Below are 128,758 nucleotides of genomic sequence, written 5' to 3' on the forward strand. Positions count from 1 at the left end.
CATGCTTGACATGCCCTTTAGTTATGATAAACATGGGCACTGTAGGTTAGTGTGTATTTATCCATGGTACAAATGAGTCCCCAACAAATGCAGTTTGAGTTTTTTTTTAGATTATTATTTTGGCTTTTTATTACTTATTTTAGAGAGAGGACGGTGGATAGTGTCAGAAACAGGGGAAGAGAGAGTGGGGATGACACCCTGCAAAGGGCCGTGGCGGGAGTTGAACCCGGGGCCCAAGCATTGCCAATTTTAACTGCTGAGCTAAACCGGCGCCATTTTTTTAGGAAATGACTCCGCCCACGACATGTTTTAAAGATCTGCAAGACTTCCTGCAGGACTGAGAGGGCGACTGGCTGCGAGCCACAGACGAGCTTGGAAAGGTAGGAAGTACTGTGAGAGGCAAATTATTACATTATTGCTTTTGTTGGATTTGTTGACAGAAAGAAACAGACAGAACATCCTCAGTTATCCTTTAAGACGATAAATATTGTACGATTCTAGTGAGGAATGAGGAAGCGGGTCACAGATAAATCTTGTGCCTGGAGAGTCATTTGATGTTTTATAAACTTATACACCTCGTGACCTCGAGATAAAGCTGACAAAGTGTTATGCAATTTAGAGTGCACTTTCTTGTGTTGTTATTTGCTTATTGAAGCAGCATGTGCATTTAAGAGGTTAAGTTTAAAGATGCAATCGATGGGATTTACAAGGACATTGGAGGAGGGGGCAGCCTAACACAATATGCTCTGCTTATTGTCATCGCCCTGTTTCTCATTTTCACTTACTTTAATGCAACTTATGTGAGCTTCTGCACTTAGAAAACGTGTGAAAAAGCTGATTTAATTAACAAAAAAAATGCGCCCTTCAGGTGTGGTGAGACGTTGTGTTTACACCTGTAAGGAGGAGAAAATAAGACACACAGAATCAGCTTTTTTTTCCACATGAACTGAGGTGTTTTTACTGCATTTCAGTAACAGACACAGCCTTATTACACATTGCACTCACAGCAAAGAAGAAGACACATCCTCGATGTCAGTGATCAAAGTGATTCGGAGCGGCCCTTTGGAGAGAGGGAGTCTGGGAAATGGGACGCAGGCTCTCTCCCCGCTTCAAAGATTCACCCAAAAATGCAGGCATTAAAAGCACCCAGTTGATGCCTTGGCGGGTCAATACAACACACACAATGGGTGTAGATGTGATCGACAAAACTGTGGGGGGGGGGGGGGGGGGGGGGGGGAGGGGGAGAGGAGGGGGGACGATTCACTGACACAAAATCACTGGAATGGAGAGGGTTTGTTTTCTCTGGAGGACATGCAGTCACGCCCGTACGAAACTTTTGAGCTCGGACTTTTAAAACTTTACTGGCGTCTTCTTTTTTTTTCTCTTCTCGATAAAAAAAACAACTATGGTGGCCCCTTCGCCTCCGCCGTTGGTCAAGGTGATGCTCCAGTGATGCTATGCCAGTGTGGGGTTCATGTTAAACGGGAACCTTCAGGAAGCAAAGGCCGGTCCAACCTTCCCTTCCTGGCTCGGTCGACACTTCTACTGATTACTGCTAACACCAGTTTTGTCCTTTTTGTCCACATGAAAAAAACTTTTCTGTGTTATTTTTCGGTATATGATACTCTTGCAAGTCATACACATCCATATAGATAGATGAACTCTTTTTTTTTTTTATGTCAGCATACAAGGTAAGCTGGGTGACTATATATGAAGACAACAACTACAACTTTCACAGCACTGGCATTGGTTAATTTTAAATACAGTACTCAAGCATTGTTAGATTAATAAAATAACAAAAGAAATGAAAGAAAATAAACGGAAACGGAATACCCCCGAAAAAATAAGCTACTGTACGCGAGTTGGTTTCTCCCCTAAAAGGTTTCTTTTGTATTCAATGGCATGATGTACATATTTGTTTTAACCATACCAACAGACATTGATCCAAAGGGAAAGTTGTCTATGCAGTGTATCACTTTGGATTTCCCTTGATTTCATACAGTACCATGCATTGTTCTCATTAGTTTGTTTACGTGTGTGACGTCTAAATTCTGCCTGAAATCATCAATAAATGTGTTAGGATAGCGTTGTCTTCACATAGACTCAGGTAATGGTGTTTTAGTCGGTCATTTCTCGGTGCACATCCACCCTATTGCATGTTGACAGGTTTTGCAGGATACAGTGGCAATCGTGGGGGGGTAAGGGAGGGGCGTGGGAATTGTGGGGACACCGTGGGTTATGGGGGATCAGGGTGAAGGGGGTTTTCGGAAGGGGGAAGTTGTTGGGTTTGTGTATGCCGAAAGGAGAGGTTTGGGGTTGTCAGCTCCTAGACGACAGCCTTTGAATCCTTGCAGACCTGAGTGGTGGTGCCTGAGTTAGTCTGTTTAATGTCCGTCCTCCCTCCCACATGGTTCACTGGTCTGAAAAGACAAATAAATCCAGGGTTAAGGCAGGTTCTTTTTTTGGTCAAGGACTCAAGCTAATAATCAGTCCCGCTGTTGGGAAGCGCTGCTCGGGAAGGTACCTTTTGAAAGCACAATGAGTGATTCTCGTAAATGTTAACTTGTAGAGAAACGAAAGTGCCGCTGAGGAAGTCCTTGACCTCAATGTGTTTCGCACTAGGCAATCAGATGGGGGTTGTGTTGTGTGGCTTTTATCAGAAATGACTGAAGAGACAGGGCTTTTGCATGGGGGGCATTCACAAGAAAAGAAAAGTAAAGCAGCTGATTTGGAGGAAGAAAAAGATGTATTTTCAAACTGCAACCAAAGTGAGGGTGAGTTAATGAGTTTGAGAGGCCGAGAGGAAACACTGGAGCGAGAACAGAGTGATTAACTAAGTGTAATTGCTGCCATGTTTGCCCCTCTCCTCTGATAGTGATGTAAATGAAGCAGTTTTAATGCTGCGGTCGTCTTTCCACTCTTTGTTCCTTTCCTCTCCCTCTCTTTAAAGAAGACACGGAGCCCTGCCTAAACGATGTTTCCCAGGGCACACCTATTATGAAAATACTCCAGAAACGCTAGATTTCCTCCCCGGGTTTCCACGGCGTTCCTACTTTCCTAACTTCCCTCTCCGCTGTCGTCCTTGCTTCCTCGTCGCGGAGGAGATGAGGGGACGAGAGGAAGCGAGGGGAGGTGGAGAAAGCCCTCTTTTCTGTCATGACTGATAGCTATCATGCAAAGTGTGGGGAACTGACAGGAGTGTGCTGCATGTAAATATAAACGCCTACTGTTGCTTTCCTATGGAGGAAAATTGTGTAGAGGAAATGTTTGTACGTGTGTGTGTGGGTGGAGGGAGTTGATGATGGGGCAGCCTGCAGCGCTGAGGTTTTGCAATAAGATTGGGCACACATGCACGCACGCATCTGGCACCCGATTGGCCGATCGGTTAAACATCCTACACTTTCCGTTTCCTACCGTACCTTGATGGGGCCGTCCACCGGGTCCAGTCCCTTCTCCGACAGCTGTTTCAAGGCACTTAGAGCAGCCTGAGAAAGAGAGGGAACAACAGATGGTCGAGTGAGTGTGAGGGAGGGAGGGAGGGAGGGGAGAGAGGAAGATTGGGTGGGAGGAGAGTGAGTGTCACCCTTCAGCTGCTTTTCAAATAACACTTACTCTGGGAAACCTGATGCCAGCAGGACACTTTCCCTCCGCTCCGTGTTGTCTTTGGCTCCTCTCCGCTCACTGTTTATCTAGCGTTATTGGGTTAACATTTCCACTTTATGTTTTGGCTGCTCCGCATTTTCCTAAGTCAATGTGAGTGACATCTGTATTCTCCGTGACCACAGCTAAACAAATAGCAGCGGGTCTGAAACACTAATAAATCATACACGGATATATATAATCTGAGGAGCCCAGAACCACAAAGGGAGGGCATCATTTTTAATTATAATGACTTAATTATGTTCAATTTGTGGTCATGAAGGGAAGCTTTCACTACAAAGTGACTCTTATGAGCCTCGTGCCATCAATAAATTCACACTCTTCACTGGTCGTCCTGATCAGAAATGCCATGAGGTCATTTCCTTCCTGCTCATCGACCGCCTGTTAAGAGGGGCTGCTGGTGACGTGAGGACGGTCCGGCCTACTGTCTGCTGATACACACGAGTTAATTAGTGAAGTGAGACTGCCGTACTGTGCTTTAGAGGGACAGGAGGATTTTGTGTGGTTACACTCTGACTTTAAAGTGTTGATCCACTCCTGTAGCGACAAACAGAAAGCACACATGTGTGGCCCACTTCTGAAAAACAGAGCTGTTTAAGCGATGCCAAGATAAACTAATCTTTAGCAATGTTGCAAGTCCGGGGAATGCAGCAGTCCAGTCTGTTCAGTTTGTTACAAATTACTGTTATTTTTTCACATTTTCTCTGGAAAAATTTGAGGATGGTACCAACAGAACCTCTCCATTCTGTCAACTGAAACTTAAGGAAGCAACTTGCCCCTGGAAAAAGCCACCGTCAGTCAAAGCTGGTGTTCTCTGTAATCGATAGAAGCAATAATATTCGAAATTGGCGCCATAGCTGTGGAGAAAGTTGTACAAACAGCTCGTGGTTTCGCCCATTCTACATTCCTACAACACCCAGCGTGCATTGCGCCCCTCCCTTTGAAAGGAACGGCCCAGTGAGAGACGCTGGAGTGAAATACTACCGTTTCGGTGCAGGCAATGGCTCAGAGCAGTACAGAATCTGAAATACGACGGGAATATAACGGTGGATAGTCTAAAAAATCTTCAGGTCTGCAGTCTACACTTCAAACCTGACGATTTTGAACGAGACATGACATCGGAGGCGGGCGTCCTAGATTGAGGAAGTGCAGTTTCACGAGCTCCCTGGCCTCCGCCAGATGACGCGTTTTACGTAGTCTGGCGGAGGTTTTCCAGGGCCCGTTGGAGAAGCAGATAGCCTCCTCCAAAGACACAGAGTGAAACTGTGTTTTTTTTCCTACCATAACGGCATTAGCTCCCCATAATAGCATGATAGGACTGAGGTTGAAAATCGGCGAACAGCCCCTTTAAAAGTGAGTCAGAAACACTGAACTCAGTTGATTCGTCAACAGATTCCTAATTTCTTTAAGTGCCTTTATTCAGAGAGGAAGGGTAGTGGAAAACAGGGGACGAGAGAGTGGGGGAAGACACACGGCCGAGGGTGGGAGTCGAACCTGAGGCTGCCGCATCGAGGACTGTGGCCTCTGTATATGGACGCCCAATTCTAAAGCCGAACTAAGCCAGCACCCCAGTCCTTGAGTGACTTGATCCACAAATATGTCTTTTTTTTTTTACTCAAGCAAGTGTGACAAAGACACTCCAAGAAAAGAGTTTTTATTACTTCGGAAAATGTTTAGTGGACAACCAATGAGGTGCAGACATTCCTCGATATGAAGTGACCCTACTTACATGGTTCACGGTCTATTTTTACCTGGTTACAACCAAAACTTTCTGTGGTTCAAACAGATCTGGGGTGTAGGTAACTGTAAGTACAAGTTTAAAGGGAACTGTGCTTTAAAGTGTTTGGAATGCGGCTCATGTCCCAGCAGAAAAGACAACGCTGAGTCAGGCGAAGCAGTGTCCACTGTTTAAAAACTGTAGATACAATCAGTTTGTCTCTTAAACTGTGCATACAGTATCAGGTCTACGACAGCCTTGGTTCTCAAATGGTGGGTCCTGACCCAAAAGTGGGTTGCGGAGTTGTTTTCGCTGGGTCGCAGATGTGTGCTTGAAGAAAAGACAGTTGTGGCAAAAAGTCAGTGCTGCGCTTTTATTTTGAAGGACATGGGTTTCCTATGACGTGCGTGCAGCAGTAGTGTAGTTAAGTCACACTCCATGTATCCTCTGATTGGGTAATCCCAGCTACACGGTACAAGTTGCTAAATAATGTCAGAAATTTGGGTGGTGATCTGTCATTAAGAAGGTGGTGGTGGGTCCTGAGGCGTGACCAGTTGAGAACACCTGTATTACAGGATATTTCTTATCCATTGTCTGAGGAAAAAGTGTTTCACCGTCCTTGATATGCACCACATTTGAATCACAGAAAGATGATGCAGGCTGCTTTCAGCTCATGTGTTTCACCGTGTCCTTGACTAGGCATCAAAAAGATGAAGTGCAGACGACAACGTCTGCATGAAAATGGTTTGTATGCATGTTGTTTGCACCTCTCATATCATGGATTTCCTGAGTTAGTAAGTCACGTTGTAATGCAATCCATCATTTTTGCAGCTATGTCAGATTATGTAGATATAATGTGGATGCCCGCTTTTATAAAGTGGAACACGGGGGGGACACATTCATTGAATGCTTTATAAATAACCTAAAAAAGTACTTTAAAATGCGAAAAAAGAAAAACTAGAAATTAAAAAACAACAACAAATTCCTTCCTGTTTTATTACTCTACACTCAGGTGATACAACAGTGGTCAGAACTAGCTGGGATCCTTAACACTTCATCCCAGGTTAATCAGACGTGAGATAAGGCCTCCATGGCTCTGCTCAGAGGATGAGTGATATGTGACGACTGGCTGGACTTTCCCTCATTTAAGAGCCCACCAGCGTCAATCTGTGCTTTACTCCTATTAGTTATATGAGCTACGTGCTGCTGACAAATTAAATTCTCCTCATGAGAATATCTGAATGTCAGAGACAGCAACGTCTCCATGTGAATAACGATCTGTATTTAAGCTCACCAGCACTGAGAGGAAGCATTAATCACAGATTAATACTGAGATAATATAAAACCCGCTGCATGGCGTATAAATATGTCTCAATGGAATGCATTATATAGAAGAGGATGTTACGTGATTATCTGTGTGCTTGCGCCCAGAATAATATTCAACGCATTTTACTTCAGATTATAAGTAACATAAACCAGGATCCATAATTTACGAGCGACAGGTGCAAGGGTCAAAATCTGGTTTGTATCCATCAAATTGAGAAAAGAAACGAATGGTCCTGAAAAATCTGCAACAATATAGCCCGACTGGTTTGAAAAATTGACACTGTTGGGTTATTACTTTCTCCAGAGACTCAGAAATCAACTGGAGCCCCTCGAAGTCTGCAGCAGACAATTTATGGTGCAATGTGTTTTTCTCTCTGTGAAGATCCGACAGCCGGCGAGATTTAGAGCGCGAATATACTTACAGAGATTTAAGGTGACAACCCTGTAGAACATGACAGCTGAGGGAATGTTTTAACAATTACACTGTTAATAAACATAAATCATATCAGGGGACTCTTATTATAACCGTTTCTGTATGTATGTCGGACCGTACACATACCAAAGCTGAGTAAGTTATAAAGATAAGAGTGGAACCTCACCAGGCAGATGAAGCTTGGACTCATGATCAGGTCACCTCTAGTAAACACAGGGAAGGATCAATTGCATTTTCTCTGAGTACTAATAAATTGCAATCACAACCCACTTCCCCATGATTACCCCTTATTTGTTGTATTTTATCGGTTTGGGACCTTCCTCTCCCTGAGTAAATAGCCAGAGCCCATCTGTTGGAGAGTTGGGGGGTTTGTGAGTGGAGATAAACAGCCATAAATCAGGGGGCTTGACGGTGGCAGTGCTGCTGATATACGACAGGCAGGCATGAGGGCCGCAGCGGATCAGCGAAGGACACGGAGCCTAACACAAACACCGGGCCTATCTGTGGGAATGGCAGCCAGTGAAATCATTATTTTTCTAATGAGATAAGTTGGCCATCGTTAGAGGCAGCCGCTACACTGATGCATCAACACCAGTAGAGAGTGTTTAGTCTGAGGCAGTGACTCGCAAGGTGGAGGTGTTCCATCTCTGTCATTGAACAAACAGAGCATAAGAGATGGGTAAGAGACAATTTGAAGAGAGGATGAAGAGTCATGGGAGAGGAATGGAATGGCTTTTGAAGTAGATGCCTGAACTAAAATAATTGATTAATTGATCACTTAGAGCTAGGGCTTCCCCCAGAAATGTCAATTATTTAAATAAGTCAGCCGATTACACCCCGAGAGGACTTGTTTGTTGTCAGTCACACTTGTGTTTTAGCTGCATCATTGTAAACAGAGCAATGCAGGAGCAACAGCATACTAGGCTATAAACTTTACAAACTCGAGTCTCTCCTGAAAGCGTCCCGACTCTGAGGTCTGGGTTAGGCTGGAATTTTAAATCAAATACCGTCTTACTCCATTCAAAGGCTTGTCTATTAGTGTTTATAGCTCAAAAGGTGGGTAGCCTCCATTAACCACCCAATTCCGCTAGAAGTAGGTGTGAATGTTGGATTCATAAAGTTACACAAAATGTCGGATTCACCCTTCCGATGCTACCACCTTGTAGAAATGCTAACGCCATGTAGCCATGCTAACGTTTTGTAGCCATGCTAATGCCATGTAGACATGCTAACGCCATGCAGACTTGCCAATGCCATGTGGGGGTTTCAGAAGCTGTTTGACCATTAGGGCGCTTTCCAAATGGCTTGATGAGGTAGCTTAAAGCAATGATCAGAACAGAAACAGTGCCTCATTCACTTCAATAAGACCACTACATTGACACAGCAAGGTGTGCTCACACAAGGGACGCCAAAAACAAAATGCAGGGTTGTTTAGCCAACAAATGTAATGTGCGCACAATCCGTTGTCATTTGGAAATGCAAACAGGTACAATTACACATTCTTGGTCGAATGCCTTTAAACATCATCATTATAATATTTTTGCAAGGCCATCGTCAAGACAGGAAAACTGTTTCCTAAGTAACTTCCCAAAGCAAGTCCTGCCTGAAAGTATTCCAAATAAATTGCGTTATTTTTTGAACTCCTATGACAGCATTCCCATATCAACCGGGCCCCTTAAATTTGCAATACAAGTACTGCAGCCATCCTCATCGCTCCCTCTTCACCTATCCTGTCCTAAGCTCAACTTTAGATAACAAACCAGCACTTCCATTGATCCAAGACTGGGAGCCAACCTGAAACGCCCAACAGCTTCTTCACACATGGGCTCATTCATCCCTCTATCAAGCAGTCCGTAGTTCAAAGGCTTGGACAAACAGCAGTTGAGTGTGACATGTCTGAGAAGGATCTGCAACCGTGGCCGAGCTCCTGATGTGGACTGACAAGGCCGGCTCATTTTTCTGGGCCTGCTGTGCTCTTAATGGCTTCCCAGACAGAGGCTTCGCTTCTGTCAGCGGCTTAGCCAAACAAAGGTCCAGTCCCCCAGGACTCCCTGGTATCGACCTGATGGATCTGATGGATTGTTGGATCACACTGACCCCGACAAATCAAACCCCTTTGTCAGATCTGAGTGATGGACTAAAGGGTTCTTTGGAAGCAATGAAGACATCTTGGGGAATGGAGGCTTGCTTACTAGAAACAATGTAAAAATGGGTCAACCTGGACAAGAAGCAGAGAGGGAAAGGTAACAGAAAGAAGAAGGGGACAAGGGCCTTCCATCCTTGAATCTCCATCAATTCACCCTCTGGCCCTTAGCAGCCATCAAAGACACCAGGGAGGTCCTAATGAGGCGAAGACCACCAGCACATCATTCAGTCTCACATACTTGCATCTCTTTCTCTCCTCCTACTCCGAATCTTCTGAGTAGAAGAAGAAAGCCTTGTTTGCATCTTCCTTTGCTTTATCAGATCATCCTGCCTCTGCTCTGCTGGAGGCCAGATGAAAGCACAGACCAGAGTTTAAGGTTTAACCTGATGACATAGTCTCAGCAGTACAGTGGTATGTTCTTCCTTACCAAGCAGATCCAGTCTACCAGAGCTTTCTCTGGCTTTGTACAGTCCAGCTTGAAGACTCAAAGAGTTCTCTTATCTTATATCCAGGCCAAGAGCATCAGCGGCACCATCCTACCTTTGCTTTGATCCTGCGCCATTGACCAAGTCATGAGTTTGGACTTCAGCATAAGCCAAGACAACAAAAGCAAGGAGAGATTGGATTGCTTGGGTTCTTCTCCAGTCAAATTGCCCTGGTCTTCTTTGGCAGGACTAGAAACCAACAACCCTCAGTACCCCTACATGTAGACTTAAATTGATGCATGTTGGCAGATCCAAAAGTTGGAGATTTCAAGGCTCAGTTGGAGTTTTGTGGTTTCATGCATAGGGTTGGCCCAACTGAAGAAGCCATCGTCCATTGCCAGTGCCTTAGAGTCATCAACCATCATTGTCGGGTTTATGAACTGTTTCTTCTTAGAACTCAAGACAAGGCTGGGGTTGACACAGCGTAACCCAAACTGCTTTCTTTTGTTTGCTCAATTGTACAGTCACAATTCATCCTCTTATTCTGCAATAACACACTCGCAGTCTTGTCTTAATAATGCTAGAAAGAGTCTGATTTATGTCGAGTGGCTGGTCCTGAGCTGCTGCGAGGCGGGGGGACTCAGGACATGAAGGGGACGCTTGATGGCTGCTGATGAGGATGATCTAAGGGACTTCCACTAGACTAAACAATGGCCAGAGTGGATTTCAAACAGGGGGTTTTACAGGCAGGACCTGGGAAGTTGGAAAAACGAGTGCCCTGTTGTCAGAGAAGTTCTGAAGCTGGATATATTGTTCTGGAGAGGGCTTGTTCTGTTTTCAAAAGGCCACATAAAACCGTGACAGTGCTCCCTCTTTTTTACACTCACTCCCCAAAGCACAAAGAAATATGAGATACCAGGGAAGAGAAAATCCCAGCCAGCTTTTTTGTCTGGTGTTGTCACTACTATGCCATCACGTCACATCTGTCTCTGATGTTCATTAAATTCTTTTAAATGTTATCTATCGCAGATTTTCTCCTCTCCCTTTTTTCTTTCTGTCATGTACTCTCGAGCTTCTTCTCATGCTTTCATCTAACTTCTTTTATTTTCCTTCTACCCACATCAAAACCTTGGACGGGGATCACTGGATCTTTCCCGGATAGCTCATGGAGAACACCTGTGTGTGCATAAGTGCTGCCAGTGTATGCTTCTATTTGTTAATGCGGTGTGATATGTACATGGATTCTTGAGTTACTACAGAGAAAATGTATTCAGATCCTCTCAACAAATCTCCTCCTCACTCTCTCTCCAGATTTCACATCCTCTTCCACATCAGAGGCATTGATAAAAGATGCAGTGTGTGCCCGGCAGTGGCCGAGCTGTAGCCTGACATGACGTTAATTCCTCTGAAGTAGCACTTCATATGCGCCACTCCACTTCTTGTGAAACAGTGTAGCAACTGTGAACGTTGTACAGCTGAATAAACTTCTCTCTGAGGATCTCTATTTGATTTCTGCATACCTCTCAGTCTTGTGAGTGTACTGCCACATTATGGTGATCAGAAATCTTTCCTACAAAGGATAGTGTTTGTGGCTCCCAGGCCTGAGATGAGCACTGAAGCCTGGTTTAGCTGGTAACGGCTGTGGGGCTCCCCGGGGGAGCAAGCCTTCGCTGACATGGGAAGCCATAAATAAGAGCCCAGGGCGCAGCGCCATGTCATGCGTCATTTGGGCCGGAGAGGCCTGCTTTATCCCCCTCCCATCACTGAGCTGCTGAGGATGGCACCTCCTAGGGCGTAATACAAAACATATGGGCAAAGGGCGAGGGGCAGAAGCACCTCGGCATACCTTACTCCTGCCTTGTCAGCAAAGCTTCTTGGAGGAAAAGCAGATACAGCCTGAAGACAGCCTCTATGATAACACTGCGCTCGTACGCCGCGATCAAACTAAGTCAACAAAATCTGATACTTACCGACTCAGAGCTTGGTTATATGTGATATTATAACATAGCATTATGTGATATGATAACAGCAGTTTCAGCAACTTACACTGGTTACACTATTTAGCATGTAAACTATTAGAGAACCTACACATAAAGTTTGTACACCTTATGTAACACTTTAATGTATCTTTAAGCAGACATTGTTAGTAGCTATCAGTGTATTTGTCAACAATTAACTTCTCTTATAATGCATTGCTCTTGTATAAACCATTAATAAGCTTAATGGAAACATTTAAAGAGATACATAATGTTAAAAGTAATGTTGGGAAGTCATTTCAGAGGGTCCCATGGAAATTGTGTGTTTGACAAGTTGTTGTTATAACTTATGTTTGGTGGTAAATGGTTGTCTTCATGTATATTGTGTATATATATGCAATATACAGATTTTATAGTTAAAGGTTTTGAGAAACAGGATCATTCTCGTTTTGTTTTCCTTTAACTCATTAAATTATACAAAAGGGGGACGTCAACTGGTGCCAGAAATTATAGACTGACTATTTAAATAGTTAAATAATGATGAGAGGATAAAGGGGCAGTCAGGCAGCCATCTAGCTAAGTAGGGTACGGCGTTACTATGGAAGCATAAGAAGGTTATTAGTGTTGCATTGCACATTATAGTTGAACGGATGCAAGTAATTTGTGTTTTGCAAGACTTAAAGCTCCTGTGAGGAACTTTCAGTCTGTGTTGATTTTAGCGCCCCCTGTGGACAAAGAAGTAATATCTATTTTCTGATGTTGCCCTGTACACATGAAAGTTCTTTTATCATTTCAACACATCACTAATCTCTGTGAATCTTTGCTGTGAAAAATGTAAACAAAGCTTGTTTCACCCACATGCTGCCAATCTCCTCATCTGACGCCTGCCCTGCGGCATCAGTTTCAAGCATCAGAAACATCTATAGAGACATAATCAATCTTGTCATCGCTGGTCTTGCTTGCTTTTGTAGGTCATGTAGATGCATGAGTATTGATTTCAGTCTGTTTCATAACCACCCAAAAAATCCTCACAGGAGCTTTAAACAGCTAACTTACACCGAGAAAAAAGCCATTTAAACATCTAGTTTGGGTGCATGGGTAATGTTGCCAAGCTAAGGCTGGAGAAAAACACTTGGCCTCTCTGTGCCGATCAAAGACTAACAACAAGTTGGAATGTTTTCTTGAATGTTACTTGTTGTAAATCAACAAAAACACACCTCACATTTGAGGGTGACGTCTTTAATGATTCTTTAGTTTTTACTGGCTCTCTTCCATTACAAGCGCTTTAGGGATGATTAGATTAAATCTTCAAAGGCTTCAAATCTGTTTATGAAAAGCAACTGGATTTTTATGAACTGTGAAATACTCCTGTCCTCACTTGGAGGGGAAAAGTGGCTGAGCATTGTTCCGTAGCGCTCCAGCTGCACTACACCTGAGAGATCAGTTTGCTGACGGACTGAAAGATTATTTGTTGTTTTGTACTGTGAGGTCGTTTCTGTTTATTGCTGTGATTTTTAACACAGATTTGCTTGCTGTTCGCAAAGTAGCATTACAGTGGTGAGTTTACTTTACTACATCCTTTCAGATTTGAACATGTCGGAGATGAAGGACGGGTACCGAGCATCACTGGTTATGTACTTGTATGGGTATATATAAAACAATTTTAAAAATCCTTGTGACTATTATTACTTCTGAATATTGAGCTAATAAATTCTTTACTACTATAGAAGCTCAAAGACGCTTTATAAACTAATAAAACACAACATTACAAACAAATAAAGGAAGTTTAAATCAAGTTGTTTCACTGTTTGTTGAACTGTTCCTTCAAACCATTAAGCAATGTAGGTCAAGGGTGATGAAACATTGGCAAGATGACACATTCTTTGAACAGGAGGAGAAAGAATGACACTTTCTCTTTCATCAAGAATGGAGACCAATGACGCATTTTCATTGAGAAAGAAACTTGCCACCCACAGGAAGTTAAGTTACGCAGGGGATGCTATCTTTATCCATCCTATATATTGCCAACTTATTCCGAGGACGCGAATGCATCAGTGACTAATTACAGCATGAGATGAGCTATAGGGCATGCAGAATGCATTAGTGATGGACTACTTCTTGCGAAGATCTTTGTCGAGAAAAGAAAAACAGCTTCAAGGCCAGTGAGTCACCGACATGACCACTGACTCAGCTGAAATCCCTGAAAAGAAGAGTCCTTGAATTTTCATGGAGAAAAACACGCAGCCATACTTAGACGCAACCTGGGAGATGAGACACAGTCTGGGTCGACTCTTACTTTATGACTCATACTGAAGTATTTCATTCATAAACTTGTGCTTTTGCTTGTGAGGGGAATAAAGAGAGTCACCAACATTACTGGGTCGAGAAGTCATAGAAAGGATTGCAGATTCACTTCCTGGGCTTATTGTAAAGTCATGGTGGAAGATTTGGGAAAGAGCCGTCTGACCTGCCCGGTTTATGTAATGTCTGTTTCCATCGGATTCCCCAGTGTCTTTCATCACCTCATCCCCACCTGCAAAGATCCACCTTTCAAAGCCGGAGGGAGAAGCTTCTATAATCCTGAACAATTGGACTCAAGTTGCCCTAAGGGCCGGGATACAAAAAGCTGTTAGAAGGAAAGCGAGCCTTCAGGCACTCGCTCTCTTATCAGCAGGAAGATAGTGATCGGTCTCGAGGGGCATCCCTTTTTCTCTCTTTTCAGCTCCTCTCTGCTTCCTTTCCTTTCAATTTTTCTTGGTATCAAAGGTCGACCACATGATCCTTTATCCGTCTCATTTTTATTGTGCGAATTCAAAATGACAAACTCGCATCGTTTGCTTGTTGATGACGTGAAAGTGGGCAGTGGTACAAGCAGAGGTTGGGTGGGGATGCAAATGGGATGCCTATGGTTGTTCCCCGGCTGCTACACAACCAGAGGAAAACACCTTGCCTATTAGCATCATGGAGGCATTAGCGGCCCACACAAGAGGTCGGACCCAAGCTCTTAATCACTTCCCCTAATTTGCATAGATAATAAACTTGGAAGAGATACTGCAGTGGGCCGTATCCATTACTAGTAAGGATATAAGCATGGGTGTCAAAGAGCACTGCTGACTGTTATCAGTCCTGCCGTTAAAATTGGAATCCAATTATTTCGCCATCAATGGGGAAGTGACGGAAGCTAAAATACAGTTTGTATTAAAAAGGGTGTGAATTAGAAGAAGAGATGGGTGTGATGAGTCATCACAGCAGCAACTTCACTTTACAGAGGAGCTGGTAAAACCTCAACAGACCTGGATTGAGCTTATAAGCCTAGTTTGGGGTACAGTTGAACCAAAGCAGCTTGAAAGATTAGTTTTTTTATATCGAAAAAGCTGCAAAAATTGTGAGATTCAAACCCTTAATTCCAAAATCAATAAGGTATGGAAGGAAAGGAGGCTCAGATGCAACATGGCGATCCAATATGCACCATGTTTGATGCATACTGACCCATTGACACCAACAGAAATGGGTGAAAGATTTACAGAGGAGACTTACAGGTGTGGAAAGGCTTCAACGAGTAACTTGGGGATGTAGTGTAAGAAAGGGTTAAGATGAAGGGCGAGGGGAGAGGGGGCTAAGTGTCTCACTGTGACAGCCTCCAGCTGCATGCAATAATCCTCAACTCTCCATCACAGGCCCTTTATATTTTCTCATGAGGAGACGCAGCAGTGTGTTCGAGAATGGATGTCTGGTGGACGAGAGCATCCGGTAACAAGAGAGGACGCGCAGTCAGACGGCGTTTTACACCTTCTTCCTCTCGTCTCTTCCTCCCAGCAGCTCCCTCAGCGTTGACTTTTAATCACCTCGTACACACAAGGGACAGGCCTGTAAAACCTGTTGCAGTGTTTTGTAATTTGCCATGGATCCCTGTAAGGTTCGTGCCTGTTTCTCATTACCCAGCATGCTCGCTGGGCCTATAGATGGAGTACCTAAATCCTGTGAAATACCGAGGTAGTGTGACGGTGGCCGATAGAGACCCATCGTGCCTAAGGGAGGCCCTGAAGTGTTTTGAAAACCGTCCTATGTTACTATGGCAACTGGCAATGTGTACTGCAGAGACAGATTATGTTTTAGGCATGTTTACAGAAAACAATAAATTCCTGTATGTTTATATCAAGACACAGGCCTCGCTGGTTACGGCTCCTCCAACCAGGCTGGTGTTCTGATGAATGGGTCCAGGGGCCACGCTAACCAGCCAAAGCTGGGACGTGAAGCGGGAGAATGTAGTGTAAGGCACACTAAAAACATATGTCTAATAAAATGTTAGCATAATGCTATTACCGGGCAATTTTTAAAGCCGGCGAGCCTGTCACAATAGGAACTCATCCCAACAGGAACAAAGCCATGTTATGGATTTAACGTGCAAACACTCAACGACTGACGTGAGGCACAAACACAGATTGACGTAGGCATGTCGAACAAAAGCAGCATGACATGATTTTCTCTAAAGTGGGATAACAAAGGCCATAATTTCTGCCAGATAAGACTCATTCCAACATCAATTTCTTTATTATGTAAGAAACTGGGGAGAAAAATATACAGTATTGGTCCGAATACAAGACGACCCTGATTATTAGACGACCCCCTTTTCAATTTTATCGAAAAAACGATTTTTTGAAGATCAAATTTGTTTTTATAAAGAAAACTTAAATTTAACTTTTGAAAAAAATCACGTTTTCAATATCTTTGAGATTAAATTGTCACATTTAAATTAGATAAAATGCCTTTTAAAATTTCAATAAATCATTAATCATCAAAGTGAGGTCTGTTTTGAAACAGCAGGATGACAGCTCTGGTTACGGGGGAACCTTTGTTATGTTTTTCAGTAACATGCTCACACACACAGTTACCATCTGTTAGGTGGCATTTTAAGCATTTTAAGACGCGGCAGTACGGCGGCAGTGTTTTTCCGGGATGGGGAGGGCAGGCCTGGTCCTGGGGGACTCCCAAGAGGGCCGGGCTAAGCCCACTGAGAGCACAGGAGGATGGGGCACGGAGCTCCGCAGCACTACGGCCGGCCTCTGATCTTTTTGGGCTCGCCATTTTCGGACATTTCCCCCTGACAACAACTATCTTAAAATTGACATTATTACTCCGCCTCAGTTGTTAGTTAACTTTTACGCCATTTGTTCCAGACGATCTCCATGTCTCTCTACCTTTCAACCCCCCTGGCACTGTAGTTGTGAGTGATGGCTGCCCTCAGTCATGAGGGGTACACCCCCTTTAAAGTAGGGCTGCACGATATTGGAAAAAACATACACTGAGATATCTTTTTGTTCTGCGATAACGGAGTAACAGAGCTGCTGCTGACTTCACAAATTATGTCGACGGGATGATCTGAACTCTGTTAAGCTTGGAGGGCAGCTTGTAAGTGAGAGCATTCCCGTTAACAGCTGGTTAACGCTGTGGTTACACGTTCACGTTGGACATGCACACATCGCTATTGCGGTTGTTAAACAATGTATGGTGCAGCCCTACTTTACATTGTCGTCTCATTTAAGTGTCTTATATTCGGACCAATATAATTAAATGATCGGAAATGATTTCCTGTGTTCTAATTCTCCCAAAATGTGTTTTCTTAAAGTGCCTAAATAGTTTTAAAGTTAAGTTTTAAAGTTTGTAGTTTTCCTGCAGTGTAGTATTGAGGCTATAACCCATTATATGTTAGTGATGCTGTGATTTTATCCACAAAAGCCTGAGTACTTAATCCTCTGTGAGTTTTTACAAGCCACCTCACACATTTTTACAGCACTGCAAACAGACAATAAACACCAGGAAGGCGCTGCGCTTTAACACGTGATTAAGACACAGCTAATTAGATTGCAGACAGTAAAACTGTGAGGAGAATCGTAAAAGAAAGAGGGAGCAGGGAAAAGCCCGAGCGAGGGATCAGGTACAACCAGCAGACATTTAAGTCAGGACACCACAGGCCGCTGACAAATGACCGAGCTAGGGTTTCTCATTTCTGCAGCCTTCTCTGTGGCCAAAATGTAAATAGCAGACTTCTATTTTAAAAAAGAAAAGCCCCCCATGTCCACCATCCATCCATCCCTCCATTCTTCTCCTCCCTTTCCTCTTATGCAGTGGTTGGTCCCATGAAACAGGGGTCAGGGTACTAATGGAGGACCTTGTGGCCTTGTGTGCCTCTGGAAACAACCCCCCCTCATCCCCGCTCTCTTATAAATCAAGCAGGCTTCATTGAGAGTGGCAGAGTCCTCAGATGTCCCAGCCATGTCTCATTTCAAAGTCCTGCAGAAGGCTCACACGGTTCCACGTTTACTCACTGGGCACAGGGGAGATGTGTACGTGGGGGTGAGTGCGAGACTTAAAGAGAGAAAGACGGATGGAGAAACAAAGAGTGAAAGAATGCGTTTGGGTTAAGAGAGATGTTGAGGGGAATTAGGAATAGAGAGGATGTCCCGGAGGAAAAGGGGCCCCTAAAACAAATGTTTATTTAGTAACTATGCTGCATTATACCTCTCACTTAAAAACATGAACGATAAATCACACAATTATGGGAAAGCCATTACCACATCAATCTAACCCAATGTGTGTGGATAAAATCTCACAACAGCAATACAAGCACAATCAGAACATAATCGTCCTCCCTTCATGGTAAATTGAGGTGTGTGTTCTGTAGGAAGGATAAATGATCCTTGAGATAATGACGTTCTGCGGTTTCGTTTAGTCCACACATTCATAAGAAGCCAGATGAGTTACATGTGAATTGAAAATAAATGTTTTCCTGGTATACAGTCATTCCACACATCATCTGATTGACTCTGAGAGCATCTAATCAAAACCAGTAACATATATAGGAACTTTTGAGGCATAAAGAGAGGCATATCTATGCAATCATTATAGTTTTGTAAAGTAAAGTGCAGGGAGAATATCTGGAATATGAACATGGAGCCTTGAGGGACACCACAATTTATTGCATTAATATATTAAACCAATAGTTTGGCATTAGGGGAAATATGCTCTTACTCTCTTTGTGCTGAACCTATCTCAACATTACCTAGAGCTCTATTTGAGCACGGAAGTGTCTGAACAGTTGAAAACATTTGCCAGCTACAAAGTCTGTGTAATGTCAGACTGAGCTGATGTGTTGAACAGAGCAGTTAATTGTCAGGACGACTGACTGTAGCGGGTTCATACTCTTTTCTTTGTCCCTGCCTCTTCTGAGATATTGCTATTACGTCGATAAACATTGTATTGAAATCTCCTCCTGCAATATTTTCCCTTGCGCCTCACTTCGCTTAAACCTGTTGACGTTTTTGAAATAGGTGAGAATGTGTCTTGACATGGAAAATCTCCTGCTGTGTGCTACATGTGTGAAAGCATAACTGCTGACAATGAAAGGACCGGATGATTTTCTGACTTGAAATGACAAAACGGCTTTGGATGAGAAGATGTATTCTACTGTCAGATCTGAACAGTAAATATGTAGGTGGAGCCAGGCGGTGGTTAGCCTAGCTTAGCAGGAAGAGCAAATACGGCGTAGTCAGTATTGTTTTTGCATTTTTGATGGGGTGTACACGCTCAAAAATGTATGAAACTTTCTACATGCATCAAAAGCGATACTGGTCCCAGAGATAATCTGTCAAGAACCTCAACGCGTGGTTGTTCCTTTGAAAGGTGCGGCTAACAATTTAATTCTCACACAAGCAGTGTGCATCTGAGAGTTGAGAGGTGTTGTATAATTTGTTATATCACAAGATCATATTCACGATAAATGCTTACTAAATCACTTCAAGCCTCGAGCAGGGCTGCTTTTTCGCTCAGCTAGCTAAGACATGCAAAAGAAGGGTTGCAAAGCGTCTCCTGTTTCACTTGCAGCTGGGATTTCTTCCTCTCACAATCAGGCAGTGACAGTGTGGTTTGCTTAATCTCTGCTATCTCCTTTAAATGCAAAGGGTTGGGATGAATTTGCATGTAAAACAGAACACAAGCTGTCACTTGTGACTTTATTTACAGAGGAGGTTTGGAAGATCGGGGAGGATACTGTTATGAGGCAGGCAGGCGGGCAGACACACACTCTCACACACACACACAGTCAGAGTGTTTATTTAAACCGCAGGAGTGTGTGACACCTTAGTCGTAACTGGTGTTAACCCCCGACGTGGCTGTTGTTTTGAGTGTTTCAAAATGTCTGCAGTTTGAGGCCTGAGAATGCGTTAACATCCAGATGAGAGGAAGGTGGTTGCAGAAAGAGGGGAGGGGAGAGGGGGGCTCAGACAGACAGAAAAACATTCCCCAGTGGCTCCATCTCCATAACTCAGAACGCAGCCACGGAGCGCTGATCCTAACGTGGGGCATTAACGACCCACCAGTGGAAACATTGTTACGATTTCATCATATAGAGCATGTAAGAAAATCTCATGTTCGAGCCTCGTGGTCGTAGTGAGGGTTAAATAAATCACATGTAGAGGGGCCTAGTCCTGCATGTCAGCAACATCTGAGCGACAGCCAGTAATTTCAGGACACATTGTGTATGATGGAAATCAAAAACAACTTTCACAAACTAATATCATCTAAGCATGCGGGAGATCCGATTTCATTTAGTCAGAGAAGCAACAAAAGAGTCTAATTACAACCAACAATACAGGTTATTGTTCAGTGTGTGTGTTGTTCTACGTATATGTGCGGTTGTTTTTTTATGCCCCTGAGGTGTGCCTGCAATTACTGTCAGTGTGTGATTTGCTTTCGGAGCGCTCTCTGATGATTAATTCTTAGAAGTTCTTAACCACAAGACGTGTGTCACGGATCAAGTTAAAGGGCCTTTTAAGATCTTTTCCTCCGAGGAGTTGCACAATAGATGTTCGATACATTGTGTAACTCTCCGAGAGGGGGGAGGCGAGACGGAGAGTATCAGTGTTGGTTTGTGGTCCACTGTTTATATATGTCCTATGATGGTGTTAAAGGGCCAGTACGCCTATTTTCAACCTCAGTCCTATCATGCTATCATGGGGAGCTAATGCTATTATGGTAGGAAAAAATGCAATTTCGTATCTAGCAGAGGCCAGGGAGCTCGCTAAACTGCACTTCCTCAATCTAGGACGCCCGCCTCTGATGTCATGTCTCGTTCAAAATCGTCAGGTTTGAAATGTAGACTGCAGGCCAAAAGATTTTTTAGACGATCCACCGATACTGAGCCATTGCCTGCAGCGAAACGGTAGTATTTCACTCCAGCGTCTCTCGCTGGTTCGTTCCTTTCAGAGGGAGGGGCGCAATGCACGCTGGGTGTTGTAGGAATGTAGAATGGGCAAAACCAGGAGGTGTTTGTACAACTTTCTCGACAGCTATGGCACCAATTTCAAATGTTATTGCTTCTATCGATTACAGAGAACACCAGCTTTGACGGGCAGAGGCTTTTTCCAGGGGCGAACTGCTCATTTAAACCGCAGAGTGGGCAGCTTTACACACATCGCCATAACAACTAAGTCTTAAACGCAGCAAAGGGGAAACCTCTCTAAATACCTCCCTAACAACCCCCTACTGCATTAGAGTTTGTTTATTAGGATGATACAATGAAATAGGGGCCAGTAAAACAGTTTGCATAATGCTGATTATGAAACAAAGACATGTGTTAACCTTTGCAGAGAAAAAAGCTGTTGGTTTTTAGAGGTGTTTTCTCCACAGGTGACACATCTCACACATTGTCACCAGGAGATTGCAGAGCAGAGGAAAAAGATTAAATACCTGGCCCTTATCTCGGGGACCTTTTCAGCGCGGCGAGCTATCACTCAGTATCAAATGACATTAAGCTAATGAGCCAAAGACGATACAAAGAGCGGTAAGTGGGTGGTTAGGTAGCGAATTAGGAAGCCTGGCTTGCTCATGCCTCCCACGAGGGGGGTGATGAGTGAAGGGAGGTGTGATTGGTTTAGAGGCCATGCCAAATTTGTGTGTGTGGGAAATCACACACAGAGCCTAACAGCAGTGAAGGTTGCAAGGCCACTGCCAAAACATCTTGCTCCTCTTAGCACGGAGGTGATAATGAATGTAACACCTTTGGTTGCCTTAAAGCAATCAACCCGGTCTGACAGGTCCAGGAAGCCAACTGGGAGACAGAACAATAACAGAAACATGGATTTAAGTTACACTATTTATTTACTTCCTTGCTTATTAAAAATTGTCTGCACAATGCTAACACTGCTCAGCATTTTAAGTGCATCACGTCTCATTTCAGCTCCTTTCCAGGTTATATTATCTTATCTAAACTGGCATAGAGTGTAACGCTCTAAATCACGCTCACCGTAGATTTGAATGTCTGGCAATCTAACACATCTCTGACATCTACGTGTCAAGTTACTGTCTTGCACATACTTTTTACACATATGCCAACAGCCTGGAGTGCAAACACAGGCATTTCAGGTTTGTTTTTATAAGGCCAGAACAGAATTTATTATCTGTTATCATCTGGTGAGCCAGCACCTGTGGGTTAATAGAGATTCTTATGGGAGAAACCTGCCAAGACATCCTTTATAAATGGGTTACTTTCTTAAATGAATCACTGACAAGGCAATAGAGTGTAGACTGCACAGTTTGGCACTCAAAGCATTAGAAAGTAGTAGAGTTCTTGCAGGCTTGAAAGTCAACTGTGCGAACTATTTTTTTATCATTTATACGTTAAATGGTTAATTGTCATTGATTTCAGCATCTATTCTGTCCCCTTTCTCCTTCTGTTGTGTCTTCCCAGCTCTTCCCAGGTGATTGCTCAACAATATTCACCTGGTTTTAGGTGCTTAAAACCCCCGGACATGACATCTGAAGAGTGAGGCTTCTGGAGTGGGGAGTGCTGTGGTTCTGCCTCTCAGCAGGGATTTTGTGTTGTTGTGTTTTGTTGATTTTATTAGTCTCCAGTTAATTAATTGGTTTTTTGTGTATCCTTTAATAAGTCCATGTATTTGCTTGTTTTAAGGTGTTTCACATGGTTATTTCTGGGTCAGACTGTGGATAGTTGTTAGCCCCATAACACGCAAAACGTGCATGAGGTGTACACAAACAGCGCGTGCTTCAACAGATGCGTAAAAATCCCGCCTTGAACTGACAGTGTAAAAAGGGCTACAGACAAAACTCAACCCCAGTGTAGAATGGAGGCACAAATCTCATAATGGCTGATCTAAAAATTACTTTTTTTCCTTTGATATTCTTCATCTTTTTTTGAACAAAATGATTATCAAACAGATTTCTTTCCATTACTAAGGTTGATAACTGACCGTTTATCAAATAAAAGAACAAGCACTGAACATTTACTTTCTTTTCTCCGTGTTGTATCATTGTAAGTAACATAAGCTAGTGGTTTTGACTCTTGATCATCATGCTTCATCATTATTGGAGAGCAAATTGTGCCACCAGTTATGTAAAGTCTGACAGTGCACAAACACTAAAAGACAGGATGTTAAGGAAGAACTCTTGCTCAAGTCCGTGTAGCTCACACCGTGTGCTGCTGCAGACTTTACATTAATCTAACAGCATCTAATTCATTCATGTGTCGTGTTTGAACTACTTAAAAAATTGAACGAGGTCTTGCCTAGTGTGGAGCTGTTATTGATTTTTCATGAAGTGACTCAGGTGACACATGACATCGGCATTATTTCACTCACCATTATTTCAATGACATTTAAGAGCAGCTCCAGTCATGTTTTAAGACATTTAAAATGCTCTGCTTGAAATAATAAATTGTGTCTGATGTGTTTTTTTCTGCAAAGCAAATATGGTTTAAAGTGTTTGCACGAGTGTGTAACCACGTGTGTGTGTGTTCATTTCCACACTACCACAGCTCTTAATAGACATGCTAATCTTCCAAGGGGCCACTCGGAGCTATCAACACGTCTCTTAATGGGCAAGTTCATGTGTATTCTCTCCCCAATGGTGACTGCAACGAAAAAAACAGTCAGTCACTTCTATCGCCCATTTTCTCATCCCCTGTCCTCATCAATCTCACGTTTCCCCACTCAATCAATTTCTCTCCAGTGCCCCCTCTCCCTCTCCTCCTTCCTCCTCCTCCATCATTCTTTCACTGCTCCTCTCCTCTCCCGTCACACTCTAATCTCCCGGTCTGAAAGGTGTTTCCTGAGGAGGGCACGCGGGGAAGACAGGCGGGAGTGACGGATCGCTCCGTGGATGCTTCACTTTGTCCTCTTCTCCAGGGTGAGAATGGTGCGGTGTTGGGTAAGGAGAGCGTCAAGGGTCTGACAGCGGGAGTGTTTGGTTAGGTGTTGAGGGAAGGAAAGGTACAAGCTCCTTTCAAAGGTGGCGCTGAAGAGGTGAAGAAGAAGTATCTGTGACCCACATTTTCTTTTAGAAAAACAAAAGTGTGTTCAGGGGACACGGAGAAAAACTATGGACCCCTTTTTAATTAAAACAAAAATCTGGCAAACCAATATGTTAAATTATCAGTGAAGGGTGGTCGTCTGCTCCATAGTCATCAAAAACCTCCAGGCCATATCAACACAGATTACGTCACACTGCCATGTTTTCTCCACACAATGATTTAAGATGCGTCCAGGTGCTGTGTTTGGTTACACAACACTGGCACATAAAGAGGAGACAGATAAGAAGGGAGGAGAGGTTGTCCGACAGCTGCCTGCCTGGTTGGGTAACACTCCTATGGGACCCCCTGAGAGGAGCCCAGCCTTGGGTAACGTCTGTGCCCCCAGTCGGGAACTTCAAACACAAGACCTGTAACAACCTCCGCCCCTCTGCAGCTCCCTCTCCTGCTGTTCCGCTGAGCTCCATGGGGGATCTCTGAAGACCCTCCCAGCAGTCACCACGCCATGAATCAGTCCGGTCCATGCTCTCGCTGCCACATGCTCTACTGGTGTCACTCTTTTTCACTATTGAATGAGTGTAGGCGGGAATGTGGGCAAAATGTAAATAGATGCCCTCATTTTCACTCCCTCGCAGCTCTGTTCCTTCATCCTTTGTTTCCTTAACGCAACTGTGCTGGCAGCAAAAAGCCAAATACCAGAGACAAGGTCAGATACCCAATTAATTTAGTCAGAACTGTCCAATGTTTTGTTTCCGTAGGGAGGACTGGGTAACCTGATGACATGGTTATCAAGCATGTGGCCAAATGGTGTTTTGATAAGGTAATGTCAGCCATGTGAAGGCCTTTTCAAAGGGGGAATCACAGAACAATGAGTTAGCAGTCGAGTTGTTCCAATGATACAGATACCAGTATCATTATCAGCCTATAATACTGCCTAAAGCGCGGTATCTGGTATTGGCAAGTATGCCAGTCAATGCACTGATGCAATACCATAACCAAATTGCCTTATCTTAAAGGGCCAGTTTGCCGATTTCCAACCTCAGTCCTATCATGCTGTTAAGGGGAGCTAATGCCATAGTGGTAGAAAAAAAAGCAGTTTCGCTCTGTGTCTTTGGAGGACGCTATCCGCTTCTCCAATGGGCCCTGGAAAACCTCCAGGGAGCTCGCTAAACTACACTTCCTCAATCTAGGGCGCCCACCTCCGATGTCATGCCTCGTTCAAAATCACCCGGTTTGAAATGTAGACCTGAAGATTTTTTAGACGATCCACCGGTATATTCTGGTCTTTTTTCAGATTCTGTACCGCTCTGAGCCATTGCCTGCAGCGAAACAGTAGTATTTCACTCCAGCGTCTCTCGCTGGGCCGTTCCTTTCAGAGGGAGGGGCGCAATGCACGCTGGGTATTGTAGGAATGTAGAATGGGCGAAACCACGAGCTGTTTGTTCAACTTTCTCCACAGCTATGGCGCCAAACTCAAATATTATTGCTTCTATCGATTACAGAGAACACCAGCTTTGACTCACAGTGGCTTTTTCCAGGGGCGAGTTGCTCCTTTAAGAGAGTAACAAAAAACAACAGTGTGGTGCTAGTAGAGAGTGTGTTCTTAATCAAAGCTTGTAAATTGTCAGCAATCAGTGTTTTCCCACCAAAATTATGTTTATTTTTAATTGCACAAGTATCAGAGGGGAACTCGGTGTCGGCCAATACTCAAGTCTGGGTAACAGAATCGGTACCAGGAAGGAGTAAATGACAACATCCCTTGTTAATCGGGGTGGGAATTGCATGGTAACACACGATACGATACGTCACGATACAGCGATTCTGCGATATACATCACGATATCTGTTATAACTTCTTTGGCCAATTAATGTCCGTTCATATTACCCTCATTCATGTCATAAGCGCCACTGCGAGGAGTCATGAAGTAGTGATGAAAGTAGTAAATGAAAATATTGATATTTGGTGACAGCCCATCGATAATTGTATCGCACAAGTCAGGACATCGATATGTTGCCGTATCGATATTTTGTCTCACACCTACTTGTTAATGCAGCCTGTTCAGAGTCAGGCTAACCTTTGCTTAGCTAACGTACAAACTACAAAGTGTAGAGGCAAAACAGGAGACTTGGCAGGCTCAGTACAATTTACAAGAAGTCAATCCAGAAAAAAATAATCCAAAAAAGTAGGCCTCATTACCTGGAAGTCCGTCTAAAACACATTTTAATCCTGATAAACTATGTTCAACATGTCACATCAAATCAGCCAAAATGTGCTCTTGCTGCAGGAAACCCAAGCAGCCACAGCTGACAATCTGGGAGACAGGGCCCCCGGGACCTGAGTCTGCTCAGCTGAGGACATAACTGCACGCAAAGCAAACCCTGCACACACACACACACGCACGTCCACACAAACACACACACAGTCTGGTGGCAGACAACAGTCACCCTGTCATCTTCGATTGCGGGCCGCTCATGTTGGACCAGCGACACCTCACACACAGCTCAGTGGGCCACGGCCCCCCTGGTGTCCCACTGCCGCCACAGAGAGAGACTGCCAGAGAGTTAGTTCAGCTCTGCAGAACAAACACAGATCAGCCTGTCTAGAAAACATCGAGTCATGTAAAGAAAATGTCTTAATGTATCGCAAAGCTGCAGCTTTTAAATTGGGCTTGTAACTGACAGATATCAGTTGAGTAGGTGCAGTTTTAACTGAGCAAACTGATATGACCTTGAGAGAGTTTGAGAACACAGCAATGCTGGAAGTTTGTGGTCAGAAAGTAGGTCATGGTTGTAAGTTTGACTGTGCTGCTAATAAGAGGTCACCTAAAAATAAACCTGCAGTTTAAAATGGAAACTGCAGACGACCTTCTCAGTTAGAAAACTCAGGGCTTTTCCTTCTCGTCTATCTGTTTGAACATTTATATAAATTAAACCTACAAACTTTTTTTAGAGGCAAAAAGGAGACCATGTTGACAAACATCTCTGGCTGCAGGCGATGTAGCAGCCCTCGGGCTAACATGTGTCTGGCAGATGGCACAGAGGAGATGGCACATAAGGTCAGAAAGAGCACTCAGCTGTATATCTCTCACACATACAGGCCCTCCAGGAATGTCTACACAAGCCCAAGGATTAAGGCACCTAAACACTATTTATGTGTAGGTGCTTCTGTGCGTGTGTGCGTGTGTTTGCACTTGCTGATAAAGAGCAGACCATTGTAAAAGTTACACTGACAACAGCACTGCTCTCGATCACTGACTTTACTGTCCGACAGACGGCTATGCCGAGGTTTAACTCTCACATCACCACCTCTGTACCTTAAAGGGGTCACTAAGTAACTTCACTACTCACATGTGATCTGCTACGTTAAAGATATCCATTTCTAAACTAACTGGTTATTTGTATTGAACATCAATAGGCTCATGGCTGTTAACAATAATTGGGAAAACGAGCGGGTGTACCAGGATCTGGTTACTTTAGCTTTGAAGTTTGAACTTAGCCTAGTTATTATGCAAGTGTTCAAACGGAAATTTACACGTAATTAATTATAAATGGCTCACACAACACAAACTATTTCTCCTGTAGAGATGAGTTGTAACTTCATGTTTGGCTGGGTGTAACTTGCAAAGCCAACTGAACAATTTATTCCAGCTAATGCTAGACGGAGCTAGCATTAGCGTGCTAGTATGCAACCTGATTAGAATGAAAAGTAACAAATAATAAATATAGTTGAATTATTTGTACTGAAACTTAATAAAGAGGGTATTAACAATAATTCAAGTTACAAATATAGCATACAATTGCGTAACATTATGGAAAAAACAGAATAAATTTAGCTAGCTAGCTTAGTTAGCATAACTGCGTATTCCCCACACATATCTAACTCTGAAATGAGTATTTCTCAAAATATGGATCAAACAAAGTAAAACATTTACTTACAAATGATTTGCAGCTAAGTTTAACATATTATTTTAATTATTTAAATAATTATTAGCACTATGAAAATTACAATTAGCAAAGTTAGCAAAGACCTTACTCAGTTTTAATGGTGCAACAAGAATAAGTGTGTCACTAGCAAGTTTTTACACATAACTTTTTGTATCGTCGGTTTTGCTGGGATAAAGACAGGAAACATGGGGATAGAGAGGGGTATGAAATGCAATAAAGGTCTCCAGGCCAGGAGTGGAGCTGTGGACATTGATGTGGTATGCACCTTAACCGTTAGGCTCCCTGCGCCCCCACATAAACCTCATAAAGGATAATGGAACAAGTCGCTTGTGTAACACATCCTGGGGCAGAGAAAGAGAGGAGCACACAGACGAGAGAGACGCATGCTCTTTGAGTTTTAAACCAAAACATCAGAGTTTGCCTTCAAGCACTATTTATAGTCAACATGCCAACAACCATTATTAGTACTAATACTGTTTTACAGTAGGCTAAATAAGGGATCAGATTACATCTTTTAATTGATTTGTAACAAAACATGAAGTGCTGTTTTATTGACTGTAATTTCCTCAGCCACATTTCCATCACTGCAACCTCTTTCCTACACAGCTTTCCTTCATAGATCATGGGCAGAGAGGTGTGCAGAGGATTTCCTTCGGCTGTTGATCCTTATCGTTTGCTCTGGTCTACCTGACAGAAACCTCCATGACAGCACAGATAACACATCAGGAAATTCCCACAGATAGTCGCCACTCATTACTGTGTAAGTTGTGTGCACAGCAACGGCGACATGCTCCAGGAAAGTGTTTTATCACCTCTTAGCACAGAGATCCCCCTGCTCCATCTAATCACATTTACAATGTCTAATCACACAGACGTGATTAGAGGAAGGTGTGTGTGTGTGTTTGTGTGCACGGGTGCCAAGGCCAGCACGTGGTACAGGAAACATGTGAATAAGACGTGACATGATTCCTGTGAGTCTATTGAAGCCAGTGTATCGACTCACAGGTAACACTGCTGGCCTTATTAGTGCGTCAACAACAGTCCCATCCTCACAGCCGCCAGTGTCCACCATCGACCAAATGTGTGACCCCATCAGGCCTACTTTGTTCCACAAGTGTTGGAGTTTGGGGGCTTCTGAGGGTGACCCCTTATTGTTAGGTGCTCCCTTTGTGGTCGTACTCCTCACTGTACTGAGAACAGCAAAAGAAAGGCCTTCCCTAACAGTCGGTCATGCCCCAGTGCTCCTGGCAACAACAGGTCCCGAGGACGCAGACCTGCCTGGCCTATATTGGCTTGGCTCTCAGCTAGCGGTGGCGACACTAGCCCCCTGTCAGCTGTCCCATTCAGGGCCCGGGCCGGCGCTTTATTAAAGCTTTGAAGACTGCTGAATAAAGGGGCGTCCTATGTTTAGATGATAGAATGTAAGCAACTGGTTTTCTGCTTGGGCAACACAAGACAAAGAGCCTTCTTCTGAATACGAGGAGTATGTGACAGAAAACGAGAGAGGGAGGGAGAGAGAAAGAGGGGTAACGCCACGAATTGTGGAGGTACTCTTTTAGATTTCAGTGTGACTTCGACGGACTGAAAATCATAAAGAAGTGGCGGCTGTGTGCGGGTGGATCAGGGGCTTATCACAGGTGGCTCTGAAGCCCTGATGATTATTAATAAAGCAGGAGAGCCAGAGCTTCTCTGGTAATTAGAGAGTGAGACCCCTGCCAAAGTCTACCCAAAATATGCCCTATATAGTACACCATATACTCTACATGCTACACTTGACTGAACCAGAAGAAGCAGAACGGAAAGAGTAGAGCCCGCCGGGTATAAAGGGCCATTATTAGGCTGTCACAGACATCACTGTTTGATGTAGAAGGTCAAAGAGAAATTGCAGAGAGCAGCATTACATGATTTATTGAGAGTATTTTAATATATATTTTATATGTATTTCACTAATCTTTTCATTGTCTTTACTCAAAGTAAAAACAAAAGTGTTGCTGCCATTTACAACAAGAAAGTTTAGTACTCAGCTAGAAAATATATTTACTTATATTTTATGAGAATAAAAAATATTCTATACGTTTTTGTCATATAATTCTAATGTTTAGGATAAGTATTGGCCCATAAAAGTCAGTATTGGTTGGGCTCTACACTAGAAATAATGAGGGCTGTCACGAGTAGTCAAAATGCATCAACATCAATATTTTTAACCGATGCAAGGTCAAATGATTTCAGACGTTCTTGGCTCGTCTCATTGGTCGGCTGAGCAGCTCCAGTCAACGCAACGCAGTTTCAAAAATGGTGGTGGCAGCAGGGTCCGACTTGCTTCAGAGTGAAAGTTTCCAAAGGCCCAAAGCTTCGAGAGCATGGGAGTACGTCAAATGAAAAAGGTGGTTTGTACCATGTGCAAAGTGCTCTGCACGAGCACCTGGATGATAGACCGGTAAGTGTCTGTTCATTAGTAGGGAGAGCTTTTTAATATGTTGTGTCTGTTTAAAACACTCATAAAGCCATAAAGTCGTCTGCCTGCTTCCTTAGAAATTGCATTTAAGTGTTTAAGAGAAAATATTTGGCTAAAATCTGAGCTTATTTTACCTTTATTGACAGTTTTTGTGTGTGTCGGGCTTCTCACATGAGTGCTATCGCAAGTTATTTTATTTCTGCCCTTATGTTGAGCAAATTTCCTTGAGTTAGGAATGCTATAAAAACAATAACGTTTGAATAACTGTAAAAAAATGTAAGGAAAATTAATCGTCTAAATCGACTAATCAGTAAAATAGTCAATAGAAAAATACTCTTTAGCGACACCCCAAGAAATAACCTAATAATATAATAAAAGTAGCCAGGAAGGATCTCTATTTACTGTCCGTGTGTGTAAGTGTCTGGGCAATACAGAGCATATTAAGATATATACCATAACTTGTAAAGTTGCCCATTTAATGGAGCTCCAAAGTTGGTGTAAAATGTGATTTCTTTTGTGCAACTTGTTGAAAGCTGCTTGCTACTATTAATTTGAGCGTTGCTTTGTCACCCACTGCAATCACGGATGAATTAACCCAAAACTGAATATGTTTTTTGCAACCGGCTTCACGCAAAGTCATCCAACTCAAATCATAAATACTGGAAAATCCTAAAATAAGATGATTAAAAATCATTCAATCTTAACCACAACTTTTGATGTCCACTGTAATCCAGAAGATGTGATAATGTTCTATTTTCAAGCAGCAGTGCATTCGACAGGTGTGACACTCGCCCTCCTTTTAAAAAGCATGTACATATAAACACACACACACATATACCTGGTCATGGCTGGCTTGGAGGGTGCTCCCGGTGCCGTGGAAAGTCATTTGCACAGGGGAGAGGGTCAGATAGGTCACAAAATCCTTACCACTCTGCGCATCGCTGTACTGCACCTGGAGGAGAGGGCAAAGGTGGGAAAACTGAGTTACCCCGAAAGTAAATACAGGAAAACATCAGTCAAGCACAAAAGACAAGCGAACTGAAGCATCCCCAGTTTTCAGTGGGAATCGCTTGGCTTGAGAGTAAATCTTGCATGCCTAATTGCCACCACAGAGCATTTGTGGACAATTACCCCACACCACACGGAGATGGCAACGGAGGGGAAAGTAAGGATGTGTATGTGCAACCGAAGGGGGGCATCTGAGCGGGTGGTGATGACTTCACTGGGCGACCCCTCATCATTAAGAGGTTAACACTGCAGGCATTCCTAAATGCTGTGCAATCAGGACTGTTATGACATGATGCTCCGCTGGGACGGGCTGCTCCTCAGATCCAAGGGCTCTGGTAATGCTGCCTGCTTGTCTGCCCTACTTCTCACTGGCTCTCGCTCGGAGCACGCGTTGTGTATTTGCATGTGTATGTCTGTGTACGTGTTGGCCTGGCCTACTTATGCCAAGGACAGCTGCAGGCATCTTAATGAATAGCACAAATATCGAGAACTGAAAGGAAAGAAATATTGGACTGATGCAGAGAGATGGTGGAGGGAAGGAAGAAGGGGGAGCACTTCGGAAGAGTTTAGCCGAGAACACAACGTAGCCTCTAGCTACCTCAGGACAAAACAGAGTGTTGTGACAGCAGTATCAGTCTCGGAAATACATTAGATATGGCCTATAATGCGGTAATGGTAGTGCTGACTGGACAATTTCCCCCTCACAACTGCGAAACAGTAGCCTATACAGCAAGCAACACAAGCAAATACTGCTCTAGAGCAGCAAAGAAGATTTCAGGTCATTTATCAGCTGATGCCAGCAAACTACAAGAGTGCGGTGCTAGGAAACAATGTAACAAGCATCCCTACATGTTATTCACTCTGTTTTCCTGTGATAACGACAAATTTCAGGTTGTTTTCTCGAGATCCCGACTTATTTTTTCTCGTTATCTGGAGATAACAACGCTGGTTTTCCCATTAAAAAGGATTCATTATCTCATAGTCTCTAGATAACAAAGCTGGTTTTCTCATCATAACAGGAGCCTTTTTTCGGTAATCCAGAAAACAAAACAATAGACAGGACACTACAGACCACAACATGCCATGCTGCCGTTGCCCACAGTAATGAGGTAGGTTGAGCCTATTTGTTTGTTTTGTGCTTTTGCAACGCTGGGGATGCGAGTTATGATCGTCTGACGTTACAGGGGGTGCAGCGTTGTTATCTCGAGTTAACGAGATAATTAAGGCAATGTCCACACGTACATTGTGGGTATTTTTCAGAAACTCCTTTAGAAAGACTTTTAGAAACTCTGTTCTCCGCGGAGACGTGTGACGGGCTAAACAGCGTTTTTGGCTCGTGACGTCAGGCTGTGCGCCGTTATCTCCTTTGTGAGGCGTCACTAATGAGTTCCTTGAAAAATGACATAATGAGGCAAAAACTCTGTTTTCAGTAATACCCGTGTACGTGTAGACATGACTTGACTTAGTCAAGATGTCGAGAAAACAACCGGAAATTACTCGTTATCACGGGGAATACAGAGTAAATAAAATGGATGGATTGATGTCCACTTAGGGCTTCCGTAGAAAATAACAGCAATTTGGTCTTACTTTTAACTTGAAACTCCCAGAAAAGTGTAATGTAGACAGTATGCAGTACATAAATTATAAAATAATGTTTTTTATTGCACTGCAGACAGAATCCACAAGTTCTGGTATCAGAATTGTCAGAGGGACGGAAACAATGTTATCAGAACATCTCTAATACTAAATGGAATGCACCTCATACTCCTCCGATAAGTCCGACATCATAACAAAGGGCTACTTCTTTGTTCTGAGACGTGATGAATGGAGCCAAAATGGACAAAATGAATCCCACAATCACGATGCAGGAATCCATTTTCATCCCATTCGTTTGAAGATGATTGCAAGATTTCCCAAAGAGCTAATATCATAAAGATGTGTTGAAATGATGTGTTGTGTCAGTATTTATTGAATTTATATACATTGTGGGTGTTGGTTTGTATCTGTGTATTTTTGTTGGCGGAGCAGTTTTAAGTTATTAAATTCCTCTAATCAACAGAAAGTGTGTATTTTCTTCACTTACATTATGTAGCCTGCAATGTCTTGGCTATACACGCTTGACTTGTGTGTACGTACTTGCCTGCACACACATAGGAGCAGCTGTATATGATCTGTGACTGAAAGCTTCCAGAGCGAGGTGTGTGTGCGTGTCTCTCTCTCTCTGAATGAGTTATGATCATATGTGGAAAAGTGTGTGCGCGCTCCAGCCGGCCAGACACATCGATGTCTGCCCATTAAAACGCAGCCCCTTCACGACGTACGCAAACAATGGCAGACATGAACACGTGCATGCAGAGATATGCACAAACATCCTGACATGCGTGCGCGCACACACCTGCTGATGAGGCGATGGGCCCGCAGTGATAAATTGTGGAATGCTATCTGTTATGTGTATGAATGATGAATGTAGTAAAGTGAGCTGTGGAAAAATCCTTCTCTGACAAGTTAATCTCTAATAAATTCTCCAGACTTCAACATTAAGGAGAGAAAGAAAGAGAGGGGGAAGAAAAAGAGGAGGGGGTCTTTTGTTTGGTAACACGAGTCCTATTTCACAAGCTGTAAAATGTGTAATATAATGAACATACAGCTTCTTCCATCATCGTCTGCGTTCAGCCTGTGTGTAGAAGTACAGGATAGTACATAGATATGAGTCTGTGTGCGTGTTTGTGTGATATTGTCCAGTACTTTGGTTGGGAGCTTGTGATCTATTGTGTAATCATGCTGTCTGATCGGAGGGCACTCTGCTCGGTTCATCTATCGCGAGCTGTCAGGACTCCGGTGAGGCCCGTCGATGGAGCTGCAGGAAACAGGAAACGCTCTCCCTCAGTCTCTCAATGTAAAGAGATATATGCTTGGATATATCAGATGTCAAATAATTTCCGCTTTCTACCATTGTCTGTGAGCGTGTATGCGTACAAGTTGATGGAAACTTTCAATTATGAAGTATCTTTGAGTCATGAAAGTTCAGGCCCTTAACAGAAGGTAAAGTTGATGTAATGACCCTTTTTACATTGCAGGTCAGCCACAGCAACAAAGCTCCACCATTATGCCGCCTCTGCCATTTTACATTGGACCAAGCAACGCCACAGTGTGTGTTTTTACATTGTGTTCTGGTGTTGCGGAAGCAAAACGCGCACTGTTTTTTACATACACACATAGCGGTGTTCTGCCCTGCCGGCTCTGCTGTTTACACCGACACTGTTTCGCCTCTTACTACCTCCAATAGTGGCTCAGAGTCGCCCCACCACACCTCTACGATTTACATATACCCTTTTCCCTTTTCCACCTAAATTAGTGCATTGATGCAGGTTTTTCAGACCAGTGAAGATCCCCTTATAGGTGCTGATTGTCTCTTTTCCCATTACCAGTGGAGCATCCTCCTGTCGGTCTCTTTTCTGCTGCGTTACCGTCTGACGTCACAAACGCACCCGAAACAGGGTTACTAAACAGTGAAGCTGTTACGGTGGTTAGGCCTTTATTGTATCTATTACTCATTCAGTCTATTTATCAAACAAACGCTGACAAATTTGGAACGATGTTCGAGCGCTGCTTGGACGGAGACGGGCGGAATTTTTAGCTGAGATAACAAGGAGCAGGTTTTTGGACCAATGGGAAAGTGGCTATAGAAGATGAAATGTAACAGAGGCGTAATTGCGCCTTTAACTGGAACTGTAAAGGGCTAGACGATAGTTGGGGGTAGACAGTAGCTCAATCTGTAGGGGCTTGGCTTGGGAACAGGAGGGTTGCTGGTTCAAGTCCCGGTGTGGAATTGGGGCTGGTAGCTGGAGAGGTGCTTGTTCATTTCTTGGCACTGTTGAGGTGTCCTTGAGCAAGGGACTGAATCCCCCACTGCTCAGGGCGCATGTCCATGTGCAGCCCCCCCACTCTGACATCTCTCCATTAATTCATGTCCAAAGAGTCCTGTTTGTGCATGTGTGTATTTCTGTCCTATGTGTGTGTTTGTAAAGAGAATGAGTTCATTGCATTTGCTATCAGTCATTTCTCGACCATGCAGAAGGAAGTATGTGTTTTTAAACACTTTACAGGTAGAATGGTTGAGAAAGTAGAAAGAAGACTACAGACAGAAGATACATAGGTTAAAAGGGATTCTCTCCATTTTTTGGGATGGCAGTGATGGTCTGTCCGACGCTTTGGTCAGGACTGAAAAATCTCAACAACTACACCTGGATTGCCATAAAATTTGGCACAGACAGTCACGGTTCCAGACGAAGTATCCAAATGAATTTGGTGACTGCCTCATGGCTCCTCCAGCGCCAACATGAGGTTGTCGTTTTGAGTGGCGTATTTCAACAACTCCTTGATGAATTGCCATGACATTTGGTACAGATGTTCAAGCTCCCCACTGGATGTTTAGTGATCGCTTTGGTGATGCCTTACCTTTCCCTGTGGTGCCACCATCAGGGCCTATTTTTAATCTTTCCAATATTTATTTTGTGATGAACAAATACCTGCAAACCTTCATATCAGCCTCAACAAATGTAATAATGCTAGCATGCTATCATGGTTAATTAAGATAGTAAACATGTTACGTTAGCTTGTTAGCATGCTGATGTTTCAAATTGAAAGCAATGCTGTGCCACAAGCTCACACAGTCATAAGCATTGTTGTAGCCCCTTATTCTTGTGTTCTTTTGCGCTTAAGTGTTTCTTTTCCTCGTCCTCATCCTCCCACAGGTCATGAGATGAATCTGGAAAACTGCTGTTGTAGATCTCTAATGCAAATTGACACGCTGGATGTGATTTATATAAACACAACTTGCTACAGCCACCAGCCAAATTCCGCTTAAAACAACACATTTGGCCGAGCACCAAATGCCACCTGGAGGTCTTACTCTGTTGGTGGCTTGTTGATGAAATAGTCAAAGTTCGTGATTACCGAGAAGACTTCCAGCAACTCTGACTTGCAGGCAGGAAACAAAGCTGCATGATGTGCGCGCATGAAAGTAAATCATGGCATCATCTCATTTGCGATGATTTGGCAGAAACTGAAAATAACGAGCATCTTAAAAACAAACCGTCTATTCTCCCATCCAGGCCGTTTTGTTGTGAGTGCCTGTTTGTATGCATCTGTGAGTGCATGCATTCTAAACAGGCCTAACTAATCATCCCAGGTCCCCGCTCAGAAAACAGCCTCTAATCCACTTCCTTTAGAGACAAAGGAGCAGGAGAGTTACGCAAGGCCTGCGATTGATCGGCGGCACTAATGCGGAACGACCTCTGACATCTGGCTTCTAAAGCTCGATGGCTCCTCTTCAAATGCTCCTCTTCATTCGAACAAACACGAACATGCACAAACTAAAAAGCAATCACGGTTGCAGTGCTCATGCAGCCATGCTCACATTTACGTTAAGTGCACAAATATGCACGTGCACACCCAAACGCAGAACAAATACACAACGGACATAGATGCAAATATCCCTTTTCATTAGGACTGTGTTGCACAATGCTGTCAAGGTAACTGCAAAAACAAATACTTATTAGGCATGTTGTCATGTCACTCCTGCTAAAAGCAAAGAACACAAGCACTTCAGGACTTAGAGTTTGATTCCAGACTAAGCCGAGTGAAGGCTGCGGAGAGTCAAGGAGCACGGAAATAACTTTGATTTGACTAAAATAAACAAGGCCTCTCAGCTGAGGAATGCTGTCATTGTTGGGGAGAAGCAGTAAGAGGTCCAGTCCAAGCCACTTCAGTGGAAACATCAGGGGTCAAGAGTGTTTAAAGCACACTGTTAATATACCTTTAACTTCTCTTAATGGCAGGAGGCGGAGGGCAAACAAAGCTGCTACTCTGAAATACTTCGAGAGCACTTTGCCCGAATCAGAGTGAAGACTGATGAGTTCTCCGAAAGCCGGTTCTTTATTAAGAACTTCACGTGTTCATAGAAATGCATGCTCGAAGACGTGTGCAGACTGAACAGAAAAACAGCCGTGAATTCTCATGGGATCCAATGCAAAGTGGCTTCATGTTAAATTGATGGATCCAAAGGTAACTAGAGTTATTGTACTTTATATGAAGCCGATGACTAAACGGGGGACAGAACAGCTGCCAGATCTTAGTTTTGTTTAAGAAGCTGTCTTGATGTCTGTGAAGGTTCGCAGGCATCCAGGTCATGGGAACTCGAAGCTTAATCCAAAAGGGAACTGGACTTGGTTGAAGTTCTTAAAGACGTTTCACCTCTCATCTGAAAGGTGAGCCCAACGAGCCCAACGACGCACCGACACCAGAGGGTGCTAACTACACGCGGTGCTATTAGGTCGATAGCCCAGCTTAATATTTCGATTATAACAACTGTTAGCATACTAACGGCCTACAGAGGCTTATATTTCCAGCTCCATCCACTAGTCAGTTTTGGAAGTATCTATCCTATCCTCATGCTCTAATTCATGTTCTCTTTGTGGTGACAACGGGTAATTGCAGGTTGGCTTTTGGACTTCACTCCAACAAACATCTTTCGTCCTCTCTGACCGCTTTTGGCTGTTTGTCTTCACCTCAACATCCATTTATTTTGTTTTCTTAAAGAGGGGGAATGAAGCTGTTTCACATTTTAGATATATAAAATATAATGTTGGATGTCAAGACTAAACGTGGGTAAAGTTTCAAATCTGTAGGTAAAAGTATGTTGGAGTAATCCCCAGGCTTCTCAGCTCATTCTGCAGGCTGCTGTGAACACCAGGTTTCACACAGTTTTTTTCTACACGCTGCACTTTGTGACATCACAAATCGGCCAATCAGAAGAAAGTGGGCTTGTAGGGGCGGGGTTTCTTAAAGGGACAGACTGAGTCGTTTCAGGCAGAGGCTGTTTGAGAACCTGCACAGAGCACCAGTGTGAGAAAAATGTGTGTTTTTTTTAAGCTGTAAATGATGCTAAGCTACTCCACAGGTATCACAGAGTGAAATATGAAGCTTGAAATTAGCATTATACCCCCCTTTAATATTTACAAGTACTTCTGAAGTTGTATTGTCTGTTTTCCTAAATGTAGTCTGTATTTGTTCGGCCATATTAACCATTTACTGCACAAGGGGGATTTACTCTGTTAAAATCAAGTCTAGATTATGTGTTCCCCTTGGTCACTGTTAACTAATGATAGATGATTATTTAAAAAAGGTAAAAAAGTCAAATTTTTTAACGGTTTATATTCACTCTAGGACAGTTAGAATTGTTTTTCAGGATGGTGGTGGTTTTGAAAGGGACTATTTCTTTGCACAGAGCAGTGAAGGTTTTTTGAGTCTTGTTTTTGATGTTTGCGAGCTAGGTGGATTTATTTACCTTTGCACGGTGCCAGGCTAGCTGTTTCTACAACTATTGTGCGACTAATATAATAAAGAGAACTGTTTGGATTTCAAACAAAGTGCCATGTTAACGCACCCTCCATCTCTTCATCCTGGGCCTGTGCTGGCACCCAGCTGCTATTACTGCTTAGTGTTGAGACGAACATGAAATACGATCAATCCTATCAAAATACAGAGAACAAAGGCACGTTAAAAAGGATTATGCTGCATATTCAAATTTGCAATTTGCTGTGCTGGCACTTGAGGGTATTTGATTTAAGGGTTTGCAAATGGGCTTGATTGTGGTGTAAGAACATCATCACTCAGTTTTGCCAAACACACAGAGACACACGCACCGACACGCACACAGAGGGCCACCATGTAAGCAGAGAGACTGTGCGCCGAGCCAGCACAGCATTAACGGTCTGATTTATACCACCGACAAAACTTGTTTTCGAAGATCGCTCTTCACACAAATATGCCGCAGAGCGCAGCTGGAAGCCATCACCCCGCCGCAGAAATCAAACTTGGTGGGATTAGCCATCCCGAAATGTATTTTCTAAAGCAAATCCTAGAGTAAACAGAGAGTAGAGGAATGAGACGATGACAAGGAAGCTGGAAACAAACTGTTAGAGTCTTTGAACGTTTGTTCAAGATCAAGCGTTTGATGTTGATACAGAGAGATGAGAGTCAGCGATGGAGATCAGGAATGAGCAATAGAAGAAGAAAGAGGGGGTAGAAAGTGCCAGGCGAGGGTGGAAGGTGTAGTCGGCACCATTTGAAGTGGTTTCTCTACACAGCCGAAGAAGGAAGCGGAGAGAGAGAGAAGAGCAAACAACGTGAAAGTGTGAGAAATCCTGGGAACTGTATTGACTGCATTTCAACACCAGCCACCCGCCAAGGATAGTGTTTTCATTAACACGGGATTTCCAACATAGAAGTTCTGAATCCAGCACGGGGAAGAGTACGGGCCCCTCCCCTTTTTCTCTAAATCCATCTCCAGAGTTAAGCCTGTCACGGCGAGATAACATAACTCAGCTGATTGCTATCTCTGCTGCGTTATTGCATTTGGATTTAGCAGGTGGACGGAGCAGACAGATACAGTAGATACCATTCAACTCTCCCAGACACAACCTGGATTGTTATAGTACAGTATCCTGACCTTTGATCGCCATATGCAAGAGGATATTAACAATCTCTCAAACGCTGCAATATCCGGTGTCATTAAAAGTTAACATCTGACCCAGATAAAAGTGTGATTTTTGGGGTATTTTTCATGAACACATAACAGTGCGCTCATGATTTAAGAGGTCCAACTCTAAATACTTCATAAATAAAAAAACACAATAAAAACTAATCTATTAGGTTATGCTTTATGCAGGTCATCAAAACTCTATTGGCTGCTCTAAATCTCTGCTACAATACACAAAGTGGTTGTGTCATATTTTCCATTCTCGCAACCAGAACACAACCTCAGGAGGGACGTAATTTCCAATTCACGCTGGTGCTACATTCGCTGTACCTGCCAGTTACTTACGAATATGGCTTACTGTATTATGCATAACAAAAAATAATGAGATGCTCGCTTACTGTTCTGTGTCATTGTTTTATGCACATTCGGTTTAACAATGTTCATCTATATATAGCGGGAGGATCGAAATGCAGGGTGACGGCATGCTTTTAAATGCCAATTCCACTGGTTTTTATAGTGGACGTGATTTAATGTGAGCGCTTTTAAAGGGAGAAATAAAACATTCATCCTCTCACATATAAAAGGTTGAGTTCATGAGCAATAAGATGCACTGTTGCTCAATTTAATACACTCTTAAATTTTGCTGCTACAGTCAAAGTAATCGCTGTAAAATGTTGGTTTTCACATTCTGGTGTCTGTTTTGTATTACCGTTTGGAAATGGTAAATGGACTGCACTTACACCGATCAGCCAGAGTATTGTCACCACCTGCCTAATATTGTGTGGGTCCCCTTCGAGGCATGGACTCCTCTAGACCTCTGAATGTGTGCTGAGGGATCTGGCAGCAAGACGTTAGCAGCAGATCCTTTAAGTCGCGAGGTGGGGCCTTCGTGGATCGGACTTGTTTGACCAGCACATCCCACAGATGCTCGCTGGATTGAGATCTGGGGAGTTTGGAGGCCAAACCATGTTCCTCAAACCGTTCCTGAAGCATGTTTGCAGTGTGGCAGGGCGCATTATCCTGCTGAAAGAGGCCACTGCCATTGGGGAACACTGTTTCTATGAAGGTCTGCAACAATGTTTAGGTAGGTGGTACGTGTCAAAGTAACATCTGCATGAATGGCAAGACCCAAGGTTTCCCAGCAGAACATTCCCAAAGCATCACACTTCTTCCCATAGTGCATCCTGGTGCCATGTCTTCCCCAGGTAAGAGACGCACCCGGCCATCCACATGATGTAAAAGAAAACATGACTCATCAGACCGGGCCTCCTTCTTCCATTGCCCAGGGGTTCAGTTCTGATGCTAATGTGCCCATTGTAGCTGCTTTTGGTGGTGGGCAGGGGTCAGCACGGGCACCCTGACCGGTCTGCGGCTACGTAAGCAACAAACTGCGATGCACTGTGTGTTCTGACACCCTTCTTTCAGCAGTTTGAGCTACAGTAGCTCTTCTGTTGGATCGGACCACCAACCCCAGCCTTTGCTCCTCACGCGCATCAATGACCCCGTCCCTGGTTGATCGGTTTTCCTTCCTTGGACCACTTTGGTCGGTCCTGACCACCGCAGACCGGAAACACCCCACAAGAGCTGACTCAGTCGTCTAGCCATTACAATTTGGCCTTTGTCCAAGTCGCTCACATCCTCACGCTTGCCCATTTTTCCTGCTTCCAATACCTCAACCTGGAGGACAAAATGTTCCCTTGCTGCCAAACATATCCCACCCACTGACAGGGGCCATTGTAACGAGATAATCAATGTGTTTCACTTCACCTGTCAGTGGTCATAATGTCGTGGCTGATGGAGTCAGCATTCACCCTTTCATACACACATTCATCAGGTCACTTAAAAGGTTATCATTTGCTCACATTCACACACCGCAGGCTATGCCTCACGTTCAGCATCTTGCCCAAGGATACTTGTAAATGAGGTGGGGCGCAAACCACCGACCACCAACCGATTGGAGGACAACCGAGTTACCTCTGAGCCACAGCAGCCCGCTAACTCCTGCGCTGATTAAATAAGGAGCATGATTTAAAGCTCACATCATAAACAGATGCAAGAAAACCAGAAGTAAGTAAATAACCATTACAGGGTGAACAAATACAAACCACTGACTGCTGGTGTTTCTGATGTCTAAATAAACACCTTCTCCATTTTAATCCACCAGTGTCTGAGGAATCACTCTCATTACTGGTCCACAAATAAAAGCAGCATGTGATGACACACACACACACACACACACACACACATACACACACTGGTCTTTCATCCACACTTCCTTTCTCTCTCTCTCGGCTCCTTTCACTCCCCTCTTCTTCATTAACTCGCCCGACCGCTAAACCGCTCCGACGCTGCCAGTCCACATTCAGACGAGGACAAACAGACAGAGCAGCTCTGATAATCATTTCAGTCTTCCAAGAACCGAGCGGGTTATTGGAGAATAAAGCAGATGCAAACAGGTGACACGTACGTACGGAGAGAGAATATATCAGCTCGGGGACAGGGGGTAGATTTGTCTTCGTCCAGGTGTGTATCACGGCTCCATTTGAAGATGATTAAATTTCCATCAATCATTGATCTTCTATATAAAAATGTTCCCGCTTTAAAGGGAAGTAGTGGTCAATAATGAGTCTTTGATGACTCTATTAAGTCATGTGATGGCAGAGTAAATGGGCAGCTGGTGACTGCAATGCCAGGGTCAAGCCCTTTAAACCCCACAAACAGCGTGAGAAATGAAGACCATTTTTGGAAGCAAAAGGAAAGAAAAGGGAAAAGAGGAAGTGATTATGATGGATGTGCAGAAAGACAGAAGACAGAGAGAGAGATAGAGGGACAAAAAGAAAGAGGAAGAATCTGTTACGTGGCTCTTACTCAGCCCTTCATCCGTAGTCCATGTGTTGTCTATTACCTCCCGCTTCTTTGTTTCTGCCCTACTTCCAGCGCACATACCAGCCGTGCCAACAACACGGCAGCCAAATTAATAGGAAATACACACACACACACACACACAAACACAGTGGAGTAAGTGCCAGCATCCTTGCTCCAAGCTGGCGTGAGTACAACACACTGTTGCTTATCCAGTCAGAGCTTCCACCAGAGGCTATTTTCCAATCAAATCAAAAGAAGGGCTTAGCAGGTAGGCCCGCGCCTTTGTCTGCGGAGCTCCTCGGATGAAACAGACACTTTGAGAATGTCCTCTCGTGGTGTCCTCTCAAGAATGTGCTTATTTAGTCGCTTTAGTAACAGATCTACATGACAAAATCAAAGTAATCAGACGAGGAGATTATGCTCAAATAACTTACAACATTTGACGTGAGTGCTTGCGTGCTGTCGAGAGAAAAAGCCCGGTTCGACACAAAGCGCCACGTTACGTGTCCAAGTCAAGTGCAGTTTTTGGCAAAAACATATGAAATCTGCGGCGGTTTAGCCCACAAAAACAAATAAGTATACATAAGCTTTAAAAGTCCGCCTAACATGGCAACCAGAGGTTCTCATTACAAACCCACATGATATGAAACATCCCCTCAATAGAACACATTTAGTCCGCATGTCTCAATTACAGCCTGATTTCCTCGCTTAAGGAACACGCACATGGAAACATGTGGGTACACCGACGCTTGTGTGTGCATTTCCTCAGATCATAAAGAAATCCATGGACGCAGAAATGACTCCGAAGTGGGATATGGTTTGTGCAGTATGAGAACGACAAAGGCTTAAACTTCACACACGGGCTTAGCCCAACTCTTCCATTTCCCCTAAACAGAACCTGCTGTGTGTGTGTGTGCGTGCATATGTACAAGTGTGTTTGGGCTTGGCCCGGGCAGCAGAGCTCTCTCAGGTTACACACACACAGGAAGGCTCAGAGCAATAACAAAGGCCTTTCAAAGGAACCCTCAGCAGGTTAAGATAAAATGTTTTCGCTCAAACTGATAAAAAGCATCTGCAGCTTAAATGAACAGGCACTGGTATCAGTGGCATGGTATGCACCGGCAGATCGGCCGGGACTGATTAAAGCAGACACTGGGAAGGCTCTCTTCTGCACACAAAGACAAGCGGAGGGCTAAGTGTTTCTGTTTGAGTCTGCTCTGGTTATGACAGAAGCACCTGTGAGGTTTAGTTCCAGCTTTAAATCCTTACTATTCAAACGACGTTCACAGTGAGAATCGCACACCTGAAAGCGCCAACTCGTCCTGTAGGAGCATCACTCTCTTATTCTCCTCTCTTATTCTCGGAGAGGCTTTTTTGCACCACCTCCATCCTACATCACCTGTAATAGCTGCATTTATCTACGCGTGTGACTGCGTTTGCGGGCAACCGCACATATCGACCAGGACCACATTCGTATTGACAGCATTGGTCCGGAGGGAGATGAATCAGGGCAGGAATGTGTGTGTGGGGGGTCATATTTACGCATGGTCACGCTAACATCTGTGCTGTCACTTTAGCATGTGAACGTACTGTACCACAGGGTGTGTGGTACTTCCATCAAGTTTAACGATAATGGCTTTTTATAAGATAAATTGATGACAGTTTAAATTAAATGCAAGCCGACATTCCTTAAGTGAAATGAATGTGAAATTGAAAACAATCGCGTGGCGATCGGCGTGGAGGCCTGTTTGATGGGGCTTTTATTTTGAAGAAACGAGGCACTGACATTGTGCAGTATGCAAAATTTCCACTTTATTGCAACTAAAGTCTCACTTTTCCTAATTTTGGCCACTACTTCTTTCAGGTATGATAACATTAAAGAGGGGGTATTATGCTGTTTCACATTTTTAGACATAAATATAATGTTACAATGTTGGATGTTCAAACTAAACCTGGGTGAAGTTTCAAATCTGTACGTAAAAGTATGTTGGAGTAATCCCCAGGCTTCTCAGCTCACTCTGCAGGCTGCTGTGAACGTCAGGTTTCACACAGTTTTTTTTTTACATGCTCAGCCTCAGTTGGCCAATCAGAAGAAAGCGGACTTGAAGGGGTGGGGTTTCTTAAAGGGACAGAGCTGACGGAGTCTTTTCAGGCAGAGGCTGTATGAGGGCCTTCACAGAGCACCAGTGTGAGAATTTTTTTTACTGTAAATTATGCTAAGCTACTCCACAGGTATAACAGAGTGAATTATGAAGCTATAAATTAGCATAAAACCCGCCCTTTAAAGATGCATATCTTCCAGACCTAGTTAATCTTGCCACCCGAGGTAAGTCATGGTAAGAGTGTATTTTAACAGTGTGGGCTGGCTCATAAATACATAATGCAACAGAAGAAACTGTTAATTATGCTAAGCTACTTCACAGGTATCACAGAGGGAAATATGAAGCTTGAAATTAGCGTAATACGCCCCCTTTAACTCAATGAAGTTACTGCATGTTACTCCCCTAACTCCCCATGTTTGTGTCTAATTAGTCTAATTCTCACACAGCAAAGGCCACATATCTAATTAGTGAGGTGAATGCTGAAACCATGATCCATCAATTAGTCATACCTGGAGCTAATCCCAGCTGTCATTGGGCGAGAGGTGGTGTACACCCTGGACTAATCACCAGTCAATCACAGGGCTGACACATAGAGACGGACAACGTTTAACGCTAACTCTCACACCTACGGGCTATTTTAGAGTCACCAATTAAGCTAACGAGCATGTCTTTGGACTGTGGGAGGAAGCCCTGGAGGGAACCCACGCATGTACCCACGCATGTACAGAGAGAACATGCAAACCATGATCTCGTAGCTAAATAGCTAACATAATGAGACGGAGGAAGATCTGTTTGATTCAGCTTAGCAAGTAATCAGAAAGTGTCATCAAATTTAAATCAGGAAGTGTGTTTTTAAAGCTATGATAGTTTCGGTTATTGTACTATAGTTTTCACTCAACATGGTTCATGTTGTATGATTTGATAAAGTGTTCATGTGATGTCTTCTTACCTGGAAGCCCTGGATGTGAGCCAGGTAGTCCAGCTGCTGTGCAGGCTGCACCGAGACGCCGCAGGCCAAGCTCGGGTTCTTCCCCTTCATGGACAGGGAGGCGTCGGCTGTGGGTGACTGGCCGTTAAGCAGCAGCTCTCTGGCCATGGTGGCGGTCGGGCTGGGTGAGGAGGGCGAGCCGCTGTAGTACGGAGGGTGTCCTGGGGGCAGCGGGGCAGAGCACGGCCCGATGTCTTTGGATGTTATGTAGTTGACGGAGCCGCTGCTGTTGCCGCCGGGGACTTGAGCGTTGCCCCCCTGCTTCCTGCTGGCCTCCATCTCCTGGTAGACGTCGGGGCTGAGGTGGAGAAGACCCTTCTGGGCTGGAGAGAAAGAGAGGAACAAAATAAGGATATGACAAAAATAAAGTGAAGAAGAAGAATGGAGGAGGTCACATGGTTTATAAAGGAGCAGAGAGGGACACAGGTAGATTGGAAGAGGGAGAAGAGAGAAGAAGGGATTTATATATGATTTGCACACATATTTCCCTGTCACGCACGACCAGACAATGCCAGGGTGTGTTTGTGCATGTGTGTGTGCCTAACCGTGTCCGTTTGTGTGTGTACAAGCTTGCGTGTTGGCTCCCAAACTGGCATTCCATCACCAAACGTAGATGACAGTTTCATGTGGTTTGGCGCTTCCGAGCACTATCAAACTGTCTGCTGGGAAACACACACACAGCCTCTTTCTCTCTCGTCCTCAAACACAAACACACAGAGACAAACGGAGCATCCACTAATATCAACAGAGCGGCTATGACTTCATCTTTGATGGGAAACAGCACGGTAAGCTCGGCAGCATGCTTCACTTATAAGGTCTCGGACCCAAACAGAACTCGGGAGCAGGTTCGGCCTCAGATCAAAGCTCTTGTGGGAATATTTCAGAGGCTTGAGGAATTGCCTGGGTGATTTGGATCCGAGAGGCCGAGGCACCTTTGACCAGCTTTTCTTTCCGTCCAGATGATCGTCATGTTCCCGCCAGCTGAGCACAACAGCGCTCCAAGACTTTGTTCCGATCCAGAACATTTGGATGAATCACATTTGTTGATATTGGCTCCTCGCGCTCTGACGTCAGCACCCTGAAACGGTCGTGACAGGTGGAAGGAGGAAACGCCGACAGGTTGCAGTTCGATACTTTCGTCACTTTGCAGGCTGCGGTCGGGCGAAAAAGCGAGAGGGAGGAATGTAAGAAAGGATGAAAGAGAGAGGGACGAGCTGGAGGAGGAGGTGGGGATGAGTGGATGTGAAAACCATGCGAAGCCTCCCGAAGCCCAGCCAAGGTCACCAGAGACAGGAAGACCAGCTGTGTGTGCGCGTACGTCTGTGCGCGCTTGTTTGTGTGTGCGTACGGACCAACAGCTGGGAGAAAGCGCTGGAGTGAGAGCTTGACTGACAGGCCACTTCCTGTTTGAGTTAACATTACCATCACACTTAGACACACAAAGACAGAGGCTTGTGCGCTTGCTCTGGTTTAAGGTTTCTGGGAACCTGCGGATGGTATTTCCCATTAAGAACAATGAAGTTTGCGTTCCAGAGATGAAGAAACGCCGAAGGAAACAGCAATGAAATCCAGCACTTATTACTCATACTACAACAAAGTGCCCCATGCCAGCAATGACACAACCGCTTGGATTTTCTCCCCCCTCCCAATCATGATGACAACCTTAATTTGAATTTACGCAAGTAAAACTCGCAGGCCTGTGAATTCTGACTGTATCACAGAAACAGAAAGGTGCTAGCCAACATGACATCAGCTGCGGACAAAGAATATAAGGGGCAGTGAATGTAATCCGTGTGAGTGTGTGCTTGTCTCTGTGTGTGGGCGTTCCTGCGAGGATGTTTGCATGTTTGCATGTGCCTGAGTGCTTGAAGCTGCCGTCAGCTGATGGAGAGTGAGAGCGTGACAGCAAGAAAGAGACAAAGGAAGAGAGAGCGAGAGTGAGGGAGTAAGTGCGATGGAGTGGAGTTCCCGCATTAGGAGGGATTGTGAAACTGTTGTACATGAAGTGGGAGCAAGTCAGAGAGTGCAGAGGCTGAGGAGTGGGGGAATGAAAGCGTAAGGGAGAGTGTGTTTGCGGTGCTGGTTCCAGGCAGTTTTTTCGGAGGGGTCCCACCCAGACTCGGCGTCCGGTGGGCCAGGGGAGCGCTGGAGGGAAGCCAGAGCCAAGCATGAGACTGATCGAAAACAGATAGGGCCCGAGCCCGCTGCTATAAATCACCACGGTGGAGCAAGACCCTCACATAGTTCGCACATGCACACAGACACACATTCGCACACACACAAATATGCACAGCAGGAAATGAAATGTGGCAACTCGAGTGAAAAGCCCTGCTGCAATGCCCATGGGAAGAGAAGGGAGAAAAATCACTCTTCTTGCTTCTTTTTCTTTCCTTTTACACTCCCTTCCTGTGTATCAGCCACCCTGTTTGTTGTAGCAGTGCATCCCACAGCTCACACAGGGCAAAGGACACAACCAAAACCTCTAAAACACACACACAGACGAGTGCTTGAGGGTCGGTGTGTGTTTCATTTGGAAGAGCAAGAACGGAAGGAGAAGCCATGAGCGAGCAGCCTGTGACACATTTACCTATTTTCTTACACTTTGCCTCACATAACGCAGCACTGCTGTTTGTGTGGAGGGAAGCTGGTCAATAAAGCTTTGTATTGTTTGTATTGTTTTTAAAGGGGGGGTATTATGCTAATTTAAAGCTTCATATTTTTCTCTGTGATACCTGTGGAGTAGCTTAGCATAATTTACAGTTCTCTGTTCAGGCCCTCAAACAGCCTCTGCCTGAAACGACTCAGTCAGCTCTGTCCCTTTAAGAAACCCCGCCCCTACAAGGCTACTTTTTTCTGATTGGCCGATTTGTGACGTCACAAAATGCAGCGTGTAGAAAAAACTGTGTGAAACCTGGCGTTCACAGCAGCCTGCAGACTGAGCTGAGAAGTCTGGGGATTTCTCCACAATACATTTACCTACAGATTTGAAACTTCACCCACGTTTAGTCTGAACATCCAACATTATAACATTATAAACAGTATAAGTTAAAATGTGAAACAGCATAATACCCCCTCTTTTAAGAGTAGCTTACTACCAGGGTTTAAAGCACTCAAAGGGACTCGTAATTTTCAATCTTATTTTTATGCATCTGAGTTACCGATATAGTATAAACACCAACTTGTGTTCTTTGTGTTTCTGGAGCGTGACCGCAAAATCTGTTGTTCTTCCGGCACCAGCACGGTTATTAAATGGGTAAAAGGACGTTGTTGCAGCCAGGAAGAACTACAGGTTAGATTTCTAGACTCTACCTTTGCTTGTTAGCTAACTGGCTGAAGCCTCGTTTACACAGCCAGTTCAAAGCGGGACTGTTACACCTCTGGTACATCTCGTCTTGTGTGTAAAACGCACAGAGGCGGAACGGTGGGGCGAAGACTGAGCCGGCGTCGCGGGTAGTAACAGAGGAGAGACGGCGTCAGTGTAATTGATGGAATCACGAAGATTTTGCTTTGGGGCGGCTTTACGGTGGCAGCCCTTGGTTCAATGAAATGAACTGCGGGGCTTCGTTACGGCGCTGTGATGGAATTGCAATGTAAAAAGAGCTTAAGTTCCCAACACAAATGGCATCCCGAAGTATAGATGCAGATAATGTTATGGATGTGGATATATGTGGTTGACTTGAATTCTTGGATACTATGCTCCCGACTCGCCACACGATTTACAAAACTGCAACAGGTTGAGATCTTAAATCACTTGAGGTGAGCAAAACAGCAACAGATTGTCTGCTGATGTTTACGTGAACTTTAAAATCCCTGTAAAATTTTACAAACAAGTGAAAAGTAACGAAGCTGTGAAACAGCTCCTGTAATTTAAACACTTGTAAAGCCCGTTAAGAGCCGAATGTGAAAAACATCTACAAGAAGCAACGAGTTTAAAGTTTAATTGCACAAAAACAACTCACGCCAAACAAACTCTCCACCATTTGTTTTCTGTAAAAAAACACACTTTAGCACAAACTGACACATTCATCAGAGTTTATCACATAAAAATGTTACAACCGTTCTGAAAGCTAGAGCTTACTTTTACTGTTTCAGCTCTGCACACTGATTTACTTATTCCCACTTCTCTTCAATAAAAAGCACAATCCATCATAATAACTGACAAACCAGAACCATCCTCCATTCAGCAAGCATCGACACAAACAGAGAACTGAGAGCAGCTGCATCTGTTTGAATGAGTTGTAAATGGTGTTTATGCCGTAAACATTATTCAGACATTACCGTCGTGTGAGTGTTGTGCGGTTTGGGCGACTTTAAAGGGGAAATTAGCGGATAGTTAAGCCTCATGCTGAGTGTGAGATAAACTATGAGTGGGGATGGCACAGGACCAAAGGCGCGCTCGAAGCCAACAATAGGAAAAATGACCAAATAAGGAAGACTGCGTTTCCCATGGGGCTCTGCTCTGGAGGTATTGGGCAATCTCTGGAGCTCGGGCTGCCATAGAAACCGCAAGCACCAAAATAGTTTATCCAAGCGAGCAAGCATTTATCTATAAACATAATTTAGATGATATATCTCTCACAGAATTGGAGAAAATCTCACACGAGATCTTTGTAAGCTGCGGAAGAGGCTCGGTTTCATCTGGATTCTGTATTTTGATTCAGAACCAGCCGTGAGCAAACATTAGAAGTCAGAGTGATTAGTCTTACCAGGCTGCTTTGTACTTTTAAACATGAGAAAGCTGAAACTTCACATTCATTCTCCTCTCCTCACTGAAGCTGGACTCCTCATGTCACAGCGCCGCCGCTCTGCCAAACAGCTCCCATTCGAGGCGAGTGACAACAGCACATTTGAATCTAATAAGGCTATCTGTTTGTTTTCCACTCTGCTGCTCCACACTGCAAAGACTGTTCATTTGTCCCCTAAACTGCTCTTTCTCAAGCTGCTGGCATTTACTTCTGCTGGCAACCGGCGCGAAGCTGCCTGCAGTGTGTCCTTTCATCAAGCTGGGACATCACAACAACTCTAGCTCAGATATTACGATGCACATAAATCTGCTTAAGCAACACGATGACTAGGAATTCTCTGCATAACTCATTACACCTGTAATAAATATTAACTTACTCAGCTCCATGTGGAAGAAATGGAAAAAATACCATCGCTGCCAGACTCGGGAGATAGGGAAACTGAAAATAGAGCGAGCAGTCTTGAAATAGCGTTTGACTTGTGTGCGAGGAAAGCTTATTTATCGTGTTTATTTTGATTAGAGAGAAGACAGCCAACTTTACTACAGATACAGCTGATGTAGAGCAGCTGCTTCCTGCAAAATTGCATCCTGATGCTTTTCAGAGAAACACCATTGTAAATTAAATATCCCTTAAGGCCGTCGCATTCCCATGTAAAATCTACATAAATCCTGTCATGAAGCAATTTTGTGTTTGTCTGCAGTTAAAAACGTCTATTAGTGGAGGATGTTTTCTAAATGAGGGGATGACTAAGGAGGCGGTCTTTCCATGTCGCTTCAGAGGCCAACAAACAGGGATCTTTTAAGTAAACAGGACACTGAAGCAAGGGGAGAGCTTATATGATATAGCAGCTCCTTCAGCTTCAGCTTTACTTGTATGTGTCACCTTCAAAGTCACCACTCTACATGTGGTTTAGAGCCATGCGAGCAGCTCTATCAGACTGTGCTAAGGCATGGTGGTGCTATGAACTAAATGCTTTCATCATAAAACGATTCTCACTATGACAACGCTAGCATACTCATCTTAAGCTAACATTTGGTAACCACGGTTACCACCTTTGTGTAGCCTGTTAGAATGCTAACATTTGCTTTTGAATTGTCTTTTATTTTTTAATTAACTGAATAATTAGGCAGATTTAAATTTAGGCCTGATGGTAGCGCTAGAAGAAAACTCAAGGGAAGTTATATCTCATCCTAAGGGGTACATGATTGTTGTCGCGGACCGCCTGCTGCTGCAATGATTATTATGAGCATTACTTAGGGCGTGTGCCCACGTACAGCGGTTTTGAGCTGGCAGTGCCCACGACCTCAAATTGTCTCACCGGTGTCTACTGTTGCTAGGTTACGAAAGTTGTCTGGCGGCACTTCCACTTGCCTTTGCATTTGTTTTAAAATGCTCTGTATGCTTAATATTTGCTTTTATTCAAGGACATTTTACAAAGAAACATAAAACAAAGTGGATATCCTAAGTCCCGCCCCTTTCTGATTTTGATTGGTCGGTGATGGGAATGGGAATGAATTGTGTCCTGACATTAGCAGCAACTCCAGACCTGGCAAATGTACCCTTGAAAAAAACTGAAAGATTAGCTTCACCTCTGCTATTGTTGTTGACAAAGTTGATATCAAAAGTCCCGCCCCTTCTTGATTTTGATTGGTCGGTGAGGGAGAAGTGACACAAGTGCGGCGGTGTTCCAAAGTTGAACTATTTTGCTGGACGCTGAGCTGAGCGCTGAAAACGCTAAACTGCATTGGTTTACATAGAAATTAGAACAAAGCAAAGAACACTGTTAGTGGACACAGGCCCTTATGTTATCATTATTGTAGCTGTTAATGCTAATACTAGATCTGACTCCAACTGCTACAATTATTATTATTAGTCATACTTATATTATCATTACTATACTTGTTATTGCTAATATAACACGTACTTCTACTGTTATTATTAGCATTGTAGAAGTAAGTCTGTATTATCTGATTTGCTTGTTGTTTGTGCCTATCCATCTCTCCCTTTCTGCATCTCCCTCTATCTCACTTTCCCGGCCAATCAAGTAGAGGCAGATGACAGTTCACTAAGAGCCTGGTTCTGCTTGAGGTTCCTGCCTGTTAACAAACTAACTAACCTGTTAACACTGTTGCCAAATGTTGCCAAGCACTGGCTCATGACTCACATTGGGTCTCTCCCCTGGGGACCATGAATATTTGTAAGAACTTCCATGACAAGCTAACCAATAGCTGTTGAGATATTTGAGCCTGGATCTTACTGGTGGACTGACTGACAAGCCGACTGATATGCTCTGCAGAGGCTGGACTCAATCTGCAGGGACTACACATTTAAATGATTTGAAATGAATTGAGCTGTCTAAGAGATTGACAGTAATCAAAAGACAAATCAAAGGAGAAATCAAACAGATATACAAGGTTAGGTACTATGTGTAGTTCTTTATACTGCAACAGTTCTGCTAATAGGTTAATAAGGTTCAAAGTTCCAGCACTTTTTCATGAGCTCTTGATCATATTTTGTGTTAAGAGACACAAAGCGAACAGAGATATATCCGTCTTCTTATATATCATATATCGTCATATCATCATATATTCTGCCTCGCTGTCTCTGTGTAGCATTATAGCTGTGTGTGTGAAACTGTGCTGCAATGTGCTCGTGTGTTAATCCTGAGTGAAAGGCTACGTCTTTTTTCCTCCGCACAGGAAGGCAGTGGGGGGACTCCCCGGTGGGCCCCAGTGTGCCGGCCCTGTAAGCCTGCGTGAATGAGCCTGAATTCGCAGGCTCCCCACGAGGACGCACGGCCGATTAAGCTGACAGTCAGAAGCCCATTGACCAGTCACAGAGATTAAACGCCGGGCCGTCTCGGCGGCTAAAACCACCTGCGGGACGGAGGGAGAGAGAGGAAGGAGGAGGAGGAAATGGAATGAGACACAGGGAGACGTGCGGATACTCACTGTTACTCGTCGCTTCGGTAAATGACGCCTTTTGTCCGTTCCAGCCTTTGTTGTCCATCTGTAGTGATGCGGAGAGAAGGAGAGAAAGGAGGGAGGTAAGAGAGATGTAGATTCTTGAACAGACAGCTTCTTCACGCATGTCAGACGAGTTCCTTCCTACTGTTTGGGCCACAAAGAGACGAGCGCTCACAGGAGGGGATGCTTAAGGTCTGTGTATCTACGCCAGCTACTTAATTAGGGGGGCTGTCAGTGTTTAGTCACTAAAAAAGGGGGCTCCTTTTCAGTGTGTTACTTCTGCTGTGGTATGCGTGTCTGCCTGCACAAACACACACAGCCGCAAACACACGTGTGAAACTGGAAAACAAATCATTTCTGATGCGTGCGACAGCTGAGGAGATGACATGGCTGTAAACAAATGCAACCCCCACCGTCTAGTCTCTTCACACTATAGCACAGATTACCCACAATCCCACGGTGGGAATGTAGTGCAACAGAAGCGAACACAGAAAGAGAGACAACAACTCTTACAAACAGGAGTTTTTCATGGAGCTTGGGTTGTTTGAGGATGTATAAAAAAGTAGTCCTTCCAACATCCTTACGCCAAATCACAGCCAGGTATCAGCCTAAATATTCGGCCTTGAGCGCGACCACAAAGGACTCATCTCTTGCCAGGAATTAGCTCAAACAGCGATGCTGCTTATTTCCAGCACAGCAGAATCATTAATTTGAAACATTAGACAGTTTATAAGAGCGTACAAAGAAAACATGCAGTGATGCGAAAGGAAATTCAATAACTTGTGTGCAATGTTTGACATTGTGTTGTCAACACATGCAGCTAGAGCTCGAGGATTTCATAGAGTAACATGCAACCAAACCGAATAAAGAAAGAGCTTCACTGTTTAGTATGAGGATGGAAACAAAGGGGAATTATTGAGTGCAAAGTGGGTTGTGGTTTCTTCAGCCTGATAAGAGCAAAGTGCCATCCTTTAGCTCTATGCTATAGCTGTCTGACGAAGATATATGCAGCAGCACATATCTGACTAATGAGCTGTCCAGGGAGCGATGAATATTCCACACAGAGCCCGGGTTATGTAACAGCGTCTCTATCTGAATCTGCTCCCCTGAGCTTGAAAAACCAATGAGGTGAATAAAGATGATGGAGATCAATGGATGCTTGCAAAAAAAAAAAAAGAAAACACGTTCGGTTGAGAGGAGCTGAACGGGTTGCATAATAGGTCAGCAGCACATGGACCCCTGATGAATCTGTATCAGCTTTTTGTTGAATTCTGCACAGAGAGCGAGAGATGAGTGTATAGGCAAAATGGGAGCGGTGCAGAGGATTTATGTAATCCTCCGGCACACAGCTGTACAGGTGCTGCCCTGCTGCTAGCATGGCTGGAATACCAATTGCAAGACGAGCTATGTACATCTCTCGGTGTGTGCGTGCGCTCCTGCATTCGCAGAAAAGGCACATTCCTGGAAACACTCGTGAAATAGTTAATCTGGTGTTCAAATGACATTACATGACGACCTATTTACTGCATGTTAACTCTATAATTGTAGGTATGCATCCACTGTGTGTGACAGTTGGAGCAAGGGGTTAAAGCGCACACCAGATGACTGCGATGTCGCTAGTTTGTTGCACGTCAAACCCTCTTTCTCTCTTTCTTTCCCGCATGTTTCCTGTCTGCATCTTAACGGCTGAACTACGTGGGAAAAAAATAACTGTCCACCTTAAGTTCTTTCTTCAGATAAGAGCTGCTACTAGTGGTTATTTCTTATTATGAATTCATCTAGCCGTTATTTCCTTGATATTAACCAACCAGCCAGAACATTATGACCACCTGCCTATTATGGTGTAGGTCGCCTTTTTGCCGCCAAATCAGCCCTGACCCGTCAAGGCATGGACTCCACTAGACCTCTGAAAGTGTGCTGAGGTATAAGGCAGCAAGCAATTAGCAGCAGATCCTTTAAGTCCTAGTCCTAGTAAGTTGCAAGGTGGGGCCTCCATGGATCAGACTTGTTTGTCCAGCTCATCCCACAGATGCTCGATTGGATTGAGATCTGGGGAATTTGGAGGCCAAGTCAACACCTTGAACTCGTTGTCGAGTTCCTCAAACCATTCCTGAACCATGTTTGCAGTGTGGCAGGGAGCATTATCCTGCTGAAAGAGGCCACTGCCATTAGGGAATACCGTTTCCATGAAGGGGTGTGCTTAGTCTGCAACAATGTTTAGGTAGGTGTTACAAGTCAAAGTAACATCCACATGAATGGCAGGACCCAAAGCTTCCCAGCAGAACATTGCACAAAGCATCACACTGCCTCCACCGGCTCGCCTTCATCCCATAGTGCATCCTGGTGCCATGTCTTCCCCAGGTTAGAGACGCACACGCACCCGGCCATCCACATGATGTCAAAGAAAGCATGTTTCATGAGACCAGGACACGTTCTTCCATTGCTCCATGGTCCAGTTCTGATGCTCTGGTGGTGGACTGGGGTCAGCATGGGGCACCCTGACCGGTCTGCGGTTACGCAGCCCCATACACAACAAACTGATGCTCTGTATGTTCTGACACTTTTCTATCAGAACCAGCATTAACTCTTCCAGCAGTTTGAGCTACAGTAGCTCTTCTGTTGGATTGGACCACACGGGCCAGCCATCACTTCCCAATGAGCCTTGGTCACCAATGACCCTTTTGCCGGTTCACAGGTTTTCCTTTCTTGTATCACTTTTGGTCGGTCCTGACCACTGCAGACCATGAACACCCCAAAGGAGCTGTAGTTTTTGAGATGCTCTGACCCAGTTGTCTAGCCATCACAGTTTGGCCCTTGTTAAAGTCGCTCACATCCTTACACCTTTTTCCTGCTTCCAACACGTCAACTTCGAGGACAAAATGTTCACTTGCTGCCCAACATATCCCACTGACAGGTGGCATTGTAATACTATAATCAATGTTATTCACCCCACCTGTCAGATTTTGCAGCGGCGGCCCGGCTAAGTTAATGCCGCCGCTGCTTCAGGTTTCTATAACGTTTCCCGAAGTTGCAATTAAACAACTCCGAGATTTCCGCTGCAAATGAACGGTCGTTCGCTCTCTCTCCTCGTTGAGGATGAGCACTGAAACAGGAGTCACAGGACGTCAATCACACGTGAAGTCATGGCAACCAAATAAACAACAGCGAGACCAGTTTACTCACACACAGTCTTCTAACGGCATCCGACGCTCTCTGTCCACACACACAATCATATGCTGTTCTGTTACGCAATGTAAACAATCCTACTGTGTATCTCTGTATGTCCCTACTGTAAATGCATTGATTGTCGCTGTTTATAAAGCTTATAAAAGGTGCAGATGTCATTTGGTAATGCTCGATCGTTTTGATCGCTACGTCATTAATAACGTCCCTTGTGCACACGCGAACTGAATTGCCAGAGAAAATACTTTTATGACTTAATTAAACAGACTGAAGCAAAGCAAAGAGATCAGATTAAAGTAGATTGCGAATTAAAACTTAATAAGGTGAAGAAGAGAGTGTGGAAATAAGCATCGATAAAGCTGCAGCCCTCAGTAGAGCACAGACACCAAACTGTACACACAAGCTGTTTACAACTTTTGAGAACCTACCTACGCTTACTGTAATCAGGCACTAAAATAAATGAACAGCGAGGGTGGCATGTACACAAACTGGCTATAAAATATACAAGGTGGTGTAAGCAACTGAATGGAAGTGGAGTTGTTACCTCGGTGGGGGACTGAGGGACCGTGGAGGCCTTGTATCCCAGCTGCAGGAGCATCGCCTCGGCTGCGTTCCGCTTAGCCACCTTCTTGTTGGGTCCTGTTCCCGTGGCGACCTCGTTATTCACCTTCACCTGCACACACACACAAAATAACATTTCTAGATTCACACTTCATTTTAAGAAAGCCCGGACACATCGCTTTGCACTCTTTGAACTTTCAGTGGAGAACGCTTTGCTTCGCTCCCTGGCCCGACTCAGCCGTGTAACCTCCACGGCACAAAAAAAACAGCCTCCGAGTGGAGTGTTTGTTTTTCAGCGAGCCCGAAACATTAAATCTGTCCACACAGAATGTAAGCAGATATTTCCAAGAGAATATCAAACGTCGTTATGTTATGCAAACAGACAATTACACTCTACAAATAACATCCTGGGAGCCAAAGCCTGTGAACGAGCAGGCCTCAATGTACTTACTCAAAGTGGTCTGACATGCTCAGTAAGTGCTCGCCTGAATGCCATCAAGTAGGAGGCGACATACAATGAGAAGAAAAGCCTCAATAAATTAAAAGCTAAAATAAACACAAAGACGATCAGCCACTGAAGACGTATGAGGCAAAGAGGAGCCCTTTTCTACCACTGGAGATGGGTTGGGATAAAACGATGCAAAAACAGAGACTTATTTTAACGCTGAAGGGAAACAATGTGAAAGTTTTAGAAGAGAGAAAGGACTCCACAAAGAGAACACACACATTCGCAGGGTCTGAAGGGTTTCAAAGACGCTGGTTTGAGGCTGAATAACCGCCCGATGCTAAGAGAAGCTCTGTTCTTCCGATGAAAGAAGAGGAAAGAGAGACAAAGAGTTTGACTGAGAGGGACAGACACAGAAAGACGAAGAGGGAGAGAGAGACAGAGAGACGTGCAGTTAAAATGTGCATAAATTAAAACGGGCTGCGCCAGCTTTGCGACTTGATTGGGTAGTAAATACTCACAGATTGAAGCAATAACAACCAAAAGGAGAGAAAAAGAAGAAACAAGCCTATAAAAATAATTCAAAATAAATGAATGGATTAAGTGTCCTTCTGTCATTTTATCACCATTCTCAGATTTACAACATCTCCCAGTCAGTTTATAACGGCTCATCAATAATCGTGTGATCCCAACACATTTAACTCATTTACCTTATTACTGCAGGCAACTATCATTTACATGGTTCCAAGCATAAACTGTAGGAAAAGGTGGACGACATGACAGCTCCCTGAAAGTGAAGCCAAAACATGTCGAGCGCCCCCTGTTGACTGGCTGTAGTATAGGTCATAAAGCCCGCCTCCTCCATGTTAACAGATGGGACATGAGTCAAACTATAAAACCAAAATACACACCAAAAAAAAGTTTCTTAAACATGTTTTCTGTCATTATAGTTAGTTATTATCATACTGATTGACGTCCAAGTGTTCATTTTTCTGACAAGTTTATTTCTAATTAGTTATTTGATCCTATAAAAAAGATGATTGACAGCTCTGTTGACAAATACGGCAGCCGATCTGTTCTGGATTAGCAGAGTGGAGGTGGAACGACGAGAGGAGACGTAACTCAAACAATCACTACAGTCATTGAAGTTTCCATGTCTATGAACGTCTGCTTCAGACCAACACATGAAGCTGTTCTGCTGTTAAATACGCCGACGTGCGGGATCTTTGCCGGTTTTGTCAGTAAGTTAAGTGTGTGTTTTGGCCAGCGGAAGTCACCATCGCAAGATGTCAGCGCCTGTCACTGGGGCTATTTTGCCATCAATTTCGTACAATGAAAGCAGATGGAGATGTGTCGTCCATCGTTATACACAGTCATTGGTTCCAAGTAAGGCATGTCGGACAGACAGATTGGTGGAGTGGTGTGAAAATAACTCACTTATTTTTCATTCAAAGAAAACAAAAGAAATCATTTTTGGTCGACCAGTGAACTCTTATCCTCAACCAGTTACTGTACATAACACACAGACTGAACATATAGATAATATTTGCAGCAAGGTACAGCAACGTATTTGTTTTCTATAGTTGTCTTTCTGCTCAACTTAAAGTCAAGTATCTAGCTTCCGTATCGTGACGTATTTCCGAGTGAAACAGTTCGTGCAGGCGGAACATGTCATTAGAGGGATTTGATTTGATCGTTGAGAAGTGGGCGTAGACAGACGTTCTCCACAGCGCAGTAGCTAGCTAACTGACCGAGCGTTCTTGGTGCTCTGCAGCTAAATGTTGCAGATTGATTGGATGAAATTGTTTGGTGCTATCTTATGTAAGCACACGTGAAATTTAGTTTTACCGGAAGAAAAAATGATCGGATTTTGACATAAGAATACGAAGAAATGGATTTTCTGTATTTTTTTTGGCCTATATTGTCACATAGATGCACAATATTACCGGGGATGTGATCTAAAAGGATTAAAATGACATTTTTCATTTCACCTCGACTTTAAAGCCCAACTTGCTCGACTGTTACGTATCTGCTCAAAGACTGTGGGTCAAACGCTTGAGTCAGATTTTCAAGCAGCATATACTAAAAGAATGCCGTCTCTGGCGAGTAATATAACATCCAAGCCCTCTCGTATCTTATTTGAAGAATATCAGCTTCTGCCATCAACCAGAAGATTTACAGTCCCACAGGCTCGACTGAATAGACTGAGGAACTCTTTTGTCCATCATTCTGTCAAGTTATTAAATCAGCGTTTGGGCTCTAACAGCCACGTTGTAATGTCTGATGTAATATATGTTGTAGTATTTGCCTTTGTTAAAGTATGTTTTGTTATTTACGTTTGTTGTCCATGTAACTATGGACGTCATGAGACGTAAGACTAATTTCAGAAAACTAATAAAGTTTAATAAAGTGAAATCTAATCTAATCTAATGTTCCAAGAACAAGCCTGACATTTAAACATTAATGGAATCAAAACTAAATTTATTATAAGCTCATATTTGTATTCATTTAGACATATGTCTTTAACTGAGTTATTATAAAACATGCATGTGAGGGTACTAAGAGAAGGCTTGTTTTCCACAGCACAAACTCTGAATGCGCTCCCTGTGGTATTCCCCTCTCCAGACAAAGTCCCGCTCTATTTACCGGATTAGTGATAAACTGCAAATCATCCATAACGTAGTTAAGGGTGAAAGGTTGTTGCTGCAGGAAGACCGTGACATTTTGTTCTGTTAATGAATACGGGCTCATTATCTATCTGCAGCACAGAAGACGGTCTGTGTGCTCCTATTCTCTAAAAACAACAGCTCCAAACAGCAATTTAATATAATAAAACAGTTGGCGGCTCAAGCGAGGAAAACAGAGCTGTAAAGATGGATTCTGAGCTTTATATGCACGCTGTAAAAATAATAGATATCAAACAGAAAAGGTTTAAGAGGGAATGAGGAGGATGAGAAAAAGAGCGGGTGAGAGAGAAAGGGGGGAGTGAGAGGAGTTACAGAGAGGTCCAAGATACTAAAAGTCTACAGAAGTGGAATTAAATAATAAATCATCTACTACATACAAAATGTTAAAGCTGCTCCTTACACACAGGAATAACTCACAACTATGTACTCTGTGTAAGCAGTAATAGTTCCCTTCATCTAAACATTTTCTTTCAACCCTCTTGGGAATCATCATAATTTATACAACAGCTAGTTCCGACAAAGTAATCTGATTGGACAAGAGGCTGATAGACAACATCACTGGGACTTTTCACTGTGTGTATCACTCCGCCTCAGCCAAGTGTACTACTGTACGTTACAGCAGGTCGTGTTTGTCTACATTGATCAAGCTGGTACCTCAGAATCACACAGCAGACTCTTATTTCACTGGTTGATGATAAATAAAAACAAACACATAAATGTACATCATACAAAGTCGCTGCTCTGTGGTAACTTACAGACCGCGCAGAATGCAGGAGAGTGTTTGTGTTGCTTGGCAACAAAAGTCCAGTTTCAGTTTCAGTAATTGGTGGAGCAATTAAGGAATATCACATTAGAGGGAGTGCGAGTGCTTCTGTCTACAGGTCATCACAGATCAGCTGTTTTTCTATTATGTACATTTATCTGTTTGTTTTAATTTGTTGTTGTTCTCCATATCAGCACTCATGAAATGCCTCTTAACCAGTTTGAATATTCGGAAATAACTGCTGTCAAAATAATAATGATCTGTTGTTACTTTTGACGACTATTTGCTTCTTGTATAACTGTTGTATAAAAGCAATATCACACTCGAGGTCATGATGTTATACTGAACATCAGCACTGGGCTGGGACGACACACATGACTGAAATAGGACACTGTATCGTACTCTCAGGAGAACACCAAGGAACTTGTGTGTTACTTTAAAGAGGTTACATAACGCTGCCGCTGGCTGCGTCTGTCCACACAGAGAAGGTTTATTCTTGATCTGCCGTGTTTCCCCTCTCAAGCACTATCACGGTCAGTGTGTATCTGCTGTTATGTTCAGGACCCTGGAACAAGTTTACAGAGCATCATGTCGAGCACATTCCTCGTCTACGGACTCACAAACCCCTCGTTTGATTTAGTAATAACGGTAAATACACAGGAGGTGTTTCTGACGGGATTTGCTGCTCACACTAAGCCTCCTGTGTAGACATATTTGAGTGAAATTCAGCAGGTGATAGTTAAGCTCCTTTTCCTCCCACATAAAAACGCCATCCCTCCACCCGTCCCCGCTTCATTTACATTCGACTGTATTAGCTTTAACTTAATATAATGAGAAACCTTTGTTCACCTGCATGATGAACTCCCGGCGGCGGGGCATCCCCCTTTCAGAGAGCAGCATGTACTCTGGCTCCTTCTCCTTCTTGGCCTGCTGGATCTGAGCCAGACGGCTGATCGGGTTCATGCCTTGACCGTAGTCTGGTCCCGTCTGGGGGGGGAAAGAGCAGACGAACCATTGCAATTATCACGACCCTTTATCGTATTTATACAATCGTCTGCAATTTACTGATAGTACAGAAGGTGTGTAAGCGTGTCCACTGGTAATATATAACAGCACTGTATAGGAGTGAGCGGACATGAGATCAGACTCTTCTGCAGTGGGCAGATGCAAAAGATATAGAGACAAGTAGAATAACACAGGAAATTAGATGGAGAAAAACCTCATTATATCATATTTCACACTTTGTTTTGACTGTTTGAGGATGGGCAGAGTGGTCCGGCTGCGGTACCTTGAGGATGGTCTTGGTACGTTTCTTGTAGTGCGTCTTGGGTTTCTCCACAGCGGGGATGAATGGCAGCTTCTTCAGGTCCTGCAGGATGGACAGAGCGGCGCGCTTCTTGGACAGCTTCTTGCTGTTGCCCTCGCCCTCGGCCGAGAACTCCCCCACGGTGACGCGAGTCAGGAAGCTCTTCATGTGCGGGGGGCCACTCTCCTTCAACACCTGGAGGAGACGGCAGGAGGAACAGGTCGGACATTAGGGGGAATTCGTTACTTATACATGGTTTGTCAAGGATGATTTAGGGAAAACAAAAAGCAATTAATGTGTTTTTGTCGTTCATATGTGTTAGGGAGTGTGTGCAGCGCCGTCTGCAAGCAGCTACACCAGGTGGTCCAAAACATCTGTTCTCTATGGTCACACTGCTACCCACCCATATGCGCGTGTGTAACTCCTATGCAGAACACACACACACGCGCGCTGACGCACAAACACACATATGAAGAGGAACATGTTTCTAGATGACAGTCTCTAGTGTTGAGGGCTCAGTTTCCTTCCTCCAGCCTCTGGTCACCTGGGAGACCTAAAACAAACACCGGCTGGCGTTAGGTCATGCTTCTGCAATCACATCTACTTCCTGTGAAGTCCGAGCACAGTGTGCGAGTGCGTGCATGTGTGTGTAGCAGGTGGGGTTCTCCCCAGCCTTATTTAGGAAAACACACTGGAGGAAGAATTAGATTTCACACACTTACTGAGTCCAGCAGAACATGTTTCGGCTAATGTGGCCGCATTTTTTTTAGGAGTCAGAGCACACAGACTTCCTCCCTCGCTCTCCCTCTAGCTGTAGCTGCTGTCTGTGACTGTTTCTGTGGACTCTCAACCAACCCTCCCTCCTCCTCCTCCTCTTGCTCGACTTCATTTGAGTTCAATTTGTGGCGCAGACAGCACAAATTGTAGCAATCAGATGCAATCTAGAAACAGTTAATTTGAACCCAGTGACCGATAAAACAGATTAAACTGATAAGCGGAACCCCGAGCATTCCTCGAATGCTCCACACATCAACACAGACTAATACCAGACCTTGAGGAGAACAAAGGAGAACGTGTACAGTCCTCCTTCCCTAAAGCGTAACTGTATGAACACAAAGTTGCTCACTTTATCTGCAGAAACTAAATGTGCATGCAGTAGTTAGAAGGTAGCATATATTTCTGTAACTGCAGGACACTCTTCGTAACGTGATTGACACTGACCCCATGTTTGCTGTCAGTGTACCTGTCAGCATTCCTGCGCAATGACTTTTAAGTATGTGCATTGTAGGGAATCCGTGGAGCTCTAGCTGTCCAAGCTAACAGCCAAACTCACCCCCACCCAGGGGATCTGCTCTGCTCTCGCTCATCACCAGAAAAGGGAAATGCAACATGGCAGCTTCTTCTGCATTACAACATTCAATGGGACTAGATACATCTGAACCTTTTTAACTCACTCAATGGTGCTGATGATGACACCGCTCATCACTGGCCAGCTGAGATTACATCACTGGGACAAAAGAGCAATTAACAGAATGCCGCTGCAGTGAATGATGGGATACGCAGGACAGGAAGCCTCTTCAGCTGTCCTCAGTTCTGCGGCTGCATTCACAAAAATCAGTCGCTCATTCAAGATTTCTTTGCCTCCTCATCCATCACAGGCTTTTATAAACATGTGGCACTATTTAGCTTATGTGGTCGAGCATGATGGTAAGCCGAACATATTTACATCCTGGTAGGTGACCACAGTGTGCCTGGTTTGATTCTGACCATGAAACCTCTCGTTACCCGTCATTGTTTATTCGTCAGGCAACCAACGGGAACTGCAGAAAGATTCGGGTCCTGACAAAGAAATAGTCCGGCACACAACTCACTGTGCGCAACTCACTGTCAATTTTACGCTTTGTTTTTTGTAGATTAAACAGATATGTTATTGTGTGATCTTAAGTGGCTCTGGTTGGTAGATATTGGACAGATCTAGGCTAGACGTTTCCCCTTGTTTCCAGCCTCTGTGCTAAGCTAAGCTAACTAGCTGCTGGTTCCAGCCATATATTTAGAACGCAGACATTAGAGCCACATCTATCTTCTCCTCTTATTCTGTGAAAGGAACAAATGTTCCCAAAATTTTTGAACTGTTTAAAACCCCTTTTATACAAATGCTATGCTCTGGACCCCAATCGAAGCCAAATCCTTAAAAATAAGAGTCCAGAGAAGGTTTGGTTTTTGTACAGATTTAACAGATGTGTTCATTTGTGACCTTAAGTGGTTCTAGTAGGTCACTTTTTTATTTTTTTTACCTCTGGACAGATCCAGGGCAGCTATTTCCCCCTGCTTCTTGTCTTTATGCTAAGCTAAGCTAACTAGCTGCTGGCTCCAGCTACGTAATTACGACACATGCATGAGAGTGGCATCTTATTCTGTGAAAGGAAGCACAAAAGTAAATGTCCCCAAAATTTGAAACTGTTCATATTCCCTTTATAAACATGCTATCTTGTGGACCCCAATCTAACTCTAACCCTTCAAAATAAGAGTCCAGGAAAGGATTGATTTTTATACAGATTTAACAGAGGTGTTAATATGTGATCTTAAGTGCTTCTGGTAGGTTGATTTTTATGCCTCTGGATAAAGCCAGGCTAGCCATTTCCCCCCGTTTCAAGTCTTTGTGCTAAGAAAAGCTAACAAGCTGCTGGCTCCAGCTACATATTTACGACAGACATTAGAGTGGCATCTATTTTCTCCTCTTATTCTGTGAAAGGAAGCAAAGAAGCAAATGTTCCCAACATTTTGAACAGTTTATGTTCCCTTTATAAAAATGCTATCCTGTGGACCCCAATCTAAGTCAAGCCCTTCAAAATAAGAGTCCAGAAAAGGTCTGGTTTTTGTACAGGTTTAACAGATGTGTAAATTTGTGACCTAAAGTGGCTCTGGAAAGTAGATATTTTTTACCTCTGGGCAGATCCAGGCTAGCCGTATTCCCGTTTCCAGTCTTTGTGCTAAGCTAGGCTAACTGGCTGCTGGCTCCAGCTACATATTTACCACACAGACATTAGAGTGGCGTCTATTTTCTGCTGTTGTTCTGTGCAAAGAAGCAAAAAAGCAAATGTTCCCAAAATTTTGAATGAAAATGCTAAAAATGCTATCCTGTGGACCCCAATCTAAGGCAAAACCTTCAAAATAAGAGTCCAAAACCTTCAAAATAAGAGTCCAGAAAAGGGGCAGTGAAATTAATTTGTAAGAACTTGAGTAACCAAAGGTGTGCTCATATACAGATGAAGATAATTTGCTCAAACACTTGTTGATTTCGAAATAATGGTGATTTTCTTTAGACAAATGGTGAAGCAGGTTTGTGCGTAAGTCATTGTTCTTCGGTTTTTGGCTTCTAAACTCGCTGCTGTCCTCTCTGCGTGTCCAAAACTCTCTGAGAACTTCCAAAAATATGGCAGAATAAGTGTCGTACTGATAAGACTCATCTTCGACGTCTTCCGTGAAAACTTGCAGTAGCTAACAAGGCGCATAACATCGAATGTGGCCCGTATAGATGTATGGTGCAGTCAACAAAGCGTGTGAGACAAAGTGTGTATCAGTGCACACTTGTCACACACTCTTGGCCCAGGATGGCGGCAGACGAGCTGCAGTCAGTCTCCTGGCAGACGACACGGGATCTGCGCCACGCCGATGGGATTTCAGCACTTCCATTCATTTACTCGCACGCCCACACACATATACATGCAAACAAACACACAAACACACCCGTCTACCTCCTAATGACAAGGATCAGGTTGTACACAGGAAACACTCGGTAATTCAATGTTGATTTTTTTTTTTCAATCTCCTTCTCCTCTTGTCTCCTCATCTCTTCTTTTCTCAAACATGGGAGGCCTTCTCTCCGGCTTCTCAGGGAGACATTAATACCCTGAGCAGACTGAGGATCTGTGCATGCGAGACCTCAGGTACACTGGAAGAGGAGGCTATGGGAGCAGGGGAGGACAATGGCGGGGACTGGTAGAGGGAAGAAAGGCTCTTTTGTGACGACCGGTGGATGGACAAGCCCTGAGGGAAGCTGCTCCTTGTAAGATGGGTGGTTCTTGGCCCGGACCCTCTTCTCCTGTGTCCTCCTTGGAAAAGGGAGCCTCTGATCCAACACACAAGCTGTGATTTATAGATTGGTTCCTCTTTGATGCTGACATCTGTTTGATATTGCCTGACGGGGGGATTAAATGAGCCAACCGGCTCTCAGGGTGGCGGCGACCCTCATCGTTGCATCGCTGGATGGGAAAGCAGACACTCGCTAGCAGTGATTCATGGGTAATTTCATGCCCTGGTGAGGGCAGGGATGAGATGATGTGCAAACATGGCTGCTGTGAAAGGCGTTCACATAAGAGGTGACCGTTACGGTTTAGTGTGGGTTGCATAACGTGTATGTGTGTGAGTTTAAGAGCTTGATTGTTGCTGGGGCAGTTGGAGTGTACCGTTTCTCTTCAGTGCATTAAAGAGGACACGATAGAGGGGATGGGACATGACAGGGTGGGAGATGAGGCAAAACCTTTCCTAATGAGTTATAAAGAAACAGACCCAACGGGCAAGACAATGACTTACCCACTTGGTCTTTAACCACAGTGTAGTAGCAGTGTAAGGACGTCCAGCATGCAACACACTGACTGAGAAAGAAAGTGAATCTGCTGAGAGCCAGAAGGGGTACGTCTATCAGGACGGAGAAAGGTACGTTACGCCAGGAGAAGGAGAGGAAACTTTCCTGGTTGCAGCCCGGCTTTTGGACAGCTTAGCTTGACATGATGCAAGAAAACAATTGTGACTGATATGAAGAGGTGGAAAAACAACACTTGTTGACTGATAATGTAAAAAATGAAAAGACAGCACTTAGGGAAGCAAATAGAGTTGTTCCGATATCGATACGGATACCAGTTTACCGACAAGTATGTCGGTCAATGTACCAAACTGATACCAAAACCATCCATTCATCCATTATCTACACAGCTTATCCTGTTCAGGGTTGCAGGGGGGTTGGAGCCTATCCCAGCTGTCATTGGTAGAGAGGAGGGGTACACCCTGGACTGATCACCAGACAATCACAGGGCTGACACATAAGCTGCTTTCCCTTTTCCTGGTCAAAAAAACCACTAACACTGGCTAACACCCTGTTTTTTTGCTTAATGGGAAAGGTTACAATCGGCATTCAGACCCGGGGTCAAATGACTCTGCAGTAGACCCGGGTAATTATCCCCTCAGCTCCGGTCCGCATTGATGGGAACACAAAACCCGCGCCGACGCGCTAATCTCCGCCCCCTTTCCGGCACGATGCTATGCTCCGTCGGTAACTCCTCGTCATCTCAGCTACAAATTCCGCTCATTTCCTTCCGAGCAGCGCTTGAACATTGTTCCAAATTTGTTGGCGCAGAGTTTGATAAACAGAGTTAATAGATACAATAAAGATCTAACCACCGTAATATCTTCACTGTTTACTAACCTTGTTTCGGCGCATTTGTGACGTCAGACGGTGACGTAGGAGAAAAGAGAGAGAAAGGAGTATACTCCACTGGCAATCGGAACGGAGACAATCGGCATCTATACACGGGTTGTTCCCGTGTCTGAAAAACCCACATCAATGCGCAAAATTTAGCTTGGAAAGGGGCAATCGAGACCTTTCACGCTCACACTTACACCTATGGGCAATTTCAGAATCACCAATGAACCTAACGAGCATGTCTTTGGACTGTGGGAGGAAGCCGGGGGCAACCAACACATGCACAGAGAGAACCACTATGCAGCCCATTCCCAAAACCAATTAGCCCCCCAATATAATCAACTGATTTCAGGTAAATGATCGTGTGACGATACCAAAGAACAACAGTGTGGTGCTAGCAGAGAGAGTGTTATGTTAGTCAAAGCTCTGATGCACTGGTATGGGAGGGGTACTTGGTGTTGGTGTCAATTCCACAAATTGGAATCGATATCAAGAAGATAAAAAATAGTATGTGAACATCTCTGGAAGCAAAACAGACATATACTATACTTTAAATCATTCTAATCCCATCATAGAAAAGGCTCAACAAACTAAGCAAAACACTGGGCAAAGAATATAAGCAGAAAAAAGTGAAGAAGAGAATGATTTACTGCTCATCAGACAGCGCTAATGAACAGCCCGTCTCCAAACCAACAGCGAGCAGAAGAATGTGGCTGCTTTTAAAACCCGCCGCCGTCAGCTTCCAATTTGGAAGGACTGAAAATGAAAGTGTCGTAATTGCTGACAGTGACAAAGACATGACAGATGAGTCACATCAATCCAGATTTAGCTGGCTGAAATTATTAATAGTAGTTCCAGGAAGGACGGCCATGTCATGCTCCGATTAGCAAATGCGTTTTTCGAACAAAGAGGGGAGAGGACAGGAGGAGGGGGTGTGAAAGGGAGGATTGGACAGCTTTCCAGATAATTTCTTCGATGTTGTGTAAACTTTTAATAGCAAGCAAAGTCAACAGAGTGAGAAGAGTGAGAAGAGGCTCCCTCCCTTCCTTCCATCCTTGTCTCCCTTTTCTCTCAACACCATCCGCCAAGCCTCGACATGCAACCGCCCTTCACTGTGATTTTTGGGATGATGGTAGGAGAGGTGGAAGGCAGGGGTTTCGATGGAGGAAGGGAGGGGGGTAGCAGAGTAAACTGAGCCTCCCTTGTTTTTGGCACCTTGCAGAGTGCAGTAGAAGAAGAGAGGGCCGTCGGGGAGTGAATATTGGATGAGTCAGCTGAGATACGGCGAAAGCCAAGGGGAACGGACTCAGCGGGTCATGTAAGGACACAGAAGACTACCTCATGGGTTTAGAAAAAGTTAGGGGCAGTGGCTCTAAATGTTGGATCAGCAGCAATGCTCGGGTTGCCTGTAATGAAAGAAATCGCTAAACAGTTTACTATTTTCTTGTCCGTTGAAACATGCCGGTGTCCAACAGTGGGAGCTCTACTGAATCTACTGTGAGAGCAAGCAGACGGGCTCTTTTACACAGGCGCTCTTATTTTTGATGACAAAAGAAGAGATGCTCAGGATTGGCTCCAGAAGGTGACACTGATGGATGTATGAAGGCTTACACATCACATATTTGAGTTATACAGCTCAGTCAAAGTCAGCTGCAGGTGGCTGACAAATATATCAGAGAGCACATGCAGCACTGCTTGTCAAGTACTGAATTGAAGTTAGTTTAAGGTTTGTTGAATATGTGAGAGACCCCACACATGACAGCATATAATGACAGATTTTATAGTTTTGTTCCTGTAGTTTGTTGAAAGCAACGATATGACCAAAACAGCACATCTCCCACTAACAGTCCCCGACTCTCCAAACTGAAAATCTCGCAAAATCTCTCACGGTCAGACGTGACTTTAGAGCAAACAAACATGGCGGACGACGGGCAGGAAGAAATGGCGACAATAGTTTTTTGGACTTTTTAATGAAAATTCAAGAGGAAAAAAACGTGGCTGCTGTCTTTTCGTTCTACATGACAATCCGCAGAGTTCCTGCTCGGCTGTCCGAGGAGTTCCCCCCACACAACAGGACATCAGATACGTAAATATCGTACATATATATACAGTTTATGTTAATTATTTAAAAATCAGTGCGATCACGATGTTCTTCCGAGCCGATCGTGCAGTAAAATCCCTCCAAACATACCTCACACCACAGGAAAATCTAGCAACATAATCTTAAGAACCATTAAAAAATCATGACCCAAAATCAGCTTTATTATCTTGTAGTGTAGCCTTAATCTGCACTTCCAGAAGGAACATATTTTACATAATGCAGTGAAATTAAGTTTTATTTTAAATGACATTTGGGTAGCTGGAATTGTGTTTTAATCCCAATAGCTCAGTATTGATTGCCTCGATGAGTCTGATCAGATGTTGTCTAAAAGAGGAGCACGGGCAGCATCTCTGCCTCTTTGTCCGTCCCTCAATAACTTCCTGTGGTGGGAAACCGTCAAAGGCAGATTTTAAATTGTGACTTCTTTACTGAGACTTCAATCAATTTTGAAAGCTGTGTGGCAGAAAACAAACAAAAAAGTGAGGGAAGGGTCTCGTTGAACTGTAATAAGGGGAGCGAATAAAGCCTCGTTTAAAGGAGGTGTAAGTTCCTTAAAGCTTTATACCCTTTATGAGTTCAATATTACAAAGTTAAATTGGTTTGAATGTGTAGGCAGGCTCTTTTCAAGCACTCAAATGTATTTTTGAATCCTAGTCCAGATCCCAAGGTTCATATTTAATGTTGTATTATAGAAAAATTAACAATCTTTTAAAACTTATTTAAACCATAAAAAGTTTGTCTGAGTAAAAACAGGTTTAGAAATAGGTCTACTGGATTATAAATTTATGGTCAACTTAAAGTACAGAATGATCAGCTGAGTCACAGCCACAGACACGTAGACCCCCACACCGATGTCTTACATCAGTTTAGAAATTAACACCATGAGAGTTTCCACAAGCCGACGGAGGAGGTGATCCATCGAAAACTTCCTGCGCACTGATTTTGTTTGACTCTCTTTACGATAAGTGACCTCACTGACGGACAAACTACTACGCAAAGCTGAGTAAACATACGTCTTCATTCTTCTTCATTATCAGTAGGGGATTTTGTTTTATCAGTGTGACTCCTTCAGTTTCTAAAGAGAACACTTACTGTATCATGACGCTTCACAAACGCTGATAAAACATCATGACTACTCATACATTCCTTTCCTGCTTGGCCTTATCTTCATTCATTCATTCCTTACAGGAAGAGCGTGAGTTTTAAAACACAGTAGTCGTGCCTCACCTCAAAGTTGACGGATAAGTTCCTCTTGAGGGCAATTTCGTAGACCAGGCTGATCTCTGATTTGCTGGCATCAGTGCCGTCCTCAGACTCCTCTTTCTCCTCTGGGCTCTGGGGAAACAGGAAAAGGAACACGCTGATTATTATTGCTCAAAGAAGTACAATTTTAAATTAAAGGTTTTAAAATGATCAACTGTAGTCTATGAATTATCCTTTATCTCGGATGAAAGCCAAAACGCAAAACTGTTTCAAGTTTTTTATAAGTTATAGACTCTTATGTTGACCTTTTACTTCTTGATTAGCCTCCTCATAAAGCTACTTTCACTTCGTCTCAAATGAGAAGCCAAAGCGTGAAGAGCCTCTAATTGAATTGGGAGAATAATGACTAGACCCAAAAATAAAAGTGGACACAGTTCAACTAACAAAATGTCAGGTAACATTAGCTTTGTCCCAATTTAGGGGCTGCATCCTTCCAAGGATGTATTTGAAGGCAGATCGTCAAAGGCTGTCCAATTTCAAAGGCTCCTTCCGATTTTTCCCGGGCCATGAAGGATCCATCGTGTGCATCCTTCGAGGCCTAATGATACAGAGATTCATTGCTCACCAATTCAAACGAGATGGAGGACTCTTAAACGGCCGAGGAATGGTTTCAACTCAATCGAATAGCTAGCGACACAAATGCTAAAAATAATAAAAGGGAATAAAATGACGTTATGATAGCTAGCTAGGCTGCTAGCTACCTGTTGCTAGGCGACAGGAGATGCGTTTGGTGATGCAAGGATGAGGGCCGGAACAGCTTTTGACACAAACAGGAAATCCTCCGTAAACCAGACCGTCTCATTTCAGTTTGGCCTTTTTGGTCTACACAGGCTACGAATGACTCATCCTCCATAGACAAGGCAATTACTAGTCCCATAAGAGTGCTATCCATAAACACTAAGATGTGTCTTGTTTTACAGGATACGCTGACCAGTATCAGTGTATAAAGTATTGCCACTGTTTCATTCGAAGGTTTTTTCACAATAAATGTTAAGGAAATGTACCCTTGTTTTTCCGTGCCCTGACTCCAAAACAATGGCAGGTATCGAACGAAGAATTACCCACCTACAGGGTGGATGTCGGCCAAGCTACTGCAAAGGAAAGCCTGTCTGTTTGTCGGATATGATCTTTATCTGATACGGGATTAAGATCTATTGCAGAACATGACTGGTGGTCCTCTACAGGGAGGTTTCGTGAATATGAGAATTTCTGTATTGGATTATTTGTAAACATCAATAACAGTTTCTCCCAGGAAGGGGAAACCAGAGAATAAGGCAAGATGGAGCCGATCCACTGATTGATTACTGAACAGAAACTTTTGGTCCCTTGAAACTTAAATCACGCTACAGAGATCATATCCACCGAGGGGTTTTCGGTGCCAATTGTCTCTGGGAATGCAGCGCTCTGTCTCTCGATCTTTATCTTCTCATGTCCACCTCTTTGTCTGATTAAGTCTGAATGGCTGCTGTCTTTCCCTTTGGGCTTCTTCCCTTCTCCCGCCTCATTGTGTGACCTGATCTGACGCATGATTCATAGTGAGAGATCTCTTGGATTTCACAGGAAGCACTGTCACGTGGTACAATGTACCTATTGCACCGGGGCGAACAACCTCCCATCGGCAAGAAGCGTGTGTGCTGAGTTTATCCATACATTCCCTGCCTCTTGTACGAGATGAACGTGACAGAGCCTTGTTCTTCTTCCATGAGCTATTTTCATCACATTTCATTCATGTATTCTATACTTTCATGGTTACATTTCCCTCTACCACAGTTTAGACAGTGTGAATCTCCTCCCAAGGCTGCATTAACAAGCGGTCGGGTGTAAGCCTCTACATCTGTCTGTGGTTGTGTGTGTGGAGCAAACTGGAATGACCGACCTTGCTCTGACAAAGACAAATAGAGGGCTAAATCTAAATGTGATGCCTCTTCTTCCTAAAAGATCTCCTGAATAGAGAGTGCTTGGGAAACTCTCGCCCTGAAGGAGCTGTCTGAATGAACAGTGACTGTGGGCGTGCAGAGGGATTCACATCCACGTCAATGCCCATGAGCATGGCTGAAGGATTGGAGATGAAAGGATGGGAAGAGCGGCCTCCCGATAGACTGAACATCATTCTTAGAGAAGTTACTGTTTATTATGAGGGCGATTTCACAGATCTTAATTTATCCTCCTTCAAAAACTGCCCCATCATAAACACCGAGTCAAGCCTTTGAGTTAGAGGTTAACAGAGGTTAACAACTTGCTTTTTTCAGGACAGGAAGTGTGCTTGTTTATCGTCAGATAATCAGATATGGTTAGACCCAGACTCTATTTACAGGGATGTTTATTTCTGGGAAGGAAAGTGTTCTGGTTTCCATTTGAACTACGCTTGTAGTTTGAGTGATATTGACCAATCACACATTAGCAGGCTGCGGCGTATACAGGAAAAGCAGTCTGTGTGGAGAGCAAAAGCAGGCGGAACATAATCTGCTGTAATGACATCCTGGCGCCCATCAGCGTCATCTGACGACGATTTAGCTTCTTATCAATCTTTATAAACAGACATCTGCATGCTAACAGCTAGCAATCAGTTCTAGATCTAGAATTTAACTTGAGATAAATCCCCTTGACGCTGTGTCACGAGAGACGCTCAGCCTTCAGATTACCCGACTTCCTTGAATGCATCAGATCAATCCGACCTCCGTTCAACAAACGAGCATTTTAAATGTAGACAGACCTGACAAAGCTTGAATTTTTACTTCTTACAAATCTGCATCATGATGTTGAAATTTCGGCAAAGGTAAGACCCGTTAATTAAAGTAAATCACAAGAAAACGGTTTCTCTTTCTGTAACAATGCAGCACGCGGAAAAGGAAGTCTTGGACAGACTTAGACAGATATTGGAATTTTTCAGACTGATACCGATATTTACCGATGTTTTTAGAGGTGAAAAAAATTCATCCATTATCACTATAGAGGCCGATTTCATGAATTTTTGAGCTGGAATGAAAATAGACCTTTCTATGTACATTTTGTATCGATGCTACTCTGCAGATATTCAGAAGGCTGCTTACTAAAAAGATTAACTTTATTAAAAAATATGTAAAATATTAATAAAAATAAAATTTATAAAAATCAACAAAATACACTACCAGTCAAAAGTCAGTGGGAAAGTGTGTCCAAACTTTTGACTGGTATGGTATATTGTCAATACACACTGTTTTATATATCTTCGGAGGATTAGCAGGAATGTATGTGTGTTATGTGTTTGTTTATGTTCCCTGAAAAGAAAAAAATATATAAATAAAAGTTTTAAAATATATATATGTATTGTCAACCAAAGTTGCACAATGTTGCATTTTTTTAATTCAGAACTGGGCTACTTGAATATGTGGCGCTAAATTGGAATCCAAAACCTGCATGCGACTTATATTTGAACACTTAAACCAGAATCGGTCCATGTTGGCTTGATAACATGCACATTTCCAGGAGTGATTCTAAAGAAAAAGAAGACTTTGTTTTTCTGTTTGACCATGGAGGACAACGACACGCAGCAGTGGAGAGACGAGAGGCGAAATAGCAGATCTGATTGCCATTTGTGGAGATGCCTCTATCCAATCAAAACTTGAAGGCTCAGACAGCAACACAGAGTGTTCGTAAATATTTCGCGAGAAATTTGCTGCTCTTGTCCGTTTTGCCCATCTCTGGTGGAGATATTGCTTACTTGCACAAAAGTTTACGCACATACAAAGTCCCAACGCCCGAGAGCCATCAAGGTTTCATCAAAAGCAAATGTGGCGTATTTTGTTATTGTTGTTTGCGCACGTGTGTCTCTTTTTAATAATTTGCGGTTCACATTGATATCTCACCTGGGGCACAATGACCCTGAAAAATATGATATTGGAATTGAGCATGAAGGCCTGCAGCATGAATGCAGCCTATGCGATGACACAATGTCTGAATTAACCCAAGCATATAGCAGATATAGGCTTGATAAAATTGGCCGACAGATATATCAGTCGAGCTCTAGATTTAATCATTTTAATAAAATCTCAAACATCCTAATTAACTGGCTTGGATTTACGAGTTAGACAGCAAATTCTATATCAGATCTTTCTTTATCGCCTAAAGCCACGTAAAGTTGTTTTCTGGGTCTCCTAAGGTTACATATTGTTGCTCAACATGTGTATAAACACGACACAAATAAAGCACCACTGATATTTGCCTGTAGTTTTCCTTGAATTAAAGCTTTGACAGCCTTTGATAAAAAAGGAACACTTGTAGCCTGAGGGAGTCCACACATATACACATGTAAGAGCACACACACACACTCACAAGGAGACAGCATGACAGACACATACTGTAGACACAATGTGCCTCAATTTGTAAAGCAAGACTCAGAAGCAGCAGCAAACAAAGAGCACATTTATGGAGGCCGACGCCACAAGACAGCGAGTCAGGCAAGTGAGAGGAGCCAAAGCGTTTTGAATAACCATCAGTGATGCCAGGCGCTGAGGATATGGGGTAATTTGATTTCCGGTGGGATATGATAACAACAGTTAACAGCTATGCCTGAGGGGAAACTCTGCAGAGGTACGGTGACATGGGGAGGAGGCAGAAAGAAAGAGGACAAAGTTATAAGAGAATGGAGCCAGGTGTAAAGTAAACTATGGAGACTGCAAGGCTTACATTTTACATTAGAGTAATTAGAGCTGAAGTGGATTTGGATTAAATGTGATGAAAGCTGGTGACGCACTCATTTTAGCATCAGCAAAAAAAACACGTGCACAACACAAAAATAGAGCCTGTCTGGGGAGAGCGCAGAGAGATCAGAGGTGCAAATCATTTGACTTTTCATCATGGGAAGAGTTTTTAAGTAAGGAGGGGTCGAGCAGAGGGACGGTCATGTGGCGTGAAATCATTCACAAGGTGAGGAAAGTGCTGAAGGCAGGAGGTGGCAATGATTGAAGGACAATTTGCGGTGAGAGTGGAATGACCTTTTATAAATAGAGTGATTGACAGAACCTCAGATTGGGTGGCAACAGCTTTGTGGGGGTGTTGCTTGAGGTTTCAGGTTAGAATATGCAGAGATCGCAAAACTTATTCTATTTAATGTATCATTATTTAAAGAGGGGGTATGACGCTGTTTCACGTTATAAGAAATATATATATTGTTACAACGTTGGATGTCCAGACTAAATGTGAATATCGTTTCAAATCTTTAGGTAAAATTATGTTGGAGTAATCCCCAGGCTTCTCAGCTCAGTCTGCAGGCTGCTGTGAATGCCAGGTTTCACACTGTTTTTTCTACATGCTTCACTTTGTGATGTCACAAAGTGCAGCCTCAGCAGGATTCGGAGAGCTGGCCAATCAGAAGAAAGTGGGCTTGTAGGGGCGGGGTTTCTTAAAGGGACAGAGCTGACTGAGTCGTTTCATGCAGAGGCTGTATGAGGGCCTGCACAGAGCACCAGTGTGAGTTTTTTTAACTGTAATTTATGCTAAGCTACTCCACAGGTATCACAGAGTGACATATGAAGCTTGAAATTAGCATAATACCCCCCTTTAAGAACAACAAACTCCATTGTATATATGCAGATGTATTTCAAGGAGACCAAATGCAACGCTTCATACATTTTCTCTTATCTTTTAATGTCCATAAAGACTAAGAGTCGACAGCAATGCTAGGAAACACTTGGGATTGTATTTAGGCACAGATTTCTAATAATACTAATAATACTTCCCCTTTAAGTTCTAGTGATGGAAATTTGCTAGATAACGGCAGGGTATAAGGGTATATGATGAGGCACTTGTTCAGTATGTATAAGTATGAACTCATGCCTTCTGTGTACAAGTGTTCGTGTATGTGTTTACCTGTGGTGGCCGTTCCGGGATGGGTTCATTGCGCAGGGCTTGCAGGGCCTTCATGGCAGCGTTGTGTCTGGCTGCCTGGCGGGTTCGTCCCTCACCGATAAACTCATGACTCCCCACAGACAGCTGCACATAGAAGATCTTAGGAACAGGATAATGGTACCTGGGAAACAACAAAAGGAAGAAAGGATTAATAATTATAGACATATATATAAGTTAAAGATGGACTGTATTTGAGAAAAACAAGGGAAAGGAAAGTCAGAGTTTATGAGCCAAGTTATCAATTCAAACCGTTTACACCGTCCCCAAATTAAAGGCCCACCACTTCATCAGGGTCAATTACTACACAATAGCCTCTTGGCTAGCCTCTTGACTTATGTCTCGCTATTGAATTTCATAGCAGGGATGCCAAACAAAGCCCAGAGAAATATATTTCCTCTCCTCTTTCTTCTGGCCACGAACATAGATTTTCCTCTCTTTCTTTGGGCCCTGACAGAGCGGGACGGAGCCGTCACCCAGCAGATTTAGAGGTCTGCGAGTCTGCGTGTGTCATACCCCCTCCTGGGTCGGGGAGGGGGGAGAAGGGCTGAGAATGTCTGCCCGATCCAGGACAAGTGAAGAGAAATAGTGGGAAAGCTAACGAGAGATGAGAGGGATCCAAACTTTTTAATATCCGCCTCCCTGTCCTGCCAGTATACGCTTACATACACAAGGACGTACAGCCAACATATGTGGTGGAAACAAATGGAGAACAGCAGTAGAGATTTATGGACCTGTGTCTGGTGCCAAAATGTATTCAATATTTTAATGCAGTTTATTTCACTACATGGTGGAGAAAATTAAAACAAGCTCTAAAGAAATGCAGTGTACATATGTATTCATTTCCAGCTTTACAAAAACATCCTGCTTGGCACTGCTGCAGCAGAGAGACGTGAGATTTAATACTTAATTGGAATTTGGGGAACCCAAGAAGCTCAAATATGTAGGACAGGAAAACGGGTGTGTTCTATAAACTCTTGCAGGTCCTTTCACAATAAAACACATGCATATCATTACACATAGATATCGTCATAGGGTTTAAGTGTAGCAGTGGTCCAACAAGCACTTTTTTGATCTGTTTAAGGAGGGGTATTATGCGGTTTCAGATTTTAAGGCATATATATATAATGTTACAATGTTGGATGTCCATACTAAACGTGGGTGTACAAATCTGTAGGTAAAAGTATGTTGGAGTAAACATTGACCTAAACAAGGTCTCAGCTTGCAGGCTGCTGTCAACGCTTGCTTTCAGGCAGACTTCTCCAGACGCTACACTTTGTGATGTCACAAAGTGGAGGAACTCTATATTTGGGCATCTGCCCGAGACACAGCAGAACTTCCTGCCCCTGGCACAGTTCAAGGACACGCCCACCCAGCAGCTCAGTCTGCCTTGGATATCTTTTTCACTCTACCACTCTGCTCAACGGCTCTGCCCTTCAAGTTGGTTCAGAATGTCTTGGAGAAAGTGTTTCTTGGTAAGGAAAGTTTACTTTCCAAGGAGCAGCAGACGTTCATTTCAAATCAAAAAAGTGAAGTTTACTCTTTGCTGACAACCCTGTAACACAGCCACGGGGTAGGAGGCATGCCTCAAACACTGAGTTCTGCCCCTTGGCAGGCTGCGGAGAGCTGGCCAATCAGAAGAGAGCAGGCTTGTGAGGGCGGGGTTTCTTAAAGGGACAGAGCTGACTGAGTCGTTTCAGGTAGAGGCTGTATGAGGGCCTGCCCAGAGCACCAGTGTGACATGAGGAGTTTTTTTTCACTGCAAATGATGCTAAGCTACTCCACAGGTATCACAGAGTGAAATATAAAGCTTGAAATTAGCATAATACCCCCCTTTAAGAACAACAAACTCCATTGTATATATGCAGATGTATTTCAAGGAGACCAAATGCAACGCTTCATACATTTTCTCTTATCTTTTAATGTCCATAAAGACTAAGAGTCGACAGCAATGCTAGGAAACACTTGGGATTGTATTTAGGCACAGATTTCTAAAGGCAAAATGCTACATCGGTGTGCTAAGATGACATTTTACCCAGCTAACATTTGCTTACTGGAACTAAACATAAAGGAGAGCTGAGGCTGATGGGATATCTTTCGTTTTATAAGCATTTCGATAGTGAACAAAGAATTGGACAATACGATTTTTGACTTGATTATGGCACATTAAATGCACATATATAGTGCATTTCTAGTCCTCTTCAAACCACTTTTACACTACATGTGAAACGTCCTGTGCACTGCCTGTCGGCACCAGTGTCCGGTCACCCTTGGAGCTGTTTGTTGGCACTTACTGACTTTGTTCCCTCCTGTCTTGACTGTTGCTTGTGTTGTATGAACTCTCAGATGTACATCGCTTTGGACAAAAGCGTCTGCTAAATGAAACTGTAACATTGTAACATGTCACATTCCCCGTCACACTCAGCTACTATGCAAATCTCCAATCAGCAGATCATTTAACTATTCACACACTCACTATGCCTTTGGGAGCAATTTTGGGTTCAGTGTCTTGCCTAAGGACACTTCAACATGTAGACTGCAGGAGCTGGGGATCAAACCACCAACCTTCCGATTGGGAGACGGCCCACTTTTCCCCTGAGCCACAGCCGCCTCTAAACCAAAGATCAGTGATCACCAGTGACGAGTTTTTAGAATTTCTCAGGAAGGGTGGCGTGAATGTGCGTTACAAATTTCTCGGCAATCCAAAGTTTATTGGGAAATTCACTCAAAACCACAGATGTTAACTTCATGGTGGATCAGCAGGGAAAAGTCACACACCAGTCACTGGTATTCACTGACTCTGAACCATAAAAGTCTAATAAATATTGAGATGTTTCACTTTACAAGTAAACCTTTGGGTTTTAGATCTGGGAGTCAGGGAACCTATCTATCAATCTATCACAATAAAATGTGTCATCTGGAGGACTGTCCAACAAACGTCCTCAGGTAGTGTTGACAAGGTTTGCTCATGTTAAATGGACTGCACTTATACAGCTCTTTTCTAGTCTTGTGACCACTCAAAGGGCTTTTACACTACATGTCACATTCACCCTTTCACACACTCATTCATACACTGATGGCAGAGGCTGCTACCTGAAGTGCCCGAACTGTCAATCAGTCATCACATTCACACACCGATTGCCACCAGGATCGAACCACCAGCCTTCCGATTGAAAGACGACTAACTCTACCGCTGAGTCACAGCCGCCCCATGTGACCAAAGGTAACAGTTTAATTTAGATGAAATATGACTGGGCTTGGATCTTAGCACTGTCACCTCAAAGCAAAATGGTTCCTGGTTCGAATCCCGGTTCAGACGAAGTGGGCCTTTCTGTGTGGAGTTTTTATGTTACCTCCAGGTACTCCGGCTTCCTCCCACAGTCCAAAGACATGCCCGTTATGGTTCATTGGTGACTCTAAAATTGCCTGTAGGTGTGAGTGTCAAAGGTTGTGTGTCTCTATGCGCCTGTGATTGACTGGCCATCAGTCCATGAGTAACCCCACCTCTCGCCCAATCACAGCTGGGATAGGCTCCAACCCCTCAGACCTTGAGCAGCATAAGCGGCATAGACAATGGATGGATGATTTGGATCTTATTTTGGTAGTTTAGGCATCTTTCCTGTTGGCAGTAATAACACTGTAATCAACAGTATAATGGCTCAGATCTGGACATGGAGCTAAGACTGTGCTCAGATGGGGAAAGAAACATGAGCAGTTACACTTTAATACAAATCCAACGACAGACAACAAAGCCGTCATTAAACTATGATCCAAACTATCCGCTGTAAACATCCATCAAGCTTAAGAGAACAATTGTAGTGATTCTAGGATTATATCCCAAAAGAAATTGAAAGATAATATGACTGAATTGTTGGCTTGTTTACAAGCTGTCAGAAAATACTTGGGCCGGTCTCGCCTTTTGAATCTTTGTGAAGCCATGACGGCATGTTTCTGGATCCCAGCAGTTACTTTGGTGACTACAGTGTTCTCTGAACTAATAGAAACTAATGCAAAACAGCAAAAATAAGAGTTGGAACACACTTGGATTCACCTTTCTTAACTTGATAAAGTTCTCCTGAAGCTAAATGAAGACATTTTCTCCACCAAAAAACCCCAGAAATACCGCCTTCTCACTTACAGTAACTGTGACGAGATAACTCTTAAGAACACATCTGTCATTTCTGTAAACATCTCCTCATGTCTTTCTTCAGTCTCCTGCCCAGCAGGCCCAACAATGAGTCAGCGTTTTACTCCCAGAATTCCAGCAGGTCTTCCTCGAGCCCACAGCCCTCCTCTCCCCCGTCTGCTCTCAGCTCCTCCTGGCCACGGGAGCCTTCCCTGGGCGGGGGCCTGCCTGGCCCTCGCACGTCAAGTGTGGCCCCAGGGTCTCAGAGGACATGCCAAGTGCAACATGGGCTCCAGCCAACAGCGCTGAGCTGAGATGGGAGCAGCTGGGGCTGGAGCGCCGAGTACAGGTGCAGAGAGGAGGAGAGAGAGGGATGAGAAAGAGAGAGAGAGGAGGAAGAGAGAGAAGGAGGGAGAAGGAAAGAAAGAGAGGAAAGAAAGAGAAGGACATGGAGGGAGGCCTGTGGGAGACCCTACTCTACAACGTGGGAAAGTAGTGGCTTACACACAAGAAAGTCAGCCAAGAGCACAGACGAGAACACGCACACACATCAAAATCACGCAGACGAAAAAAAAGGCAGGGAAATCACGTCAGCGCTCCGTGGCCAGAACAAAAATCAGCACATGCTGGCTGGAACCGCCTGTTCTGTGTTATCAATTATTATTTTTGTTATTATTATTACTGCAGAGAGGGAATTGGACTAGGACACCTGTAGGGAGGGTGTGAAGAAAAAATAAGGGAAAAAACACCACTGTGTCTGGCGGATGACGTGTGTTACAGTGTGTGTTTGTGTGTGTGTGTGTGTGGATGAGCGACCGTGTGAGAGGAAGAGAAACCGACTGATGCCGCAACTCAATCAAATGATAACTCATCAGCGTTTCGCAGTGAGTAATGAATTTGACTTTGAGTTCAGAAGCGTCCCTGCAGCTCTGTTTGATGTGGGATACGTTAGTTAAGGTTACTATTTCATCTTAATCATTCAAAGACGCAAGCACGAACACACACAGAGGCAGACGCAAGCAGAAACGCCGGAGCTTTTAAGCCCACACGCAGTCCGACTGGGAATAGGGAGACATGGTTTTGCAATTATTACTATAAATGACAGGGTGACATTTTGCATGGAAACTATTTTCTCCTTCAACATGGAAAACTCTGCATGCGTTAGATCTGCTCTTTCAGTAAACAGGCTGCCATGAATGTAGATGGTGGTGTATAGGGAGCAGTGAACATTTCAGCTAATGTATGCAGACCGCAGCATTAAAACCAACTCATGCAGCAACTCATATTGGTCATAAACCTGCCATTCTGCCAATAAGAACATATTAAATTGTATTTGTTTAGAATATATTGCGGCCCTTATGGAGCGCGCTCAACAGTTGTTGCTATTCGAGACCCCATTGGTGTCACCTTAAGCACTCTTTAGTCATTAAATATGAGAACAGGACACTCGTATAGCCACGACGGACTGTTGATCCTTGAAGCAGAAGTAGAACAACAATATTATTTTATAGTCTATGTATATGTGGGCTATTTAACGGCTGATTTTTGCATATATTTCCTGGTTTCTCTGTGACTCTGCATGGAATGGTGATGTTATAATCTGTGTCTTATTTCTTGTGCTTTGTTGGTGCACTCATTTGTCTTTAAAAGGAAAATCAATAAAAACTTAACAAATCTTTGGCAGCACATCTACGCGTTAAAAAAACTCAGAAAGGGAAAACGAGGAGATTGTAAAGTATGTTAAAGGGGGGGTATTTTGCTAAGTTCAAGCTTCATATTTCACTCTGTGATACCTGTGGAGTAGCTTAGCATAATTTACAGTTCTCTGTGCAGGCCCTCATACAGCCTCTGCCTGAAATGACTCAGTCAGCTCTGTCCCTTTAAGAAACCCCGCCCCTACAAGTCCACTTTCTTCTGATTGGCCAGCTCTCGGGAGCCTGCTGAGGCTGCACTTTGTGACGTCACAAAGTGCAGCGTGTAGAAAAAGAAGCCTGGGGATTACTCCAACATATTTTTACCTACAGATTTGAAACTTCACCCACGTTTCGTACGGACATCCAACTTTGTAAATGTCTTAAAATGTGAAACAGCATAATACCCCCTCTTAAAGGACAGGGAAAATTAATTCACATGTATTGTAGATTTTGCAAAGTGAATGAGTGGGTTTTGCGGCAGCATTATTCCAATTACACAATTGTTTTACCTGATTATTCAGGTTATATTAACAGTATTGTTGGATTTTGGTCCAGAATTTCTGACACTGCTGTCTTACAAAAGGTGAAATCAGCCCTCACACACTTAAACCATAAACCTAAAACCATTATTTAAAAAAACAAAACACAGCAACTTTAATCTTCTGTCAAGGACGCCCCAAATTCCACAATGTCTTAACATGATAGTTGAGTGTTTACATTAACATGTTTATATTAATATATATATTGCTTCTTGGACGCCAGAGCTAACTGCTGAGCCTCCTCGAGGTGACGTAAGCCTACCTTGACAAAACAGCCGTGGAGGAAGGTATCCACTTGATAACCCTGTTGATGCGCCGGCTCTCGCTGCAAATCTAACTGCAAGTTTGAGTTGTTGGGGTCATTAGAAGCCGTGTGGTAGGGTAGGTACCATCAGCGTTGCCCACTAGAGGTCATGTGGTAGGTTGATTATAAGTATCGGGATGAGGGCACGAGGGGAGGGGTTTCTTAAGTCAGCGCTTGTACTTAACATAAGAGAACAAGTATCTTGTGTTTAATTCAACTTACTGCAGTGTAGGTAAAAAGGGCAACTACTTTCACGTTCATTGGCTTCTGTATTGTTTCATTTTTAGATGTGTAAAATCAGTAAGAAACACTCATTAAACCATCAACCTCAGGCAAAAGCCAAGCAGGAAGAAAGTGGTTGTACAGCTTTCTGCACAAATGTAGCGCTGCATTAAATCGCACCACTTTCAGCTTCTGGTAGCAGCCAATTAAAGAATACTTGTGGGGTTTTTTTGTATTAAGGATGAAGACAGATGCGTTCTACCACAGCAAAGAGCAGCAGACAGGAAAATGTGGGCCAACCAAACACAGAAAAATCACAATATGAACAACCGAGCTTGACCACCAACAATCTTCAGGCCACACACGCAAACTCAATGATTGTATGCATTAAAATCCCACACATCTGACTCGGAGCCTTGTAAAGGGGACGGAGCCGCGCTGGGAGCAGAAGGGGCGACACAGATTTGGACAGGCTCACTCCTCCACCAGCTGCACTTTCTTCCAATCTGCTGTCAGAACTTCACTTGTTTTCTCTCCCTCCCAACTTCCATACTTCATTCCCCGCATCCGTCAGTGATTGCTTTCCTTCCCTTTCGCCTCACGCAATTTCTAATGCAGAAAATACACAGTGGTGTGAGAAAACAGTCCGTGTAGTCAAGTAAACACAGAGCTGAAAACATCAACTGTCATGGCGTTGGGGGGGCGTATTAAAAATTCTTTGGACCCTGTTTGGGGTTAGAAACCGCTAATCCACATGGGAGAAGCTGATTTGATGTGATGGTCGGGCTGCGGTTTTACATGTCAGTTATTGCTTGTTAAGCAGTATTTTTCCATGCAGTCCCCCGCACATGAAACACAAGAAGACAAGCGGTGTTTAGAATGAATGAAGAATAAAATCAGGATTTGGATTATGAAAACAAACATTGTGTTTAGCGTGACAATAATGGTGAAAAGAAACAATTGTTGGCTTTGGTCGCACTGGAAGTTGTTTTGTGCTTTATTGTGTGATGATTTGACGATGACATCAGCAGAATGTAACCAATATTGTGTCTGTGTATACAGATTACTGTTCCTTTGTTATGTTGGACATTTAGCCTGATGAGGCTTGGTTGTATGAAACAGAGTCCAATTAAGTTTTGGGGGTAGATTCTGTCCACTTGTTTTTAAAACGTCCCACCCACCTCACTGGGTGGCAGACACAGCAGTGCTGTAGGACTCGGACAATACATAACTTCCTGAAGTTTTATAAAGTAAATAAAACAAGGTTAAATAAAATTTGCAAAGAAATGAACTTTTTCTCCTCTCTGCCGTGTGTGTGAGCACTCTGCATGCACAGCTTTCACTGCTGATTGGCTGTTTCCTGTGCCATGGCTCTGCGTGTAACCAATCAGTGCTGTGGGTGGGACAATGCTGGAGACAGAGTAGTGAGTTTTAAATTGATCTCTGATCGGCCGTCGGAGTAAAAAAAAAAGGCCGATGCCGATATGCGTCAAAATGGTCGATAATCGGTCTATCCCTACTTGAGAGCAGATTTTCGGGAGTCGTGACTCCAATTCGACTCTAGCACTGATGACTCGGACATTGACTGCATTTGGATTCGGAAAATGGAGAGCAGGACTCTGACCGTTTTTCTGCACAAGAAGTATAAGTTATTCAGGCATGTGTGTTCACCTGCAGGCACGTTCACTTGCGGTCTTCTTCAGCAACAGTTCGTGCAAGCATGCCTAAAGAGAGGCTACAAATCGTACGTTTTGCTTTCACTGATTTGAACAGAAAATGCAAGCAGGAGCAGTTCGATACGTAAAAGAACCTTTAAGGAGACGGCAGGGACAACGTCAGACTTTAACAGACATCTGTTTGGGATGCACACAGAAAAGTAAGTGAGATGCTTAAAGTCGAGCTAAAATGAAAAATGTCATTTTAATCCCCGGTAATATTGCGCATCTATCTGACAATATAGGCCAAAAAAATACAGAAAATCAATTTCTTCGTATTCTTAGATGAAAATCCGATCATTTTTTCTTCCGGTAAAACTAAATTTCACGCGTGCTTACGTAAGTTAGCACCAAACAATTTCAACCAATCAATCTGCAACATTTAGCTGCAGAGCACCAAGAACGCTCGGTAAGTTAGCTAGCTACTGCGCTGTGGAGAACGTCTGTCTCACTTCTCAATCAAATCCCTCTAATGATATGTCCCGCCTTCACTTCCTGTTTCGCTCGGAAATACGTCACGATACGGAAGCTAGATACTCTCGAAATGCTGTTTCAGCTCGACTTCAAGTCACTGATAGATAATGTTACAGTTAGCTAGCTGCTCGCTAACGGAAGCATCAGCCTCTAAATCACTGGGTTCAAGATGTTCAGTTAGGTTGTGGGGTATTTCTTATTACTACCCCGAAGTGCATTTTTGTGCAATTTTCAACATTGAGGAGTCGGACTTGGACTTGGACTCGGGTAACGGGGACTTGAATCGGACTTGAACACTGAGGTTTGGTGACTCGACTACAACACTGAGAGACACAAAGTGTCAACTGACGATACTGATGAGCCCAAATGATCCCAATATTTATCGCGATATACATTTTGATAATGAGCCAATCTGAGGAGTATACAACTCTTAATAAAGGAAGCTTGAAGAAACCAGAGCGTTCATTAGTTACTCTTTAAAATACAGTTTATTAACATGTGCTTGACCAGTCTAACACAGTACAGAAGTACAGATAAAGAACACTGGTAAAACACTGCATACAGCAGTTTGACATAAAATACGGGTGTCTCTTTGACTCTCATGTGGACACAGCATGCCGAGGTGCTGCCAGCCGAGCGGCTGCTAACGTGAGCTCAGCTTGAGGGGATTCCTGAAATGTTCATCATTCAGAGGGAATTTACCAAATGTTAGGCAGAGCTCTTCTACTAGTTCAAACAAACAGACCTGCTAATAAAAAGGAAAACACTTCATAAAGCTGTCTTGCTTAAAAAACAGTGACACTTTACAACAGACAAGGGACACGAAGGAACGGCTTCTGATTAGCTCAGCCTGACACGAGGAGAACATCTTAGGATTCCTTCAGTGTTAGTAGTTCATGAGGTTTATAATGGAAGAATAATTATCACCTGCTTTCACAGAGGACATTGACTGTCTTCAGTGGAAGCAAAAACAAGGTCAGCATATACTTTGGTGTGTGCACAAAACTGCAGACTAACCGGCTGTTTGATCCAAATTTAACAAAAATGTCCAAAGTAATCTATGCAAACTTTATCCCAACCCCCTCCTGAGATGTTTTATCGCCCAGCCCTGTAATACTTTACATAAACAAACACCACGCCTAAGGGTGGAAGCAGCTTCCACAGTTTACAAAGGAGACAAAGACGTGTCAAGAGCTGTTTAAACCTGTGCGATGGCACCTTGAAAGTGATAATGAGAAGCTGCAGCGGTCTCAGAGAAGCCACAACAAATGTTACTTAATCAGACGTCCCCCGCTCTGACTCGGAGATGCACATTCATTTAGAGTAAAAGGTGGAGAATTTAAATGGTTTTATGTGTTTATCAAGCCATCAGCGCCGGAGCATTAGACTGTCAATCATGGTGGCGCGAACACTTTGGATGTATAAATGGAGATTGACGGGTTGAAAATGTGTAAATAAAGGCTGTCAAAGCTTTCATGTTTAATAGCTAATCCGTACATTCTGTAGGTTTTCATTGAAGTGCATCATGGGAATTTTCTGACCTCACATCTCTCCAGTGTAACAGACAGCTTGTGTCTCATATCGCTGCCTGTACCCACAACAGCTCTTTGTAACAGTGTGTAAAAACAGAGATTTCGTAACTTATTTTAATTAAACTGTCCAATCTGACAGTGCTCATTGTTTTTACTGTTTGTTGTGGTTCCAGTTTCGAATGAACGCGAGATTACAGCTCTCTCTGTGCGAGCTCTGTGATCAGCGTGCCTTCCTTCGCCGTGTAAACCGACCCCGGCTCAGCCTTTATAGCCGAGTCACATCAAGCGTTGTTTCCAAACATGGTAGATTTACGGCGCTGTGACTGACAGGTAGCACGCTACAGAGGAAATAAAACATTTAAATGCGCTTATTAAGCGAAAAAAAACAAGCGGTGATTTAATTACGCAAGCCGTAAAAGCAACCACTGGAACAGTCGATCCTCTAATCGTCTTACTGAAAACAGGCATCGCGTGAATAATTCGGGCCCTTGAAGCATCTGTGAGTGATACAAGACGTGCCAAAGTGTGCTCAAAAAAACACCATGTGTGCGTTTATGTGACAAAGCGCAACAAAAAAATACTTCTTGTGCCCTTTTAGTGCCAACTGCGAAGCCTTGGCTGACTGCGAGGAACGGCTGGCCGGGGTTCAGTCTAAAATCAGAGCCTGCTGTCCTCATTAAGAATATTACATTGTGGCCTGCTGTTTTATGTGCTTTGTCATTAAGAGGGGAAAACGAATCGCTTTGTTAGAAAAACGCTCCTGTGCCATTTTGTGAAGAGGAATAATATGATTTTGTTATTGCCAAATTGTTCTGACTTGTGCCTGTGAGTGATTTTCCTTCGTGTTTTGATACAGACATCTCTCAGGAACACATGCAACAGATTTCACTGGTTGATAAATTGTTCTTCATAACTGGCTGTTGTCCTGAATAACAAATGTAGTGACAGAAAACTCATCGAGGCAAGGCTCTACTTTGACTCCTTCTCTGTCAGGTAACGGCGATCCAAACCTTGAACAACCCATCACGCTGACAGCCTTAAAACGAGCGTTTCTCAGCTGAAGTGTGGTCTGCTTCTGCTGACAACATGATGTAAAACACAGTTGCTCAGATTCCCCCGTTTCCTCGAGAGCTCTGGAACGGTCGGACCACCAAAGAAGAAGCGCAGCATCACTTAACAGAACAAACTTTGTTTTGACTTTGCCTTTGCTTTGAAGAGTATCATGATGAGACAAGATGACAGGTCTTCTAACGGGAATATGGCAGGAGACGGAGTCCAACAGAGATTCAAACCAAAGTAAAATAAGTATGCTTTGTAAATTCGTGATATTTCTGTTTTCTTCATCAGTCTTCCAGTGACACGTCCGACCACAGGACAGTGATGGTGATTGGGATGTGGACCGACTTCAAAATGTGGGTAAAACTTAAGAATCTGTCTCCCCAGAAGGAGGACGCTCCTAAGCCTCATGTATTTCTTCATAAGAAAACAAAAGAGTGTTTTATCTGTAAACTGGGTTAAAATAAATTAAGGATGATCCCAAGACCATGAGACCACTTAAGTGGTATCTCTGGAATCTGTTTAGGAGGAATTTCCCAGAAGTCTTATTAAAGGTACAGTGTGTCGGATATGGGAATGCAGGGGATGATAGTGTGGACTGCAGAGGACGCCACAATGCTGGGAAATCGGGAGACGACCCGTTCTAGATCTAAAATTCAACTTGAGAGAAATTCCCCTGATGCGGTGCCGCTCAGCGTTTAGTTTTCGTGACTTCCTCGAATGCATCAGAAATGATCGATACGACCTTCGTTCAACAAACGAGCATTTTAAAAGTAGTTTCTTCTTCTCTTGAGGACAGACCTGACCGTTTATTGTGCAGACATACCTGGAGGGGAGAATTTCACTTGCTTGTAAACAATGCAGCGCACGGAAAAGAATGTCTTGGCTGGAAGTCCTTAATCGCTAAATGCTGGCTAAACCGGAATTCCTGCAAAATTCACCCCCTACTCTCAGAGGCTAAATCATTGTCAGACTATAACTGATGGGATACGAGATTGGCGAGAAAGTGGCTGAATGATAATGATAGCTGGTGATAAAATATGTTGTTCAGGGCATCTGATTAGGATGCCTCCTGGGTGCCTACTTTTGGAGGTTTTCCAGGCACGTCCAACTGGGAGGAGACCTCAGGGCAGACCCAGAGCTCGCTGGAGGGATTATATATCCCGTCTGGCCTGGGAACACCTCAGAGTCCCTGAGGAGGAGCTGGAAAACGTTGCTAATGAGAGGGACGTCTGGGTCACCTTGCTTTGACTGCTGCCACCGCGACCCAGCCCCGGATACACGGATGAGAATAAATGGATGTCCCAATGTCTCTCCTGATTTTCACTATAATAAGGACAACTAATTGTCTGATGTATAGCATTTGCAATTGGAACACAGCAATCTAGCTTCCCACCCTGCCAGTGACACCAGGGAAAAAATGGCTGCCAAGTGAAGATGATGAATTTCCTCTGAACAGATACAAGGCTTACACAAGTTGTGTGTATTTGTACAAACAATAGATATGAGTTCCAGTGAAGAAGCCTGCTGAGCTGAATCATCCTGCAAAGCCGGCTGAAAGCCAGAATAAAAACATGTAATTTCCACTGATGAAACCCGCTTCGAACATCCCGAATCTCAGGTTCGCTTTTATATTCAATACATCAAGGCGGAAAGAGGAGGGGAGGACGCGCAGAGATACACAAACATGAAGCTCCAGTCAGAGGAGAGGAGATGAAAGGAGAGAGCAGACTTCTGTGTCACTGAGTCTGTTGAGCACAAATCATTGTAAGCATTTGTTTATGTTGGACCTGTACTTCACTCCTCCACCCCCAGGCTGCTCTATAAAACACTGCTTTATGAGTTTACACCCATTTGTACGATTTGGACAGATTATTCTTTGTTCTGGCGCGTTGCCTGTTACAATTTACGAACTATCTGCGTGGATGCATCTGATATATGCAGATATGCAACTAAAAGTTCCTCCTCTGATGTTTTACCTTGTGGGCTTTGGCTGCTCCCTTTTGTTTTTGGACAGCGGTGATGATGGGATGGATAAGAGAATCTGCCTGAGTGGACGAAAGAGCACACGGTGTCCTCATAAGCTTTATACTAACTGGTCTGCGTGTGTGAAGCGGGCCTCAGGGGATATCTTATACCGCCACATAGGAAGACATGAGGAGATGCTGCTTATAGAAGTGCCTCTTTAGTGAGTCAGGTTAATAAGGGACGCAGATGACAAAGAATACCTGTGCGTGTGTGTGCACTCTGCTGCGTCTGGTATTGTTCTGAGATAAGAAGGGTATTCATTTTTCAAGGATAAGTATCTTTCCATGGCATTTGTCCCTTTATATGTCTGTGAACACATGCACACACACAGACAGGCAAACACAATGTGACTAAGGCACATGTGAGGTTGTCTGTGATTTCACAAGGACATCAAAAGCCTATCTCAACGAAATATTTAAGGTTATAAATATCTGTATGTATCTCTTCTGCTCAGTGTTATTGTTGGTTTCTGATTGTATTCATGCGACCACACATCCAAAAGTCAGCGCCTATCCTGCTACAAAAAGACATTGTAGGTGTGACGAGGTCGGCTCATGAAATGCTTCATGTAACTGAGCGAATCATGAGAAAAAAGCTTCTTTGATATGAGATGAAATGTGTCTTTAACCCATCACGATGATAGGAGCATATTTACACATTCAGCAAAAACAGAACAGCACTAGAGATGAGCAAGCAGAAATACTATTAGATAATCTAGGAACTATACGACTATATTGAAAGATGCCCCCCGCGCACGCTGACATAAGGAGAGAGAGAGAGACCATTTACTTTCTCACAACTTTGTTGGTACTGAAAAAACTCCTATAAAACACGGGGTATAATGAACTGTGCATATTATCCCAATATATATTTTTGGACGAGTTCCTCACAGAACTCTTTTACGGCTGCAGAAGTCTGTGTTTATCTCCACCCATTTTACCAGCACCTGGCGCTAATGCTCTCTTCTTCTTTTGTTATTTAATGGCGGTCAGTGTTGCCGATTGTCCAATGAAAGTAGCTAGCACTAGCTCCGAAAGTCACTAGAAGTCGCCGGGCGACGTCATACACTAATTTGCATATTGGTGACGTCATCATGTATTAATTTGCATGACGCCAAGTGGCTGTGAGGCCGCGCCGGCCCCTGAATGCCTGCGCAGTGCTGCTACGCACGGGACAAGAGGAGAGAGAGCAACTCAGAGCTGTTGGCAGAGAAGCCGTGAGCTGCAATTACTCTGAGCAGCACACATGGGAATGAATTACAAAATTATGTATTTCACTGGTCTGAAAAAGTTCCTAAATTTGTCGCCAGCTGCTTTATAGAAAAAGTCTGACAAGTCGGTAAATCTAACGAGAAAGTCGTTACAGCCACCGTCTGGCAGTAGTACTGCATTACAGCCAGGCACCGGTAGAACAATAAAAAAAAAACATATTTTTAAGATGAGATAATAGTCGCTCAAACTTTTCAGTTTCTTCTATATTTTTATGACTATTCAAAGATTAAAAATTCATGAAGTTGGACGGTATTCCCCAGTTTTTAACTCTGGTTTGGTCTCCACACACTCCTTAGGAAAATGTCTGTCTCCTCTGCTTGTATTTGTTTAACATTTTTCAATCTAAAGTTGTTTATTTTGTCTGTCTGCTGGTTTAATGGTTGGGCATGTAGCTTGTAGTTGGTTTGTCAGATTTTCATTGACAACGGCAGCATGCAGGGGCAGAAAGCAGGGTGGATACGAGCACTGACACTGAAACAAAACTGAAAGATATCGGATGAGCTGGAAGAGGTGCCTTATTGAGGCTTCTATTGGCGTAAAATCCAGACTCCAAAAACTTGATGAGCCCGACAGTAGCTGCACTTATGTTGCACTTTTTCAGTTTATTTCTGTAGAAAAAAGGCGGCTAATTGAATGAATTGTGGAGGGAATATGTTCCTCTTATGCGCTCCTGCCTGCTTGTCATTTTGTCATAACTGCACAGATCTTGATGAAATACATTTGAGTGGTTAAAAGATTTGGGTCGCGATTCGTCATCAAGGAGGTGCTGGTGGGTCCTGAGGCTGGAACCACTGCTCTACAGCACAGCTGACCCGCTGTGTCTCCTGCAGAGAAAGCAGTGACTGCCAGCTCCGTATCTGAGCATCATCACAGGAGGAAATGTCACAGAGCAAAGCAACCTCAGTCATTCAGCCCACCATCCCTCCAATCATAACCAAATGAGGGCTGGGCGGCGGTGGGCGGCTTCGCACTGATCTGCTTTGCTCTAAACAGGGAAAGTCCTTTTTAAAAAATTCCAGCCCTGACAGAATGCGGCACGCACGCACGCACTCCCTCTGGGATCAGAGCAGCAGGGGGAAAACTGGGAGCGCCGCGGCCCGGCTGGAGGAGCCCGGCGTGAGTCATTGGAATCAGGTGTTCCAATGATGACACGGGAGTGGGGGATCGTCTGGTTGATGTCACCAGATTTCCTAATAACAGAAGTATTTTCCTGATTCATTGATAATTTATGTGAATCATTTGGGCTGAAATTCCAGTTACTGTTTGAGTTAGTGACTGAATAAGCTGAAAAACATGCATCACTCTGAGTGTGTTTGAGAATGAACAATGGCTGAAGGAGAACAGAGAGAGACGCATCGCTGATTTGAAAGTGGATGGTGTGAAATTAAGCACAGGCCCTTCGCTATAAATAAGATTCATTAAGACGCTGATAAATGCTCGTTTCATATTATCGCCATATTTCCTCATCAGGGCACTTTCTGAACGAATCAATACTGGTCTGGGTGGTGATTAGAGCGCTGATGGATCCGAGCCAGGCTGCCCTTTTAATGGGAAGATTTTCCATCAACATGACTCCGGATCACTCTTATTCATCATAATAGGTAAGGACATGGGCATATGGAAACCTTCGCTTCCCCGCAGCATCGTTAAGGTGAATGATTGTGGATATGGCCTGTCACTCCGCCGCATAGTCGGCCGTCTGATGAAGAGAATTCATATTCAGGAGGTCTTGCTTTCATTAACGCGGGGGCTCGACTACACTGAAAGAAAGACACCTGGTGAAAACAGAAGTGACCTTGGGATATGATACACTCTGAGGCTTTTCTGTTCACACACACACACACGTCCGCTCACTGCTCTTCCTTACAAACCGGCGTACGAAAACAAAACATGAGGAACGGATACACCCCGTCTCTTTAGAAACGCATCACTGTGACAGATGACAGTGACAGACAGATGCTGGGAAACAGACCTTCTTCCACCGCGCAGACATTTGTCTCCCCCCCCCCCCCCCTGTTTGTTCCTGCATGGATCAGATAGGGGAAGATGTGAGCCAGATGCTCCGACGGTCTGCTGACTTGACTCCGCAACTGAATCACCGTCTTCTTCTGGCAGGGTGTCCGCATTTTAAAAATAAATCACACACGTTTGGCAGCAGAAAACCTTACTATAGGACTTTAATGAGCCAAAGTTTATGCAGGAGGCAAAACAGACGTGTGCATCTCTGCGTGCTTGAATAAGCAGGGCTTTGCATGCAGATCACGCTGCAGAGATCCACACTTATGAAACCTATACGTTAGAGCCCCACATTCCTACCTCCTATGTTACAAAATGGGTGCTCAGTCACCTTAGAAAATCAGTGTAATAGGATTGTAAAATGAGGAAACACTGCCATCTGGAGGGACTTAAAATAACTGTGTGTAGATAGGGCTGGCTTTAAGCGCTCTGGAGCCACACAACTCAGCTTCTGTAAACTGTTGGAACAACTTGTGTCACTTTGCAACTGTATTTTATTAAAGGCAACACTATAAACTACTTTGGTAAAATAATATTTTTATAAAGCTGACATTTTAGTAATCCATCCTAAGACATAAATAAGTGACAACGTTAATGTCTTGCCTTTAAAACATATTAAAAAAGTCTTCCTTGATTTCGATTCAAGCTAACTCATCCGCAGCCTTAAGCAGCATTGCTTCACTGAGGAAGCGGGGAAAGGGGGGATCATTAATTGCACCTCTTTGGCATTTTTATGGAGTTCTAAAAATGGCTGGATGGCTCCACGTAAAGCAAAAAGAAAGAGAGTTGACGGAGACAGAGCTGTAGAGGGACTCCATGAGGGCACCACATTCATCAGTTTGGGAAACATATGGAGCAGAGGACCACGTCTGACACGCATCTGAGCCAGCGGGATCAAAGAGACAATGCAGTTTGAAGCTATCAAAACCACGTCAACACTAACTTAAAGCTCCACTTTTTCTCCGCGTTTGAACTTCCTGTAACAAACGGCTGTGTAAGACACCTAAAATGACGCTTTTGAAACTGTTAATGTGAGCTTCTGAAGAGAGAGTTTAGCTTCTGTGTATTTTAAAGCGGCAGGTGATAAAAAGGATGTTTAACCTGGTGAGACAGGTGAGCTGTGTTCTTCCTTGCAACTGAAGGTGGTGATACACGTGTTAACTTTTACTTCAACAGACCACGTAAACATCAACAAGCAACATGATGAGACACAGGGCAACAAGGCTCTCTGTACTCCATCGTTCCAGTCACAACTACAGCGTTACCATAGCAACTCCTGGCTCAAACGATCAAATGTAATGTAATGTTTTATCAGTATAAGTTCCTTCTCCTCGGTCCACTGCGCTTCAATGGCCGCCATTGTTCAGAAAATTTTTCAGGCCGGAGAGATCACATGACCCAAAATCTGGGCTGTGACTGGAGCATTTCTGATGTAATTCTGCACGTTGACCACAAGAGGTCGCTGCTGATCTGACATTTCCAGATCAGAGGACGTTGACCTTTCTCCATAAAAAGGTGTACAGTCAACATTGAAGACTGACGCTGTCTGTTGATGATGATGTAAAAGATGGTACGTGTGTCATCACCTTCACAAAAAAGACGCAGGAGTGCAGAAATGAGTAATAATCAGATACCGTAATATTCAGTGTATAAGACGCACTGTTAATACATTTTTTCTCATCTAAAAAGTGGGCTGCGTCCTGTATACCGGTGCGACTAATACACCAGTATAAAATGCAGGAAGAGGTATTTTATTGTGTTACATTGTTTTACCCAGATGATGGCGCTATCCGGTAGTTAAGTGGTTACGTCACAGCTCTGCATTAAACTGTTTCCAGGTCCAAGCTGCTATAACGTCTCCTATTTACAATACGCTGCACTGCTGTTTTCCCTCGCTGTTGTAAGCGAGGAAAACTAACTTGATTGTTGCTAACGCTTCGTCACAGACATGCACCGTAATGATCGCTATGGCAGCCAGCACCCTCACAACAATCAACGTTACCGTAGGCTGCCAGCTACAGCTAGCTACAGCATCGGTAGCTAGCAGGATTGCAAACTCCACATGGCGGAAACAGACGGTAGGCTGTGATTTGTCTGTGTTTTAAATGAAAATAAATTGAAGTAGAGTAAATTGTAGTACAGGATAAACACACTCGTATGGATATAGTTGAAGCTTCAAAAGACAAAACTAAATGTCGGACAGGGACTACTTACAACGATTGTTGTTAAAACAATAAGCTGGAGTCTACATACTAACATCTGAGATGTTCAGCAGTTCAGGCAGGGGGGTACGTAAGCTCACCTTTGGTTGATCATCCCTCTGAAGTTGTAGTTAGCTCTGTAGTTGGGCATGGGCTTGGGATCCAAAGGCCTGTAGATAGCGGGCTCCCCTCTCTTCATAGCCAGACCATTCAGCTCCACTGTGGGTGTTATACTGCCTGTATGTCAGAGTACATGGTTAAGATTAAAACAGAGTCAATTGAAATCTGTACAACAATCGTCAAAAGCCAAGTTGCCGAGTTGTAAAATAATGAATGAAATATTGCTGTCTTACACGAGCAAACACTGGGAAATCAACTTTTACTATGTGTAAATATGGTCTTTATTTTACCTTAACACTTTCCCACCTGTCTGCTGCATGCACTGCTAATCCCACACATCCCCACTGATGTTGCATAACCTTTAACAGGGCCTTCCTAATCCCATTAAGACGAGTCTATAAGGTCTTTCACTACTACGATGCCACAGAGGGCAGATAACGTAAGACAGACTTAAGGGAATTAATTTGAGCAGAGAAAAAACATAAGCCTGCACGTAGGCTTTATTTAAAGGGTCTGTCCTGGCTTTGTTTTGAACATGGATTATTTAAATAGAACCAGCGGCTTTAGAGCTAAAATACTGACACAGTGCAATCATGACACATACGCTTTGTTTCTTCCCCTCACCCTTAACCCCAGCCCACTTTTTTAGAAACACTTGCTCATGAAAAGTAGAAAAGTGAAGGGAAAAAATGAACAGTAGAGGCTGCTGACGCACTCTTAAAGGAATGGGTTTTTTTTAACTTAAGCCCTTTTCCAACAGGTCAAAAAACCCACTAGCACCCGCTAACACACAGCTTTATGCTAAGTGGGAAAGGTTACAATCAGACCCGGGTCAAATGACTCTGCAGTCGCCCGGGGTAATTATCGCCTCGGCTCCGATCGGCATTGATGGGAACACAAAACCCGGGTCGACACGCTAATCCCCGCCCCCTCTATTGCGCGATGCTGTGCTCCGTCGGTAACTTCTGTGCCTCCTTGTCATCTCAACTACAAATTCCGCCCGTCTCCGTCTGAGCAGCGCGTGGACATCGTTCCAAATTTGTCGGCGCTGAGTTTGATAAACAGACTGAATGAGGGATATAATAAAGACCTAACCACTGTAACATCTTCACTGTTTACAACAGTGTTTTGTTTGTGACGTCAGACGTCGATGCAGCAGAAAAGAGACCGACACGAGTATACTCCACTGGCAACTTATAGGCAGGTTTTCCCGGGTCTGAAAAAGTCACGTCAACGTGCTAATTTTGGTAGGAAAGAGGTATTATGTTAGTGGACCGTCCATGCTTGTCAGATAGAATTGAACAATAGATACTTTAAAATCATTTTTAACCACAGAAACAGTTTCAATCATCCAAAAAAAGAGTATAATCACTGAAGTAGAAATGTTGCTTTTTCCCCTTTATAACGCTCCAAATCAGATAATTTGATGAATAGTTGCATGATACAGAAATGTCAGAGGAGAGTTAAACATTGTAAACATTGCACGACTCTTTTGCATAATGCATTTTGGTTTAACATGTTAATCTTATCTTGCCAAACTAAAGGAGCATATGTCCTACAATTTGCAAAGCAAATCAGACGTGTCTGAAGAAGGGCTTGCCTCGGACACATCATATGGGGGTTATAAAGAAATGTTGATGGGAAGCAGCTCTGAAAAATGACTGAGAAAGGGATTTGGGCGTTTCGTTTGATGAAGATAAATGGGCCCAAATTTGTGGCAATTCTCGGACAATGTCGAGGGAGTTACGGATAAGACTGATACAGTTTAAAATTCTACACCGTTACTATTGGACCCCCAGTAGACTGATCAGACCTGGCTTAAAGGACTCTGCAACTTATGGAAATGTGGGCGGGGTGAGGGAAATACGATCCAAAACTTCTGGATGAAAATTCACACCTACGTTACAGACGTCAGTAGGTTCACATTTTGCATTCTGTCTAAACTATTATACTCATTAATAATAACTAATAGAAATAGACCCAGACAGCTTTAATTACAGGGCGTCAAAATATTCTCAGGGACTGGAAAACGCCTGGAACACTTGCTTTTCAGGATTGGGTGACTGAATTGGGAGAGGTTGCTCCATATGAAAGAATGTCACATAAGAAATGTAATAATGCAGAAAAGTATTGTCTTAAAAGAGCAATCCGCCCCGAAAAAGCCACTGTCAGTCAAAGCTGGTGTTCTCTGTCATCGATAGAAGCAATAATATTTGAAATTGGCGCCATAGCTGTGGAGAAAGTTGTACAAACAGCTCGTGGTTTCGCCCATTCTACATTCCTACAACACCCAGCGTGCATTGCGCAGCTCCCTCTGAAAGGAACGGCCCAGCAAGAGACGCAGGAGTGAAATACTACCATTTTGCTGCAGGCAACGGCTCAGAGCGGTACAGAATCTGAAATACAAGAATATACCGGTGATCGTGATCGGTGATGGTAAAAAATCTTCAGGTCTGAAGTCTACATTTCAAACCTGACAATATAGAACGAGACATGACATCAGAGGCGGGCATCCTAGATTGAGGAAGTGTAGTTCAGCAAGCTCCCTGGCCTCCTTCAGATGACACGTTTTACGTAGTCTGGCGGAGGTTTTCCAGGGCCCATTGGAGAAGTGGATAGCGTCCTCCAAAGGTACAGAGACAAATATTTTTCTTACCTTGATGGCATTAGCTTCCCATAACAGCATGATAGGACTGAGGTTGAAAATAAGGGAACTGGCCCTTTAAGTGGGAAAGGTATAATGCTTTTATAAGTCCTCAAGAGCAGGGTAAGGTGGAAGCAATGAATCACAAGTACTTAAAGATACGGTGTTCGTATGTTTCTTTTAAAAGTCTTCACCTTTACTTGTAATGTATTTATTTGTTATTCGAGTTATTTTTCTTTATATTTTATTTCTAAGAAGCCACATTATTGATGTATTATTTATCCCTTTTGTTCTTGGGGCTACATGTGGTGGGTAGGGAGCAATGGGCAAGTATGTAATGTCTAGTACATTGATGTCCAGCACCTCGGATGCATTGCACCTAGATGATGTTTTTGGAATTTGGAACAAAAATTAGGTGAGTGTGGGAAAATAAATATCTTTAAACACTACAAATGCAAACTTTCTTTAAAAGCAGAATGGACAACCCAAGCTACAACAAGCTCTCCTGCTTTAAAAAATTAAGCTCCATATTAAAAAAAGTAATGAGAAGCTTAATGGGTCTGCTTCTTTTAGGAGAGGTCATAATCCCATCTTACTTTGTCTGGCTGCTGCAGCCAGCATCTGTTACCTAATGCTGAAGATAAGGAATTGCTACGTGCTTGTCTTGTAGCTTTGGCCAATTCAACCTGTGCAAATAGCCATACTGCACCTTAATAATAATAATCAGCTATTTATGGTGTCACATGTTGACATGTAGGTTTAATTGTAATCCCTCACAGACACTCTTGTCGGGTTTCAGTACCTGGGTTGCTGTTGACGTCCACTTTCGGGGAGCGGGGCGCTGGCCTGGGAAGGACACTCTCGTCCAGAGCTTTGGCGGCTGTGGAGTGCTGGGCCTTTTTAATGCTGGTGCCCTCGGCCTCCCACACCTGCTCCCCAAGAGTCAGCTGCACCGTGAAGATCTGCAACAGTGACACCCAGAGGGAGGGAAATTAAATGACAACAAATAAGTTCCTGTGGAGTCAGTGCAGTAGGAGCTGAACTGATTTGGCATTAAAACAGACAGAAGAAAATCCCTTCTTTCCTCAACAGTATTCAACTTCCCATCTCTTACCTTAGCATGTGCAGGGCCTCTCTCATTGAGGAGCTTGTACTGTGGTTGGATCCTATTGAAACGGGCTAACTCATTCACCAAACACATTGGAGTTTTCTCTTTAGGGTTTGCCATGTTCTCCTGGGGCGGGCCTGAGTTAGAGCACAGCAGAATAGACGGTTAACTGAGCAACATGGTGACAGCAACAGAGACAGAAACACATACATGAATAACGTTGCTTTGATGTACAGTACTACTTTTTTTCCCAATAAAATTAGATAGTGGTATTCATTATGACATTGGGTATCTAGAAATATCATCAGGTCAATATTGTACATATTACAAAATGATAACCATTCTGTTTGCGTTCTACCTGGCGATGTGGAAGACACAGGGGCGTCCCCATATCCGACTGCAGGAGCAGGGCAGGCGGGTGTGGGGGCCGGGCCTGTGCCGTTGACGGAGGGCTGCAGACCCAGGGCTCCTGGGCTGGCCATGGCCGGTGGGGGAACTCCGGGGGAGAGGCCAGGACCAGCCAGGGGTGCTGAGGTCTGTACTTTCACTTGAGCCATGCTCTATTCCTGGAACCAGATGACAATTAACAACTTCGACTTTAATCATATCACTTTACAGAGACAAGTTTTGGGCAAAATCCAAGTTGTTTGATTAAAAGAATGTCATTAAGCATGCAATTATGGACACATGTACTTAATAATTAAAAATTCCACACCAATCTATAGCAGTTCACGTTCATTTGACTGATTTCTGCGAGCAAAGCCTGGAGAACAGACTTCAAACTGAGCAGCCCGAGGCCTATCTCACATTCTGATCCACTGGCAGCTAATACAGCCAGACAATGAAGCTTTATTTGAAGGAGCTTTGCTCATGTTACTGCTGCTAAGCTCCCCGGAAAAAGGAGAGAATCCTGTGATAGCAGCCTGAACGAGACAGTGGACGGTCAATCGCATCTAATGTGACATTAAAAAGAGGCACAGATGTGAAGTAGACACAGGTAAGCAAGCAGTAAAGCGTTCAAGAGGATGGTAGAAGTTAACAAAACACAAACATTTTGGTGAATAACTCAATGCGCAGCTTGTGGCTAAGCAAGAAAGGTTAATTAATAAGCTCAAGTGTTTTTCCTTCACAAAAGATGAACTTCAAGTGCGTACAATTTAAATAAAATACATTTAAAAAGATACAAACTGTATCACAACATATTGCCAAGATGGCTCCACTACTGGTTCACAGTTATGTGTGGCAGACAGTGAAGGGAAATGAGGGAAATTCTTTTCACGTCCCAACAGAGGTCAGAACAGGGGAGTCAGACAAAGACCCGAATTTGGGCTGTGGAGAAAAACAGCACCTTGCACTTAGGCCCTGAACACACCTGGTGTCAACATGTGGTTTTCCTGATCGGATCACAAGTGGGCAGCCTTAACTACAGGTCTGAACACACCCAGGACGGATTGAGGACGCAATCACATCCGATCACTCAGGCCACATACGGAGGTGGTCTGGGACACATGTCTCCACGTACGTGTGGCAGTGTGTACCCACATGTGTCCTTGGCCACATTAAGCACCGGATCACCCAGGACACATGATAATACCTGTCTGTTTAGGGCCTTAGATACTTAATGATATGCTTGATTTAAACATGACCCCTCTAGCTCAGTGGCAATAAATATAATCAGCAAATCATGGTGAAGAAAATATTTTATTCTCAATCAATGAGATAGAAATTGTTTTCATTGGCTTCACCCTGAAACAGGTGCTTTCTATGTCCACTGTTTATAGTTGAGACCATGATTGAACTGGTGTAAACAACACAGCATTTGTACATCCATAACACAACTGACATCGACTATTTTCAGAAAATATGATGCCGTTTTACTCTGATCTGTGACTTTTTTTATTCATTGCATGCATAGATTTGTTCATCTCTTTGCATCTTGCATGCCCCGGGGTTCTCAGGGTCACAATCTGTCCAGCTTTTATTTCGTCTATCACTGCAACTTGCACAAACACAACCGTAACATCAAGCTAAAAGCATGACTGTCTTACCCGTACACACACAAGTTGAATGTGGAGGTGGTGTAACGCTAGGATTGACTGACAGACCCACCGGGCTGTCTTCTACCCCCGAACCTACATAATACAGCTTCGACTGTGTGCAGCTTAGCAGGAAGCTAACGTTACCAATGAGAAAACGGCGTTTCCTGCAAATGTCAGCTCCTAAAAACACTGCAACAGACTTGGCATGCATGCATGCTGTCATAAATATGTCACTGTGATTTATCCTGATGAATGTACACTACATCGCCGCCTCCAGCAGAGCTAGTTTAGCCGGTTAACGTTCATCATGGCTGATCGGCCGAGCACCCCTCTTGCTAGCATCTCCATACCGCCCCATCCTTCACGAAAGTCTGGGGAATTTCAGTCCACAGTAACAGCGTATACAGAGAGGCAACAGCGTGACGAATAACACAGAGTCTCTCCGACAACAAAGGGACACACAATTTAGGGTATTTTTTACCTTTGTCCAGGGCCAGACCCCAGTTACACCTCCGACATTGGCAAACACTAAAGAGAACTGGATGGAAGAGGGAACATACCACGTTATTTGTCTGGGTACAATTCAAATATGTATCATTACAACCAAATGACTTGTCATTTTGATATATTAGGTATAAAGTGTTTGTGTTTTGTTTAATTTGTCGATCTTGTGTATTGTATATCACGAATGTACAACCGTTACAGTTTGAGGTGAATCTTGAATGAATCCGCCACCCCCGCGGCGGTGTGAATGGTTCAGTCCTGGTTTGCTTCTTGGGAGCCTGGAACAGTTGTAACTTTGATTCAGAGCAAACACGGACCTTTTTAAACCTCATTTTTGCACATGGCATTTATGTGGCTAACTTTAATTTGAATTATTGGATATGTATTTATTTATTAAATTTACAGGGACTGAAATATATCACTGACTCTGAAATAATAATGTGTTTATAACTTGAATAACATGGCCTGTTTTTTATATCAGGGAAGATTAATCTCCATTGAGTTTAATTACCGTATCAAGTTCATTTAGAATATTAGAGTTGAACAGTTTGTTCTAGAGAGCACTTAACCACCTACAGAGCAGAAATCCCTGCTGCTGGAAGGATATGCTGCCTTTGCGACATGCCACCTCAGTTCACAGTGGTGTACAATTAAAAGGCCTTCAGCTGAGTTTCTCACAAAGGCCACCAGGCCTGGATTCTCTGTCAACAAGCTCTTTGTGGAAAAAGCCTTTCAGTGCTGCCCTAAGATGATAGGTGGTCATGAATATGGGGTCAAACAGCTGGAAAGGGCAAACGTTGAATCCAGTGGGAGAAGTGTGGCACAGGGCTCAGGGTAGTTGGAAAATGAATGGTGGATCTGTAGTTTCATATTACTATTATTATATACGATTACAATTTGACCACTAGATGGCGCCATTACCCCACTTTTTGTGTCAGTTTTATGACAGATTTATGACAGGTTTCTTCCCCCTTTTAAACTCTCACACAAATGCATGGTGACATAAAGATAATTATACTATACAGTAAAAAAAATGCCATGTTAAGGTTATGACTGTTTAATTACAGCTACTTATGATGGATTGTGTTTAAATAATATCAGATTATATACAACTAAGGGAAAAATACATGTAGTTTGGCCTATGATGAATCAATGAGGAAGATTAATACAACTATAGCATTAGGTGTCAAAAAGTCTAGAATCATAAGAGGATCTCTGTTTTGTCTTTTAAGTGTCTTGGCATCCTTGATATAATAAATGTACCTTAAAACATAGCAAGAGGTAGCGGTATTTATCTTTCTGAATAATGCAGTTTAATTCATTTTCCACACCTACACTCTCTTCAATTCATGTCTGCATAACATTCACGTACGCTTTGGCAGGCTCCAGAGAAGAAAAACATTCAAACCAAGGTTGAATAAAAGTGAATCTTTGCTTTTATTATTGATTATGAAAATGAACAGGCACCTATTACATGGAGCTTGCACATCCCAGAACAAAATTTCAAATATAAATAACACACCCTCATTAGTGTTGATCACTCACAACAACCTGCAAGCTAAGAGTTCAAACCACATTGAAAAAGGAAAAAAAAACAACCTAGAAACAAAAAAACAAAACCAAAAAAAACACATCACATCCGAACCCGTGTAACATATTCGCTCGCATGTTTTTCAAATCTCTACTGAGCCACTGGGTGAAGGCTTCTTGTCCCCGCATGAATGACTGCATTCACACAATCATCTCAGTCCTACTGTCCTTCTCTCCCAGCACAGTGACAGCAGACAAGACTGTTACTATGATGCTATTTAAAAAAAAAAAAAAAAAAAATCATTGGTTAAATAGATGTCTTTAAGTTATCAATATAGTTTTTGAGATAGCGGTGTGCTGTGGTAATCTCCTCTACAGTATAGAGTATCATCACATTCACTCATGTTCATTCAAGAAAATCACCTAGACCCTGGAGAAAAAAATAAAAAGCAAAAATGCAATACAAACAACCCAAGATGGAAAATTCAAGTATCTCTGACTGGATGGTGATAGAAGATTTCTTTAGGAATGGAGCGATTACAGTCTGAAACGACAGAGAGCCACGCAGCCTCCGGAGGCGAGCTTTGTAATACCCATCCCATAAACCATTACCTAATGGAAAGACTAAAAGTTGTCACAATGTCTGATGCCAATAAGAAAAAGCAGGGTTTAAAATTGCATGCACCCCCACTGTAAAACTACTAAACTTTTTTTTCTTTTTTTAAACCAACAGTAGTGTTTGTCGCTGTCTGTACACATCCTAATTAGCAAAAGACGCAGGCTAACGTCCAATGAAATAAAGCACTCCTATTAGCATTCGGCTATAAAGTAAATGCATCCTCTGCTAATTTCTGTCACATCATCCAACAATTTCAAGACTTATATACAATAGTTTCAGACGTGTTATCATTTTACAACATAACAGTCTCTTTTGGTGAAAATATAGTTAAATTCAAAATATCTGATAGGTATCTTTTTAGAGGTGATCTCTATATTGAAAAAAGTACCTGAGCCAAAACTCTGACCAGGGGGAATCACAAAAGCCTCGTCTTTACCTCTCCTAGAAAGACGCTCCTTTTTGTCATTCGTTACCATTCTGGAGAACAAAGATTGTAATTAAATAACAAATACAAAAAAAAAAAGAAAAATCAAAAAATATACTGACCCATCAAAACAAACCCCCCTTTTTCAAAGTATCAGCCAGTTGAAAAACAGTACAAAAAACAACTCAAGACATTAAAAATCAAACATTTTCGAAGATTAAAGCATGAAATAAAAAAAAAGAAAAGAAGTATCATACAAATAAAAACGGGTTGTGCGACAATGTTCTCTATTACGGACATTCTTTAAATGGAAGAGAGGCCGCTGCACGTCTTCGACTAGCCGGACTAGTGAACACTACACGAGTTCAGCCCAACTTTACGAGGAGGTGTGCTCAACTTAGAGATCTGTCGTCTTATCTGTTTTAATCCCATCGGTACCGACATTCTGTCTGACGGCAGGAAGAGCTGCAGCCGGGGTCTCAAGTTGGAAGATGAAGAAGAAAACGGTGTTTACTCTGGTTACAGTGTAACTAACTAAAAAAACCTTAAACCTGATAAATAAGTGGAGGACTGCTTACAGAACCACTGCAAGTTTGGAATATCATACTTATAGTGCCTTTTTAAACTAGATACTTTCACAGTGCATATCATCTTAAAAATTAACAAACAGATGAAGCATTTTCTTGGGGTTGTGGTGGTCAGATCCCTTCCGGAAAAACGATCAGATTTGGATTTCTCTTTGTAGGCCCAAGCATGCATCCATCAGTTCTTATTGCACAACACAAGGACCTTAAAATGCACCCACACAGAAACAAAAGAGTAACAATATAATCTTAAAACAGGAATTATAATTATCTCACCACAAATCCACCGTGCTCGCCCGCTGCATTTACTACCTCTATGCCAAAATAACGATCCGTGTCAGGTGCATCCGTTATACTCGCTCTTTATAAGTTACAACCGCCTAAAACATGCATCCAACCGTCCGCGGGGGGAAATGCAGTCGAGAGCCTCCAGCGCATGGTGTCCATAGAGTTCCAGTCAAAGGTCAGAGTTCAAAGACTGAATGATTAAAAAGTGCTTTACGTAGGTCAGTAGGACTTCTTTCTTCTACGATTATTACAAAGTTTGTACATTAGCATGTATCATCTGTGAAGAAACAAACATGAAGTCAATGACGTCACCTTTAAAAGAACAACAAAAGAAACGTACGAGGTTGAAAATACTCACCATGATACCACCATTTTGTCTTCTTTGGATTTTTGTTACACGTTCTTACATAAAAGGAGTTATCAGGCGGTCGTCTCTGCAGGGAAAGAGGTTAACATTTAATAAGCATGTCATTTGCATGAATGACTGAATGTTGGCATCATTAAAGAGTCCCTACCTTTTCTTTGCAGCTGGACAACATGCTGATAATGCTAAGACAAACTGATTGCACTGAGAGGGCTGGCGACCAATCTTCCGTTAGAATAGACAGACAGATGTGACCGTTACTATACACATGAGGGTGGACAGGTATATTCTCTCCTGTGAACATTACCTGCAACACACAGAAAAAACATATCAGCAAATATTAAAGCTACAGTAGGCGACATCATTTCATAAGAATTAGGTGAAAATAACACATTGTGATCATTGCAGTTCCCTTACAACATTAAATTGAAATGATTTTGAATGCTGATCTGTGACTGTGAGCGCCTGCCTCTTTGTATTTAGATTGTTAAAAAATGTGTGCGGTCTGAATCAAACAACCAATCAGGGTGAGCTTTCCAAGTATCTAGCTAATCACAGCGACTCTGTACAAACTAACACCATCCGGCTTCTACGTGATTTGTGTCAAGTTGTGTCAGTCAGGAGCTATGGCAATTTGCGGTAAATCTCCTGTACCTCCTTTGCCGACAACGGCATATACCGCTGAAGAAGCAAAAAAAAGGAAGACCTTAAAGGAGTAAAAAGCTACAAACCAAGCCCGAAATAAAAAGAAGGATCAGATGAGAAGGAGTGTAAGGGGCTGAAGAGGGAAGTGATGCCCTCTTCCTTCTTGACAGCTAATGGTAGCACTAAGCTACAACACCAAGAGGTAAAAAGGTGGTCCACACCAAGAATCAGCCAGCAATGAAGTGTCCTTTTTGGAATAAACAGCATCTCTCTCTCTCTCTCTCTCTCTCTCTCTCTCTCTCTCTCTCTCTCTCTCTCTCTCTCTCTCTCTCTCTCTCTCTCTCTCTCTCTCTCTCTCTCTCTCTCTCTCTCTCTCTCTCTCTCTCTCTCTCTCTCTCTCTCTCTCTCTCTCTCTCTCTGTGCTGCAGAGAGATGCACCACACAGCGGCTGCGCGCCACACACCAGTAGCAAAATGCACGTGCATGTTTGTTGTAGCGGAGTAACACAGAGAGGAGGAATGTTTAAACATTGGAATGTTCATGTTGCTTCCTGCCACTTTCAGATCATTCATAAGGGTCTGTGTCCACTAAGGGCATTTTCTACATAAAACCAGTGCAGTTCAGCGTTATTCAGCGCTCAGCATCCTTAGCGCCAAAACGGCCTCTGCAGCAGTGGTTTTTGTTGCTACGCTAACAGCACTCTTAAAAACAGCTACACTTTTGGAACACCCCCATGCTCATCAATGTCGCTTCTCCTTCACAAACCAATCAAAATCAAGAAGGGGCGGGACTTCAGAAATCAACTTTGTCAACAGAGGTGGAGGAGAAACATACTGTTGCGTTTTTTCGAGGGTACAATTTCCACATGTCGAGCTGCTGCTAATGCCAGGACACGCATCCATCGTTTTTATGTTTTCTTTGTAAAATGTCCTTGAATAAAAGCAAATATTTAGCATACAGAGCGATTTAAAACCGACTCAACGGTAACTTCCGAGGGAAGTGGAAGTACCACCAGACAACTTTCGTAACCTAGCAACAGTGAGCAGCGGAGAAAAGCGCTCTCTGTTAGTGGACACAGGCCCTAAAACTGGCATAATAAGAGTTCTGCAAAGGAGGTGAGTATTTGATAGCAAAGAGATGACTTCAATTACCAAATGTAGGGCATTTTGGTGGTCAAAAATACAACTTGAGAGTCCTTTCGTACAATGATGTGAGATTTTTTGACAGAGACTAATGAGACATGCTGTATTAGCTCAGGTTTAGCCATCTGTGGCCACATGAGGCTCTGGGATTAGGATAGAGAGGCCAGGGTGGGGTGTGAGAGCAGAAGAGAGGCTAAGAGAGGAGACATGTTTTATAAAAAAGGACTCATGGTCTATAAAAAGCAGCGAGGGACATGAGCCGGTAAAAGGGTGCAAGAGTCAAGACTGCGCAAAAAGATACAGAAAGTGTGATGAGAGGAGAGGAACTCTGAAGGAGAGAGAAGGGGGAGTCGTAATGGGTAAAGAGGGCGATGAAATGAAGGGCAACAATGGGTTGAGGCGATGTGGCACCAGACAGGGCCTCACAGGAGAGTGCAGAGTCTACATCACAGAGCTGACAGGATGAGTGTTACAGATAGGAGCAGAAAGTGGAGCTGGCTCTGTACTCAAAACATGAAGACAAGTGAAAGCTCCTCGCTTACAGAAAGTTTAAATATTTACTGACACGTCTGATTCGCTCACAGATCTGAGGTTTGAGCACAAAGGCACTTTCGGTTATCTACTTGTTGCTTTGTCATCTCGATGTTAGATTACAGTCAAGCTTGCATCCTCCTGTGTGCTGCTTTTTTTGTATGATTGCAACAAATCTTTAAAGAAATATTTTCAGTAGTACGAGCAAAAGATTCTCAACAAGTAGACTTAGGAAAAAAATGACTTTTAACTCATTCACTCGGGCAAAATGGCAGTTTTGCAACCCAAAATGTAAGTATGTAGTAGCCCTGTTCGATATGAGAAAAGAGACGTGTGATGAATAAGCACATATTAAAGAGTGCATATTGGCTATAAATATTTGCTGTTCTCCTTGTTAATCTAAAATAAATCAAAAATTTGTTGTTGTTTATTCACCTCTTCTTTGACACAAATTAATCTGAAGGTAGCTGACTAGGGGTGCAACAATTAGTCAAAATTGTCGACTAAAATCGATGACAAACTTAGTTGGCAACAAATGTAATTGTTGATAATTAGTTGGTTACGTCGTCCCACGTGTTTTTCATGCTGTGCGCAGACATAACATTGTTTTCTGGAGCGGAGTTGCGGCATCCTTACTATCTCAGCTGAGAGTTGCACATGCAAAACAGCGACCAGGAAGCAACAGGTAGGCCTAAACAAAACATAGCATAATAGCAGCGGCCGATGCAACACCATCGCATCCTAAAACTTCTAAAGTCTGGGAGCATTTCACCCTCAAAGCTGCAAAGGAAATGATCGCCTGCAAGACTGGTAAAGTGGACCTTGCTTATCACGGGAGTACGTGGGTAATGTGCGAGCATTTGAAGAGAGGGCTCGTTGGACTTGCGTACTTTGATTTGATTTATTTTCTCAGCTCTTTGTCTGTCTTTTTATTCATCTTTTGTATCAGTAGTAGCGAAATCAGCAGCAAAGCTTATTAAGAGACTACTCTTTGACTGGAGAACTAATTTATTGTCTCTATTGTTAGTAAGCACATGCTAAAAAGAACTTCCAACTCAATTTAAAAGCTAAATAAGAGCCATTAATTCATTATCCGATTAGCCGATTAATCGTGTCAATAATCGTTGAATAGTCCACTATCAAAATAGTCCTTAGATATAGCTAGCTTGGGCTTTATCTAATGGCATGAAAATAGTGTGAAAGCATGGCCATTAAACCCAATAGAAAACAATTTTCTCATGTTAAGTGTGAAAGCATGGTTTGTTTACATAAAATATTTCTTCTTATTCATTGCGAATGCTCATATAGTGATAACGATGAAATTGTGCAGCCCTAATGAAAAATTGCACAGCACAAAATAAGAACGGCACCTCTTTGACAGGACTTAAAGAAAAAGAAATGACACCTTGTAAATGCAAATGTTGTTGATGATGGTCATGTTATTTTATTTAGCTCACATCAAAATTCATCCCAGAAGCTCATCACGTAACCTGTAATGCACTGCAGCAGTTAACTCAATGATCCAACAGAGAGCTGCTTTAAACAGCCTGTCCTTCCTATGTGTGAGCATAGTAGCTAAGTTTATCTAATTTTCTCTACACCAACTCACTCTCTATTTATAGACGGACAAGCTCCTGATGAGTGAAACAAGGTTGTTGAGTTAAACTAATCCCCTCAAACGTGGCTTGAGCGGATGCTGCGTGCTGGTGTCCCTGTCAGTGATTCCTGGCTTCGATGTTTCCGAGCAGAGAATCACTCCACCGACGACTGCAGAGCCGCCGTGTTCCATGTGATTATTGCAGGCATCCAGACGGGGGTAGAGGGGTGTTTACTCAGGTCTTTAGGTTTTGATTGTGTTTTAAAAGGGGCACTGTACACAGTACGTGAAAGAGTGTTTTGGGGCCCACTTTCAAACTTAAAAACATCATTCTTTCATCAACTCTGGGAATGGATTAGGGACATTTAGTGAGAAAAGCCCTCCGCAATCCGTTTAATTTCTTTTCCCAAATTCCTTTTAAAATTCTGTGTTATATAATTTAAAAAGAGTGATCAGAAAGAGTGTCTAAGAATTAAAATAGAAATTATTTAAAATGTATAGACGGTGCATGAAAGAAGGTTTTCAAACAAAACTAAAAAAGTTAAATGGAAAAAAATGGACAACACTGATATAGCAAAACAAACTCACAAAGACGGCTGCAGAGAAACTCGTGCTTACCTGAGGTGAATCAAAAGGATATCGACTACTAAATTTGAAAAGCAGCTGAAATTTCTCTCCTTCATACAGTGTGCCAGGTGCTCCCTCCATGTCTACAATCCACCTGAAATGAAAGGCATAACATTAAAATATGTCCAACAATTCACTTTAACAAAAGAGCATTATTGTCACGTCAATCACTCGACCCAAACATAGGTGTGGTCAAACAACCTAGAAAATGTTTACAGCTCAGGTTGAGGCAGTTCAGGCGTCTGTTCATGACCTCAAGCAAGAGGTTAACTCTGCGTGCCGAGCAACTGGTTTTTAGTTAATTCCTTTTTTCCAAGTACACTCAGTGTTTTACACTGAAATAGAAATAAGGAAGGATTTCAGCAGTTTGAAAAAGACCAACTCAACAAGAGATTTTTAAGAGTTATGTATTTTCTACACACAACTTTAAGGCTCATCTGTCACTTAAAGAATGTAAAGCTAAGGGAACAACTATTACCACAGTTATCCCATTTCTCTTGATAAGTCACAATATCAGGTGAACAATTCCTTTAACAGCAAACCAGAACTTTTTTTTGGTATACAGCACAGCGTTGTTTGCTATCTTAAGCCATACTACCAGGATGCATAACTCTTGGGATGGTAAAGTCGGTCTGTCTGTTGGTCTAAAAAATGTAAACATCTACTGCATGTATTGCCATTAAATTTCATACAGACATCCATAGTGGCCAGATGATGTATCATGACTTTTCTTCTTGTGCTATCATTATCAAATCCAAAAATGTGTCCAAATCAATTTGTGTAAGTCCAAATCCCTGCAAAACTAATAACATTCCCATCAGCCTCAGCTGGACCCTGTGTGACCTACTAATTAAAAAATGTGTACACGTAATGTTGTACATACAAATGTCACACAATCGTACCATAGTGGCTGACTCTTAGTCTCGATTACAAGTTAAGCAATATCACCTGAGAGAGTAATGTTCTACTAAATATCACCACAGCTGTGATTCGGTCAAAGGCACGAGGCCGTGCTGATATCCAGTATAACATTACAACCTTGAGTGTGATATTGCTTTTATACTGTGCAACAGTGATACAAGCGGCATACAGTAGTAAAAAATAATCAATAACAGATTAATTTTTGCTCCACAACTTGACTGAAACTGGACTGTTGTTGCCAAGCATCCCAAACATTCTCCCACACTCTTAGTTACCACAGAGCAGCGACTTTGTATGATGTACATTTATCTGTACCAGCTTGATCAATGTAGACAAACAATCTGCTGTATCGTACAGTATTCAGAACACTTGGCTGAGGCGGAGTGATAAACACAGTCCCAGTGATGTTGTTCTCTGTATCAGCACACGTGAAAGGCCTCTTGTCCAATCAGATGACTTGGTCGGAACTAACTGTTGTATAATGACTAACAAAGCACTGTATGTTCCATCTCATCATTCTGGGGTAAATTAGTTAGGACATCATGACTCGCATTGATCACATCTCATTATCAATAAATACGAATCCTACAATGTGTGAGCTGTCAATGCTGCAGAAGGAGTGCACTCAAAAGCTTCAAGTCTGACTCATTCCAATGACATTCAATATCCAGCTGGGTTATGACAGTGGTTCAGAAATAATGTGATACTCTTATTGATCCAGTGGACAAATCTATTTTCGCCTCCATGGCCGTGTACAGAACTGTGCTGAGTGAGCTGTGAGGGATTCAGTGTCTTGCTCAGAATGGGAGACGAGTCAAACACAGGGGCTTGATGCCGTCTCTTTGGGATGAAGGACAATCTACCTGCTTAATGTACAGTACCTCGGTGGTCTTTAAACAGAAGCTAGATGTTGCTTCACTGGCAATATGGCCATTGCCTTCTCACAGAGGAAACCTCAGAGGAGAAGAAAAAGGAACAGTGATGGCGGCATCACAATCTCTGGCCTAATTTCTCCAAGAAAGGACACCAAAGAGACTTGTGGCTGCTGTTCCGATTCAAGCCTTGTGTCTCCTTCAAATCTAGCCTGGGGCGTATGATCATTTAGGCCACCGTACAAGGTCAGAAAACCGCCATCTAACAAAGTCCAGTGGTCAAAGCATCTGAAAGGGGCTCCTTTTTCCTCTCTCAAAGAGGAAGGCAGTCTCACTGTACATGAGTTACACCTGATGCAACCCACGCCAAACACAGCCAAGGACTCCGAGGACATTATGCTCAGCTTGCTCAAATTCCCTATAGTCTGGTGATTATATGATCAGGCCTACAGAAATAACACTGAGTCATTTAGAGAAAGGGGGCATACAACTGAGTGGGCACACGAGAGTAGAGTTGTCTCCATACCAGTATCAGAAATACCTCAGATAGTGGTTAAAATGTGAGGTTGTGTGTCATCAGTACACTGATCCGGGACCATAATGCACAGTGTGGTGGATCGAGCTGCTGAAAACATTACTTTACGTATTTCTAAGTGCTCAGCTAGTTTTTAGGTTAGGATACTATTCACAAGGTCTTTAACTGGAGCCAAAACAAATAGATTTGGTCATTAAAATCTAGGAGATCTAGGTAGGAGATTAGTGTGTCTACCCGGGTATTTGTGCTCCCGTCAATGCCGATCGGAGCCAAGGTGATAATTACCCGGGTCTACTGCAGAGTTATTTGACCCGGGTATAAATGCCGATTGTAACCTTTCCCATTAAGCAGAAAAGCCATGTGTTAGCAGGTGTTTTGACAGTGGGCAAGGGGCTTTAGTTTGCACACAAGAGCCTCTCGCAGGGTTTTGAAGTATTTTGTCAATTCAGAAATACAGTCAAACATTTCTCGTAATTCTGAGTTAATTATCTTATTCGTTCGGAAAAACCAAGCAGATTTTTCTATTTCAAGAGAATGCAATACGCGTCTGTAATATTGGAAAGAAAACTAGTATCTGAATATTTCCATATGACAGACTCTGCAGTACTTCAAAGCAGCAGTCTCATTGTTTGCAATGACTGTTTGAATACGCCATCAAGCTAAGCCAACTGCACAATCACACAAAAGATAATAATCAAATGAAAGGCACCCAGAGACAAAGTGTACTAAAACTTCGAGCACCTTATTGCCATCACACGTACATCATGTCATGTTTGTTTTTAAAAAAGGATAAGCTTCACAAAGCAGGGACAGAGTATCTTTGTGTGACTCCACCAGGACGCATGTGATAAAAGAAGCAAATCCCTTCTACTGTCAGTCATAATGACACCAAGTTACCCCAGGCTCATTAGAAATTTCAACATCAGAGTTGCAAAAAAAAAAGAAAAAGACACACCCATAGATACCAAGTCAAACCGGGGATGCGCTGAACACAAAAGCCAGCTGAACTGGTTGGGAGACTTTTCAGTCGGGCAAAAACAAAACATTCATTCAGTCTGATCAGACAATTGTTATCTGATGAGGTAGACCTCAACATAATGGATTGTGCTTTGTTACAAAATGTTATTAAGGTAACTTCAGCTCATTGTGAGGCTGTGAAATGCCTCTTTAAAAGTGCCTAGTAAGGATTCCGTGAGACAACCACACAAGGTAGTAACTTTCAAATTCTATGTTTCAAGCCTGCAGCTGAAAGACATTTGAATGACGGCCAGAAATTCTCTAGAATCCATTTACCACAACTCTGTTCATCCTTCCTGCTTATCTGACAAAATTCAACTCACTCAGCCAACATAATCATGGCGGTTTAAGGGAACACCAAGACACCCAGACGGAAAGGTCAGCTAAGTAGCCTGTGTTCCATGCTACCGTAGCCAAACTCCTGCATGCCAACTGCTAAATATTTTATTAGGATGAATAGTGACACTGTGCATTAGAGACTCTCCACCGAGGGGCCAGATCTGCCAGTCTCTGGAATGACCCGAATTCCTCCTCACCAGTTACTGCTGAGCTTTATGCCTTAATACCTCCTACTATCTTTATTGTAACAGTAAGCTTTACTGCGTGTGTGGTGCTGGTCATGCTCATCACGCTGCCCTGTAATAGTGATGAAACATGCCACTTTACATAGCCACATTATTCATTGATATTAGTCACTTATCTTCATGATAACTGTAGGAGTAAGTGATCGTGCTAATGTTTCATGTGTAGCCTTAGGGATGCATGATATTATCGGCACATTATCGGTATCTAAAGATAATAGCTTGAAAATGACACATCGGCATCGGTATCGGTATCAGCAGATATGTCATCATCTGCCGATATTTTCCGCCAATACAACAACGCTTGAATTATGTCTAAATGCTCGATGATTCCCTAAAAAAGCTTGACGTAATGCAGTATAGCAGTTTTTCAAGTTTCCGAAACAGACAGCAAGGTTGATTTCATTTCATGTATTTGTTCTGTGCTATAGGAAAAATTTGCCCTAGTTGTGGCTAGTTGTGACTGTCAGGATTGTCTCAGGGGGAGCATCATCCAAGCCTGTCTAAGTTGTATGAGTATTACAATTTTATTTGAAAGAAAGTGTTACATACAAGTAAATATAGCATTTTGTACATAACCTAAGTTTAAGTAGCTTTCTTATATTGCCCAGTGAATGTTATTTCTGCATCTGCCAGTGGGCCACTACAATAAGAGTAGACATGATATCTATTCCACTACAGGGGAGACGTTCTCTGCAATTAGGTGGAAAAAACATGCGCCTAATATATCGGTATCGAAATCGGCAATTGGCAGAAAGGGTTGGAAAATATCAGCATTTCAGCATATCGGCAAAAAGTCCAATATCGTGCATCTCTAGTTGCCATGCTCAAAAAAATTATCTAAAAGGAATTTAAAAATACTTACTGTGTAATGGTGTTCTGTACACTTTTTTCGTTAAGCGTCATTCCTGGGGGTGGATCATTTTGCAGGGCTAATAATTCCTTTTGTAGCCTTTTCTGTAGGAGATAATGTGATTGAGTTTCAATTAAAGATGTAGGCAGCAGCACGACAATGTACACACCATAATAAAGAAATAGCAGAGGCAAATAAAATAAAAACAAAATAGCACTTTAAAAGTAGCACCTGCTTTTTCCTACATTTTATTAAGATAACCATAAGCAAACCACCGTACAATATCATTGATTTTTGGTTCGTTTTATTACGGCACGATTATTGCTAACGCCCTAAATGTAGTTACAGTAACACTCCACCCTGACTGATATGAGTCGTCAAGACTGTGTATAAATCAAACTATTTGAGACAGGTAACGCGACAAGTGTTAGATGTAGGCGACAATCACAGTTTATATGAGAATATAGATTCATGTAGTTGTAGGCTTTATAGGTATCCTGCTAAGGTAAATCTCAAACGATTCGACCCAGCGATGCACCTGTTCAGCTCGAGTGGAAACTGTAACTAGTCAATCTGCGCACTGCCTCGTTAGCTAGCTTACGTCAACGTCCGTCAAATAGCAGTTAGCACTCATTTAAAATATCAGAACAAATTTCAACTCATACCATCGTATTCTTTGAAACATCATCCATGTGTTGCGACGAAAAAACTACATCGCCACTCTGTAAATTAAACCTATATCCAGTAAACTGGTTTCTGTGCTCGCCTTGACTGGGTGCTGTGGATGATGATGGGCTAGTTGTGTTGCTAGCAAAGACCGAGCGCTGATAAATCTAACCGGTTTTACTTTAATGTCACGGCTGATTCGAACAAATACGTGGGTATAAATGAAGTGGGTGACAAACTACCAGGAAAGACAACACTGAAGGTCAGGTAAATTGTAAATATGCGACGGCTGGCAATTGTATTCCTACCTGCATCGACGCCATGATGGAAACCCCCCTGCATCAGCGCAGAGTGGAGGACGGTACGTCACGGAGTCACGTGACAGGAGACGTTGTTTTGACAGAAGAAAACAATCTACTGATGTGCACCGTCAGAGCCAGGATTCCGGTCACCTCTCACTCATTTTATGCCATAAACGGACTATTGAGCATTTAAAACGTAATTTGATAAAAAATTAAACAAATATATAAAATAAGTGTGTCGTCAAAAACACTGAGGTCACGCAGGAAGTTAGGGAGGAGGGTCAATGACCTCTGCTCAAGGAGGGATGAACTACCTCACATCCCTGATACCAAGTTATACCAAATATTAGTTCTTTTTTCATGTTTGTCTTCTTGTTTTTAGCTATAAACATGAGGAGTAATATTGAAACACATGCTGAACCATTTATAATGCAGTTAGATATGAATTTACACTATTTATGCATTATTACTCATGTTTTATTAAGATTTCCTAACTGTAAACTCCAAGAATGTCTCCCAAGAAAATGTTTAAAACCTCATTCTTTGTCATTCCACTTTGTGCATAAAGCCTGATTCTCTACAAAACATGAATCCTAATAGCTTAATTTGCAGTCTGACTACGCCTTCTACACTCTTCTGAAAGTCTGAAATAAACTTTCATTCCTTAGCCAGTGTTAAACGAGATGTGATATGAGCTCTTACCTGATATGGCTGACAAGAGAAGGCATCCTAATAATACGCTACACAGTCACTAAAAGCATTAGAAATACAGTATATCAAACAGTTACATGTAACCCCATTGCAAATTTCCTGATTTGTATTCAAGTGCAATGTGAATGTTCAAAAATTATCTACTTATAATTACAAGATCATATTCATCAGCACGTTTTGTAACAAACTTTGTGTCCATTGCTTTCTTCTGCAGTATGCGTTATACACTCCTTTCTCAGCGTATTTTACTGGATCACACATCATTGGTTCACTGGAGAAGGACTAGCAAGTCCTTCTTATAATATGTACCGACTTTTGGAGATCCAAAAAGGTCACGTTGAATTGAATTGTCAGTCTCCCAAAATCCACTTTCATCTGACATTTGGAATTTCAGTTTGGAAGAACCAGCACAAATTACATCATTTCAATGTTGTTGTTTCCTCTCACAATAATAAAACCCTACCACTGTGGTTATATTACGAAAACTACATGTTATATTGAAAAATATGAACAATATCTTAATAAAGAACATGCATATTGTTCCTGGATGTTACATTATTTTCAGAACAGACAGTTTAACACATCTTCTAGTTAGGTGGACATCTTCCCTTTTAAATGTATCAAGAGTAATCCCAAATTTTGTTGTTTGATGACGCATGTATTCAAAGTCAGATGTATTTGTTAAAGAACGAGGTATGAATGGCAAAAAGTTGCTCACCAAACAGTTCTTTATTAAGCTGGAGAGGTGAGACAAGGTTTATGGGGCAGGGGCATGTTTATCACATTCTGGGGCAAGTGATGCAGCTTGCCATATCCGTTTATTACATTAAAATGAAATCCTTTAATACTAAAATGATGACAAAAAGCAAAGTGCAAAAAAAAAAAAAAAAACTCAACGTGACATATTATTATGTATATGGCAAAACAAGTTAAATATTCAAAAATGAAAATTCTAAAAGTGTTTAAGCTGCTACATTTTGTCTGTGACTTTAGCAATCCAAAAAGTTGGCAGCCATGAGCAGTTCCAGTGCGATCTCCGGGGCGATGGGGAATTCGGGTATTTCTGTGGAGCTGTTGGTGTAACGGACCTTGTAGGTGAAGTACATGCAGACCTTGGACAGGACATGAGAGGGAATCTCCCTGAAGTTCACCTCGTTGGTTTCATTCTCAGCAAACTGACCTGCAGATGGAGGGGGCACAGTGGGTGTCAGGAGAAATAATAAAACTGGCCCTTCATGTAAAGCACTGCAATTCATGAAATCTCCTACTTTTTTGCTAGTCCCTGTTTAAGAGGAAATAACAAAACCATTGTATGGTGGGAGCATGGTGCCACCAACTGGACGGGCAGAAATCACTCTCAACAAAAACACCTTACACACAGTTTTACAGGATACAGACCAATAGAGTGATTACAGTTACTTGAATGAGCAGATGGTTGAGCCACTTCCCTTTAATCCTGATGTGATACCATATTGTATATTGGTAGCTGATCTGACAAACGAGTAAGTATGTATTTATTAAGGTAAAGCCCTATTTGCACATAACGCGATTAAGAGGGGAACACAATAAAATATAAGATTTAGCCTCCTTTTTTTTTTATCTTGTGCATAGACGAGGTCTAAGCATTAACAGAGGGGCAGCTCTTATTTTTAGTGTACATATCATTACTTTTTATAGTCTGGCACTCCTGAATTTATAGATATTCCAGTGTATTTTAGCTACTTTTAGTTATCATGTAATCTGAACTATTATCTTTATGTATGTAAATACTTAAAACCACATACACAGCCTGAAAAGAATACGCAAACAGGAGTCCAGGTGTCTGGATAGAAAACACCATGAGCCCATTTCTGGCAGCACTTTAAAAGTACTAACTTACTAAGTAAAGTCGGTGTCTTAGGAGAAAACGCAACCGTTTGTAATTCTTTGACTAATTTTCTGAATCCTCACCTGGCCCGCTCAACATGGCTTTGATAGTCCCAGATGTCAAGGCGTGTTCTCTTTTCACAATGAATTCATGGCCATCTGAAGAGATCAACTTCACATACATGGCATCTGGCCCTTCACAGCCACCGTAGGTTCTCTCTTCGCCATCTGTGGAGCAACACAAACTGTCAATCTCAAACAGGTGTACGCCAAATGCGCAAGTAACACACACGTCGGAACAACCTGATTAAGCTGAATGACTTTGGAGTATAGCTGGATTTTGCTATCGAAAAGACACGTCGATAAATGAGACATCTGTGAACACGTAATCTGATATGAACGTTGTAGAACAGTCAAAAAAAAAAAAAGACTCACCCATCCTGATCGGGATTTCTGTTTACCCTAAAAGAGAAAATAGAAACCCACGTAAATAAAACAGCAATTGTATAAAAGACTCTAAATCGACATTAGGATACCGAGACTCCCAAACATGCTGAATAAAGTCGCAAAGGATGGACACCCTGTGTTATGTAACGTGAAACAATCACATTTATGTCCAGGTTTTCCTTCGCTAGGCCTTATTTTAAAAGGTAATTTGTAAAATTTACCGTGTAAAATTAAACAAGATCAAACAGCTAGCATACAGTAATGTAATCCCAATGTAGTTTTACGTGCCTATCTTCCAAACAAATCGGAATAACGACATATCTAACTTATCTGCATTAAGCAACATTCAATTTAAATTAGTTGTCCTGTCTATCTCTGTCCAAAATGTTTGAGCGAGCTGAAAATCGTCAGCGTAAGCTAGCAGTGGCTAGCAAGCTAACGCCTTGCCAAACGGACAATAACGTCATAATTCCTTGAATCTGTTATTTAGTGTATACAATTCATATCGTGTAAATAGTTGGCGACATGACAACACACGACAACATGTTATCGAAACACAACAAAATTTCTTACCACTTGGTGTTACAATGTGGAGTGGAGACTGCGGTTCAGCTAATGTTAGCCACCAGACTGTTGATACCCGGAACTTGTTTGAAGTAACACACGTGGGCGATAAATGTGTTCCGTGGAAATACATTTGTAGAGAGAAATGGTTCCATAACTATGATATTGCTCATTCAAAACGCCTATTCGTAAAATACATACATCTTTACTGCTTTATTTTACGCCCATATTTAATTCCGAAGGATAACGTTTTATACAATGATATCTATTTTTTATTGTACAATCCGCAAGGGAAATTAATAATAATAATAACTTTATTTATATAGTACCTTTAAAAAAAAATGTTTACAAAGTGCTTTGACAGACAAAGTAAAATCAGGAACTCAGGAAGATAACTCAGGAAGGTAATTAGTCAACAGCCAGGCCAAACAGAGAGTAGTCTAGAACAATTCAACAAAAGGCAAGAACACAATGACAATGCATAAGGTCAACAAGAATAAATGCAAATAAAAACAATAAAAGCGATAAAATAGGTAGACCTAGGAAAGGCACTTAAAACAATTAAGCAATACAAAAAGATAAATAAAGAATAAAAGCAATAAAAGATGATAAAAGATGATTAGAAGACGACATCACATCAGAGGAAAATATTGTGCTAAGCAGGAGCTATTTCTAGATAATGAAAATTTGCACCTCCGCTGTCCACTATAAGTCAGTGTCAGTAAATAATGAGTTTAGATAAGAGGAAGGAAATAAGGATATTAATTTTTAATTTTAATGAGGGGCTTGGATGACTTACCAAATTTACACTGATTGATAGGCCACCGACCAGGGAAATGAGAGTGTCCTGTGAAGCCTGTAGGTGGCGCCTGTGTTTCAGTGTACCCTCCCTGACTGTCTCCACTGGCTGTGATGAGCGAGAGCAGGTGCTGATTGGACATGACAGAGACATTTTGCAGGCCCATAAATCTGGATTCAAGAAAGAATGAGTGAGAGAGAAGTTATGCACTCTGCACTATCTCACACTTTCAAAAGTCCAGTTAGTCAGAGGCAAAGTCTTCAGCGTATTGTACATTATATTGATTAAGAATGTATGGATATTCACAAGAGTTGTCACCTGTGTCAATAGTGTTATGACCTTGCAGGGCCATCTAAAAGTGACACATTATCTAAACTAGATCATTAAGTTTGTTGTTTGTATTAACAACCAGCGAGTACAGTTCATAAAGTCTCTTCTAATAGGCAAAGGAGTGTTTGTCACAGATCAGACAGTTGGGCACATACTTGTCATGGTCAGGTTCAGAAAGTGACTTTGCCCTGATCCTGCCTGGAGTTCTTTCATGCAGGAAAAGTGATGACTGTTGAAATCTGAGGCTTCCAAATGGACGCAGAGTCATCTGAGCTGTGACATGAAGAGAGGAAAACTGAGCATGCCAGTAAATTGTGCTGTCTGACCTGTAGGTGCTCTCGAAAGGAGTGTAATGTAAGCAGCTAAACATTACTAACTATTATACTGTTGTTTATTTACACATGCATATAAGGATTCCACACATGATCTATTTTCTGCGGCCGATCTTGTTTAATTGCCTGTGCTCACTGCTACCACATTAGTCAACATTGACTTCTGCAGAGGTGACACCTGACCTGGTATTTGTCTTGCAGTAATACCGGGCTTAGCTATGCTGTCAGCTTGTGTTCCAGAAAGTTCTAGTAGCCTCTTGCTTGTTGACTCTCTCTCTCTCTCTTACACACACGCAGACACTTACAGAGACACACTCACAACCAAAAACAATCACTGACCTTCCAGTCCCCCATTACACCATTAGTGCTTATGATCAGAGCGGGCGGGTGGCGGCAGCCGCTTTGATGTCTCCCTGATACGACCCACCCCGCTGCAGCTGCTCTCAGCTCTATTTTGGGGAGGCTGCTGTGGGCCTCCTTAACACACACATACACACACACACAATGCATGCAAACCCTCTTGTCATGCCAAGTGATATCATCCATCTCTCATCACACTTTGTTGCGCGCACATAGGCCTTTCTGAAAATGTAGACGCAGTTAACTTGCTTGGAAAGGCACTTTTCCATCTTTATATTTGTTGGTTTAATTTAATGTCGGTTTCTGTAATAAGCCACATTCAGCATGATTTACAATCAATCTAATCTACATGCAGATTTAATGTTTTGATCCTGACCGATGTATCAGTTTCAGGCCGATATTTTCAGGCCGATATTGGCCTATCATAGATATAGCAGAACAGCATACACTACCAGTCAAAAGTTTGGAGACATTTTCTCATACAAGTGAATGGGAAAGTGTGTCCGACAGCAGCCCCAAGTAGAATTAGTTGACAATGTATATAAATGTTACAAGTTCTTCTGAGTACTTTTGCATCGTCTTATCACCGCAAAGCCACTTAGATTTTTTTAATCTGCCATATGGATGACCGGCAAATTTTCGCCTCTAATATCGGTGTCAGTATTGGTCTAAAATCCCATATCAGCTAGGCTCATAGACTGTATAAAAAGATGGACGACATGACAGCTCCCTAACAGTGAAGCCAAAACATCTCTATCGCCCCCTGCTGACTGGCTACAGTGTGGTTATAAAGCCCGCTTCCTCCATGTTAACAGATGGGACATGAGTCAAACTACGCCCAATTACATTTTACTCAAACATGGTTTCTGTCATTATAGTTAGTTCTTATCATGCAGATTTACATCCAAGTGTTCATTTTTCTGACAAGTTTATTTTTAATGAGTTATTTGATGCCGTAAAAAGATGATTGACAGCTCAGTTGACAAATACGGCTCCTGCAGCCGATCTGTTCCGGATTAGCAGAATGGAGGAGGAACGGCCAGAGCAGACGTAACTAAAACAATCACTACAGTCATTGAAGTAGTACATATCTGTGAACGTCTGCTTCAGATCAACACAAGAAGCTGTTCTGCTGTTAAATACACCGGCGTGCGGGATCCTTGCTGTTAAGTTAAGTCAAGTGTGTGTTTTGGTTAGCGGAAGTGGCTACGGCGGCGCCAATCTCTACTGCGCACCTCTGGCTCCAAATGATGCCACCATCGCAAGATGGCAGCGCCTATCACGGGTAGTGTTTTGGCATCCATTTCGTACAATGAGAGCAGATGGAGACGCGTCGTCCATCTATATATACAGTCATTGGTTGTGCTCAAGTGCAGATACATTGATGGTTAATTGGTTGATATGTGATTTAAACATTTCCCCCCTTTTTGCTTCACAGAAAAACAGTGACATAAAAGTAGGAATAGCATCGTAGGTAAGTAGACTATGCTTTACAATAATTTAACTACCATACCTCACTTCCTGCTTCTTAATACCACCAGTTTAAATAGCTGTACAGAGTCGGTCAGATGTCAATGCATAGGATCATTTATGGACAGTACAATAGCGTGGAGGCCTTGAATGAAACCAGGTCAGAATTTGAGTCATGATAGGGCAAGATGGGGGAGGAGAGTCTCAGGGCATTTCTTCACTGAAAAGAGGAAAAGGCTTGTCACAATGAATTTGAGGGTTCTGTCACTTCTGCCTGCAGCGAGTCACGGTGCCCTGAAATGCTCGTGTTGGGCCTGATCTCGTGAACCTGCGCTGGAGAGGAGCATCCTTAACCCGGGGCATGTCACAAACAATTATGGCTCATTGGATGAAGGGTAGATAATAATATACTGTATAATGTAATTAATATGTATTTATTCAAATGATGTTTGTGTTTTTTATAATGTAATTTGGGTTGTGTATCTTTATCAACAAGAAACACATGTGACTCTCGCACCTTTTTTGTCTTGATCTTGAACCTGGATTCACGCAGCACATACTTGTCATGTGCAATCATCAGATGGCTCAAAATGTCTAGTAATCTTTTCCACAAACATTTTACAATGTGCTCAATTCAATACAAAAACGTGGTCGTTTTGATTACTGTTCTAAGATACAATGACCTTCTGTACCCAAACACGGTGTAGGAGTCTCTTAATCATGTGTTTCTTGGATAAATAGATGCACAGGTAGCAGAGCTGTTTACCCAACAACCACAGAGAGTCACAGAGAAAAGAGGCTTTTATGTATTTTATCAAAATATTTCTGAAAATGACACCTACAGAGGCGAAAGTAGTAACACAATGTACTCTGAGTCACCGAAGCAACATTAGCGTGATCGTGATTAACAGTGCACCCTGCAATATAATAATGATTCAAAGCCACCGACTCATGCAGCCATTAAGACAAAATAGTTTGATTATAACCTCAAGCAGAGAACGATGCTTTACATGTTTGTTTTCTGTAAACAGTGTGAGTTTATTGCCCGTACTCCACTCACGGTGAAATGGCATAACAGACAGATAAGTGGATGTGACAACCATTTACATTCAATAGCCCGAGGCTAACGCTCTGTGTTGAGGCCTTGTTTGTTTGAACTGTAATGACTCACCCAGCAGAGCCCTTTATAATAAAACCTTCACCATAACTCAAGTGTCATTAAGTAAACAAGACATGAAAAGTCTAACTGAGGGACTTGTGTTTATTTTTCAGTTGTCGACATGCGTTAAAAACTGTATTTAGGAACATTATGTGCTTGTTTCAATATGAAGACACAGATAATAGTTTAGATGACAGAGTGATGGGTTTATGGTTTTATAACAGAGATTTGTTTGTGTAAATATAACAGATGAAGTGATGCTAAGCTAAGCTAGCTATGCCAGGCATGGAAAGGGGATCTGCCTAATACTGATGTCTTAGCAACAGTTTTTAAAAACGCGGGGCACTGATATCCCCTCACTGCTTACGAGCCTTAATCCAATTTTAGAAACACAACCAAGTTGCATGTAGCCAGAGGAGGGGGGGGGGCGGAGGGTGCTCGGTCTCAGGGAGGGAGTTAAATATACACGCGAGAAACTCTTCCTGCTTTTATCTAAGTGCGTACCAGTCGGACTTATGAGGCCTTTTCTGTTTGCACAAACCAATTCTAACACAACGGAAATATGATTGATTCATTCCTAATCAATCAGCAACTAATTTACACCATTTACTAAACCTGTAATGATCTATAATGACCCCTTACGTCCTGATTTAGCATTTTTAACCATTTTATAAACTATAAAATATTGTAAATATTGTTAATACTGACTTTAAATGACAAAGAGCTTGTTAAAATTAAGTTTTACCAACAAATACATTTTTGCTGATTGATCTAAATTGGCAGGGAGGTGTATTAAAAGATTGTCATCTCTTAAACGTTTTATTATCAAGCTCATAAAAGCCGTGGTTACAAAATATGAAAGAATAATACAATATAATTTATACTATTTAAAGTGGTCATGCCTTATGGAGGACCAAAAGTGTCAAGGAAATGGCTACTAAGCTTTTCATTGGTTTTATGTCTGATTGGACAATCAGACAGGAAACAGGAATCAATAAAATATGGTCAAATGAGTGAATGAATTCATAAAAAAGAAGTCTGAATCAAGTATTTAATTTATTATATATAATCAAAAAAGATTAGATTGGTGCTACTTTGCCCATACATCCACGATTTTATCTCCTTGGTAACAGGACAATGGCACCTAATATAACTAAAAATAAACTCATATTTTAAAAGTTGGACTTAATACAGCTGTAAGACTCAAAGAAGGAACGGACTGATGAAATGATTAAGATTTCGTCATGTGAGCAAGTTAAAAAGAATGAATGCTGGGGGGAGGGCAGCTGAGATATGGGCTCAATTCTGGTTCCATGATACATTGAAGTAACAATAGAATGACAATGTGAATGATTGTGCCTTTTCATGGCATATATATTATGTTAAGGAATGGCTGATATATATTCTGTATAAATGTCCTGTTCTGTATTTACGCCATGAAATGCTTCACTGCTTTAAAAAGTAAAAAAATGAATTAAAAATGTTTATTAAAAAAAACAATGTGAAAAACTAACAATATAAAGATGATTTAAAAACTCATCTATGAGCACCAAAACAAGTTTAGTTTGTGAATTAATGGCTTTCAGATATTGATTTAAGAGTTCTTTTTAAGAAGAGTTTGATACTTTTGGGCCGCCATAGAGCATCTTTTGATTTCATTTTTTTAGTTGAATAAAATCCCCTTTGGCAGAAGTGAAAACTTGACAACCATACAAAGTGGATGAGATCATCCAGTGGCAAGCGGGAACCCTTTTAAAAAGTAATGCAAGGAAAAATTGAATCTATGTCACATGCATGCCAGGGTCAGGTTGTTCCCTTTCCATCCACAATCCTGCTGCAGTGAATTCATAAATCTGCACCATGCAGGAGATGGACATTCATCTTTGCTGACTATAAACTGAAATGATTATTGTATTATTATTTTCTCACCCTGGTCAGGATCAGAGCTGTCACTGTGATAAGTTAAATGGCCTCTATAAAGGTATGATACACTTATAAGGTTTTGGTTTATATTGGTCTCAGACTGCTTGTGCAATCACATTTTATCCAGCTTGTTGTGCCATGTCAGAATAGTAACAGAGATATTCTATACTATTACTGACAAGTCCTGCTTAACATAGACATTTTACATGCCAGAATTACACTGAGTATTCCTTGAGAAGCAATTATACTGTAATTGTCATTGGATATACTGACATCTGATGGTTTAATTTGAAAGACAAACTAAACTAATTAAAGAATACAGGGCTTTCCATTTGCGATTATGATAGAAAAATATAGCAATATCAGTGGAAATTGAAATTTACGGAAAGCCCAAGAGCAAAATTAACAATCCGACATATAAAGTTCTGCGGTGTCTGTGGACGTCGGGGCAGAGGTCACGGCAAGTGCATGACATGGTGGTGCTGATTCCAGGCAGGTGCCGCTGCTGCTGTAACACTACACTAATCCCAGGCTGATCAGCAGTGGAAACAGTACAAACTGACCCCAGACAAACTGGGGCACCTGCCCGCGAACACTAATGTGAGACCCCGACGATGATACTTTGATTTCGTGCCTCCTCTTCTCCCCCTGGATCTCATTAGAGAAGGTCAACATGAGGCCATCGTTGGGACAAGGCTAGACAAACCTCGGAGAAACACTGACGTGAACATGACACTGGAATTTAAAGCATTCGTATAAGACGAGTGGAAATAAAAATGAAAATGTAATACTAGCACCAGCAATGTTTGTTGTATGCTCTGCTACATTAGTTGTAACAGTATGTTCACACAGCAATTATGATTTCTATGAGAGAGTAATCAAAACACCTAACAGATTAAAAGTTATGATTAGGAAAATTCAGTTAAGTATGGAAGCTGAGAACAGCCAAAAATTTTCTATTTTAATGCCATTTTTCTCGAGATCACAAGTTAATTATGTCTTTTATATCAGGAAACTGAGCTAACGAGGTATTCAATTAAAAGATGTTTTATCTTATTGTTATTATTATTTATTACATGGCTGTGTTAAATACTTGATACTGATTGGTTAATTACAGCATTCCGAGGTCTGTTTTTTCTCGATAACAGACCGTTGTTATGAAGAACAGATCGTTGCTAGGGATTCAGCTCTAATCACACAATCCAGAGGACTAACTGCAATCATATCAATCCACCAAAAGAAGTCCCGTAAATCTGATGTCGGTCTGTTTACAGAGGGAAAAAAGAAAAGAGACGAAAACAGCGAGAGAAAGCTGTAAGGCTCATCCAGAGAGACCTGCAAAACTGAAGAGGGCACATGAAGTAAACATTAAATGGAACACAGTACGGGATACGCCAGTGTTTGAAGACGGTGGATGGAAAAGAAAATGTCAAAAGACTCTGACGAGACTGAAAACCTCAATCAGGTGCGGATTCCTGCTGTCCCTTTCATTTTGTCTTACCTCTTGTAATACAGCTAGGTTAGCTCATTTTAAGGAGACTACAGAGTTAACCGTTGCTATGGACGCAGCTCTCACTGTGAGTGTAACAATGTATTTTTAAACAGAGGAAATATAATCCTTTTTAATTCAATAAAATCATTTCCAAATCAATATTTTGTGTCAAATTATTGATTCTTAGGGGTTCCATTCTGCTATAACAACCTGCTCATTATACACTATCCCTTACTTATAATGTAATCAGAGATCCGGAGGGCCTACCCAACATTAAAGAACGCAACTTTGCTTCAATAACAGTTATGAATCCTCCACAGCAGCCA

The 128,758-nt window shown here is 42.8% G+C and overlaps 3 protein-coding genes across 4 annotated transcripts; all 3 read right to left on the bottom strand.

The window, feature by feature from the left end:
• Positions 1–929: 929 nt before the first annotated feature.
• On the bottom strand, positions 930–102,933 carry stau2 (staufen double-stranded RNA binding protein 2). Its single transcript, XM_069667371.1, has 15 exons — positions 102,859–102,933; positions 100,697–100,904; positions 100,345–100,475; positions 100,033–100,192; positions 96,568–96,703; positions 77,253–77,412; positions 71,370–71,477; positions 62,545–62,757; positions 62,106–62,243; positions 57,345–57,473; positions 53,603–53,660; positions 45,868–46,229; positions 31,240–31,353; positions 3,420–3,485; positions 930–2,420 (listed from the first exon to the last, which is right to left on the bottom strand). The coding sequence occupies exons 2-15, from the start codon at positions 100,893–100,895 to the stop codon at positions 2,385–2,387; spliced, it is 2,010 nt and encodes a 669-aa protein (XP_069523472.1). The 5' UTR covers positions 100,896–100,904; positions 102,859–102,933; the 3' UTR covers positions 930–2,384.
• Positions 102,934–104,299: 1,366 nt separating this feature from the next.
• Positions 104,300–117,021, bottom strand: ube2wb (ubiquitin conjugating enzyme E2 Wb). Of its 2 annotated transcripts, none has more exons than XM_069667911.1 (6): positions 116,986–117,021; positions 116,024–116,115; positions 111,224–111,326; positions 106,842–106,997; positions 106,685–106,760; positions 104,300–106,603 (listed from the first exon to the last, which is right to left on the bottom strand). In XM_069667911.1, the coding sequence occupies exons 1-6, from the start codon at positions 116,998–117,000 to the stop codon at positions 106,590–106,592; spliced, it is 456 nt and encodes a 151-aa protein (XP_069524012.1). In that variant the 5' UTR covers positions 117,001–117,021; the 3' UTR covers positions 104,300–106,589. The 2 variants fall into 2 exon arrangements, with proteins under 2 accessions (XP_069524012.1, XP_069524010.1); XM_069667909.1 differs by lacking the exon at positions 116,986–117,021 and adding an exon at positions 116,677–116,719.
• Positions 117,022–118,400: 1,379 nt separating this feature from the next.
• On the bottom strand, positions 118,401–120,664 carry eloca (elongin C paralog a). Its single transcript, XM_069667515.1, has 4 exons — positions 120,577–120,664; positions 119,992–120,018; positions 119,641–119,784; positions 118,401–118,870 (listed from the first exon to the last, which is right to left on the bottom strand). Exons 2-4 carry the CDS (start codon positions 119,993–119,995, stop codon positions 118,680–118,682), a joined length of 339 nt encoding a protein of 112 aa, XP_069523616.1. The 5' UTR covers positions 119,996–120,018; positions 120,577–120,664; the 3' UTR covers positions 118,401–118,679.
• Positions 120,665–128,758: the final 8,094 nt, after the last annotated feature.

The sequence above is a fragment of the Semicossyphus pulcher genome, unplaced genomic scaffold, assembly GCF_022749685.1.
Source record: "Semicossyphus pulcher isolate SPU_LCO1_2020_fin unplaced genomic scaffold, fSemPul1.0.p SCAF_18, whole genome shotgun sequence".
NCBI classification, from domain to species: Eukaryota; Metazoa; Chordata; class Actinopteri; order Labriformes; family Labridae; genus Semicossyphus; species Semicossyphus pulcher.

Excerpts from the sequence above, each read along its gene's own strand:
- stau2 (XM_069667371.1), bottom strand. The coding sequence starts at position 100,895 with ATGGCTCAAGTGAAAGTACAGACCTCAGCACCCCTGGCTGGTCCTGGC. Across the intron at positions 100,193-100,344 it reads GAGGCCCTGCACATGCTAAG|ATCTTCACGGTGCAGCTGAC; the intron begins GTAAGAGATGGG and ends TCACTGTTGCAG. Across the intron at positions 62,244-62,544 it reads GTACCAAGACCATCCTCAAG|ACGGGACCAGACTACGGTCA; the intron begins GTACCGCAGCCG and ends TTCCCCCCCCAG.
- eloca (XM_069667515.1), bottom strand. Across the intron at positions 118,871-119,640 it reads AGCCATGTTGAGCGGGCCAG|GTCAGTTTGCTGAGAATGAA; the intron begins GTGAGGATTCAG and ends CTCCATCTGCAG.
- ube2wb (XM_069667909.1), bottom strand. The coding sequence starts at position 116,703 with ATGGATGATGTTTCAAAGAATACGATG. Across the intron at positions 116,116-116,676 it reads ATGTTTCAAAGAATACGATG|AAAAGGCTACAAAAGGAATT; the intron begins GTATGAGTTGAA and ends TATCTCCTACAG. Across the intron at positions 106,998-111,223 it reads ATCCTTTTGATTCACCTCAG|GTAATGTTCACAGGAGAGAA; the intron begins GTAAGCACGAGT and ends TGTGTGTTGCAG.